The sequence below is a fragment of the Oncorhynchus mykiss genome, chromosome 12, assembly GCF_013265735.2.
Source record: "Oncorhynchus mykiss isolate Arlee chromosome 12, USDA_OmykA_1.1, whole genome shotgun sequence".
In the NCBI taxonomy this organism is placed as follows: domain Eukaryota; kingdom Metazoa; phylum Chordata; class Actinopteri; order Salmoniformes; family Salmonidae; genus Oncorhynchus; species Oncorhynchus mykiss.
The window spans coordinates 37,589,502-37,713,122 of record NC_048576.1 but is presented as its reverse complement, the minus strand read 5'-3'; the positions used below and the strand labels follow the sequence as shown (position 1 = coordinate 37,713,122).

The window sequence follows — 123,621 nt, the reverse complement described above, 5'->3', positions numbered from 1 at the left end:
AATGGTCGAATTGTAGTACATTCCACAGTGAGTCCATGCAACTTATGTGACATTTGTAACATATTTACACTTGCCATAACAAAGGGGTTGAACACTTATTGACTGAAGACATTTCAGCTTTTCATTTTTTCATTTGTAAAAATGTCAAATTTGACATTATGGAGTATTATGTGTAGATCAATGACACATCTCAATTTAATCCATTTAAAATTCAGGCTGTAACACAATAAAACGTGGAAAAAGTCAAGAGGGGTGAATACTTTCTGAAGGTTAAACTATCTCACTATGTAAAATAAATTTCCACTACCATTAATAATACTAATTCCAGCCAGTTAGCATGCACAAAACGTTTCTACTGAAACTTATTTTTCTAGTTTGCTGCCTGTAGAGATATTATTTTAATAGTAATATCATCAAGTAATTTTTTATATTTGTATGTTTTAATATATTTAAATCTACTTGTAGTGAAGCCGCTCAACATTTACATTACATTTAGTCATCCAGCAGACACTCCCATCCAGAGCGACCACAAAGTCAAATTGGGGAGGCGGACCAGCAACCTATTGGCCGCCGGCCCAAGCTCCCAACCGCCAGGCATCCAACCATCCAAGTTCCCGAGAACTGCCCCTCAACCATCCGAGACCCCCCACACAGTCAACAACAACCAACAAAAAAAGAGCAGAACAAAGGAAGACAACAGAAAACAACAATACAAAAAACATCAAGGACAACAAAAATGAAAACAGCAAGGCCGACTATGCATTTGAGTGCATGTGTGGCACTATTTACATGTGTGTGTGTGCACATGTGCGTTTGAATGCGAGTGTGTGTGTGTGTATACAAGTCAGTTGTTCAATTCAGTTTCTGAATCTTACTAAAAATAACATTCAAATTCTCAACAACACCTTGCTTAATTGAATCAGGTGAGTTAACATGGCTAGGGCTTCTATGAAAGCCTGCACCGCCTCTCCTCCAGAACCATGTTTGGAGACAACCAAGCGAGAGAGTTTTGAAGAGGAGGAGAATAGCATGGAGTGTCTCTTAAGGGGAGATAGGGATGTCGCTGGCTGCAGACATGAAAGAAGAGATGGAGGAAGAAGTGTTGGAAGGGTTCAATCAGGGTAGCTGTGATAATGTGGATGTGGACCCGATGCATGAAGAGCCTCTAGTCACTAGGTTGTTTACTCCTCACCTCCTATAACAGTTAGCAACCAGAGGCTCTTCTCAATAGTGCAGCTGTAGAACCTTTTGAGGATCTGAGGACCCATGCCAAATCTTTTCAGTCTTCTGAGGGGGAATAGGTTTTGTCGTGCCCTCTTCGACTGTCTTGGTGTGCTTGGACCATGTTAGTTTGTTGGTGATGTGGACACCAAGGAACTTGAAGCTCTCAACCTGCTCTACTGCAGCCCCATCAATGAGAATGGGGGTGTGCTACGTCCTCTTTTTCCCTGTAGTCCACAATCATCTCCTTTTGTCTTGATCACGTTGAGGGAGAGGTTTTTGTCCTGGCACCACACGGCCAGGTCTCTGACCTCTCCTCCCTATAGGCTGTCTCGTTGTTATAGGTGATCTGGCCCACCACTGTTGTGTAATCGGCAAACTTAATGATGGTTCTGGAGTCGTGTATGGCCGTGCAGTCATGAGTGAACAGGGAGTACAGGAGGGGACTGAGCACGCACCCCTGAAGGGCCCCTGTGTTGAGGATCAGCGTGACGGATGTGTTGTTACCTACCTTTACCACCTGTGAGCGGCCCGTCAGGAAGTCCAGGATCCAGTTGCAGAAGGATGTGTTTAGTCCCAGGGTCGTTAGCTTATTGATGAGTTTTGAGGACACTATGGGGTTGAACGCTGAGCTGTAGTCAATGAATAGCATTTTCACATCGGTGTTCCTTTTGTCCAGGTGGGAAAGGGCCGTGTGGAGTGCAATAGAGATTGCATCATCTGTATATCTGTTGGGGCGGTATGCAAATTGTAGTGGGTCTATAGTTTCTGGTATAATGGTGTTGATGTGAGCCATGACCAGCCGTTCGAAGCACTTCATGGCTACAGACGTGAGTGCCAAGGGTCGGTAGTTGTTTAGGCAGGTTACCTTAGTGTTCTTGGGCACAGGCTCGGACAGGGAGAGGTTGAAAATGTCAGTGAAGACACTTGCCAGTTGGTCAGCACATGCTCGCAGTACACGTCCTGGTAATATGTCTGGCCCTGCGTCCTTGTGAATGTTGACCTGTTTAAAGTTCTTACTCACATCAGTTGCGGAGAGCGGGATCACAGTCTTCCAGAACAGCTGGTGCTCTCATGCATGTTTCAGTGTTATTTGCCTCGAAGTGAGCATAGATGTAGTTTAGCTCATCTGGTAGGCTTGTGTTACTGGGCAGCTCTCGGCTGTGCTTTCCTTTGTAGTCTGTAATGGTTTGCCAGCCCTGCCACATCCGTCGAGTGCCAGGTAGTATGATTCGATCTTAGTCCTGTATTGACGCTTTTCCTGTTTGGTTCATCGGCAGGCATAGTGGGATTTCTTATAAGCTTCCGGGTTAGAGTCCCACTCCTTGAAAGCGGCAGCTCTAGCCTGTGCGGATGTTGCCTATAATCCATGGCTTCTGGTTGGGATATGTACGTATGGTCACTTTGGGGACGACGTCATCGATTCACTTACTGTATTGATGAAACCAATGACTGATGTGGTGTACTCCTCAATGCCATTGGAGGAATCCCGGAACATATTACAGTCTGTGCTAGAAAAACAGTCCTGTAGCTTAGCATCTGCTTCATCTGACCACTTTTTTATTGATCTAGTCACTGGTGCTTCCTGCTTTAATTTTTGCTTGTAAGCAAGGAATCAGGAGGTTAGAATTATGGTCAGATTTGCCAAATGGAGGGCGAGCTTTGTATGCGTCTCTGTGTGTGGAGCAAAGGTGGTCCAGAGTTGTTTTTCCGCTTGTTGCACATTTAACATGCTGATAGATATTTGGTAAAACAGATTTCAGTTTCCTGGCATTTAAGTCCCCGGCTACTAGGAGCGCCGCCTCTGGGTGAGCATTTTCTTGTTTTCTTATGGTGGAAAACAGCTCATTCAATGCTGTCTTAGTGCCAGCCTCTGAGTGTGGTGGTAGGTTTTTTTAATTTAATTTTTATTTAACCTTTATTTAATTAGGCAAGTCAGTTAAGAACAAATTCTTATTTACAGTGAAGGCCTAGGAACAGTCCGTTAACTGCCTTGTTCAGGGGCAGAACAACAGATTTTTACCTTGTCAGCTCAGGGATTCAATCTAGCAACCTTTCGGTTACTGGCTCAACGCTCTAACCATTAGACTACCTGCCGTATGTAAACAGCTACAAAAAAATAGAGAAACTCTCTAGGTAGGTACTGTGGTCTACAGTTTATCATGAAATACTCTTCCTCAGGCGGGCAATAGCTCGAGACTTCCTTAGATATTGTGCACCAGCTGTTATTTACAAAAATACATAGTCAGCCGCCCCTTGTCTTACCAGGCGCCTCTGTTCAATCCTGCCGGTGCAGCGTATAACCAGCCAGCTGTATGTTGATAGTGTCGTCGTTCAGCAACATCTCCATGAAGCATAAGATATTACTGTTTGGAATGTCCCGTTGGTAGTTTAATCTTCCGTGTAGGTCATCTATTTTTTTGTCCAAAGATTGTACGTTTGCTAGCAGAATGGAAGGAAGTGGGGGTTTATTCGATCGCCTATGAATTCTCAGAAGGCAGCCCGCCCTCCGGCCCCTTTTTCTCCGCCTCCTCTTCTCGCATATCACGGGAATATGGGCCTGTTCCCAAGAAAGAATATAATATAAACTGTTCCCAAGAAAGCATTATATTGTTCTCGTCAGCCTCGTCGGACTCATTAATGGAAAAAAAGGATTCTGCCAGTCCGTGGTGAGTAATCGCAATCCCGATGTCCAGAAGTTATTTTCGGTCATAAGAGACGGTAGAGGCAACATTATGTACAAAATAAGTTACAAAACAACGCAAATAAACTAACAAAAAACACAATTGGTTGGGGGCCTGTAAAACGTCTTCCTTCTTCTCCGGCACCATCTTGCTAGTTGACTGGTACTGTATGTTCTGGAACAAAGTGACTACACCTAAGCTTAATTTCACAGTGCAACTGGGGGGTTTCTACAATTGAAGCTCCAGTAAAGCTCTGGTAGCTAGGTGTCGTTGGTTGGTACCTGGGCTGCGTGGGGGGCTTTTGAAGGGCAGAGGTTGTCTGATCATGGGGCTGGAGTGCAGTCTCTCCTGGCAACCCACTCCTGGTGCAGGCGGGTCACCATGTGATGCTGAAGACATCAGTCATGTCAGGTACACCGGTGTATAAACACACACACGTAGGCGCGCACACACACACAAATTGATGATGACCATGACACATTGTACGATGAGATGTCTAAGAAAGTCTACAGCGTGTGTAGATCTTTGTCTCAGAATGTGCAAAGATATGTGCCTGAAACACTCTGTGGCACACTGGAAATTATATTGTTGGTGGACGTACTCCCAAAGGAAGAGTTGTTGGTGCTAGATGATTACATCAAACCGCAGAATACCTCAATCTACTCTGACAGCCTCACCTTTCCCAGAGCTCCTAAACAACATTCCCATCAGGTCTCAACATGGGGGGGGGGGATTTGCAAAGCTTAAGCATTCATCTGCACTGAAACTTCTATTCGCAACACACATAAAACATTACATAATCATATATTGTACAGTTGATTTTACCATAGAACCTTGTGTTGGTCCTGCTCCTAACCTTTATTTAACTAAAGGGGGTGTGCTACTCCTATGTTATGTTATACCATATAACTATTACGTGAACTAAGAACTACTAGACCTGGCTGTCTCTGGATGGGGCTGTGAGGCAGGGATGGGGGAGGGGGCTGGAGAGGACCTGTAGCCATTATCACTGTGCCCCAGGGGGTCCAACTGCTGACCCCTGTCCCAATCTGTCCTCCTCCTCCTTACTGTCACTGCTGCCAGGGGGCCCCACAGCCACCCCCGGGTCATCCTGGCCAACAACTCTGACACCTCACCTATGGGAGGTCGATGTGTTATGTGAACTGTAACTTACTTTGGTTTAATGTCTGTATAATATGTCCAGTATAGTGAGTTCTCGGTAACACTTTACTTGACACCCAAAATATGTCATAACAGCTGACATAACTTGTCATAATATAGTCATAACACTGTCATGACCCATATATTTATATCTGTAGTGGCATACACTACCAGTCAAAAGGTTTAGAACACCCCAATTTTTCCCGTTTTTATTGAAATTTAAGCAGTTCATGTCCAGTGAATAACGTAAACTGCCAGAGGTAAAAACAAAAATGTACGTTTAGGTTACCTGCTTGGCCGGGTGGCCAGCTCTAGGAAGAGTCTTGGTTGTTCCAAACTTCTTCTAATTAAGAATGATGGAGGCCACTGTGTTCTTGGGGACCTTCAATGCTGCAGAAATGTTTTTGTATCCTTCCCCAGATCTGTGCCTCGACACAATCCTGTCTTGGAGCTCTACGGACAATTCCTTCAACCTCATGGATTGTTTTGTTTTTTTCTCTGACATGTGTGTGCCTTTCCAAATCATATCCAATCAATTTAATTTACCACAGGTGGACTCTTATGTCAGTTAGGTAATACTTATGTCAGTAAGGTATTCGTTTTTTATTTTTAATAAATGTGCAGTAATTTCTAAACCTATTTTTGCTTTGTCATTATGTGGCATTGTGTGTAGATTGCTGAGGAGTATTATTGTTTTAAATCCATTTAAGGCTGTAACGTAACAAAATGTGGAAGTCAAGGGGTTTGAATACTTTCCAAAGGCACTGTATGTAGGTGTCATAACCAGACATAAAATAACACACATGTCACAATGGGTCTAAATGTGTCATGACAGTGTTATTATGTTATGTCATCAATTATGACATATTATGACATGGTTATGATGCTGGGTGTCAAGTAAAGTGTTACCGAGTTCTCACCGGTCCATTTGACCTTGGCTGGGGGCTGAGGCAGTCTGGGCTGTGGTGGCTACAGACAACAAACAACATGGAAAGCGACAAAACACAGCTAGAGATTATGTTCACAAATCTGATTGACCTTTAGCCATGTCTTGGTTTTTGTGAAAGTGTGATAGGTGGTGCAGTTATGTGTGTCTTCTGGTAGTGCATTCCAGACATGGGATGCTTTCACAGAGAAAGCGGATTTCCTAAAGGTGCTTTTCCTTAAGGGAACTATACAGTCACCTCTCATGGCAAACCTTGTGGATCTGCTGCCATATGTTTGGGTTTTCTGTTTAACGAAAATACTGAGTGGAGAGGGAGCCAGGCCATTTAGGATCTTGAATACAAGACATGCGTTGGTGTATTGCAAAAGATTTTCCCAACTCAGGAGCTCATGCTTTCTGAGGATGTAACCATGATTATGGCTATTGGGCTTTGTTGTAGCTGAATCAGAATTAGTTAGGTAACATTGATAAATAAGATGTTTTATTTACTTTCATAATATGCTTATGTGAGATACTTGTCATTAGGATGTCATTTTTTGGACTATACTGTCGGCAGTTGCATTTTCCTTTCTTCTCTAGGGAAAAGTCCCTTGGAGCCCAGAGAGGGGAGAGGTCAGGCTTGTCTTTTACATGTCTGGTAATATGCAGAACATCAGAAAGGGAGAAGTCAGAATTGAACATTGTCTTCATATGTGAATGTATCTGTTATACCATGTGATGGGGAGATGTCGTGGAAAATTGCAAGATTATGTTATAGTGTTTGTAAGATTATTTTATAATCTTTGTATTGCATTAGAATGGTTGTTTTATTCGACAGAATATAATCTGTTGAATATTGTGTGTGTTGTTCACCTGAGGATGGGCCTCATTGAGATCGCACTGACAGTGGAGATTTACGATGTCTTTGGCCAATAAAGCCTAAAGAGCATTCCAGATAGTGAGGTAATGTATTGGTACTATGAAGTACCAGGAACGAGATTAGAATCTCGTTTTAGAGACTAAACTGAACGATAATTTATAGCTAATGTTATCTGGCTATGGGATACTCCTCTCTCAAGTAAAAGGCCCTTTGTGAAGTTTCTGAGATCTGTGGTTCGTCATGTGAGTTGAGAGGGGTGTATCTTGGCTATAAAAGATAAGCACTCTCAGAATTCATTTATAGACACTGAATTGATCTGAGAGTCAAAGAGTGAAGCTCATATAATTAAAGATGAAGTTTAAGAGGGGACAAAATGGCGCCGTAGAGAGAACACTGTGTTTCAGCAAGCTCCCGTGGCATTCGTAAATTTATATTTTTACATTAATCTCCTAGCTTGAAAAAGTGGTAGAATTGGCTAAATAAGTTATCCTACAAGGAGTCTTGACAGCTATTTCTCAAAAATCTCCAACAACATGCCCAACAGAACTACAGGAGGAGCTAGCTAACATTAGCGAAGCTAACACCATTGCTGATCCAGGCACAATGGACCTGGTGACTCAAAAGATGACGGATAACATTACTAAAGTGATCGATGTTAAGATAAGAACGGTCTTGGAAGCAATAGCAGGCCATTCAGCTGAACTACAGAGGGTTGTGAAACGTGTTGATGAAGCGGAAGGAAGAATTGCCACAGTGGAAACTTCAACTACATCTATGGACACTAAGATAAAAGCACTTGAGAAACAGGTGCACGAAATGGCGGAGCACATTGACGACTTGGATAATCGAGGACACAGATGCAATGTTCGTGTTGTGGGACTCCCGGAAAATTCTGAAGGGACACGTTCAGTAAAATGTTTTGAGGAATGGATCCCTGGCTACCTACAAATGGACACTAAGGCTGGTTGTGTGAAGCTGGACAGAGCCCATCGCTATGGTTATAAAGTTCCACAACTTCACCGACAAGTAGTGCGTCATGGATACGGCTAGAAACATTGGTTCTGACGGTAGTCAACGTAAAGGTCCAAAGGTCTCATTCTTCAATGATTATTCCACAGCGGTTGTACGATGTTGATGAGGCGAAGGCTCGACTCGAGAATGAAGATGGACTACGCACTGCTGTACCCGGCCACGTTGAAGATTATGGTAAACGGATCACCTAAACTCTACACACCTGAAGAGGCTGCTGCGTTTATTGACTCTCTCGGGTAAATAACTTTAAGCTGCACCTCCGCAGCATTGGATAACTTTTTTAAAATTTGAATCTGATCATAAAACAGTGTGAGTTCTCATTTGCTCCGGTTCAGTAATATTCGTATCTTAATTATTTTTCTTGCTAAAGTAACTGCCGCTATAGCTCAGGCTGAGATATGTGTGAATCTATATTGGTGCCCAGGCTTGGTTTTAGTTGGAAGAGCCTCAATATTCTTCTATTGATTTTCATTTCCATATACAGTGGGGCAAAAACGTATTTAGTCAGCCACCAATTATGCAAGTTCTCCCACTTAAAAAGATGAGAGGCCTGTAATTTTCATCATAGATACACTTCAACTAAAAAATCCAGAAAATCACATTGTAGGATTTTTAATGAATTTATTTGCAAATTATGGTGGAAAATAAGTATTTGGTCAATAACAAAAGTTTATCTCAATACTTTGTTATATACCCTTTGTTGGCAATGACCGAGGTCAAATGTTTTCTGTAAGTCTTCACAAGGTTTTCACACACTGTTGCTGGTATTTTGGCCCATTCCTCCATGCAGATCTCCTCTAGAGCAGTGATATTTTGGGGCTGTTGCTGGGCAACACAGACTTTCAACTCCCTCCAAAGATTTTCTATGGGGTTGAGATCTGGAGACTGGCTAGGCCACTCCAGAACCTTGAAATGCTTTTTACGAAGCCACTCCTTCGTTGCCCGGGCAGTGTGTTTGGGATCATTGTCATGCTGAAAGACCCAGCCATGTTTCATCTTCAATGCCCTTGCTGATGGAAGGAGGTTTTCACTCAAAATCTCACGATACATGGCCCCATTCATTCTTTCCTTTACACGGATAAGTCGTCCTGGTCCCTTTGCAGAAAAACAGCCCTAAAGCATGATGTTTCCACCCCCATGCTTCACAGTAGGTATGGTGTTCTTTGGATGCAACTCAGCATTCTTTGTCCTCCAAACACGACGAGGTGAGTTTTTACCAAAAAGTTATATTTTGGTTTCATCTGACCATGTGACATTCTCCTAATCTTCTTCTGGATCATCCAAATGCTCTCTAGCAAACTTCAGACGGGCCTGGACATGTACTGGCTTAATCAGGGGGACACGTCTGGCACTGCAGGATTTGAGTCCCTGGCGGCGTAGTGTGTTACTGATGGTAGGCTTTGTTATTTTGGTCCCAGCTCACTGCAGGTCATTCACTAGGTCCCCCCGTGTGGTTCTGGGATTTTTGCTCACCGTTCTTGTGATCATTTTGACCCCACGGGGTGAGATCTTGCGTGGAGCCCCAGATCGAGGGAGATTCAGTGGTCTTGTATGTCTTCCATTTCCTAATAATTGCTCCCACAGTTGATTTCTTCAAACCAAGCTGCTTACCTATTGCAGATTCGGTCTTCCCAGCCTGGTGCAGGTCTACAATTTTGTTTCTGGTGTCCTTTGACAGCTCTTTGGTCTTGGCCATAGTGGAGTTTGGAGTGTGACTGTTTGAGGTTGTGGACAGGCGTCTTTTATACTGATAACAAGTTCAAACAGGTGCCATTAATACAGGTAACGAGTGGAGGAGAGAGGAGCCTCTTAAAGACGAAGGTACAGGTCTGTGAGAGCCAGAATTCTTGCTTGTTTGTAGGTGACCAAATAGGTGACCATAGGTGACCAAATAGAGAGTTCAACACATGGAAAAAGTTACCACCCCACTTTTACAGTAGGATTCAGTCTGGGTATTGAATGGTCAAAGTGCAATGGCAGGTAACAGACTGCGTGTATGTACATGGAACATTAGAGGGAGTCATAACCCCTTTAAAAGGAAGAAGGTACTGTCTTTTTTGAAAAAACAAAATATTGATATTGCCCTGTTGCAAGAAACATGAGCATCTGAAATTACAACAAGGGGGGTTTGTTCAAGTGTTTTCCTCATAATTTACATCCAGAAGTAGAGGTGAAGTAATTCTTGTGAAAAATAACTTACCACTTAAGGTCTTGAATTGTGTGAAAGATACATTTGATCGCTTTGTTATAATTAATGGTACTTTACAAGGGCAGAACATTTCCATAATTAATATTTACTTCCCCCCCCCTGCCCACCCCCCTGATTTCCTTACTAAGGCATTTCTAGACTTTTCAGAATTAAACTCAGACACTGCAGTGGTTGGAGGAGATTTTAATTGTTTGTTGAACCCCCTTATTGTTAAGTTTCCCAGCCGTATAGCTTCACTCTCTCCTCAAGCTAAGTCACTTAAAGCTTTTTGTGATGATCTGGGGTATGCTGATGTTTGAAAAACTTTTCATCCCTCCAACAGAGTACACTTTTTTTCTGCACCTCATGGATGTCAGACTAGAATAGATTACTTTTTTTATGCCCAGGACGTCTTTGCAGTCTGTTTTATCCTCTTGGATAAGAAGCATAGTCATATCTGATCATGCGGAGGTGATCCTGGACATAAAACTCAACTCAAAAATTAAATCTGTCAAGACATTGGAGGTTGAATACAACCATTCCTAAAGACCATACATTCACATCATATTTTATTACAGAGTTTAAAGCATTTTTCTCTATTAACTCTCAATCAACCAATAACCCCTCGCTCCTTTGGGAAACCTGTAAAGCGTACGCCAGTGGTCTGATTATGTCATACACAGCCACTAAGAGGTGGGAAAAGCAAAAGACGTTAGAGGGTGAATTAGGAACTAAAGAGAAGGACTACATTAAAACTCCCACCCCTGCCCTATTAAAGGAAATATCAGTCCTTAGATCAACGTTGGACTCTCTCCTAACACAGGACGCTGAAAAGAAAATGAGATTTGTCAGGCAAAAGCTATATGAATATGGCGATAAGCCAGGAAAGTACTTGGAGTACCGAGCTAAAAAGAGAGCTGACTCAGAGTCAATTGCTACTATTACTGATTCTGATGGCAATCATTTATATGAAAATAAATTGATAAATGACTCATTTAACCTTTCTGATCTCCCCATCCCGGATCCGGGATCGTGAATACAGACTCAAGCTCATTACCATAACGCAACGTTAACTATTCATGAAAATCGCAAATGAAATGAAATAAATATGCCATCTCTCAAGCTTAGCCTTTTGTAAACAACACTGTCATCTCAGATTTTCAAAATATGCTTCTCAACCATAGGAAAACAATAATTTGTGTAAAAGTAGCTAGCTAGCGTAGCATTTAGCGTTAGCATTAGCGTTAGCATCCAGCACGCAACATTTCAACAAAAACATAAAAGCCTTCAAATAAAATAATTTACCTTTGAAGAACTTCGGATGTTTTCAATGAGGAGACTCTCAGTTAGATAGCAAATGCTCAGTTTTTCCAAAAAGATTATTTGTGTATTAGAAATAGCTCCGTTTTGTACATCACATTTGGCTACCAAAAAAACCCGAAAATTCAGTCCTCAAAACGCGAACTTTTTTCCAAATTAACTCCATAATATCGACTGAAAACATGGCAAACGTTGTTTAGAATCAATCCTCAAGGTGTTTTTCACATATCTCTTCGATGATATATCGTTCGTGGAAGCATGGTTTCTCTTCTCAATCAAATGGAAAAATACTTGCATCTGGCTTTGCGCACCAGTTTCGACGCAGGACACCAGGCGGACACTTGGAAAATGTAGTCTCTTATGGTCAATCTTCCAATGATATGCCTAGAAATACGTCACAATGCTGCCGACATCTTGGGGAAACGGCAGAAGGTCTAAGCTTATTCCTGTCGCATTCACAGCCATATAAGGAGACATTAGAAAACAGAGCTTCAGAAATTCTGCTTATTTCCTGTTTGACGTTTCATCTTGGTTTCGCCTGTAGAATGAGTTCTGGGGCACTTACAGACACAATCTTTGCAGATTCTGAAACTTCAGAGTGTTTTCTTTCCAACTGTCAAGAATATGCATAGTCGAGCATCTTTTCGTGACAAAATATCGCGCTTTTTTTATCCAAAAATGAAATAGCGCCCCTAGAGATACAACAGGTTAAGAAATTGTGTGCAAATCTTTATGCCTCAGAACTGCCAAATGATGCACCCAAATGAATGGAGAACTTATTTTCTAAGATTGAGCTCCATACTATCTCCGAAGAACAGAGGTCTCTCCTTAATGCCCCTATTACCGAGGAAGAGATAATGTTCACGATTAAGAATCTGCAAAATGGTAAGGCCCCAGGACCAGATGGGTTTTGTAGTGAGTTCTATAAAGAGTTCCATGGCCTGATCCTTGAGCCATTGCGTGATATGTTTAACCCCTAATTTTCAAATGACCAGCTCCCTCAAACGCTGAGAGAAGCCAACATATCACTTATTCTCAAAAAGGGAAAATGTCCAGCGTCTTGTTCCTCGTACAGGCCAATTTCCCTTCTGAATGTGGATAGAAAATTGCTTTCTAAAATTCTAGCCACAAGAGTAGAGGACTCACTGCCACTAATTGTGAAAGGAGATCAAACTGGCTTCATTTAGGGCCGTAAGTCATGCAACAATGTCAGGCGGCTTCTTAATGTAATTCAAGCCTACGAGCAAAGTGCTATGGATGGTCTTGTGCTCTCCCTAGATGCCGAGAAAGCATTTGATCGCGTGGAGTGGTCTTACTTATTCTTTGCTCTAAATAAATTTGGTCTAGGGGACAACTTTATAAAATGGGTGAAAGTTTTATATGATGATCCTCAGGCTGCTGTCCTTACTAATGGGCTAAGGTCAAAAAGCTTCTCTATATACAGAGGTACCAGACAGGGCTGTCCTTTGTCCCCTCTCCTATTTGCACTCGTTATGGAACCACTGGCCGAGGCCATCAGGGTAACGCCTGCTATACAGAGGCTGTTCATTGGTGATGATCACCATAATATAAGCTTGTATTTTGATGATGTCCTGATATTCATCTCTAGCCCCGAGACTTCAATTACATCTCTTATTAATATTATTGAATTATTCAGCAAATTCTCAGGCTATAAGATTCACTTAACTAAATCAGAGGCTATGCCACTTGGCAACCTTCACTCTGTACCTAATACTTCTCCCCCCTTCCCTTTTAAATGGTCTCCCTCAGGTTTTACGTATCTGGGTATATTTGTAACTCCTAAATTCCAACAAATGTACAAAGCCAATTTTGTTCCCTTGTTTGATACAATAAGACAGGATCTGGAGCGCTGGAACTCTCCCGATTTCTTGGTTGGGTAGAATATCCCTCTTGAAAATGAACATTTTTACACTATTACTCTCCAACAAGGTAAAGGATGATAATGGATGGCTAAGTTCCTTTATATGGAGTAAACGCAAGCCAAGACTTGATGGCAATATTGCAGCTGCCAAGTTCTATGGGCGGCTTGGATCTGCCCAATATCAGGTTCTATCAGTGGTGTGCCCACCTATGTTATATTTATGACTGGATCACAAACAATGACTCCTCTATTTGGTTAGACATTGAGACTTCTCTTTCAAAATACCCCTTACATGATCTTTTATTTTTCAGAAGTTTCAAGTCTGTAAAAGATCACTGCAATAATCCCATTACACTTAACACACTCAAAGTATGGAGGTCAGTTCAACGCTTCCTGGGAAGGTCCAAACTAACCTCTGCTCTTACCACAATTCTTAACAACCCAGATTTTGGTCCAGGATTGGCTTAATAAGGTCATACGCAGACTAGATGACTTATTTGCTGAGAAGATTTGATTGTCATTTGAGCAGATGGTCGAGAAATATCGACTCCCAAAACAGGACTTTTTCCGCTTCCTACAAGTAAGACATTATATTCTGAAGAGCACCACCTTAATTGGTAACACTGAAATGCTTTTTTTTTTACCACAAAGGAAAATGTCTGTAAGTCTGTTTTATGATGCTTTAAGGTCCTTTTCTGCTGTCAACACACAGCTGGTAAAACAAGTGTGGGAGAAAGAATGGTCTGTTACTATTGACGAAGAGATGTGGGAGGACATTTGGAATATGCAAAAACAATATACAGTGCCTTGCGAAAGTATTCGGCCCCCTTGAACTTTGCGACCTTTTGCCACATTTCAGGCTTCAAACATAAAGATATAAAATTGTATTTTTTTGTGAAGAATCAACAACAAGTGGGACACAATCATGAAGTGGAACGACATTTATTGGATATTTCAAACTTTAACAAATAAAAAACTGAAAAATTGGGTGTGCAAAATTATTCAGCCCCTTTACTTTCAGTGCAGCAAACTCTCTCCAGAAGTTCAGTGAGGATCTCTGAATGATCCAATGTTGACCTAAATTACTAATGATGATAAATACAATCCACCTGTGTGTAATCAAGTCTCCATATAAATGCACCTGCACTGTGATAGTCTCAGAGGTCCGTTAAAAGCGCAGAGAGCATCATGAAGAACAAGGAACACACCAGGCAGGTCCGAGATACTGTTGTGAAGAAGTTTAAAGCCGGATTAGGATACAAAAAGATTTCCCAAGCTTTAAACATCCCAAGGAGCACTGTGCAAGCGATAATATTGAAATGGAAGGAGTATCAGACCACTGCAAATCTACCAAGACCTGGCCGTCCCTCTAAACTTTCAGCTCATACAAGGAGAAGACTGATCAGAGATGCAGCCAAGAGGCCCATGATCACTCTGGATGAACTGCAGAGATCTACAGCTGAGGTGGGAGACTCTGTCCATAGGACAACAATCAGTCGTATATTGCACAAATCTGGCCTTTATGGAAGAGTGGCAAGAAGAAAGCCATTTCTTAAAGATATCCATAAAAAGTGTTGTTTAAAGTTTGCCACAAGCCACCTGGGAGACACATCAAACATGTGGAAGAAGGTGCTCTGGTCAGATGAAACCAAAATTGAAATTTTTGGCGTAAAAGCAACACAGCTGAACACACCATCCCCACTGTCAAACATGGTGGTGGCAGCATCATGGTTTGGGCCTGCTTTTCTTCAGCAGGGACAGGGAAGATGGTTAAAATTGATGGGAAGATGGATGGAGCCAAATACAGGACCATTCTGGAAGAAAACCTGATGGAGTCTGCAAAAGACCTGAGACTGGGACGGAGATTTGTCTTCCAACAAGACAATGATCCAAAACATAAAGCAAAATCTACAATGGAATGGTTCAAAAATAAACATATCCAGGTGTTAGAATGGCCAAGTCAAAGTCCAGACCTGAATCCAATCGAGAATCTGTGGAAAGAACTGAAAACTGCTGTTCACAAATGCTCTCCATCCAACCTCACTGAGCTCGAGCTGTTTTGCTGTTTTGGAATGGGAAAACATTTCAGTCTCTCGATGTGCAAAACTGATAGACATACCCCAAGCGACTTACAGCTGTAATCGCAGCAAAAGGTGGCGCTACAAAGTATTAACTTAAGGGGGCTGAATAATCTTGCACGCCCAATTTTTCAGTTTTTGATTTGTTAAAAAAGTTTGAAATATCCAATAAATGTCGTTCCACTTCATGATTGTGTCCCACTTGTTGTTGATTCTTAACAAAAAAATACAGTTTTATATCTTTATGTTTGAAGCCTGAAATGTGGCAAAAGGTCGCAAAGTTCAAGAGGGCCGAATACTTTCGCAAGGCACTATATGTAATCCTACTAGAACAATCCAATTAAGAATAATACACAGATTGCATATATCCCCAAATCGCAGACATGCTTTAAGCCCATCTTCCTCTTCTCCTCAGTGTCTTAAATGCAAAACTGATACAGGCACCCTAACACATTGTTTATGGTCATGTACCAAAATACAAAGATACTGGTCTGGTGTTCTGCAAGAAATTGAAAAGATCCTAGGGGTTTATCTAGAATTGGACCCAGTTTCTTTACTGTTGGGTCTCCCTAGTAGGCATGTTACTTCTGTGGGTAAGAGGAGGCTTTGCCAACATCCTTAACCTTCGCAGCGAGGAAAAACATCCTTTTACAGTGGATTAGTGATAAGGTTCCTTCTATTAAAGATTGGCATATGATACTATTTGAATGGGTGTCTCTGGAATATCTGACATGTACGTTGCATTCTAAAACAGATCAGTTCTACAAAGTATGGGAACCGTATCTAAATTACCTAGAACCTGAGGTATCAGCTATTATGCTGCAAGGATTCTCTTAGAATGGTGATGATCTATGTATTTCAGAATTCCACTGTACGTTCCATGTGTGGAACCTAACTTTGTTAAAACTGAGCTTTTTTGTTTAATTTCTGTTTGTAAATTTGTTTAAAATGTATGTATTGAGAGACGCAATGATGGGGATGGGGTGAGAGGAGCGGGGAGAGGAAAATAGTGTACGTGTGTATGTATGTATGTATGTGTGTGTGTGTGTGTATATACGCATGTATGTGTAAGTGAGTGCTGTTTTTTTTTGCTTTGTCTCTGTTGTTGTTGTATCTCTTAATATGGGTGAAAATTGTGAAATTCCAATTAAAAAACTGTAAAAAAAAAAGCAAAAAAGAAGTTTAAAATATAACTCTGAATTGTGTGTGGTTTGTAAACTCTCCTCATTTAGTAATACAGGAAATTACCACGACAGCTTCCTATCAAGCACTTTGAGAGCCTGTTTGTAAACAGACTGAATGGGTTTTAATGTTGTACAGCAAGCCTGGGCCCAACTAGTCAAGCAGTATGTTAAGTGGGGGAGTATCATAGATTTGAAGTACAGTTTTGCTACCTCAAATCAAATTTATTTATATAGCCCTTCTTACATCAGCTGATATCTCAAAGTGCTGTACAGAAACCCAGCCTAAAACCCCAAACCGCAAGCAATGCAGGTGTAGAAGCACGGTGGCTAGCAAAAACTCCCTAGGAAGAAACATAGAGAGGAACCAGGCTATGAGGGGTGGCCAGTCCTCTTCTGGCTGTGCCGGGTGGAGATTATAACAGAACATGGCCAAGATGTTCAAATGTTCATAAATGACCAGCATGGTAAAATAATAATAATCACAGTAGTTGTCGAGGGTGCAGCAAGTCAGCACCTCAGGAGTAAATGTCAGTTGGCTTTTCATAGCCGATCAGAGTATCTCTACCGCTCCTGCTTTCTCTAGAGAGTTGAAAACAGCAGGTCTGGGACAGATAGCACATCCGGTGAACAGGTCAGGGTCCCATAGCTGCAGGCAGAATAGTTGAAACTGGAGCAGCAGCACGGCCAGGTGGACTGGGGACAGCAAGGAGTCATCATGCCAGGTAGTCCTGAGGTATGGTCCTAGGGCTCAGTTCCTCAGAGAGAGAGAAAGAAAGAGAGAAAGAGAGAATTAGATAGAGCATACTTAAATTCACACAGGACACCGGATAAGACAGGAGAAGTACTCCGGATATAACAAACTGACCCTAGCCCCCCGACACATAAATAACGGCAGCATAAATACTGGAGGCTGAGACAGGAGGGGTCAGGAGACAATGTGGCCCCCTCCGATGATACCCCCGGACAGGGCCAAACAGAAAGGAAATAACCCCACCCACTTTGCCAAAGCACAGCCCCCACACCACTAGAGGGATATCTTCAACCACCAACTTACCATCCTGAGACAAGGCTGAGTATAGCCCACAAATATCTTTTCCATGGCACAACCCAAGGAAGGGGCACCAACCCAGACAGGAAGATCACGTCAGTGACTCAACCCACTCAAGTGACGCACCCCTCCTAGGGACGGCATGAAAAAGCACCAGTAAGCCAATGACTCAGCCCCTGAAATATGGTTAGAGGCAGAGAATCCCAGTGGAGAGAGGGCAACCGGCCAGGCAGAGACAGCAAGGGTGGTTCGTTGCTCCAGAGCCTTTCCGTTCACCTTCACACTCCTGGGCCAGACTACACTTGATCATATGACCCACTGAAGAGATGAGTCTTCAGTAAAGACTTAAAGGTTGAGACCGAGTCTGCGTCTCTCACATGGGTAGGCAGACCATTCCATAAAAATGGAGCTCTATAGGAGAAATCCTGCCTCCAACTGTTTGCTTAGAAATTCTAGGGACAATTAGGAGGCCTGTGTCTTGTGACCGTAGCATACACGTAGGTATGTACGGCAGGACCAAATCGGAAAGATAGGTAGAAGCAAGCCCATGTAATGCTTTGTAGGTTGGCAGTAAAACCTTGAAATCAGCCCTTGCCTTAACAGGAAGCCAGTGTAAGGAGGCTAGCACCGGAGTAATATGATCAAATGTTGGGTTCTAGTCAGGATTCTAGCAGCCGTATTTAGCACTAACTGAAGTTTATTTAATGCTTTATCCGGGTAACCGGAAAGTAGAGCATTGCAGTAGTCTAACTTAGAAGTAACAAAAGCATGGATTAATTTTTATGCATCATTTTTGGACAGAAAGTTTCTGATTTTTGCATTGTTACCTAGATGGAAAAAAGCTGTCCTTGAAACAGTCTTGATATGTCCGTCAAAAGAGAGATCAGGGTCCAGAGTAACGCAGAGGTCCTTCACAGTTTTATTTGAGACGACTGTACAACCATCAAGATTAATTGTCAGATTCAACAGAAGATCTCTTTGTTTCTTGGGACCTAGAACAAACATCTCTGTTTTATCCGAGTTTAAAAGTAGAACGTTTGCAGCCATCCACTTCCTCATGTCTGAAACACAGGCTTCTAGCGAGGGCAATTTTGAAGCTTCACCATGTTTCATTGAAATGTACAGCTGTGTGTCATCCGCATAGCAGTGAAAGTTAACAGTATGTTTTCGAATGACATCCCCAAGAGGTAAAATATATAGCGAAAACAATAGTGGTCCTAAAACGGAACCTTGAGGGACACCGAAATTTACAGTTGATTTGTCAGAGGACAAACCATCCACAGAGACAAACTGATATCTTTCCGACAGATAAGATCTAAACCAGGCCAGAACTTGTCCGTGTAGACCCATTTGGGTTTCCAATCTCTCCAAAAGAATGTGGTGATCGATGGTATCAAAAGCAACACTAAGGTCTAGGAGCACGAGGACAGATGCAGAGCCTCGGTCTGATGCCATGAAAATGTAATTTACCACCTTCACAAGTGCAGTCTCAGTGCTATGATGGGGTCTAAAACCAGACTGAAGCATTCTGTATACATTGTTTGTCTTCAGGAAGGCAGTGAGTTGCTGCGCAACAGCTTTTTCTAAAATGTTTGAGAGGAATGGAAGATTCGATATAGGCCGATAGTTTCTTATATTTTCTGGGTCAAGGTTTGGCTTTTTCAAGAGAGGCTTTATTACTGCCACTTTTAGTGAGTTTGGTACACATCCGGTGGATAGAGAGCCGTTTATTATGTTCAACATAGGAGGGCCAAGCACAGGAAGCAGCTCTGTAGCTCTGTAGACAAACAATTTTGTATGCATCGGAAATTAGCTAGGTTGAATTTGGTTATTTGAATTACCTTTTCACCTGCTTTTTAAAAGAGAGGTTGGAATCAAGTATGATGTAAAGGTACTTAAAATAAGATACCACCTGGAGCTTCTCCCCTGACACATAGACATCTGGCTCAGTAGCATCTGTTGCCCTCTCTGTGAAGAACATGCAGACAGTTTTTTTTCACATTGAGATGCAAACACGGGTCACTGAGCCACTTTATAAACTGGACCAATACAGTAGTGAGTTCTTGTGCAGCTTGTTGTTTGCTCTTTGCATGCACATATATCACTGTATCATATGCATACATTTGAACTTCAGACCCAGTACAGACAGAAGGCAGATCATTAATGTACAGGTTGAAAAGGAAGGGCCCCAGTATTGACCCTTGGGGCATGCCCACACCATAGCTAAGAGTGGGCGACAGCTCATTGCTCACTCTGACACACTGAGTTCTGCCTTCAAGGTATTATTTCATCCATCTCAAGGTATTGGGGGAAAAGTTGAACTTGGACAATTTTGTGATGATAATCTCATGGTTAACAGTATCAAGTCTTCCTTAGGTCCAGAAACCTAGCCCCAACAACGCCCCCTTTGTCCATCTTGAACTTTACATTTTCCAGAAGAAAGCAGATGGCCGTTTCTGTGGAGTATTTAGCTCTGAAGCCAAACTGCAAGGAGTGTAATGTGAAGGGGCTGTTGTTGAGGTGGGCAATCAGAATGTGAAATGTCAGAATAATAGTAGAGAGGGAGTTATTTCAGCTTTTATTTCTTTCATCACATTCCCAGTGGGTCAGAAGTTTACATATACTCAATTAGTATTTGGTAGCATTGTCTTTAAATTGTTTAACTTGGGTCAAACATTTTGGGTAGCCTTCCACAAGCTTCCAACAATAAGTTGGGTGAATTTTTGCCCATTCTTTCATGACAGAGCTGGTGTAACTGAGTCAGGTTTGTAGGCCTCCTTGCTTGCACACACTTTTTTAGTTCTGCCCACAAATCTTCTATAATTTTGAGGTCAGGACTTTATGATGGCCACTCCAATACCTTGACTTTGTTGTCCTTACTTTGGAAGTATGCTTGGGGTCATTGTCCATTTGGAAGACCCGTTTGCGACCAAGCTTTAACTTCCTGACTGATGTCTTGAGATGTTGCTTCAATATATCCACATAATTTTCCTGCCTCATGATGCCATCTATTTTGTGAATTACACCAGTCCCTCCTGCAGCATAGCACCCCCACAACATGATGCTGCCACCCCCGTGCTTCACGGTTGGGATGGTGTTCTTCGGCGTGCAAGCCTCCCCCTTTTTCCTCCAAACATATTGATGGTCATTATGGCCAAACAGTTCTATTTTTGTTTCATCAGACCAGAGGACATTTCTCCAAAAGTACATCTTTGTCCACATGTGCAGTTGCAAACCGTAGTCTGGCTTTTTTATGGCGGTTTTGGAGCAGTGGCTTCTTCCTTGCTGAGCGGCCTTTCAGGTTATGTCGATATAGGACTTGTTTTACTGTGGATATAGATACTTTTGTACCTGTTTCCTCCAGCATCTTCACAAGGTCCTTTGCTGTTGTTCTGGGATTGATTTGCACTTTTCACACCAAAGTACGTTCATCTCTAGGACACCGCTTCTTCCTGAGTGGTATGACGGCTGCGTGGTCCCATGGTGTTTATACTTGCGTACTATTGTTTGTACAAATGAACGTGGTACCTTCAGGCGTTTGGAAATTGCTCCCAAGGATGAACCAGACTTGTGGAGGTCTACAATTTTTTTTCTGAGGTCTTGGCTGATTATTTTGATTTTCCCATGATGTCAAGCAAAGAGGCACTGAGTTTGAAGGTAGGCCTTGAAATACATCCACAGGTACACCTCCAATTGACTCAAATGATGTCAATTAGCCTATCAGAAGCTTCTCAAGCCATGACATCATTTTCTGGAATTTTTCAAGCTGTTTAAAGGCACAGTCAACTTAGTGTATGTAAACTTCTGACCCACTGGAATTGTGATACAGTGAATTATAAGTGAAATAATCTGTCTGTAAACAATTGTTGGAAAAATGACTTGTGTCATGCAAAAAGTAGATGTCCTAACCGACTTGCCAAAACTATCATTTGTTAGCAAGAAATTTGTGGAGTTTAAAAACAAGTTTTAATGACTCCAACCTAAGTGTATGTAAACCTCCAACTTCAGCTGTATATTGGCATGTTTTCCGGCCTTCAACTTTGTCTCCGGCTGAACAACACCTGTGCCAATATATCCTCCAAACACCGGCTTCTCGGGTCATTGTCACTCAATTGTACCATAGCATTGTCGAATACTAATTTCTGATGGGCTTGACGGGAATTCTAGAGCATGCATTATTTCCCTATACACCATGTCGATATTCATGTTATAAAAAATGTATTCCCTTCGACCACGCCCACAAATTGGGGAAAACAATCATTCTTTCCCGTTCGCCCCCATTGTAAAGGCGCCAACTTCGTTGTTGATTTTTTGTTATACAGAAATAACAACAATTGCAGAAACATATACCGAAACTTCTGTACTTTTTCAATACTAGAGCATGAAAAACGGTTCAGTACTAGATTCTTTGTTACTTTCGGTACTTGTGACTCACACCGTATACTGATTGAGAGGATGGAGTCTGTCTGGATTTTGTCTGACTCTTCTCAAGGGAGCAGTAGTAATCTGGCCAGCCTACTTGCTTATAGAACGGTGAGACAGCTGACATAGCGCAAGACACTTTTGAGAAGCGAGGAGAAGAGGATAGCGAGAGAATGCGAACAGCATGGCATCTTCTTCTATTGATAACATCATACTGTATGACCGCAGCTTGTTGACAAAACTGACTCCAGAAGCGGACTATGGGAAGACTTTGCTTATAGATCAGATGATGAGTGCCAGACCACTGAAACAACTAAGCAAAAGGTGTAACAAAGCAGTGCAGTGCAAGGGAGGTTTAATTCCAAAACGATATCTTAAACTGTTTTACACATTTGCATTGTAATGTTATTCTACTAGCAACTAAATTCAAATTATTTTTGAGTGACAATTACGTTAACATATATTTAGCATTACATTAATGTCAGCATTATAATATGATTACAACCCAAAAGTAATGACATGCACTCAGAATTGAACTATGACAGCAATATATTTAGACTATTTAGTCTGGGTTTGCTAGCCAGCCAGTCAGCAGCCCTGGGCGGAGCAGTGCACATTATAACCAGTAGATAGTGATAGCGCTGATGTCATCCACGATACCTATGGAAAATGTAGCTGTTTTCATCCTGCCTGAGAGAGTCAACCGGGAACCTCTTTGTAGCTTGCCAACCTTTGATTGGTCTGTGTCAGCATGTGGTCCTGTGTGATGACTAATGATGTAATAAGAATGGATCACAATTTAATAAAATATCTCGATTTGTAGCGAACTTTAAAATAATTCACGGTCGGGATTGAACTTGATCATACTAAAAAAAAATGTTAAGTAGGTTTTCTAGGGCAGACCAGGGCTTTAGGCTCCACTAGGTTGCTATGCAGTAGCCGGCCAGCAGAGCTCGTGACTTTATGCTCCAGACCGAACACTGGGTGCTTGATTGCACCCTGGGAGGTGAAATGTACTCTGGGAATAGTAGTATTTTGTGTAGACCATCAGGCTTGGGCAGTATGCCTTATATACTGTATACTGGGGTATTAGGAAAAAGCCACAGGATGGTTTCTCAATACCATAAATACAATTTTTTTCAATACATTTTAATATTTGTAGCTACTTTAAGTTAATACTTGCAGTCAACTTTTGCACTATGTTAGGAGATAAAGCAGATTGCTTTCTTTATTTCACTTGTCACATTATTTTACATTATGAAGCTTACCCTAGTCCCCTAGAACAGTTGAGTCAGTCACGTGTTCATTGTAAAGAGCACACAAGAGAAAGCGGGAACTGGTGAGTCCATAGCATTCTATTGGCGAGTCTCTGTTGTGCAGCGCACATTAGGTGATGAAGTTAAACTTGTATGCAATTCACTACCAAAGGTTTGCCATGTTTTAGAATTCAAAGAACTCTGTTACCTGAGTTATATATACAGCTGTCATTTGAGTTTTTTCCTCCTCCGTTTTTCTCCCCTCTGCTCAGTGTACACATGCTGCGCTTCCTTCAGAAAAGCATGCATCACAACTTTGTTCATTTAGCACAAATTCTCTTGTTCACTTTCGCTTGGAAATGTCCACATTCACCGAAAATGACATTCGGTAGCTAATAGTTATGCTTGTATAACTTTATGAGCTGGATTTGCCTATCTTTGCAATTAGTTTGCTTGTTTTTGCGTGTTAGTCTTTAGCTAACAGCGTCTGTGTGACTTGTCCTAATTGTGTTAACATTTTGCTAATAGAGGCCCAATGTGCTTTTTTTGTTGCATTTTTAGCACTCTTGTGTGCTTTGCCGGTAATACTGTAAATCCAGGGATGAAACTCTAGATACCGCCCAAGCCTATAGATAGATAGACTATTCTATTTCTATGGTGTTTAGACTAGGACAATATTGAAGCTTTAAAACATTTGCTTCAAAGTGTTTTAAATTGTTTTGTAAATTAGCAATACATTTTTAATAAATACAATTATTTAGCTGTAATTAATAAATAATCATAGATCTAATGAATGTATTTGACCCAATATTATGGCCATAGATTAGCAGATTTACCCTTATGTGTATCCATCTATATTTTAAAACAGTTTAGATTTAATACAATTATTTTGTATGCTCTTATTTTGTATGAGTCTTAGATGTGGTTTTGCACTCGTGGAAATTGGCCTATATGGGCCAAATTGAAATGTTTAGAACAGAAGAACTATAAAAAGCATATGCATGACCATGGTAGAAATTGAAAGAGAACACTTTGGAGATTATGGGAAATTATCAGACCAAAGATGAGGACACAACAGTTCACCTGACACAAGACTGAATCTAAACATTCCACTGTTGATTTTATGTGCATTTTACATTTACTGTACTTTTCACAGCATTTGTCGATAATGAAATCTGAAAATACTCTGGATACATTCATTACCATAATATGAATATTAATGTAACTTTTTGAGTAAGTGCAAGATAAGAAAAAACAATTACAAGGGTTTGAGTGAGAGGTCTAACTGACATATCCAAGTCACCACACACCTCCAAACTAACTGTCCACAGTTCCTAAGTAATTTCAATGCACTTTTATGACTCAAAGAAGAGTCTTCAGCTATAAGGTGCTTTTTTGAGCTCTCCTAGCTTTGCTTTTGAGGAACTGAAGCAAGCGCGCTTGTAGTTTTTTGTTTGTAACACAGCCCTGCACCCTCACATCACACTTACTGTTGCTTACACAATCCAGAAACGTTCCATTATAAATCCCAATCTAGGTCAGGTGGGAATCATTTGAAAGCTTATTCTATTGCCAAATGGCCAACTAAGTTTTATAAAATAACATCTTACAGTATTAGGCTTTCAAGGCACTTCATACTGTGACGACCCTCCCACTCTGTCTGCCGTATTTTGTCTTTGTTCTTGTTTCCTTCCTTATTAGGATGCCAGTGGGCGGAGTTGAGAGGGTCGTCAGCTACATGGGAAACACCTGGGCCCAGGTGTTTCCCAGGATAAATACACCCCTTCCCCATTCATGGAGGAGACTCTCTCCATGCAGACATTTGTAGATTGTGTTGTGGTTCTTGTTGACTTTTTGTTTGTTTGCTTTGGCACCTTTCAACATCCTGCATTATCACATTCATGCATGCAAAACACTCACTTACGCTACTGATTACTGATTACACACATCATTGTATATTTTCCTTAGTTGCTTTAGTTAATAAATATATTTTGTTACTCCTTATCTCCACGTTGTCTCCCTTTGTTACGGGCTTTGAGCCGGTTCGTGACAATACAAACATATTGTAATTTTGGTGTGAATAGAATGGAGTCATGAGTGCATTCAATTGCGTGTTCCACAGTAAAAAAAATCACAATAAGACAAACATAGGCTCATTCTGTTCAGGACAACACGAGTATCACACATGTCTGGATCGAACATTGCAATCATAAGTGTTGATATTGTAAATTACATGAGTTTTCAAATATGGAAATGTGAAGTGCATATTTGGACTCACGGGTATGTGGTTTGCTTATATGACATCAAAACGGTATTTGTTATAATCCTCAAGTCCAACAGTTTTTTTTCAATTTCAACTTATTTTAGACAAAATTGTGAATTGTGCAAGGGTGCCAATATATTTGACCGCAACTGTACATGTTTATGTTATGTTTTAGTATTTCATTGCAGGTGCAAGGACTACAACTGAAAAACAAAGTAGAGGGGAAAAAGAGGAGGAAATACCTACTAGAGCAAGTTTTGGGCAGCATGTGTTTTGTTTGTTCCTCTCCCTACATTGGCACCATGAAGTGGAGGCCGGAAGGTTTGGCCATGCCGGGGTGTGTGAGGAGGACGTTGTATCGGGAGAGAGCTCGCAGCACCAGGGCCCGGCCATGCAGGTAGAGCAGAGCCTCACACACTTGCAGCACCACCAATAGCATGGTCTCAGCACTCACCACTGGGAACTCAGCACGCTGGTGTGGAGGAGCACAATTAAGCATGCATTTCATTTATCCAAATATTTAAGTATAAAACACAGTTAAATGTTGAAAGACACTACCCTACCCAGGCCCATGACGTTCAGACACTACCCTACCCAGGCCCATGACGTTCAGACACTACCCTACCCAGGCCCATGACGTTCAGACACTACCCCACCCAGGCCCATGACATTCAGACACTACCCTAACCAGGCCCATGACGTTCAGACACTACCCTACCCAGGCCCATGACGTTCAGACACTACCCTACCCAGGCCCATGACGTTCAGACACTACCCTACCCAGGCCCATGACGTTCAGACACTACCCTACCCAGGCCCATGACGTTCAGACACTACCCTACCCATGCCCATGACGTTCAGACACTACCCTACCCAGGCCCATGACGTTCAGACACTACCCTACCCAGGCCCATGACGTTCAGACACTACCCTACCCAGGCCCATGACGTTCAGACACTACCCTACCCAGGCCCATGACGTTCAGACACTACCCTACCCATGCCCATGACGTTCAGACACTACCCTACCCATTCCCATGACGTTCAGACACTACCCTACCCAGGCCCATGACGTTCAGACACTACCCTACCCATGACGTTCAGACACTACCCTACCCATGACATTCAGACACTACCCTACCCAGGCCCATGACGTTCAGACACTACCCTACCCATGCCCATGACGTTCAGACACTACCTTACCCATTCCCATGACGTTCATACACTACCCTAACCAGGCCCATGACGTTCAGACACTACCCTACCCAGGCCCATGACGTTCAGACACTACCCTACCCAGGCCCATGACGTTCAGACACTACCCTACCCAGGCCCATGACGTTCAGACACTACCCTACCCAGGCCCATGACGTTCAGACACTACCCTACCCAGGCCCATGACGTTCAGACACTACCCCACCCAGGCCCATGACATTCAGACACTACCTTACCCATTCCCATGACGTTCAGACACTACCCTAACCAGGCCCATGACGTTCAGACACTACCCTACCCATGCCCATGACGTTCAGACACTACCCTACCCAGGCCCATGACGTTCAGACACTACCCTACCCAGGCCCATGATGTTCAGACACTACCCTACCCATGACGTTCAGACACTACCCTACCCATGACGTTCAGACACTACCCTACCCATGACGTTCAGACACTACCCTACCCATGACGTTCAGACACTACCCTACCCAGGCCCATGACATTCAGACACTACCCTACCCTACCCATGACGTTCAGACACTACCCTACCCAGGCCCATGACGTTCAGACACTACCCTACCCATGACGTTCAGACACTACCCTACCCAGGCCCATGACGTTCAGACACTACCTTACCCATGCCCATGACGTTCAGACACTACCCTACCCATGACGTTCAGACACTACCCTACCCATCACGTTCAGACACTACCCTACCCATGCCCATGACGTTCAGACACTACCCTGCCCATGACATTCAGACACTACCCTACCCTACCCATGACGTTCAGACACTACCCTACCCATTCCCATGACGTTCAGACACTACCCTACCCAGGCCCATGACGTTCAGACACTACCCTACCCATGACGTTCAGACACTACCCTACCCATGACGTTCAGACACTACCCTACCCATGACGTCCAGACACTACCCTACCCATGACGTTCAGACACTACCCTACCCATGACGTTCAGACACTACCCTACCCATGACGTTCAGACACTACCCTACCCATGACGTTCAGACACTACCCTACCCAGGCCCATGACGTTCAGACACTACCCTACCCTACCCATGACGTTCAGACACTACCCTACCCAGGCCCATGACGTTCAGACACTACCCTACCCATGACGTTCAGACACTACCCTACCCAGGCCCATGACGTTCAGACACTACCTTACCCATGCCCATGACGTTCAGACACTACCCTACCCATGACGTTCAGACACTACCCTACCCTACCCATGACGTTCAGACACTACCCTACCCAGGCCCATGACGTTCAGACACTACCCTACCCATGACGTTCAGACACTACCCTACCCAGGCCCATGACGTTCAGACACTACCTTACCCATGCCCATGACGTTCAGACACTACCCTACCCATGACGTTCAGACACTACCCTACCCATGACGTTCAGACACTACCCTACCCATGCCCATGACGTTCAGACAATACCCTGCCCATGACATTCAGACACTACCCTACCCTACCCATGACGTTCAGACACTACCCTACCCATTCCCATGACGTTCAGACACTACCCTACCCAGGCCCATGACGTTCAGACACTACCCTACCCATGACGTTCAGACACTACCCTACCCATTCCCATGACGTTCAGACACTACCCTACCCAGGCCCATGACGTTCAGACACTACCCTACCCATGACGTTCAGACACTACCCTACCCATGACGTTCAGACACTACCCTACCCATGACGTTCAGACACTACCCTACCCATGACGTTCAGACACTACCCTACCCATGACGTTCAGACACTACCCTACCCATGACGTTCAGACACTACCCTACCCAGGCCCATGACGTTCAGACACTACCCTACCCATGACGTTCAGACACTACCCTACCCAGGCCCATGACGTTCAGACACTACCCTACCCTACCCATGACGTTCAGACACTACCCTACCTAGGCCCATGACGTTCAGACACTACCCTACCCATGACGTTCAGACACTACCCTACCCAGGCCCATGACGTTCAGACACTACCTTACCCATGCCCATGACGTTCAGACACTACCCTACCCATGACGTTCAGACACTACCCTACCCATGACGTTCAGACACTACCCTACCCATGCCCATGACGTTCAGACACTACCCTGCCCATGACATTCAGACACTACCCTACCCTACCCATGACGTTCAGACACTACCCTACCCATTCCCATGACGTTCAGACACTACCCTACCCAGGCCCATGACGTTCAGACACTACCCTACCCATGACGTTCAGACACTACCCTACCCATGACGTTCAGACACTACCCTACCCATGACGTTCAGACACTACCCTACCCATGACGTTCAGACACTACCCTACCCATGACGTTCAGACACTACCCTACCCTACCCATGACGTTCAGACACTACCCTACCCAGGCCCATGACGTTCAGACACTACCCTACCCATGACGTTCAGACACTACCCTACCCAGGCCCATGACGTTCAGACACTACCTTACCCATGCCCATGACGTTCAGACACTACCCTACCCATGACGTTCAGACACTACCCTACCCATGACGTTCAGACACTACCCTACCCAGGCCCATGACGTTCAGACACTACCCTACCCATGACGTTCAGACACTACCCTACCCAGGCCCATGACGTTCAGACACTACCTTACCCATGCCCATGACGTTCAGACACTACCCTACCCATGACGTTCAGACACTACCCTACCCATGACGTTCAGACACTACCCTACCCATGCCCATGACGTTCAGACACTACCCTGCCCATGACATTCAGACACTACCCTACCCTACCCATGACGTTCAGACACTACCCTACCCATTCCCATGACGTTCAGACACTACCCTACCCAGGCCCATGACGTTCAGACACTACCCTACCCATGACGTTCAGACACTACCCTACCCATGACGTTCAGACACTACCCTACCCATGACATTCAGACACTAACCTACCCATGACGTTCAGACACTACCCTACCCATGACGTTCAGACACTACCCTACCCATGACGTTCAGACACTACCCTACCCAGGCCCATGACGTTCAGACACTACCCTACCCTACCCATGACGTTCAGACACTACCCTACCCAGGCCCATGACGTTCAGACACTACCCTACCCATGACGTTCAGACACTACCCTACCCAGGCCCATGACGTTCAGACACTACCTTACCCATGCCCATGACGTTCAGACACTACCCTACCCATGACGTTCAGACACTACCCTACCCATGCACATGACGTTCAGACACTACCCTGCCCATGACATTCAGACACTACCCTACCCTACCCATGACGTTCAGACACTACCCTACCCATTCCCATGACGTTCAGACACTACCCTACCCATTCCCATGACGTTTAGACACTACCCTACCCAGGCCCATGACGTTCAGACACTACCCTACCCATGCCCATGACGTTCAGACACTACCCTACCCATTCCCATGACGTTCAGACACTACCCTACCCATGCCCATGACGTTCAGACACTAACCTACCCATGCCCATGACGTTCAGACACTACCCTACCCAGGCCCATGACGTTCAGACACTACCCTACCCAGGCCCATTTGCTTTTGCCAAATTTAAAGCCCGGCCCTGCCCAAAACCCGAAATCAGAAATAACTTCCTCCGTTAGTAAATCCATTAGCTTCTCCTTGATGTCTGCCACTCGCTCTGCGTGCGCTTTGCTCTTAGCGGCTCTGAGTCTGTGAGTCTCCATAGCAACGGTTCCGCTTGTACTTAGCTGTTTGCTACTTTTCGGCACTCTAAACTCCGACAAAACTCAAGGAACATTATTTTCTATGAAATAATCGCTCCTGTCTTATATTTAACAAGGTTCAAGCACTTCTGACACCATGTTATGATCTTAGTCAGATATGACTATACTGAGAAGCAGAACACGAACAAATGGCTCAGCTCCAAATTGTTAGTGATCAAGTTAGTGACTGCGGAGAGGGACTGCAGCTCCTTTAAAGTGACCATGCAGCCCTTCCAGCTGTAACATCCAGCTTAGTGGACAAAATCAAAGACTGTAGCTTCTTAATTGATGCGATCCCATAGGAGTTATATAAGATGTGGTTCCAGGCCCCAGTGGTGTTACTTGGTCATGGTAATGAAGGAGCCACAGGTGAAGGAGAGGAGGGGTTAATGTCCCCCTGCCCTAACTCACTGTCCCCAATCACAGGCAGGGAGGCCAGAAGACCCAATGCATGCCCCGGCTTATCTATAGACAACTGGGTCCAGAAAGAAAACACGGGGTCACTGAGTCTCATCCAGATACACAATACTGCCATTCCAAAATATTACCACACTATATGTCATTTAGCAGATGCGTTTATCCAAATAAACTCCAACACTATCCAATATATGACAGTCTCATGAATCACAGGTTTGGTCATCTTTCGGTTGAGGTGCAGTTCAGAACCACTGCAACATGGGAGAAATGGGGAGTATCAATGTAGGACCCCCCCCCCCCCCCCCCAGAGTCAATCAGGCCAGGAAAAATAAATCACTCAGAGTATGGTGCCATGCAAAACACATATAAAACGTGCTGTACTAAAACGCTTATTAGCATATCATAATTTCTATTACACAACTTTGAAGTATTTACTTTACGTCTAAAAGAGAGGAGACTTGAGAGAGTATTTATGTGCAGTGTGTGAATGACTTGTCAGTCTTACTGGTTGGGGTCAGCTCCATATTGCAGTAGCAGCTCCGTAACACCTGCCCGGCCCAGGAGAGAGGCACAAGAACAGAGGTGTCTTTCCCAAGTGACTGACACAGTCCACATCCACACCTATAGCACGGCATCAGAACAATTGATGAGTGATAAACTTCATTAGGAAACCATTTATTCATAACTGCAAAGCTCACTGGGTAGGTACTAATAGGTAGGGATGACAAATGCTTACTCATCATCGTCATGCATTACTTGTGTTATTGTTTTGTTTTACCTTTCTTGAGCAGCTTCTCCATCTTGTGCAGATTCTTCTCTGTAGTGTACTAGTGCAGCTGAGCAGGTAAACCTCCATTCTTCACAATGCCTAATCGCACTGGGCAGGGTACCGTCAAAGCAGTTATCCTGCTCCATTCAAGTCCAACTAAAGATACCACCAGGTGGGTCGCTGAGGTTAAATAAGATGTGCTGAATGTCAGTTAGCTGGCTAGCTAAAAACAGCTATTTTTTCTTCTATCCAGACAGTACATTATATAAAGACCTTGTAAAAAGTACATACATTCAGAGTTTTGATAACTTTTTTTGTTTTCAAAAACAAGTCGGTCCCTCTCCTTGTTCGGGCGGTGTTCGGCGGTCGACGTCACCGATCTTCTAGCCATCACGGATCCATTTTTAATTTTCCATTGGTTTTGTCTTCCTTCACACCTGGTTCCAATCCCATCAATTACATGTTGTGTATTTAACCCTCTGTTTCCCATCACGTCCTTGTCGGAGATTGTTTGTTTGTATGTTCGTGTGTTATGTATTGGTGCGCGATGGGTTCTTGTACCCACTTTGATTTATTTTGTCATTTTGGTTTTGGAGTTTAAGTCTATTAAACGACTCCATTTATACCAAGTTGGATTCTCCTGCGCCTGACTTCCCTACCACCTACAAACACATTATTACATCAGAAGAAGAAATTGTGTTCATATATTGTTCAATTTAATTCTCAAAAATAATAAACAGAGATTTTCGACTCATAAAACAGCTGTCTAGCTAGTTGTCTCGACCTCTGATGCTCAGCTATGAAAACCCAACTGACATTTACTCCTGAGGTGCTGACCTGTTGCACCCTATTTAACCTCTGTGATTATTATTTGACCCTGCAGGTCATCTATGAACCCTTTGAACAACTTGAAGAACGATCTGGCGTTAAAGGCCATGTACTCTTATAATCTCCACCGGGCACAGCCAGAAAAGGACTGGCGAGCCCTCAAAGCCTGGTTCTTCTTTAGGTTTCTTCCTAAATTCCTGCCTTCTCTAGGGAGTTTTTCCTAGCCACTGGGCTTCTACATCTGCAAATTGCTTGCTTGCTTGCTCTATGGGGTTTTAGGCTGGATTTCTGTAAAAGCACTTTGTGACATACAGTTGAAGTCGGAAGTTTACATACACTTAGGTTGGAGTCATTAAAACTCGTTTTTCAACAACTCCACAAATTCCTTGTTAACAAACTATAGTTTTGGCATGTTGGTTAGGACATCTACTTTGGGCATGACACAAGTAATTTTTCCAACAATTGTTTACAGACAGATTATTTCACTTATAATTCACTGTATCACAATTCCAGTGGGTCAGAAGTTTACATACACTAAGTTGACTGTGCCTTTAAACAGCTTGGAAAATTCCAGAAAATGATGTCATGGCTTGAGAAGCTTCTGATAGGCTAATTGACATAATTTGAGTCAATTGGAGATATACCTGTGGATGTTTTTCAAGGCCTACCTTCAAACTCAGTGCCTCTTTGCTTGACATCATGGAAAATCAAAAATAAATCATCCAAGGCCTTAGGATCTTTTTTTTAGACCTCCACAAGTCTGGTTCATCCTTGGGAGCAATTTCCAAATGCCTGAAGGTGCCACGTTCATCTGTACAAACAACAGTACGCAAGTATAAACACCATGGGACCACGCAGCCGTCATACCGCTCAGGAAGAAGACTCGTTCTGTCTCCTAGAGATGAACGTACTTTGGTGCGAAAAGTGCAAATCAATCCCAGAACAACAGCACACAATTCGCCCAACTTCTTGTAGGAAGCTCGTGGAAGACTACCAAAAATGTTTGACCCAAGTTAAACAATTTAAAGACAATGCTACCAAATACTAATTGATTGTATGTACACTTCTGACTCACTGGGAATGTGATGAAAGAAATACAAGCTGAAATAAATCGATCTCTCTACTATTATTCTGAACTTTCACATTCTTAAAATAAAGTGGTGATCCTAACTGACCTAAAATTTTTACTAGGATTAAATGTCAAGAATTGTGAATAACTGAGTTTAAATGTATTTGGCTAAGGTGTATGTAAACGTCTGACTTCAACGGTATATGCTGATGTAAAAATGACTTTAAAAATACATTTGATTGATTGATTGATATTTGAGTGATTGATTGATACTGTTCATTTACTTCTCCTTGCCTGGGTTTACATTCATTGACCACACGGGGGTGACATAATGTAACGTAGGTCGGTGGAGCTCGTGAACACAATTTAGGAGGGATCGTTGAAAACGGCTAGCTACTTACTTGCAAGTTGCTTTTCTCATAGCTAGCTAGCAGGTGTCTAGTTAACTCCAGCTTCTGTAGAAGTAAAACGTGTCTTACTGAGGAGGTAGCTAAGCGAAAAACTGGAGTTTTATAAAAGTTATATTTTCTGAGCTAGGCATTTCCACTGAGGTGTTTGTTATGGGATTTTTATGAATAATGACTAAATTAGGTATACATTTAACTATAACTAAACAGAATACTACTATGTTACTGTATGAATGTATGAATCTTATTATAATCATAATACTGAATATAATGTGTGTAGTTTTAGTCAAGAATTAGAACAAGGACTTTCTGTTCCTTGTTAGAAACGAATGGAGACATAGTCAGACCGGCTGGAATACTGTATTCCTTACAGGACATTCTGTCCCTACCCAGGGAGGGGAGAGACCTTGGGCTTGTAGTAGATTGTTTAACAGGTGGCAGACAATGTGGGAACTATATTGCCATTGTATCTGAGAGGAGGAGAGACATTTATGATGAAATGTGAGGTATATAAATCAATGTACATGATATTATGACCAGAGCTCTCGGGAAATAAACGCTACTGATTAATTTTGAGACTGGTCTCTGTCCATTTTATGCAAATAAGTATCTTACAAATTCTTAGAAACGGACAGAGTGTTTTAATTGAATTGGTTGATGAACATAAAGGAGTTAAATTCCTCTAACAGTGTTAGAAACTGGTTCAATGTATCAAGCAAATTATCATTACTGGCAAGTGGCATGCTAGCTTTTTAATTTGTCTGCCCGTATCCATCTCATTCAGGTCGCTGAAATGGGTAAGAAAGAGAAGGTGGCAGAGGGCTGTGTTAAGCCGCGCCGCCTGTCAAAGTGAAACTGCTTAAATCTGGGTTTCATTCCGCTGCAGACGTGTTTGACTTGCAACCTCCAACTAAGCAAAGTTAGCCAACCAGTCACAGTTGTTGTAGTTGTTGATGTATCATTATTACAGTAGTAGATTATAATACAGTTACAGGACATGAACTGGGTGAAACAAATTACACCTAAATATCCCAAATATATTGTTTTTGTCGATGTGTGGTGCCAACTTTTCCCCCCAATGTGTCTTACAGTGCATTAACATTTGTATCTCTCCCCTTCAAGATTGTCTATCTTGTCCTCTTCAGCTCCATCCTTGTGTTTGTATTTGTAGAGGCTCCCAGAAGGAGGCGGTAGAGGTGCTGCAGCCTGTGAGGTGTGAGTCTGGCCAGGAGAGAGCAGCAGCAGGCAGGCTAACGGCACAGGAGCTTCTGGAGAAAGAGCAGGAGCTGGGCACCATCTTCACCTTCTGCTCAGCGCTGGACACAGCCCTGGGAGGGGGCCTGCCGGTGGCGAAGAGCACTGAGGCCTGCGAGGCGCCTGGAGTGGGAAATACCCAGCTCTGGTAAGCTCTGGTACCTCTGTGTGGAAGAGTTACTCACCTGTTCCGTATAATGTAATAATAACATAGTAAAATAACTGCACCATACATTCACACCTAAACCCCTCCTTATGTGTCCCTAAGTATCCAGTTGGCAGTAGATGTGCAGATCCCTATGTGTTTTGGGGGGCTGGGAGACAAGGCTCTGTACATAGACACAGAGGGCAGCTTCTTGGTCCAGAGGGCTGTGGACCTAGCCCAGGCAGCTGTGGACCACTATGGGCTGCTAGCAGAGGATGCACGTAACTAAGTAGTACAGGACAGAACAAAAACAATGAGACTGAACGTTTATATCATCCATCATGTAGGATGACTTATAACTAATTTCTTAAGCATCTAATTAGTGCTTATGAGTCCAATCAAATCTAATTTGATTTGTCACATGCGCCAAATTCACCTTACAGTGAAATGCTTACTTACAAGCCCTTAACCAACAAGGCAGTTTTAAGAAAGACTTTCAAATGTTACACATATTCGTCACATCGGTAGTTGTCACTACATTGTCATACATACTAGGCTATGAAGAGAATGGTTTACTGATGAAAAACTGTAGTATTGTTCTGTTATTTGGTAAATGCTGACATAAGGGGATCAACAGTACTGTTGCATGCATTCAATCACTGCTTGCTCGTTTCGTCACACCTTTTAATCGCTACACTATGTGTGAGCCATGACAAAATGTACAACAATAGAGACGGTTTAGAGAAGGGTTCCGTCTTAGATTCAAGCTTAATTGGAGAAATGTTTTACTTCACTGTCTCTGATTTATTTGTCTTAATTTTTTCCTTCTCCAGAGCAGCAGAAGGCCTTGAAGGAGCTGACTGTGGAAACAATCTTTTCCACCCTCGTCCTCGTCCGTTACCATGACTACGTGGAGCTGTTGGCGGAGATGTATCTCCTGGCTGACTTCCTGGCTCAGCACCCTGAGGTACTAATCCCTACCAATACTGTCACTGATCCCAAAATATCCAACCAATCCAAAGGGGTTATTTCTACAACCTCCATTTTGAGTTGGGCTCCGTTCCATTTCAATTCCAGTCAATTTCAAGGAACGAGTCGAAATGGAATTCCTTAACTGAAATGCTCATAGAAAATTATGGCTAAATTTCTGGATTGACTGGAGCAAAATAGAATAGTAAAAAAACTGGAACAGCAAAGACAGCATCAATAAAATACTTTGCTTGTGGCTTTTGTATATTAACTTGGGCCCCAGTATTGGTCAAATCCAGGTCCAGCTGGTGGTGATTGACAGCATTCCCTTCCTGTTTCACCATTGCTTTGATGACCTCTCCCAGAGGACCCGCCTCCGGAACAGCCTCGCCCAGCAACTCATCCAGATGGCCACCAATCGCAATGTCGCAGTATGACCTGACATTGTCCACCTTGCTGCCTCACCAGACTTTCACTAATTTCTTCTCCATCGTTTGTATTCTTAACTCGTCTTCCTTTTAGCTGGTGATAACTATTTTCTAGGCCTGGTAAAAAACACATTTAAAGGAGCAATAACAACCAAGAAGAGTCCAGTTACAACCACATCCTCCCATAATTTATAGAGCCTATCTACCTACTCCCTATTGCAAACTACTATAATGTATAGTAAATAGCCATAACTGAGCTATCCTTCCAAGCCCAACCAAAACTATGCTCACCAGACTTGCTTTGTGTCTCTCTGTCCCTACTCAGTATTTACTACCTCCCATCTCCGGTCCCAATCCAACCACGCATCTAGACTAAGCACTCTCATTCCAAGAGATAAAAAGGCTCTTATTAGTGCAATGCTGATTTAAGCAGCCAGGTAGATTGGGATCTAAATGGAATGGCCGCTCCATGCCAGGATGGCGCTGCACAGTTTTTAATCAGCAAAAGAGTTATCTTATGAGCCCTGGAGCAAATTCACTTTGTTATAGTAATTTGTTGGTTGGCGGCACTCAGGGACCCCTTGGAGGACACACAGGAAAAACAACAAAGCCAGTGGATAGGACAACCTGTTCCAATGTGAGCGGGGGGACCCTAGGGGTCCATGGAGGTACTGCTAGCGGTCAGCGATGTTAGTTTAGTTTTCCTTTTCCAATTATAATGTGGGGTGGTCCAAAAAATTAAATACTGTCTACCAAATCTTTTCATTAAAAAAATGGTCATTACTTCTTCTTGCCATTTATCACTCACCTGATGATAAGACAAGAAATGTGATTTTTTTGGTGGGCTAAGGTAGGATGGGGGTCCCTGGGTCGCCGGTTTGCCTGGGAGGGGGTCCCTGACAAGAAAAGGTTGAAGGCCCCTGCTGTACAGTCATACCAGTAATGATCCTCTGATTGTGGAGAGCTGGAGTTCTTTTCTACTGCTCTGCTGTAGAGAGGGAGAGTATGACTCATCCTGACGCAAGCCCACAGGACCTGTCTCTATGTTTGCTGAGTACATTCCTACTGTATGTCTACCAATACCTAAGTCCACAAAACCTATTATTGTGTTACTCGGTGCCCAAGTCCACATAATAACCTAGTCTAAATGCCATCTCCAATGTCGTCTCTCAGTCTGAAATGACAATACAGCATACCGGCTGTATTGCTGATGGAAGGAGCATCAACACATAGGCAGGAAATTATAAACACTACACAATCATTTTGGGTCTCCCAGCCTCACAGCTGTAAAGGACAGCAATTGAAGTGGAAAAAAGGAGGTGCCACTAATAATGTGTTGTTAAGGAGGGATGTGTTTTATTCATTGACAAACTCTTCTTTTCTCAGAACATACCACTGCATCAATGAGACTGAAGAGGACTTTTTACCTTTACTTTTTCTATCAGGGTGAAATGATTAACACAATACATTTTGCCTGTTGTCTTGTTTTTGCCTCTGTCATGTTTCTGCGGAAGCCAGTTTCCTTTTGATGAACTTTAATTTCCTTCGTGTTTAGGTTATTCGTGCCAATCAGACTTCAAAGGTTTGAATCAGCCAATCGAAGCTTATTCCTTCCTGCCTTAGATGAAAAGGACGGCTCCCGAGTGGTGCAGCGGTCAAAGGCACAGCATCTCAGTGCTAGAGGCGTCACTACAGACTAGAGGTCGACCGATTATGATTTTTCAACGCCGATACTGATTATTGGAGGACCAAAAAAGCCGATACCGATTAATTGGCCGATTTTTAAAAATGCATTTGTAATAATGACAATTACAACAATACTGAATGAACACTTATTTTAACTTAATATAATACATAAATAAAATCAATTTAGCCTCAAGTAAATAATGAAACATGTTCAATTTGGTTTAAATAATGCAAAAACAAAGTGTCGGAGAAGAAAGTAAAAGTGCAATATGTGCTATGTAAGAAAGCTAACGTTTCAGTTCCTTGCTCAGAACATGAGAACATATGAAAGCTGGTGGTTCCTTTTAACATGAGTCTTCAATATTCCCAGGTAAGAAGTTTTAGGTTGTAGTTATTATAGGAATAATAGGATTATTTCCCTCTATACCATTTGTATTTCATTAACCGTTGACTATTGGATGTTCTTATAGGCACTTTAGTATTGCCAGTGTAAAAGTGTAGCTTCCGTCCCTCTCCTCGCTCCTCCCTGGGCTCGAACCAGCAACACAACGACAACAGCCACCATCGAAGCAGCATTACCCATGCAGAGCAAGGGGAACAACTACTAGAAGGCTCAGAGCGAGTGATGTTTGAAACGCTATTAGCGCGCGCTAACTAGCTAGACATTTCACTTCGGTTACACCAGCCTCATCTCGGGAGTTGATAGGCTTGAAGTCATAAACAGCACAATGCTTGACGCACAACGAAGAGCTGCTGGCAAAACGCACTAAAGTGCTGTTTGAATGAATGTTTATGCGCCTGCTTCTGCCTACCACCGCTCAGTCAGATACTTAGATACTTGTATGCTTGTATGATCAGTCAGATTATATGCAACGCAGGACATGCTAGATAATATCTAGTAATATCATCAACCATGTGTAGTTAACTAGTGATTATGATTGATTGTTTTTTATAAAATAAGTTTAATACTAGCTAGCAACTTACCTTGGCTTACTGCATTCGCGTAACAGGCAGTCTCCTTGTGGAGTGTAACAAGAGAGAGGCAGGTTGTTATTGCGTTGGACTAGTTAACTGTAGGGTTGCAAGATTGGATCCCCCGAGCTGACAAGGTGAAAATCTGTCGTTCTGCCCCTGAACGAGGCAGTTAACCCACCCGTTCCTAGGCCGTCATTGAAAATAAGAATGTGTTCTTAACTGACTTGCCTAGTTAAATAAAGGTATAAAAATATATATATATAAAAAATAAAAATCGGCAAATCGGCACCCAAAAAATACCGATTTCCGATTGTTATGAAAACTTGAAATCGGCCCTCATTAATCGGCCATTACGATTAATTGGTCGACCTCTACTACAGACCCTGGTTCGATTCCAGACAGTATCACAACCGTCCGTGTTTGGGTGTCCCATAGGGCGGCACACAATTGGCCCAGCGTCGCCCCCCAGCAGGCAAATTGAATGCTCTGCACCTTATTGTGATGTTTTATTGAAAACGACCTAACTATTAACAAATTTACTGCCTGGTGATGTCATACCACCAAAACAGGCTGACATTTCAGGCGATCTTTTCAAACAGCTCTTACACTTAAAGGGCATTATTATAATTTTCACAATTTTGTAGTATTATTCCAACCTCAATTGTCACGCCCTGATTTCACGTGTCTTTGTGCTTGTCTCCACCCCCCTCCAGATGTTGCCCATCTGCCCCATTATTTCCAGTGTATTTATACCTGTGTTCTTTGTTTGTCTGTTGCCAGTTCGTCTTGTGTATGCCCCGTACTTCTGTTTGCTCTCTAGTCCCTCTTTTCTATTTTTTCCGGTTTTGACCATTCTGCCTGCCCTGACCCTGAGCCTGCCTGCCCTGACCCTGAGCCTGCCTGCCGTTCTGTACCTTTCGGACCCTGCTCTGGATTACTGCCCTCTGCCTGCCCTTGACCTGTTGTTTACCTGCCCCGTTTTTGTAATAAACTTTTGTTACTTCGACCTGTCTGCATCTGGGTGTTATCCTGAGGTCTGATAGAAATGCACTGGGCCTTTAATGGTCTTCTGATAGACCTCCTTTTCACAATGGATTGGCAGACTAGATCAACTCGGACACCCAAAAATAATCCTTGCTCTGTGCACCCACACCATTAAGTGATTTGGACTGTCAGTTTTGGGCGGTTCCTCAACAACCAAATTATAATGAGATGCCTGAGTGCATCTCTCCTGCTCTGCCACAGATATTACATCCAGCACCAGTCAAGTGGTTTTGAGGGAGGCCTGGTAATGCATCTCTTTAATGAAATTATACACTTTAGAGCTGGCCTCTGTAGCAGTGGGAAGGCAGGTGAAATACGAACACCTTTGCTCACATTGACATTGCTTGTTCTGATATCCAGGCTGTATCACAACCGGCCGTTATTGGGAGTCCCACAGAGCGGCGCACAATTGGCCCAATGTCGTCTGGGTAGGCCGTCATTGTAAATAAGAATTTGTTCTTAACTGACTTGCCTAGTTAAATAAAGGTTAAATATGATTATTTTTTAAATGTCTTAATTTCTTATTTTTTTCACTTTTGGATTATGTGTGTATTATTATTGTATTGCTAGATATTGCTGTATTGTTGGAGCTAGATACTTAAGCATTTTGCTGCACCTGCGATAACATCTTCAAATCTGTGTACGCGACCAATAAACTTTGATTTGATTTGGACCTCATTTCACGTGGAGAAATCCTCAGGATGAACGATGTTCAGCTCACAGTTATATGTCAAATACTGCATCCATGATGACATTGGAAGTAAGGTGATACAGAACTCTGTTGGATGGTATGCTGTTCTTGTGGCGCGCGCACACACACACACACACACACGAAATTGTCTTGTTCGTGTTTTGTGTCAAGCCAAAATTTGTCCAAGAGCTTTTTGGCAATTAATTAGAGCGTGATTGTTCTTTAGAAATATTGACAGCAGCTGCTTCCAAGACCCACACACACACACTCAGAGCCAGCTCTAGCCTTTTGGGGCCCCTCTGCAAGATTGCTTATGCCTGGACCTGGCCCTGCACACATTGTGCACAAACGCACACTGTCCACACACTCACACACACATGACTAGAGAGCAAATCAATGAATCATTTTCTGAACCCAATAAGTAGCCTAAGAAGTTTACCATTACTTCATGAAAACCTCTCATGACCTCCAAGTAAACTTAACCTATGGGGGTATTGATTCCTTGGGTCAATGTTACATTTGATCTTTTCTAACAAGCCAAAGTAGGTAGTAGGTACAAAATCAGAACAAGCACTTCCTACAAAATAATGCTAAATGCATTGAACCTAACTCTGCTTAATGTACCCAGATATGTCTTTAACCCTTTAACTGGCACACCAGGAAAATATCTATTTCATAGCAAAATATGTGTATTTAGCCTCAGTATAGACAATAATTAAATAATGTTTCTTTGATAGATAATGCATTGCAAAATGCATCGCAAACAATTAGCGTAAAGTCATTTTGTATTGGAATTTGCAAAGACTTTCATTTATACATGAAGTAGTATTGTTTGCTCCATTTACTTATAATGGAAGATAGGCCTAGTTAAATTAGGACTGATATCAAATATGAATACAATACTTTACATTTGTGTCAAAATATGAATATCAGAATGCATGTAAATTAATGTGTTTATAATTTATATGCTTAGAATACCAGTAAAATTACATGTACTGAATGATATTGTGAAACATATTGAAGGTAACAGACAGACAGTAAATCATTTTATGGATTTGTTGTCCATGTTCACAAACTGAGTTAATAGCATTCCTTTAATGGGCAACTCAACTGCCTGATAGAGCATATTCCTACATTTGTAAAACAACATATTAGTAATTTAATAATTCTTAAATTATGTTTTAGAGTTCAACAACATTTTACAACATTGCAATTTCCCATTGTATACACAATTACACTGAACATAAATATAAATGCAACATGTAAAGTGTGGGTCCCATGTTTCATGAGCTGAAATAAAATATCCTCGAAATGTTCCAAATGCACAAAAAGCTTATTTCGCTCAAATGTTTTGCCCAAATTTGTTTAAACACCCTGTTAGTGAGTATTTCTATTTTGCCAAGATAATCCATCCACCTGACAGGTGTGGCATATCAAGAAGCTGATTAAACAGCATAATCATTACACAGGTGCACCTGGTGCTGCGGACAAAAGGCCACAAAATGTGCAGTTTTGTCACACAACACAATGCCACAGATGTCTCAACTTTTGAGGGAGCATGTAATTGGCATGCTGACTGCAGGAACGTCCAGCAGGGCTGTTGCCAGATAATTGAATATTAATTTCTCTACCATAAGCCGGAATCAACATAGTTTTAGAGAATTTGGCAGTACGTCCAACCGGCTTCACAACCACAGACCGCGTGTATGGTGTTGTGTGGGCGAGCGGTTTGATGATGTCAACATTGTGAACAGAGTGCCCCATGGTGGCGGTGGGGTTATGGAATGTGCAGGCATAAACTACAGACAACGAACACAATTGCATTTTATTGATGGCAATTTGAATGCACAGCGACACCGTGACCAGATCCTGAGGCCCATTGTTGTGCCGTTCATCCACTGCCAACACCTCATGTTTCAGCATGATAATGCACAGCCAGCCCCATGTCGCAAGGATCTGTATACAATTTCTGAAAGCTGAAAATGTCCCAGTTCTTCCATGGCTTGCAGACTCATCAGACATGTAACCCATTGAGCATGTTGGGATGTTCTGGATCGACGTGTACGACAGTGTGTTCCAGTTCCTGCCAATATCCAGCAACTTCGCACAGCCATTGAAGAGGAGTGGGACAACATTCCACAGGCCAAAATCAACATCCTGATCAACTCTATGCGAAGGACATGTGTCACTCTGAATGAGGAAAATGGTGGTCACACCAGATACTGAGTGGTTTTCTGATCCACGCTCCTACTTTTTTAAAAAGGTATCTATGACCAACAGACATATCTGTATTCCCAGTCATGTGAAACACATAAATCAGGGCCTAATTTATTTATTTATATTGACAGATTTTCTTATATGAACTGTAACTCAGTAAAATCTTTGAAATTGTTCCATGTTGCGTTTTATATTTTTGTTCAGTATAGTAAAAAAGAAAATGTGGTAAATGAGGTTCAGTTTTGCTCTTGTTCACTTCCTGGTTTTCATCTTTGAATGCATGTTTCAATGTAAAAAAATATGGGTGTTTCGATAATGAAAACCACATGATCATTTTACTAAATGACATTGGTTGAGATTATAAATATGTCAAACAAAATGTAATTTATTTTAAAATTGGTTGTCAAAGTTAGCTTAACCGCCTCGTTGAGCTGCCTGTTAAAGGGTTAAAACCACTGATTATTGCACTTGTAGCTTAACTGAACAGCTCTGCAGGTATTGAAATGGTTAATTCTCATTCTGAGTGAAATCCACTACAGTGGATATTTTTAGCATGGGTGCTTGGTGTCCTATATACACATTTAAGCCATAGAATCTCACTATTGATGCCAAGCTGTTGATGAATGCTAAGAGTGCTGTTTTATCATGGATAAAGGCCCTATCCATATATACTGAACAAAAATATGAACGCAACATGTAAAGTTTTGGTCCCATGTTTCATAAGCTGAAATAAAACATCCCAGACATTTTCTATACGTACATAAAGCTTATTTCACTCAAATGTTTTGCCCAAATTTGTTTAAACCCCTGTTAGTGAGCATTTCTCTTTTGCCAAGATAATCCATCCACCTGACAGGTGTGGCATATCAAGAAGCTGATTAAACAGCATGATCAATACACAGGTGTACCTTGTGCTAGGGATAATAAAAGGCTACTCTAAAATGTGCAGTTTTGTGACACAACACAATGCCACAGATGCCTCAAGTTTTGAGGGAGCGTGCAATTGGCATGCTGACTGCAGGAATGTCCACCAGAGCTGTTGCCAGATAATTCTATGTTAATTTCTCTACCATAAGCTGCATCCATTGTCATTTTAGAGAATTTGCCAGTACATCCAAACGGCCTCACAACCACAGACCACGTGTGACCACACCAGCCCAGGACCTCCACATCCGGCGTCTTCACCTAAGGGATCGTCTGAGACCAGCCACCCAGACAGCTGATGAAACTGAGGAGTATTTCTGTCTGTAATAAAGCCCTTTTGTGGGTAAAAACTCATTCTGATTGGCTGCGCCCTTGCCCAGTCTTGTGAAATCCATAGATTATGGCCTAATTAATTTATTTGAATTGACTGATTTCTTTATATGAACTATAAGTCTGGACAGTCTTTGAAATTGTTGCATGTTGTGTTTATATTTTTGCTCTGTATAGGTTTTTGTAACCAGGGTTGAGTTTCATATTACATGTATTCTGATAAAAAAATATATATATAAAAAAACTAATGTAATCAGTTAAATTACCAGCAGAGATATTATAATCCGATTACAGTTTTAAAAACTGGATACTTTTTTGGATTACATTACAATTCGGTAAGAATGTTTGGAAAGATTACATTATGAAACCTTTCTGTTTTCTCAATGACATTCAATTCCGCATTTAAAAAAGGCCTAAATGTAATGTTGTTCCACCTGAACACTATGATGACATACCAAATGTGTTTGATGGATCCTTTTTGTCAGTAATCAGATAACTTTTGGATTAACCAAACTCAGTAAAGTAATGTTAGTAATGACTATTTTGGGCAGGTAACTAGCAAATGTAACGGATTACATTCAGAAATTAACCTACCCAACCTTGATTTTTATTTTATTTGGCAAGTCAGTGAAGAACAAATCCGCATTTACAATGACGGCCTACCCTGGCCAAACCCTCCCCTAACCCGGACGACACTGGGCCAATTATGCGCCACACGATCACGGCCGCTTGTGATACAGCCTGGGATCGAACCAGGGTCGGTAGTGATGAGATGCAGTGCCTTAGACCCCTGCGCCACCTATCATAGGTGTTTTATATTGTTTAAATACGGTATATTTTTGGATAAGTCATTACATGTCCTATGCACTTTTAAAAAAATACGCTATTGCCGTTAGTTGTTACAGTTCCTCCACAGTGAAGGCAATTTGCCTCATTTTAGTGCTTCTTTCAAAGCAGTGGGTTTATTTAATCCTCCATCGGCGTTCAAAACGCACGTATCGCATGTGAGGGTGCACAGTGCGTACGCGTTCCCGAACCTAACACAAACCTGATGCTTCTCCCGCTTTCTCAAAATTACCTCCCCTCTCTTGTCATCATCCACCCACCCTCTCCTGTGATTGAGCGAAAACCTTGTTCACGCGCGCGCGTTCCCAACCGGCGCGAGTGGGGAGCTGTCCAGCAAGCGATTTGAAGTAGTCTTCTTGCCCGGCAAGTGCGGTCTCTTGTCTGTCCAGGAATGAGAAGTGATGGCCGGCTCTGCAACTGAGGAGAAAACCTTCCGAAGGTTCTTGGAGCTCTTCCTCCGAGAGATGAGACCACCACTCCAGGAGAATGACCCTGTCCCAATGCGCCCTTTGTCTGACCTCACCTCGGAGGACGAAGTTGAAGGGGAATGCCTCGATATGTGTCTTCAGCACTTGTGCAAATAGTAAGTACGCTACCGATTTGATGTTACAAATGGTTTTGTATGCAGCTTAAACTAATGGTTTATGTTTGTTTTGCAAGACAATTTCAGACGAGAATAGGAATAGAATAGAATAGGAATTTGGAGTCACCAAAAGTGAAAGCTAATTTTGCCGGCTAAATATATTTTACACGAATTGGCAGGACTGTTGCGCAAACACAGTTAATATAAATTATAGAATTATTAAAAAAAGAAGTAGCCTTCTAGGTGCAGTGAGCAATTCGGAATTAGTTGCTACAGAATTGCTCTCCCGTCAGTTTTGCCGGGTATCATATGAAGCCACTCACAATGTCTTGACATCCTCATCTATCATGTTGCCGCCGACGTCATTGGGCATGTTGCAAAAAATTCTGTAACAAAGGGAAGACAAACTTCAAATACATTTCAGGATGGTTGCAAATACACTGAAATGGGGGAACAGAGGGGAAAATCAGGACATACTGAACAAAGTGTGCCCGTAGTGTTGTCATGTAAAATAGCCTACATCGACAAAGCTGTATGAATTGGAAAGCACCTCTTATGAGAAAAGCCTGACATGGTAACTATGAGGAATGCAATCGTTTCTTCCTACGAATTAAATGACGTCGTGCGACGCAAAAAGGAAGGGGAATTCACATTAACGGACATCGGATAAATGGGATGGAGGATCATGAACGAATGGAAACAGAGAAGAACCGGAGTACAACTGAAATGAAGCGCACTTCCAGTTCGCCGGCGCAGGCTCCCCAGTCAAAGCAAAATGTGTTTGGGAAGGGTTGAGCATTTTCAGATATATTACGTCACACTCACATCCATAAATAGCACATGTAACCACTGAAGAGACCTAAAAGACAATGGTGAATTTCTGAAGCCTGTCGAGGATGATTGCAATTTGACACGTCAGGTGTAATTGTGAGATCACCACCACCAATAAACGACCCAACAAGAAGCAAACACAGACAGTCTAAAATAGAGCCATTTAAGGCACCCAGGCGCACAAGTGCTTGGAAATAATTCATTCTTGACCTTGAAAATGTGAGCTTACAATTGACTATGTTTGCTACAGTGCATTCGGAAAATATTCAGATCCCTTCCCTTTTTCCACATTTTCTTATGTTACAGCCTTATTCTAAAATGGATTTTTTAAAAATCATCCTCATCAGTCTACACACAATACATTTGCAAATGTATTAAAAATAAAAAACAGAAATACCTTATTTATATAAGTGTTCAGACCCTTTGCCATGAGACTCGAAATTGAGCTCCGGGGCATCCTGTTTCCATTCTGTTTTTCATCCTTGAGATGTTTCTACAACTTGATTGGAGTCCATCTGTGGTAAATTCAATTGATTGGGCATGATTTGGAAAGGCACACATCTGTCTATATAAGGTCCCACAGTTGACAGTGTATGTCAGAGCAAAAACCAAGCCATGAGTTTGAAGGAATTGTCCGTAGAGCTCCGAGGCAGGATTATGTTGAGGCACTCTTCCTAGAGCTGGCCGCCCAGCCAAACTGAGCAATCAGGGGAGAAAGGCCTTGGTCAGGGAGGTGACCAAGAACCCGATGGTCACTCTGACAGAGCTCCAGAGTTCCTCTGTGGAGATGGGAGAACCTTCCAGAAGGACAACCATTTCTTCAGCACTCCACAATCAGGCCTTTATGGTAGAGTGGCCAGACGGAAGCCGCTCCTCAGTAAAGGCACATGACAGACCGTTTGGAGATTCTCTGGTCTGATGAAACCAAGATTGAACACTTTGGCCTAAATGCCAAGCGTCATGTCTGGAGGAAACCTGGCACCATCCCTACGGGGAAGCATGGTGGTGGCCATACTGTAAGGATGTTTTTCAGCGGCAGGGACTGGGAGGCTAGTAGGGATCGAGGGAAAGATGAATGGCGCAAAGTACAGAGAGAACCTTGATGAAAACCTGCTCCAGAGCGCTTAGGACCTCAGACTGGGGCGAAGGTTCACCTTCCAACAGGACAACGACCTTAAGCACACAGCCAAGACAATGCAGGAGTGGCTTCAGGAAAAGTCTCTGAATGTCCTTTAGTGGCTCAGCCAGAGCCCAGACTTGATCCCGATCGAACATCTCAGGAGAGACCTGAAAATAGCTGTGCATCGAGGCTCCCAATCCAACCTGACAGAGCCTGAGAGGATCTGCAAATAAGAATGGGAGAAACTCCCCAAATACATGTGTGCCAAGCTTGTAGCATCATACCTAAGAAGACTCAAGGCTGTAATCACTGCCAAAGGTGCTTCAACAAAGTACTGAGTAAAGGGTCTGAATACTTGTGTAAATGTGATATTTCTGTTTTTTATTTTTTATAAATTTGCAAACATTTCAAAAACCTGGTTTGGCTTTGTCATTATGAGGTATTGTGTGTAAATTGATGAAAAACAATGTAATCAATTTTAGAATAAGGCTCTAACGTAACAACATGTGGAAAAAGTCAAGGGGTCTGAATACTTTCCGAATGCACTGTATGTGTTTACTCTACTGAGAGCTAGTTAATCAATACTGAACCCAATGTGTTATGTTGGGTTTCGTCATGTCCCACATAGCCTACAGGGCTTATCATACAACAAACACTATTTTGATGTTCACCCCTGCTCCATTTCAAAGACCTAAACTTGTTGTGTCGGTGTCACCAATTCCCAGTCTTTGAGAAGAGGGTTGTAGCAGTATCAGTCTGCTAGATCTGCTCTTCACAAAGAGCTTATTGTCTGTGACTTTGCGCTCAGCTCTGGATGCTGCCAGGGCCCATACAACCAGAACAGATCCATACCTACAGTAGTGTTCATGTATTGACAGTTATCAAATGTAATTGACCCCATGGATAGTCCTAAGTCTATCTAAGAAGAAGGAAACACCCACATATTATGTATTTATTACACAATAACAATTTCCATTTGTGGATATTTGCAGTGGTTCCTGGTTCCCTCTCTAAAGCGATCACAGTTTGATTGATTATTTGTTTTCCATGGGATCATTCCTGCAGCGCTAATGATAGTATTTTTGAAGGAGAGCAATGTGGTAATTCGGCACGAAGTGAGACCCATTCTCACACTTTGTGCTGCGAGGATCAGGTCCTTCCGTTGTGTTTCAGCTGAACGTGTGATTATTTTGTCTCTGGGTTGAAGATCTAATAATATACCTGGGAGAGAGGTGGAGGTCTCCTTTTCTGCTCTTCCTGTGTGGAGGTCCCTGTGTGTGTGTGTGTGTGTGTGTGTGTGTGTGTGTGTGTGTGTGTGTGTGTGTGTGTGTGTGTGTGTGTGTGTGTGTGTGTGTGTTTTGCAGCGGTGCTGTATTGATGGGTAGGAGAGGCTCACAGTGTGGGTATGTATGTATTTGAAAAGGTGGAGATGAACACAGATTGTGCAGATCTGGACTTGTGTGTATGTGTGTGTGTGTGTATGTGTGTATGTGTGTATGTGTGTGTGTGTGTGTGTGTGTATGTGTGTGTGTATGTGTGTATGTGTGTGTATGTGTGTGTATGTGTGTATGTGTGTGTATGTGTGTGTATGTGTGTGTATGTGTGTATGTGTGTGTGTTTGTGTGTGTGCAATGACGACAGTGTGAATAATGTTTTGTCACATTCCCATCCCTGCCTGAGGTATCAGAGGCACACATTTGTGTGTGTGTGTGTGGGGGGGGAGGGGGGGTTTGTGACATGGTACGCCCCGCCCAGTGTCAGCTGGCTCAGTGTGTGGGTGAGACACAGCCCTCCTCTCAAATTGTCATGGCTGACGTGTAATGATACTTCTGGAGGATAAGGGAAGCACGACACAGGGATGGGGCTGTCACATTTAATGACAACTTACTTTTGAATTGAACCCAAAATAGTAGGGTATGAAAAAAAGGAAAGAGTCACGATTTAAGTGACAGGAATGCTTTGATTTTGCAACCAGGAAGCCTGTGATTATTGTCTGTTTGGATGTCTTAGGGACTATACACAAAGATAATGTACTCACTCGTACATCCATCAAATATGACAAATGATCATTATCCAACCATCTAAAAACACAGAAGGACCATTGACCTGGTCTTCATTTGAATTCTGTAGTTCTAACACATTTGTACCATACTCTGTAATTGCCAGAATATGCTGGAAGCAGTACTGTCATGTGCAATGTGAATAGAACACAGACCTCACTCAGTTATCGCTAGCGAGTGGCCACCTCTCTCCCCATACAGCGGTACATTTCCTTGAAAGTGTGTGTGGTGTGTGTGTCGGACATGGTTCAAATATTTTAGTATCTGGTATTTAAAATACTTTTTTCTGTGTATTTGAGTATTTTCAAATACACCCCAAAACAAGTACTTTTATTTGGTTTGTAAAATAAAAACAGTCTACCAAATTGTATTTGAGAGTATTATTCAAATATTCATTTCAAAAACAATTTTTAAATACCTGGTCAAATGCATGGAAGTGTATTTGAGTATTGTCAAATACTTTCCAAGTGTATTTCCAAATACATTAAAATATCCATCTACCATGTCTTTTCAATTAAAATATATCTGAATAATTACTTTGAATGTACGTGAAAGTAATTGAGATATTTTAAATAGTATTTTGTGTGTGTGTGCGTACGTGTGTGTGTTCAGAGCAGCTGATTAATAATCCAATAACAATTCTAATACTGAAAGCAGCTCGGCGTTGCAATCCCAGTCGGCTCGTGTGTGAAGCCTTCACCTGAGGCATGCGTTTGTGGCCTCCATTTCTCCTCATCGCTTCATCATCTGACAAGGCAGGTAGAAAAGCTGCTCTGTTTGTCCAGCTTCAAAGTGTCAAGCTTTCCTCACACTCCTTAATGATGGCTGTTAACTAGGGAGTGAGAGAGCGAGAGGAGCATAATGGATGCAGGCATACGTGTCAGCAGGCTCATTGGTCCTCGCTCACAATTCCACCACGTCATTATGATGAAAAATAACCATAGGAGGAGCCTATGCAATATACAGTATGCAATACATAATTCAACACATATGCTGTGATGGCTAAAGATAGACATTGCTTACTGCCTGACTTCACTCTTTGAGTGTTTTGAGAGCTAGTTCTGTTGGGAACGGCTGTAGAGGCCATCTTGAGGGTGGGTAACAATAGAGGGAGGGATGGAGGAGAACCATGACTAAGCCTCCTTCCTCCTTCACTCCTTCCTACCCCCATTCCCTCCATCCCCTCGTTTCCCACTGCCCCCGGTACCTCTACTGGGAGCGCCGATAATTGAGAGAGGGGAGCTCTCCTAAACCTCATTAAACTGGCACGTCTCCCACAGCTGTAAACAACCACGCGCACATCCGGATTCCTCCAAGACACACACATGCGCACGCGCACACGTGCACACACACACACACACACACACACACACACACACACACACACACACACACACACACACACACAGTCTGCTTCCGCACACTGCTGGAGGAACAGTGTGTGGTGTCGGAAGCGCTGCAGCTGACGGCTGCGTTAATGAGCACTGCTGTGCGACCGGATTGGACATCAGAGGAGCAGGGGACACACTCATCTCCCCACAACTTCTCATTCATAACACAACAGGAAGAGAGGGGGTCATCTGTGCCCTCACCCAAAAGTGCCTCAGTCCTAATGGACTACGACAGTGTCGCAGAGTTTTACCGGATCAAGCATTGCTGTCCATTCACATCTTAATAACTACAATGTAATTACAATGTTAGTGCAATCTTGCACTTGTTCAGGGTTAATGATATAAAATGTAACCCGGCCTACAATTTGTCCATCTCATTTTGACACAGACCCACAAAAGACAAATGAGATATGCGCTGTTCCAAATGATCAGTTCCATATATTTTTCAGCTCTCACACCAAAGAGTGTTGGTTTACATGAAAACAAATTGATTTATGCACAAGAGAGCCTTTATGACATTTTCCTGTTTGTCTTTTGTGTGAAGACAAAATTCAGCTAAGAGCTTTTGGGCATTGAATTAAGAGCGTGATTGTTCTTCAGCAACATTGACAGCTGCTGCTTCCAAGACACACACACACACACACACACACACACACACACACACACACACACACACACACACACACACACACACACACACACACACAGACACACACACACACACACACACACACACACACACACACACACACACACACACACACACACACACACCATAATCAGATAGAGGTTTTAAAGTAGACACAGAGCAGGCTTCTGATTCAGAGAGAAAGAGGGCATCTCTCAGCCTCCCTCGTTTGTCATAAATCTGGAGATGAGATACAGGATAAAAGGCAAAGATAACCTTTCCTTGTTTGAGTCTGACATTGCTATTTGTGTCTAGAAGTTAAGGTGGTGTTACATAAATGTACCAGGGTTCTGCTAGCTAGATTTACTGTCAATGCGGTAGCATATTTACTACACCACCTGCAACTCCCAATAGACTTATTTGGCTGTAATTTGGGATTCTTGCTAATCGAGTCGAATTGATTTAGACCCCTAAATGACCCTCAAGTTTGACTTATAACTTACAGACTGGGCCGCTATAGAAGTCCAGATGAGTTGTTGACACTTGAGCCCAGTGAGAATTGATGGATAAGAGCGACCAAAACATTTGATCTCAACAAATCACAAATTAAAATGGTGAGATCAAGACACATTACCTCAGCAGAGGGAGGTCATCAGTACCAAAGATTTACAACCAGGGTTCATCTCCACTACACTCTTTTCCAATTAAGGTGCATTGCTTAACGGGATGCATTGCTTAATGGGATTGATACATCAAAGCAACGAAACACTAATGGCCATGCTAGGCTATGTCGTACCTTGACCCACAGCATGAGGTTTTTTTATATCCTTCTTCAAAAAAGGCCCAGCAGTTCAGGCTGAATCCTTGCCATGACTTGTCCAGGACACAGGCGATAGGAGTGAGCACGTCTCCTCAATGTCTGTTTTTATTCTAGCCAAAGGCACAATTAACTGCCTTTCACACTTGCAATCAATGCTACTCAATTTAGAATGCCCGGCTAGGCTAAACAAGGGCAACAGAGAGACAGAGAAAAGGGATCCGCAAGGATTCACAAGTCATTACTTCCAAATCAATGAAAGCGTCCTCTGCTTACATGTACTGCCATGAATGATCTTGTTCCGCAGAGAAACAAGTCTGGGGTCAGAGGTTTATTTCTGCTGTGTCGTAGCTCCCAGAGAACAGTGTCCATCTGCCTAAAGATTTTTCAGATCCCTGGGGCTCTCTGACTCTGGGCCTCTCACGACACTAGTGATGTCTCTGAACTTTGCTTTAGTCTTGAGGGCCTCTTCCCAGAACCTCTAGTGGCACAACTGATTTCTGGTGATCATTCTGATGAAGCATACACCACTATATTTGTTGCCTTGTCTTTAATTTACTTTGTGTCAGACCTTTTGTTGGCCTCTTCTTTTCACTTGTACGTATATTTTGGCCTCTTGAGCTTACTGAAGAAGCAGGGGAGCGTTAAAGACATCAGTTGCACATGCTGTTAAATCGAGCGGCAGGTTCGCTGCATGCCTCAAACATGACCCTAGATGGACAATTGTTTGGCAATTAGCCCTCACTTAGAGTAATTGCCATAGTAATCGTCATCCAGTACTTAAATTTGTTTAATTAACAGGAAAAAAGATCATTACAGACTGTTATGGTTGTTGAACATACCCAGGAACCTGCTATCATTCAGAGCAGAACTGGGTACTGTCATAGACATACAGCAGCTTAAACAGAGAGTTGGTAAGGGCTCTGAATTCATAGGTAAGTCAACTATTTTCCACAGAGAAAGGTGAGTTTGGGTGATGACTGTATCTGTCAGTAGGTCTATTAAAGGCACTGGTGTTTGCAGATGAGAAAAAGAGATGATGTAATCGGCATCAAGGTTGGCATAAACAAGGTTTGTCTATTTAAACAACCTAAAAACACCTAGCACCTGGATGGGCCTTACGTAAGAGCCGCAGACCACAAAAAGCACTCTGCTTCAAAGTGTTGTGCAATGCACTCTGTTTTATAATAACTGGCAACTCTACAGACAACGGACACCCCTCAGGGTCCTCCCAGGTTGTCTCCCCCCCAAGCTTTTCATTTGTGCAAAAGGGGTCTGGCACCTCCTCTGCGATGACCGGCTTGCTAATTGGATGAAAATATGATTGATTTGGTCTCCTCCTGCCCGCCACACAGCAATTACTCTGAGTGTATTTGACGCCAGTTTCCGTCTATACATCTTCCACAGGTCAAACATGGTCCCGACGCTCAAGATTTTGCATTTCAATTAGAATGTGGAAGGTCACTCCCAGGCCCGTAGTACAGCATACATTTGAAACAACAAATTTGAGAAACCAGATATTAGGGCAGAACCAGTGGTCTATCCTTTGTGATGCCTAGAGGGGGCTTGCCTTACTTTTACTAAACATGATCTTCATAAACATAAAGTAAATGCCTTCAATACGCAGTGCATATCAAGAACAATTCATTTACTGCAGTTGATTATCGTTAGAATATCTTGTCATTTTATAGCAGACTAATCAGAACATTCACTTGAGTCCCAAATGTACTGTTTCAGGATGATCTGACCTCTTTTTGCATTGAACTAGTTTCAGAATCTAAAACAATGGATGTACCCTCTTCACATTTGTGAAAGTTTAAAGGGGAAATCAGCAATAGAAACAATAACAAAACGTTCTCCCTGTCCTGTTTCGGTAAAAAGCTGAGGGATGAGGCTGGAGAAATGTAACCACTCTAAAATTCATAGACAGAGCTATGGATGCAAGGACTGACCATCCATGGTATAAACATTATAGTTGTAACCATGTTTTGAGGCCATATAGTGTTTATTTATATTTACTTTGTTTACAAACATTAGAGTTAAACAAGTTTATATTTTTGGTTCTGATGGGGTAGGACAGTTGAACTAAACTCTTGAGGCATTTTGTCACATATCCTTCCGGAACTTTCATCACGCACACCTGTCCCCTATTCCCACTGATTAGTCTTGGTCTTGTAGATTATTGTTACAATGTCCGTTGGTGCGTGTAAGTACCTGTGTTGTGTGTTTTGGGCTTTCGTGCCCTTGTGGATTGCGTAGATGATTACTGTTCTCGTCCCGTGTGTTAGTCATTGTGTGGGTGTGTTATTTATTCTAGGTACTCCTCGCTCTTTTGTTTTGAGTTTCAACGCTGTGTTTTTGTTACGTGTTTGTTTGGTCTTCGTCCCCGTTCCTTTACACGGCACGCCGTAATTTGGGCGTAATAAAAACCCATATTACACATTCCTGTGCCTATCTCCCGAATCTCTTCATGCCAAAGTGACACATTTATAAATTATATTCTTCAAGAATCAATGGGTATATATAATTAATAAGTCCAAACAATGGATGTAGCAACTGCTGAGTTCCCCTTTAAGAGACCAATTTATATCATAATGTTGCTGTCAAAGATAAGATCATTTTGGTCTCCCACAGTAGCACAATTGTACATTCTTGATGAAAATTCACACCCAATGTCTTGACATTAACATCAGTTCTGCAGGAAACACAAGACCTGAAGGTTAAACAATGGGATGATGAAAAATTCAAGCATGGTGAGCAATGTAGCAGTTGTGGCTCTTCCACCATGGCTGCTTGCAGTTCAATGTCCAAAGGAATGACATGAAACATCTGAGGCCTCGTTGTGCACACAGCGATCAACTCCCATTTTCACCCCATTCAAACATCCCATTGGAAGCTGTGGCCAGGGTATTTCAGCACACCCGGTATTACTTGGTCTGCTGTGAAGAAGTTGGCACAGAGAAGTTCTAGAACACGCCACTGCAAATTGAAGCCGCACAGGTCCCATCGGCACCTGCCTCTCCTTAGAGCTCTCCTATCTTAGTGCTATTTTGGCCGCTATGTCTGACACAATTACTATTATTTAAAGGGCCACTAACCAGACAGTGACAGCAAAGGTTGCTTGGCGATCCTGGATAAGCTGTCCACCAGGTTTCACCCCAGATGTAGGTACAGGGGTGTCCAAGCTACCCCTCTCCTGGTTTCCCTTCACCCCTTACCCTTTCACATCCTCCTCTGGCTCCTGGTGGTTGGGCTACCCCAGGTAGAGAAATTACTTGCAGGAGCAAATCCCTTAATCAGTGTCTCTCCCTGCGATTAACAAGCCCAGACAGTGCCCTGTCCTCGCTGGTCACTTAACCCCTCAGCGGATCCAGGGCAGAAGCACAGCACAGTGCCTTTACCTGGCAGCAGGGACAGGGCCCTCCACCATTGGCCTCCAGCTCTGGTTTACCATGACCTCAGAGCTCTGGAAAACCCCAACGAGCTTCTGCCCTTCAGGGAATAGCATTCATGTTCATACATGGGTATACTGAGTCTAAAGACCATGTGTCACTGACACATTTGACTCTTCTCTGCCTGTGCTGATGGATATCTTTACTTGGGCACAGTGTTGTTGAGTTAGTTATGAGTTAATAACGCCTTGGCAGTCTGGGTTATTATATTTGCTTGAAGATTACATTTAGGTCCAGTTTGGTCTCAGTAGCAGTCTGGTAAGATATTTCTAGTGCTTGGGAACACCAAATCTCTGTTTATCCTGGCTATTCCAAATGTCAGTCTTATGAAGAGGAATGCCAAAGGCAGTAAGCACAGTTAATCTCCGTTAAGCCCAACATTTGACGTTACCAATCTGTCCTGACAAAATCATTCGTATTTCTTCCTTTCTAAACAGGTTGCACTACGTTAAAAGTTTGACGAAAAAAGACTAAATGCTCTTACATTTTTAAATGTTTTTTTTTTAACCTTTATTTAACTAGGCAGGTCAGTTAAGAACAAATTCTTATTTACAATGACGGCCTACCCCAGCCAAACCTTAACCCGGACGACGCTGGGCCAATTGTGCGCCACCCTATGGGACTCCCAATCACGGCTGGTTGTGATACAGCCTGGAATCAAACCAGGGTCTGTAGTGACACCTCTAGCACTGATATGCAGTGCCTTAGACTGCTGCGCCACTCGGGAGCCCGTTGATGACTTATTGCAAATCCAATCAGTTTCCCACGTTGATTCAATGTTATCACATAGATTGTTGGGGTTGAAATGATTTGGAAACAACATTGATTGAACCAGTTTTTGCCCAGTGGGAAATCACAACCGCTGAGTCACAGTGATTCACAGCCAAGCCTTGCTTTTGCACTGACTTGATTGAAGAATTCAACACTGTGCCGCTGCCTTAAAGCTTATTTGATCATTGTGGGCACATTTAACACATTTAACATTTAACAACAAATCTACATGGATGACAGCTATACATAGATGAGTTGTACGCAACAGTTTCCAAACACTTGACATTGTGTTTCTATCAGAGGTTGCTGTGTCTCAGTATGTAGGGCTGGGTATGTGAAGCACAAGCCTCCCTCTGTAAAATGGTCCAGTCAAGGGCATACAAAGTGGACCAAACTTGAGTGATGCACATGACCTGCTCGTCTGCGAGTTCTCTTCCTCGCCGGCTGTTCTCTACCACCGCTCCTCAGGCAGTGGAAAGAGGACTGCGTGGAGGCGGGAGATGGTTGCCCTACATTCATAAGCAGCAAATGCTTCCTGGGAGCTGTACCTTCACGGCCATGCCTACTTTCCCTAGCCTCTCCGGGGTTTTGAAAACATTCTTTTTTTAGCGCCTCTCTGCCAGCGTCTGGCTTGGATCTTCTAGTTCTCCTCTTCAACCTCCATCAGACTTCCTAGTGGTTTCCTCATAGATGCTTGAGTGTCTCGTGTCCCCGGAGAGACCTAAAAGCAAAGGGCTGGTTGGACAGCCAGCATGTGGTTTCTTAACTATTATTAATCTCTTTTCCAAGGTTAACAAGTTCCCAGCGTCACTAATGGGCACTTACCTCAGCTCTACTGGCGTGACAGTAAAGCTAACCTGAATGGTGGATTCAGGGGGCAGGGATAATCAATGTTATTCTGGGGGCAATGATGGTAGATTTATGAATGGGATTATTTTCTATGGTCCCATTAATCAGACACATGCTGGTTGCCCAAAGCTGCTCCTGTAGAGGGGGAATGTAATGATGCCATCACCTTTGAAACAGTAGTTCTATCACAGTAGGTATTTTCCTTATTTATTGTGCTAAAATCCGAGCAATCTTTGAAATAGTAATTTAAGTGTTGAGTCCAGGTTATTTATTTTGTAAAATGTCAGCTCTGCAGGTGGCCCAATTGTGGAAGTAAAATGACCTTCAAAACGTCCTGAACTGTTCTACTGTATGTCCTCTTTCTCCTCTTGTCTCTCTCCCTGAAACAATATTATAGATACATGTGCAGATGTTTTTCCTATCTGCTCTTGGCCAGTATATCCAGCCGCTTTGTTTATGAGCAGCCCATAGTCAAATGTTGAGTCATATGTTTGCAGCAGAAGAAGCAAATGCAAAGCAGTTGCTCCGACTGACAGACTGGAATCCCTACTTGCCCACCTAGTGCTCTGTCTATCCTGGCAGAATGCAAATGATTGCCATTGAATAGAATGCAAAAAGAGGGAGTCTGCCTCCAGCAGGTAATATGCCAGTCCATGTACGAATCCAATCATGCGAAAAAGGCAACTTATTGCTCTTAACAGAAATGCATAAAACAAGCCATACCTGAGGCGAGATCAGGTAAGCAAGTTTCTTTAAGAAATACCAACATTGAATATCACCCGTGTCTTAATGCCGCGTTCAAAACAACTGGGAACTCGAAAAATACGAGGTAAAATCATGACGTCAGTGATTTTCATGTTGGAAAGTGAATTCCGAGTTGGATGACAGTTAAAATCATTTTTTCCCAGTCAAGAGATCTTTTTTTTTAACGATTTCCCAGTTATTTTGAACGCACTGAAGTCAGAAGTGGGATATTTCTGACTTCCCAATTCCGAGTTCCCAGTTGTTTTGAACGCGACATAAGCAGTCATGCATAATAAGTCAATACATTTGTCTATACGGGTTATTAGCGGTTCCATTTTAGATGTGCTTACGTGCCCAATTAACTACAGTGCATGACTGCTTCAACAATATGTATTGTGTAGTTTCTGTAGAAAAACATTCAACAAAACACACATTTCAACCGACCTTATGACATGACAACAAAATGAGCGATGCAGCAGAAGACAATCCGCAGAAAGATATGTGGAATGTGCGCCTGTCTCTTCACTGAAAGTACAGTCGGCTGCATCTAATAAAGTGAATGTGTAAAGAACACATTAAACCAGGGGAGATTTCAGATTGCTCTCAATATGAACCCCACCCACACCCCCACCCCCACCAGAGCACATTGCCCAGTCTGGCCTATTGTGTTAGATGGCAGCGGTCTCTCTTATCCAGTCTCGGCCTCTAAACAGCTTTACCCTCTATCATTGGCTGTGGGGCAGATAGACATGGCTGAGGCCTTGTTTGGTATCCTGGCTATGACACCACAAAACAGGATAGAGAAAGTAAGTCTGCATTATTGAGACAGCTTCCACCGAGGCCTACATATTTAATAGAGATGCTGTGCTATTAACTTACAGTGCTCCCTCTCCCCCCCATGACAAAAAGCTCAGCCCCATCTCATTTAGTTCTCTATGCTGCATGGTTATCAGAAAGTGTGTTTTTCCTTTGGGCTCTCATTATAATTGCCTTGTTTGTTCTTAGATCCAGTTCATTGGATCTGCAGGATTGATTTAATTTGTGAACAAAGGCGATTTAGTGATAATGTTATGAAGCCTAGTTAACTGGTCTGCAACCTGATTTAAGATGTGCATCTATGTGAGAAATCGTTTCAGGACCATGTTGGATGCACATTGTAATGGTTTTGACTTGAGGTTGTTGTTTCTTAGTGGTGCCAGGTAGGTCGTGCCTACCAGAGACATTTTTGATTTCTCCATTAAGTTTGTGAGTCGGTCTCATCTATCCGTCATAGTCTAGAGACCAATACAAAGGACTCATGAAAAAGTAATAAACTCTTAAAAATATTAGAAATAATTTCAAAACAATGATTGTTTTGAATTGTTTGTATTATATAAAATAAATAATCATACAAACAATTGTCACAAAATAATAATAGAAGTTACTGAGGGAAAGTCCCGTAGCTAGGACATAAAAATGGTCCGGCCCTGTAAATGATCCAAGTGATCATCAGTCACGCAATGTTCGTTCATAATGTGAGGCAGAAAACCGGTCTCATTATACATTCAGATCACAAATCTCCCGTTCCACACAACAAATAAAGATCAGCAGGACTCACATTACTCTTCTCCAAAAATTGAACATATTAACCAACCCAAACCGGAGTAGATCACAAGAAGATACATGAAACACCGCTTAGGAAAAGTTGTTAGTCAGTCAGTCAGTCATTCAGTCAGTCAGTCAGTCAGTCATTCAGTCAGTCAGTCATTCAGTCAGTCAGTCAGTCAGTCAGTCAGTCAGTCAGTCAATCAGTCAGTGAGTCAGTCAGTCAGTCAGTCAGTCAGTCATTCAGTCAGTCAGTCAGTCAGTCAGTCAGTCATTCAGTCAGTCAGTCAGTCAGTCAGTCAGTCAGTCAGTCAGTCAGTCAGTCAGTCAATCCGCCAACAGATCTCTGGCGGAGAAAGGCCACGGAGAACAGCGGAGACCACTGGAGATGTGTAGTCCCAACAATAAAATGAGTGGATCCGATCCTTGTTGATCTTGTGACACAACTACAATGCACACTTTTAAGTAGAACAAAAACAAAACGGAGTAAAGGAGCTTCGGAACAGAAGGTTGGAACTTCGTCTCTCACGCCACGTCACCCCCGTTGCGCATCCGATGCTGGCTATTTAATAGGAAATTAAAGGGGAAGCGCAGCATCGGGAGAAGAAGCTCTTGGTCGGCCAGTCCAAGCGGTTCGTTGTGTTGTTCAGATGGTGACGAAAATAAATGTATAAAAAAAGAAACTACAAACAGGCATGCCCAAGCTATCATGTGAAATAATCCCTGTTGATTTGGACAACCTCTGAAAGTTGCATGGTTAGGGTAACACAGGTGTGTGGCAAGTTGCAGTGTGGCACACAGACAGACCTGTGAGGACCCCTCCGGTCTTTTGCTGGACTGCATACGCTGAACATGAGTTCACATTATTACCCCACCTCTGTGGTGGCCTTCACATTGTCAGCACCCAGAGAGAGAGCGAAAGAGAGGTAAACAAGCTTGCTGTGTGAGGGCTGAGTCACAATAGGCAGTGTGCTGACAGGCTGACGCGCTCCAAAGCCCAGCGATTAGCTGCTTCACTTTAGTCAAGTGAGCTTCTCATCCACAGAAGCCATGAGTCACCGTTGAATAACGGGAGGCATGTCCCCCCAGGTATTGGCAGTGATTCAGTGTGACCTTCGCTGGCTTTCTCCTCAGCAGGGCCAACAGTGCCTATAGTTTTAGGGGCTAACTAACACCCTAGCCTCGTCTCTGTCCACCATCCACCCTGTCTTTCCGTATCCCCATGGTAACTAAAGGCCTACGAGCACCGTTGGATCCTTTTCTTATGCTTTGATAATATTAGGTCAAGTGGTAGTGTGGGTAGGGCTGATAAGATATTATCACGATACTTTGGTGACAATGCGGTATGTATTGCGATTCTCACGATTCTATATACATTGCGATTTTTTTGCGATTCAGTGTCCCAAACATATTGCTCACCATATGTCTGCTGCAGAGGCACAAGAGAGAAAGCCATGAGAATACAAGTTTTGATCAGTCATGGAAATAAAAGTGCTGAAAAAAATGACTGCCTATTTAAAAAGAAGATGGAAAACAAGCTATGAAGGAGTTTTGGTGCAGGTACAGCCAAACTAGCGCAAAAATAATATTGTCAAAACAATACGATATGATATATCATCAAAAATAATATGTAACTGTATCAATTTTTCCCACATCACTAGTGTGGGGTCAGGACCCAGGAGCCTTGGCTAGTCAAGAGTCCCTGCGATTAGGCAGGCCTTGGACACGTTTTAGCTACCCCTTAGGCTATTATGAAACAACTGATCTGCCAGCTGGTGGATTACATAATACTATCTTGAGGCTCTGTGTAGAGCTGCACAGAGCTCGCTCAAATGCCTCCAAGCGAAGTACATTTAAATTCCCAATCTTGCCTAGTATGGGAATGAGTTTTGCTGGATCATTGATAGTGGAAACTATGCACTCTCGTACCAGGTCTAAAGCTACAATTTTCACTGAACAAAAATGTTGGTCTCATGTTTCATGAGCTGAAGTAAAATATCCTAGAAATGTTCCATATGCACAAAAAGCGTACTTCTCTCACATTTTGTGCACCTGGTTGTTTACATCCCTGTTAGTGAGCATTTCTCCTTTGCCAAGATAATTCATTGACCAAATAAGGTGTGGCATATTAGGACGATGATTAAACAGCATGGTCATTACACAGGTGCACCTTGTGCTGGGGACAATAAAAGGCCACTCTAGAATTAGCAGTTTTGTCACACAACCCAATGCCACAGAGGTCTCAAGTTTTGAGGGAGTATGCATTTTGGCATGATGACTGCAGGAATGTCCACTGGAGCTGTTGCCAGAGAATTGAATGTTCATTTCTCTACTATAAGTCGTCTCCAACATTGTTGTAGAGAATTTGGCAGTACGTCCAACCGGCCTCAAATCAAATCAAATTTTATTGGTCACATACACATATTTAGAAGATGTTATTGCGGGTGTAGCAAAGTGCTTGTGTTATTGGCTCCAACAGTGCAGTAGTATCTAACAAGTCACAACAATACAGACAAATCTAAAAGTAAAAGAATGGAATTAAGAAATATATAAATATTGGGACGGGCAATGTCGGAGCGGCATTGACTAAGATACAGTAGAATACAGTATATACATATGAAATTAGTAAAACAGTATGTAAACATTATTAAAGTGAGTAGTGTTCCATTATTAAAGTGACCAGTGATTCAATATTCTAAGGTACAGGATTGAGTAACCGGGTGGTAACCGGCTAGTGATGGCTATTTAACAGTCTGATGGCTTTGAGAACAGAAGCTGTTTTTCAGTCTCTCGGTCCCAGCTTTGATGCACATGTACTGACCTCGCCTTCTGGATGGTAGCGGGGTGAACAGGCCGTGGCTCTGGTGGTTGATGTCCTTGATGATCCTTTTGGCCTTCCTGTGACATCGGATGCTGTATGTGTCCTGGAGGGCAGGCAGTGTGCACCCGGTGATGTTTTGGACAGACCGCACCACCTTCTGGATAGCCCTGCAGTTGTGGGTGGTGCAGTTGCCGTACCAGGCGGGGATACAGCCCGACAGGATGCTCTCAATTGCACATCTGTAAAAGTTTGTGAGGGTCTTAGAGCTGAATTTCTTCAGCCTCCTGAGGCGCTGTTGCGCCTTCTTCACCACACTGTCTGTGTGGGTGGACCATTTCTGATTGTCAGTGATGTGTATGCTGAGGAACTTGATGCTTTTCACCTTCTCCACAGTGGTCTTGTCAAAGTGGATAGGGGTGTGCTCTCCTGTCTCCTGAAGTCCACTATCAGCTCCTTTGTTTTGTTGATGTTGAGGGAGAGGTTATTTTCCTGGCACCACTCTGCCAGGGCCCTCAGCTCCTCCCTGTAGGCTGTCTCGTCATTGTTGGTAATCAGGCCTACTACTGTTGTGTCATCTGCAATCTTGGTGATTGAGTTGGAGGCATGCGTGGCCACACAGTCATGGGTGAACAGGGAGTACAGGAGGGGGCTGAGCACGCACCCTTGTTTTAAGGATCAGTGTAGTGGTGCTGTTGTGGCCTACCTTCACCACCTGGGGGGCAGCCCATCAGGAAGTCCAGGACCCAGTTGCACAGGGCTGGGTTCAAACCCAGGGCCCGAGCTTTATAATGAGCTTGCAGGGTACTATGGTGTTGAAGGCTGAGCTATATTCAATGAACAGCATTCTTACATAGGTATTCCTCTTGTCCAGATGGGATAGGGCAGTGTGTAGCGCGATGGCGATTGCATCGTCTGTGGATCTATTTGGCGGTTTGCAAATTGAAGTGGGTCTAGGGTGTCAGGTAAGGTGGGGGGTGATGTGATCCTTAACTAGTCTCTCAAAGCACTTCATGATGACAGAATGAGTGCTACAGGGCGATAGTCATTTAGTTAGTCAGTTACCTTTGCTTTCTTGGAGACAGGAACAATGGTGGACATCTTGAAGCAAGTGGGGATAGCAGACTGCAATAGGGAGAGATTGAATATGTCCGTAAACACTCCAGCCAGCTGGTCTGTGCATGCTCTGAGGACGCGGTTAGGGCAGCCATCTGGGCTGGCGGCCTTGCAAGGGTTAACACGCTTAAATGTCTTTCTCATTTAAGCGTGTTACTGCAGCCACGGAGAATGAGAGCCCACAGTTATTGGGAGTGGGCCGCGTCAGTGGCACTGTGTTATCCTCAAAGCAGGTTAAAAGTGAGTTTAGCTTGTCCGGAAGCAAGACGTCGGTGTCCACAATGTGACTGGTTTTCCCTTTGTAATCCGTGATTGTCTGTAGACCCTGCCACATACGTATCGTGCCTGAGCCATTGAATTGCAACTCCATTTTGCTTCTGAACTAACGTTTTGCCTGTTTGATTGCCTTACTGAGGGAATAAGTACACTGTTTCTATTCAACCATATTCCCAGTCACCTTGCCATGGTTAAATGCGGTGGTTGGCGCTTTCAGTTTTGTGTGAATGTAGCCATCTATCCACGGTTTTTGGTTTGAGTAGGATTTAATAGTCACAGTGGGAACAACATCCCCTATACACTCCCCGATGAACTCAGTCACCGTGTCCATGTATACGTCAATGTTATTCTCAGAGGCAACCTGGAACATATCCCAGTCCACGTGATCAAAACAATCTTGAAGCATAGATTCTGATTGGTCAGATTAGCGTTAAATAGACTTAGCACAGGTACTTCCTGCTTGAGTTTCTACCTATAGAAAGGGAGGAGCAGAATGGAGATGTGATCTGATTTGCCGAAGGGAGGGTGGGGGAGGACATTGTAGCCATCCTGGAAGGAAGCGTAACAATGGTCAAGAGTTTTTGAAGCACAAGTACCACAGGAAATGTGTTGTTAGAACTTTGGTAGTGTTTTCCTCCAATTTGCTTTGTTAAAATCCCCAGCTACAGTAAATGCAGAATCAGGATATGTGGTTTCCAGTTTGCACAAAGGGTGGTGTAGTTCCTTGAGGGCCGTCGTGGTATCAACTTGAGGGGGAATATACACGGCTGTTACTATAAACGAGGAGAATTCTCTTGGGTGGTAATACGGTCAGCATTTGATTGAGGGATTCTAGGTCGGGTGAACAAAAGGACTTGAGTTCCTGTACGTTATCACTATCAAACCATGAGTAGTTAATCATGAATCATACACCACCGCCTTTCTTCTTTCTGGAGAGTTCTTTATTCCTGTCTGCACAATGTACTGAGAACCCAGCAGGCTGTATGGACGGAAACAGTATATCCGGAGAGAGCCATGATTCCGTGAAACAGAGTATTTTACAGTCCTTGATGTCTCTCTGAAAGGAGATCCTCACGCTGAGCTTGTCTACTTTATTGTTCAAGGTTTGAACATTAGGGAGTAATATTCTTGGAAGCTGTGGATGGTGTGCATGCCTCCCGACTTGGACTACAATTCCACTCCGAATAATTCCTCTCCGTCGAAGGCGTCTTGGAGCAGCCTCTGGAATAAGTTCAGTTGCCCTGGGGGGTACGAACAAAGGATCCAATTCAGGAAAGTTGTATGTGTGACCGACCGGTCTTATGTAGCAAAATTTGAAATTGTGTTTTTTACTTTGGATAAAAGTAGAGACTCAGAGCTAGAAAATTGTATATTATACGCTACAGTTGAGGAACAATGGGAAAGTAATTCTGCTTTGAAAGTTGATAAACTTGCAACCTCACTTTTGAGGAAATGGCCCTTGAATGTTTTGGTAAACCTACTGGAGAGCTCTTCTTTGTCTACACCCATTCAGCATCGTTCCCATCCTCTTAAGCCTTAGCCCCACTCATCTCTTTAAGGATTCACGTGAGGCCGTGTACAAAACAAGGCTGGTTTATACTGTCTATCGACAGTTGTCGCAATGACATCATGAACATTCTATTGTCATCTGACATCAATCTTGTCGTTGTCGTTATGAAAAGTATAAACACAAAAACTATAGGCTGCATGACATCAGTAGCCTGGTGGTCCAAAATATCATAACTAGTGTATTTTAACACCAATAAATCCACCCATTTTAAAAATGAATTTAGTATATGTCAATCTAGCAAACCAGGGAACTAAATGCAACTTTATAAACAATGTTTTGGTTAGTTTTTAGCTTGTTAGCTCGCTAGCTAATGTTAAATTAGCTGGCTAGCCAGTTCAAATAGTGACCATATTATATAACGTCTTCATTTTAGCTAACCAACCAGGTTCATTGTTACAGGAAAATAAACTCACAACAAGATCATTATTTACAAGTTAATGGCGAACAAATGACAGAAAATAGGTTGTGAGTGTGACAAAATAAAATCAGGGCATTCTACTGAAGGATTTTAGAACTTGGACACTGTCTCATTGACCAAACGTTTCATCCTAATTTGACTTTGGTGCAGGTCATGTTCTTCACATTACCGTCTCTGGTAAAACACATAATATATCAAATAAAATCAATGTTGATTTGTCACATGACAGGATACAGAAGGTGTAGTGAAATGGTTACTTGCATAGTAGAGTATTTTGTTTAGACATACAGTGAGGGAAAAAAGTATTTGATCCCCTGCTGATTTTGTACTTTTGCCCACTGACAAAGAAATGATCAGTCTATAATTTTAATGGTAGGTTCATTTGAACAGCGAGAGACAGAATAACAACAACAAAATCCAGAAAAACACATGTCAAAAACGTTATAAATTGATTTGCATTTTAATGAGTGAAATAAGTATTTGACCCCCTCTCAATCAGAAAGATTTCTGGCTCCCAGGTGTCTTTTATACAGGTAACGAGCTGAGATTAGGAGCACACTCTTAAAGGCAGTGCTCCTAATCTCAGTTTGTTACCTGTATAAAAGACACCTGTCCACAGAAGCAATCAATCAATCAGATTCCAAACTCTCCACCATGGCCATAACCAAAGAGCTCTCTGAGGATGTCAGGGACAAGATTGTAGACCTACACAAGGCTGGAATGGGCTACAAGACCATCGCCAAGCAGCTTGGTGAGAAGGTAACAACAGTTGGTGCGATTATTCGCAAGTGGAAGAAACAAAAAAGAACTGTCAATCTCTCTCGGCCTGGGGCTCCAGGCAAGATCTCACCTCGTGGAGTTGCAATGATCATGAGAACGGTGAGGAATCAGCCCAGAACTACACGGGAGGTTCTTGTCAATGATCTCAAGGCAACTGGGACTATAGTCACCAAGAAAACAATTGATAACACACTACGCCGTGAAGGACTGAAATCCTGCAGAGCCCGCAAGGTTCCCCTGCTCAAGAAAGCATATACAGTGGGGCAAAAACGTATTTAGTCAGCCACCAATTGTGCAAGTTCTCCTACTTAAAAAGATGAGAGGCCTGTAATTTTCATCATAGGTACACTTCAACTATGACAGACAAAATGAGAAGAAAAATCCAGAAAATCACATTGTAGGATTTTTATTTATTTGCAAATTATGGTGGAAAATAAGTATTTGGTCACCTACAAACAAGCAAGATTTCTGGCTCTCACAGACCTGTAACTTCTTCTTTAAGAGGCTCCTCTGTCCTCCACTCGTTACCTGTATTAATGGCACCTGTTTGAACTTGTTATCAGTATAAAAGACACCTGTCCACAACCTCAAACAGTCAAACTCCAAACTCCACTATGGCCAAGACCAAAGAGCTGTCAAAGGACACCAGAAACAAAATTGTAGACCTGCACCAGGCTGGGAAGACTGAATCTGCAATAGGTAAGCAGCTTGGTTTGAAGAAATCAACTGTGGGAGCAATTATTAGGAAATGGAAGACATACAAGACCACTGATAATCTCCCTCGAGCTGGAGATCTCACCCCGTGGGGTCAAAATGATCACAAGAACGGTGAGCAAAAATCCCAGAACCACACGGGGGGACCTAGTGAATGACCTGCAGAGAGCTGGGACCAAAGTAACAAAGCCTACCATCAGTAACACACTACGCCGCCAGGGACTCAAATCCTGCAGTGCCAGACGTGTCCCCCTGCTTAAGCCAGTACATGTCCAGGCCCGTCTGAAGTTTGCTAGAGAGCATTTGGATGATCCAGAAGAAGATTGGGAGAATGTCATATGGTCAGATGAAACCAAAATATAACTTTTTGGTAAAAACTCAACTCGTCGTGTTTGGAGGACAAAGAATGCTGAGTTGCATCCAAAGAACACCATACCTACTGTGAAGCATGGGGGTGGAAACATCATGCTTTGGGGCTGTTTTTCTGCAAAGGGACCAGGACGACTGATCCGTGTAAAGGAAAGAATGAATGGGGCCATGTATCGTGAGATTTTGAGTGAAAACCTCCTTCCATCAGCAAGGGCATTGAAGATGAAACGTGGCTGGGTCTTTCAGCATGACAATGATCCCAAATACACCGCCCGGGCAACTAAGGAGTGGTTTCGTAAGAAGCATTTCAAGGTTCTGGAGTGGCCTAGCCATTCTCCAGATCTCAACCACATAGAAAATCTTTGGAGGGAGTTGAAAGTCCGTGTTTCCCAGCAACAGCCCCAAAACATCACTGCTCTGGAGGAGATCTGCATGGAGGAATGGGCCCAAATACCAGCAACAGTGTGTGAAAACCTTGTGAAGACTCACAGAAAACTTTTGACCTCTGTCATTGCCAACAAAGGGTATATAACAAAGTATTGAGATAAACTTTTGTTAGTGACCAAATACTTATTTTCCACCATAATTTGCAAATAAATTCATTAAAAATCCTACAATGTGATTTTCTGGATTTTTTTTCTTCTCATTTTGTTTGTCATAGTATGCCCATCTGAAGTTTGCCAATGAACATCTGAATGATTCAGAGTACAACTGGGTGAAAGTGTTGTGGTCAGATGAGGCCAAAATGGAACTCTTTGGCATCAACTCAACTCGCCGTGTTTGTGGGCGGAGGAATGCTGCCTATGACCCCAAGAAAACCATCCCCACCGTCAAACATGGAGTTGGAAACATTATGCTTTGGGGGTGTTTTTCTGTTAAGGGGACAGGACAACGTCACCTAATCAAAGGGACGATGGACGGGGCCATGTACCGTCAAATCTTGGGTGAGAACCTCCTTCCCTCAGCCAGGGCATTGAAAATGGGTCGTGGATGGGTTTTCCAGCATGACAATGACCCCAAACACACGGCCAAGGCAACAAAGGAGTGGCTCAAGAAGAAGCACATTAAGGTCCTGGAGTGGCCTAGTCAGTCTCCAGACCTTAATCCCATAGAAAATCTGTGGAGGGAGCTGAAGGTTCGAGTTGCCAAACGTCAGCCTCAAAACCTTAATGACTTGGAGAAGATCTGCAAAGAGGAGTGGGACAAAATCCCTCCTGAGATGTGTGCAAACATGGTGGCCAACTACAAGAAACGTCTGACCTTATATAAACAGGTGTTTGCCTTTCTAAATCATGTCCAATCAATTTTAATTACCACTGGTGGACTCCAATCACGTTTCAGATATATCTCAAAGATGATCAATGGAAACAGGATGCAGCTGAGCTCAATTTTGAGTCTCATAGCAAAGGATCTAAAAACTTATGTAAATAAGGTATTTCTGTTTTTTAAATTCTAAAAACCTGTTTAAAAACATTACCTAAATGTAACATTAAGCTAATATAAGTAATTTTGTATAAATTAAGTTTGTGCAGTAGGTCTAAAACATTATCACAGCATATTGGCATACATGCTTGGCCTGACAATATTGTTCTTCTCAGACCATTTTATATTTCAAAGCTCGAGCTTTGAAAACAAAATAGATCATTTGGTGTAGCACTTGCGAGGCACAGTTGAGCATAAATTTAAATCATTTGCTTTTTATTTTAATAGACTGGTACCTGCGTCTGTCATGATGCTTTCAATACAACTGAGAACTATGTCAAATCATGACATCAGTGATCTTCAGGTCGGAAAGTCGAAGCTCTAGAAAGATGGCAGAGTTTCCTTCTTGGAATTACGAGTTAGGTGACTGTTCAAAAATATTTTCCCAGTTGGATATCTTTTTTTTCAGTCGGAAGTCTGAGATTTCCGAGTTCCCAGTTGTTTTGAACAAGTCATTAGTCTCAGCGGAGGGAGGAAGAGAGCAGCAGAGGATCCATCTCTCATGGCTGCTGCTCTTTCCTTCCTTTCCTTCGGTGAGACTGACCAGAGAGTGGGGGCACTGTTTTTCAACTGATTACGAAACTGGAGTCGCATCGCATCTGCATCATGCACAAATTCATGTTGTTCCTGTGAGCAGAGAAAGTGAAATATTTCTCGATATCATTGCAGCTGCAGCGCAAGTGTATGTAGGAAAAAGCATGTTTTATGTTTTGTAATAGTGTTGAATAAAAACAGTGTTGACAGTGCTTCAATACTTAAACATGAACTCACTCGTAAAAACAGCAGCTGTTTGCTGTATTCTTTGACAGTCTCTCGCTGGTCATGGTTTAAAAGTTATGAAATCTCACGTAGACTATCAAACTTTGCTGTGGCCGGGTCATGGAAGCTGTAGGCACGGTGATTTGAGCTAACCGATTGGCCAGCGCAACTCAATTTAGCCACAGATCTCCTGGTCCACCGGGTAGGCGGGGTTTGTATTTTCAGACAAAGGAAATGATTCAAAATGGGAATATTTTGCCTATCCGATACGCAGGGCTTATGAATCACGAACAGCTACAGCCAACAGCACAACAAGAAAAAAAAAAAAGGAGCACAAGCCTTTATTCTACAGAAATGTTTGGTGATCGACTAGGAATGCTTTGAGTGTTCGACTAGGAATGCCTTGATTATCGACAAGTCAATTGCGATCGACCGGTTGGTGACCACTGTTATAGAGCATGAACCTGCAGGAGTGAGTTACTGCTTTGATGTTTGCAGAGAATGACAGGGTGTTGTCCAGGGTCAGGCCAAGGTTCTTTGCACTCTGGGATGGGGACACCGTGGAGTTGAAAAGGTCTTGGAGTGGGCAGGCCTTCCCCGGCAGGAAGAGCAGCTCTGTCTTGTCGAGGTTGAACTTGAGGTGGTGGGCCGACATCCAAGCTGAGATATCTGCCAGACACGCAGAGATGCGTGTCGCCACCTGGGTGTCAGAATGGGGAAGCTGAAAATTATAGCAATGATAGGCGATATGACGGAGCCAAGTGACTTGGTGTATAGAGAGAAGAGGAGAGGGCCTATAACTGAGCCCTAGGGGACACCAGTAGTGAGAGCGCGTGGTGCAGACACAGATCCTCTCCACGTCACCTGGTAGGAGCGTATATCTACCCTCTCATTTGCTAGAATGGTCCCACCTGATCTCGCCTCCTTCCACTTGCCTTCCATCTTTGAGGACATGTATTTTCATTGTTAAAGTAGTCCCTTGAATATCTTGTCAATATAATAGACAATCTTTGATACGGCTGATTATGAAGTGGTCAGAAGGGAAAGAGGTGAACCAGCAGCAGGGTCTTGGGAGGACAAGTGACTTCCTAGCTCTGAGTCAATGGTCCTCCTGACGATGTTCCAGTGAACAACAATTAAACTCGCCTGCTGCCTAATGACAGTCTCTGTAGTGTAATTAAGAAAACACAAGTGGGTGCTCCAGAGAAAACAATAACTGGTAAAGGAAGGAATTAGAGGCAACCGAACCAGTCAGGGGACTGAAGCTAGTGGAATGAAATCATGTCCGTGCACGTCCTCCCTGACAGTTAAAGGGACAGCCATGGGTGTGTTTTTGTGTGTCTGCGTGGCGGATGATGGTTCATTTGTATTTCAGCCTTATTTACTATACACTGAGTGTACAAAACATTATGAACACCTGCTCTTTCCATGACATAGACTGTCCAGCTGAATCCAGGTAAAAGCTAAGATCCCTTATTGATGTCACTTGTTGAATCCACTTCAATCAGTGTAGGTGAAGGGGAGGAGACAGGTTAAATAATTATTTTTAAGCCTTGAGACAATTGAGACATAGATTGTGTGTGTGCCATTCAGAGGGTGAATGGATAAGACAAAGATTAAAGTGCCTTTGAACAGAGTATGGTAGGTAGTAGGTGCCAGGTGCACTGGTTTGTGTCAAGAACTGCAACACTGCTGGGTTTTTCACGCTTAACAGTTTCCCGTGTGTATCAAGAAGGGTCCACCTTCCAAAGTACATCCAGCCAACTTTCGACACCTTGTAGAGTCTATGCCACGGCTTATTATTTTTGACGATATATGATATAGTTTTGACAATATCACAATGTTATTTTTGCTCTAGTTGGTTAACTGCACCGAAACTCCAGTATTTTTCCTTCATTTTCATGTCTGTTCAAAACTTCTTATCTCATGGCTCTCTCTCTTGTCCCCCTGCAGAAGACATATGAGGAGCAATATGTTTGGAACATCAAATCGCAATAAAATCACAGTATTGAATTGCAATACATATAGAATTATGAGAATTGTGACGCTTTCAAAGAGCGGGACACTAATCCGGGCGCTTATAAGAAATCCCGCTATGCCCTCAGACGAACCATCAAACAGGAAAAGTGTCAATACAGGACAAAGATTGAATCCTACTACATCGGCTCTGACGCTTGTCGGATGTGGCAGGGCTTGCAAACTATTACGGACTACAAAGGGAAATCCAGCCCCAAGCTGCCCAGCGACGCGAGCCTACCAAACAAGCTAAATGCCGTTTATGCTCGCTTCGAGGCAAGAAACACTGAAGCATGCATGAGAGCACCAGCTGTCACGGACGACTGTGTGATCATAGACTCTGTAGCCGATGTGAGCAAGACCTTTCAACAGGTCAACATTCACAAAGCCGCGTGGCCAGACGGATTACCAGGACGTGTACTCAGAGCGTACACGGACCAGCTGGCAAGTGTCTTCGCTGACATTTTAAACCTCTCCCTGACAGAGTCTGTAATACATACATGTTTCAAGCAGACCACCATAGTGCCTGTGCCCAAGAAAGCAAAGGTAACCTGCCTAAATGACTACTGCCCTGTAGCACTTACGTCGGTATCCATGAAGTGCTTTGAAAGGCTGGTCATGACTCACATCAACACCATCATCCCGGAAATCCTAAACCTACTCCAATTCGCATACCGCCCCAACAGATCCACAGATGACGCAATCTCAGTCGCACTCCACACTGCCCTTTCCCACCTTGAGAAAAGGTAACACCTTTGTGAGAATGCTGTTAATTGATTATAGCTCAGCATTCAACACCATGGTGCCCACAAAGCTCATCACTAAGCTAAGGACGCTGGGACTAAACACCTCCCTCTGCAACTGGATCCTGGACTTCCTGATGGCCCGCACCCAGGTGGTAAGGATAGGCAACAACACATCTGCCATGCTGATCCTCAACTCTGGGGCCCCTCAGGGGTGCATGCTTAGTCACCTCCTGTACTCCCTGTTCACCCACGACTGAGTGGCCAAGTACAACTCCAACACCATCATTAAGTTTGCTGACGACACAACAGTGGTAGGCCTGATCACCGATAACAATGAGACAGCCTATAGGGATGTCAGAGACTTGGCAGTGTGGTGCCAGGACAACAACCTCTCCCTCAATGTGAGCGAGACAAAGGAGCTGATCGTGGACTACAGGAAAAGGAGGGCCAAACAGGCCCCCATTAACATCGATGGGGCTGTAGTGGAGCGAGTCAAGAGTTTCAAGTTCCTTGGTGTCCACATCACCATCAAACTATCACGGTCCTAACACACCAAGTCAGTCGTGAAGAGGGCACGGCAACACCTTTTCCCCCTCTGGAGACTAAAAAGATTTGGCATGGGTCCCCAGATCCTCATAAAGTTCTACAGCTGCACCATTGAGAGCTTCCTGACTGGTTGCATCACCGCCTGGTATGGCAACTGCTCTGCATCTGACCGTAAGGCAACAGAGAGTAGTGCGTACGGCCCAGTACATCACTGGGGCCAAGCTTCCTGCTGTCCAGGACCTATATACTAGGTGGTGTCAGAGGAAGGCCCAAAAACTTTTCAAAGAGTCCAAGTGTAAACAGTCCAAACAGTCATAGACTGTTCTCTCTGCTACCGCACGGCAAGCGGTACCGGAGCACCAAGTCTAGGTCCAAAAGGCTCCTTAACAGCTTCTACCCCAAGAAATTGAACTCCCCCTTTGTTTTTACACTGCTGCTACTCGCTATTTATTATCTATGCATAGTCACTTTACCCCTACCTACATGTACAAATTACCTCGGCTGACCTTATAATTTTTTTTACTTTAGTTTATTTAGTAAATATTTTCGCAACTATTTCTTGAACTGCATTGTTGGTTAAGGGCTTGTAAGTAAGCATTTCACGGTTCAAATCAAAATGTATTTGTCACATACACATGGTTAGCAGATGTTGATGCGAGTGTAGCGAAATGCTTGTGCTTCTAGTTCCGACAATGCAGTAATAACCAACGAGTAATCTAGCTAACAATTCCAAAACTACTGTCTTATACCCACAAGTGTAAAGGGATAAAGAATATGTACATAAAGATATATGAATGAGTGATGGTACAGAGCGGCATAGGCAAGATGCAGTAGATGGTATCGAGTACAGTATATACATATGAGATGAGTATGTAAACAAAGTGGCATAGTTTAAAGTGGCTAGTGATACATGTATTACATAAGGCAGTGGCTCGGGTGGTTGGTGTCCTTGATGATCTTTATGGCCTTCCTGTGACATCGGGTGGTGTAGGTGTCCTGGAGGGCAGGTAGTTTGCCCCCGGTGATGCGTTGTGCAGACCTCACTACCCTCTGGAGAGCCTTACGGTTGTGGGCGGAGCAGTTGCCGTACCAGGCGGTGATACAGCCCGACAGGATGCTCTCGATTGTGCATCTGTAGAAGTTTGTGAGTGCTGTTGGTGACAAGCCAAATTTCTTCAGCCTCCTGAGGTTGAAGAGGCGCTGCTGCGCCTTCTTCACGATGCTGTCTGTGTGGGTGGACCAATTCAGTTTGTCTGTGATGTGTACGCCGAGGAACTTAAAACTTACTACCCTCTCCACTACTGTTCCATCGATGTGGATAGGGGGGTGTTCCCTTTGCTGTTTCCTGAAGTCCACAATCATCTCCTTAGTTTTGTTGATGTTGAGTGTGAGGTTATTTTCCTGACACCACACTCCAAGGGCCCTCACCTCCTCCCTGTAGGCCGCTTCGTCGTTGTTGGTAATCAAGCCTACCACTGTTGTGTCGTCCGCAAACTTGATGATTGAGTTGGAGGCGTGCGTGGCCACGCAGTCGTGGGTGAACAGGGAGTACAGGAGAGGGCTCAGAACGCACCTTTGTGGGGCCCCAGTGTTGAGGATCAGCGGGGTGGAGATGTTGTTACCTACCCTCACCACCTGGGGGCGGCCCGTCAGGAAGTCCAGTACCCAGTTGCACAGGGCGGGGTCGAGACCCAGGGTCTCGAGCTTGATGACGAGTTTGGAGGGTACTATGGTGTTAAATGCTTAGCTGTAGTCGATGAACAGCATTCTCACATAGGTATTCCTCTTGTCCAGATGGGTTATCTTTATATATATGGATAATCTTTAAAAATAACTCACGATCTACAGCAATCCTTTAAGTGGACCACAACATGTTTTAAAAACTTAGGATGCTTGATACGTGACAACAAGGTTGTTGTATTGTATTCGGTGCATGTGATAAACACATTTTGATTTAATTTGGTATTGTCACGCCCTGACCTGAGATATCTCTGTTTTCTTTATATTTTGGTTAGGTCAGAGTTTTTGTAAGTCTAGGTGAATTTGTATGTCTATGGTGGCCTGATTGGGGATCATATTTAGGTAGCCATTTCCTTTTTGTGTTTGTGGGATCTTGTCTACAGTAAGTTGTCTTTGTGCACTCCAGTAGCGTCACGTTTCGCTTGTTCTTTATTGTTTTTGTTTGGCGTTCATTTAATAAACAGAGAATGTACCGATACCACGCTGCACCTTGGTCTCCTTCATATGACGAACGTGACAGGAATATTGAAAACTCAATGATCCCTTTGCTAAAAATATTTTCAGAATACAAAAAAAAAGTCAGGATATAACATTTATGTGAGAAAAAAAATGGCAATAGGAAAAATAAAAAAATAACTCACGATCTACAGCAATCCTTTAAGTGGACCACAACATGTTTTAAAAACTTAGGATGCTTGATACGTGACAACAAGCAACAAATATATAAAGATAACTTTATTCCATTACTCAACAATATGAAAGCAGATCTAATTAAATGGAATAATCTTTCTACAAATTTTACAGGTACTGTAGAATAAATCTCTTTAGAATGGCTTGGCTACCAAAGTTTTTGTATTTATTTTCGGTAATACCAATTACCCCACTGAAGACGTTCTTTAAAAAAGTATACTCGGTTATAACAGACAAATAAAATTCATAGAATAAAAAGGAACATTTCACATCTTTAGTCAGAGGGTGGTTTTAACCTTCCAGACTTGGAATTGTATCAACTCGCTACCCAAGGCTTTTACTTGAGACATATAGTTAAATGCACTAAAGAATTACCATGGGTACATATTGAAGATGCACATACTCATCCCCAGAATATTTTTACCTGTCTGTTGTTGCATTAATAACAACTTCATAGCTAAGAACACTATACCAATTCGGAAGAAAATTCAACGTATTCTACAAGAACCAATATCACGTCCTAAAAACACAACCTTATGGAACAGTCATTGGATAGCTTTACAGAATTCACAGATAAATTGGTCCACAATGAAAAACTGCAGCCATAGAAACCGTAAATGACTTTGTAACAAGAAATACATTTATTTCCATGGCAGAATTAAAAAGTAATTTTGGACTGACCAATGTAGATAGTTTCAAAAACATGCAACTTCAAAGTTACAAATCACAAAATGTCTATTTGAAATCTTTTGGACATCAGAGCAACATTGAGGGAATATTATTTGAGTCAGAAAGGATGTTCATATAATAAGGAAGATACTGCATGAAAACACCTTGCAGAGAGCATATCCAACTGACAATTAGCTATTGGAACCAAGGCTTAAAAATAACTGATGTTGGCACAAGATGGAGGGAAAGTATAACTAACAAAATTACAGTTCACGAAAGTAAATGCTTAATCCATTATAAGATAATGTAAATTATTTATTATACAAGAGACAGAATTCACAAATTCTACAGTACAACGGCAGTCATGTCTTAAGTGTAAAACTAACAATGACTCAATATTCCATGCTTTCTGGGAATGTTAAAAAGTCCAAAAGTTGTGGGCGAAGCTGACAGAAGTATTACAATGTAAACATACTTTTAATCAGTCAGTCTGTATATTTCAAGACATGGTATATGGGGGTGTAGTGAGATATCTGATGGGTACTCATCACTCATCTTGAAAAAATGTATACCAAAAACGTGACAATCAATCACTTCGCCATCATTAACACAATGGAAAAATCCAATGATTTATTAGTGAAATATTGAAAGGATGTCGCCTACGGAGAGAAACTGTGATTGTGATGTTTCAGGCCATGTGGTGGAGAGTGATGCGGGTTTTGGAGATGGGGGTGTGTGAGTCTGGGCAGGTGTGATGTAGTTTATGTTTGTATGATGTTGTCGATTGTATGTGTATGTTTTGAATCGTTTATAAAAGATAAAATACAGTCTTACAAAAAAACTAAAATCATTGTGAGAATCGCAATACATATCGTATTGCCGCCTAAGTATAGTGAAAATATCATATTGTGAGGTCTGTGGCAATTCCCAGCCCTAGTTGTTTGTGCCTGTTTGTGTGGTGGAGTGTTTATGAGTGTGCATCGTGCCTGTGGCCCGTGACAGCTGGTTGACAATTTAACCCTTTGAGAAATTCCTCAATGCCTAACGTCTGATAAGGCAGACTGTCAGTGGGAGAAAAGTACACACTATTATGCTCTACAATCTACATCAATGTGACATAGCTCATGAAGAGTAGATTTATTACTCTTTTCATCCAACAAATGTGTCATCTGTGTCATTATGAAACAAAGGCTATCGGAGTCAACCTTCAAAATGCCTTTTCTCAAAACGACTCAATGCACACATACTAGGGTTGGGCAGGTATACGATAATAACGCAGGAATGATTCCTATATTTTTTAGGGATGTTTTGTTGAAAAAATGAAATGGACGTCAATTTATTAGGTGAATGTCTAGGGTTGTGCTAGTGGGAGTGCTAAGGAGAATTCTGGATTACACAGAAGTACAAACATAAATGCATACCAGATCTACAACCAAGATACAACCTACATTGACTCTGTGTCTCTATCATGTTCACTTCCCAGCGCACTTCCGTTACGTAACTTCTGTCTCTGAGGAGGCAGGCAGGGGCATAATCTCCATGTCACTGTTTCAGAAATGGAATACTTCCCAGGACAGCAAAAGTCAGAATTTGCCATTGGAATGGAAAGCGGTTTGGAAAGCGGGCTCTCATTGGCGATACAGTGGTGGGAAACAGTGTGCACCATAATCCCAGAGATGTAACATTTAATCCCAGGCCGCGACACAGAGGAAGATATTGCCCCATTGTGTGGCTGATTTGTTTCCTTGAAACCCGGCAGGCTACTCAGCACCTGAGCACTGTCTAAAGAGTCACCTCTGTCATTATGTTTTAGTGACCCATAATCACATTTTCCAATACATTTCCACATGCACACGACTACCATGTCAATTGTCCATGTTAATGGATCATTCTTTGCATGGTATTATCTGTAGCACTAGAAATATGATTCACTCCTTAACTATGTGTAGATATTGCCTCTCCAGAGAGTTCTTTGATAGACAGAATAAAATGATAGAAATGGACTGATAGTTTGGTATCATTCCATTCTATTGTAGTAGTCCTCCATCTATGGCATTGCTCTCAGTGCTCAGAGCTGCTTCACATGGGATTTTCCAGAGCCACTTGGCTCAGTGTTCCCCGCTGTGCAAACACACTCTGGAGAGGCTTTTAGTGGTGAATAGAGCAGAGGGAAATGAGTCTAACCCACACTAACAACACAAACAACCCCATGAAGAGCCACTGAACAATGGCTTATGCAGGTGAGGGGAAAAACCTCCCTGCTTTCAGATGCTGTTGTTGCTGGGCAATGTCCATTAGGGATCAAAATGACCCAAAATGGCTCTGAATAGATTTGATTGTTGAGTGTTTGTGTTGTGCGGTTCCAGCTGGTTTCTCCGATTCAAGCTCCTGTTAACATCCGACAGCACAGGGCACACTCTTATCAGGCTTATAACCCTGCAGCTCTTCATACATTGTTATTATATATGAAGGTAAAATGTCATGCCTGGAGTCAAAGATAAAGAACATCAATCTTGCCAAAGGCCTCGAGGATCTTCATTTTCATTCTGAGAACATTCCCTAGCTGTCTTTCATCATCAACCTCCATTCTTCATCACTACACGCCATCGACTGACAAGATTATCTGCCCATCCAGGTGAAATGGGGAATTGTGTGTGTCAGATCAGCAGTGATGGAGTTTTCCAATGTGTACTTCATACAAAAGAGCAGATCGACTGATTGAATTAATGTGATCTGTTGAAAATTCTCACCTCTTGTTTACGCTGAAAATATCCTAAAATTAAAGAATAATTTGGTCTCCGAGCGTCAATTCTTGTCAATTTCAGTTCAAAATGACAAATCTGAGTTACCATGACAACCTTATATTTGACCTGTGATGGCTAGTTCTTCAGAAAGAACAAGTGCTTTGGCATAACAATAAAGCAAACCCTGGATCAATGCATGACTCACATACCAAGTACTGCACAAGAGTACTTGGTAAATGTATTCCTCTCCAAAACACCTCATAGCATGCAAGCAATTTCTCTCCATTTTACCAGTACAGCCTGTCAACGCTCCCTGCAATATTGTGCCCAAATATAGCAGTCGATGAAAGTAATTGATGAAGGACTGAAACAATCAACAGTGGGTGCAGTTGTAAAACAATTAAATGAACTCTGACCCTGTCACTATGCATTTTTAAACAAAATAATTAGGGCATTTCTTCCCAGTGCAGTTTTTCTTCCAGAAAGCCAGGCATCCTATTTGACTATAGAATGAAAGGTGGACTGAAACTATCAGCTTCCCCGACCCTGGCATACAGCGTCACTAAATTAAATCAAATTCTTAAAATGTTATTGGTCACATACACATATTTAGCAGATGCTATTGCAGGTGTACCGAAATGCTTGTGTTCCGGCGTCACTAGTACTAGCCCAGAGTTTTTGTGACCTTACAAATATTGCTTTCTCTCTTTCATATGACAGTATGTAAACATTTGTTTTAGTCTTTGTGTGAGTTTGACAGGAAATTGATAGAGACAGCTACTGTATTTCAGGCTTTTATAGCTGCAGGAGAAATATCCCCCCAAAAAGTTAGCGAGCTTGGAATGTCTCTCAAGATCTCAAGATTATGTAACTGCTTTTCCCAAACCAAAGTTGATCGCAGATTCTACTTGAACAAAGACGCATATATACAATTAGGGCACTATCTTAGACCAACTGCGTGTGAAGAGAGATTTGAGATTAATAAATGAGAACAGGCTACATGGTACTGGAATGGTTTTAGGACGGCTGATTTTCTTCATGTTGTGTCAACATTATTGTGTATAAATAATATGATTTAGATTCATATCATGCTCATGAATCATGACTGACATGATAAACAAGTGAAGTTGAGTGAACTTGCTTTGAGGTGTAGTCAATACAGAATCAATACATTCAACCCCAGTTCATCTGTTCTCCACACTACAATCTCTGTTCAGAGTATGTCAAATCAGGCCCACTCTATATGGTATGTCACTGCTGTATAAGATGCAGCTCTGATTGTGATGCATGGGGATTTTCCACCAGCCTCTTTCCTTAAGTGCCGAAATACCGGGATGTAGAGCTCCTCATCCTTCAATGTCACAACAGCCCAAATAACTGTCCTCTTTGGCCCAGCTAAGTCACCCTCTCCTAAATAGAGCCAGTCTCACTGCTCGGTTAATCTCAGATCTGACACGTCTCACCTTGTTTACACCTTCACTACACTAGAAAAACTACTCAACACATATAATGTGAAGTATTTAATTAATCGGGGTGTTTATTTGCTTTAATCACTGAACACAACAGGCGCTTATTAGAGTCAGGCTTCTATTTGAGCCAGGTATCTATTTCCTTAATGCACACAGCTTTTGCTCATTTGCATAGTTAATTGTTTCATTCCAGCATTCACTTCCAGCATTTTAATCAATTTCTTAATTTCCTTCACTAATGTGTTATCGTTTACACACTGTGTCACGTTTCTTTTCTCACAGTGTGCCTGTATAAAGAAATTCCAAAAACCATTCCTTGACAGAATAATTATTCTCCTCTTTGACTGCATTTTTGGGAGTTCCTACCTTCGCCACTAGAGGGCGATCAGACAATTTCTAGGGGTCTGTACTCCCGAAGTTGTTGACTGCTTTAGTTAGCCATTCTCAGCTCTTAGCAGCCAATGGCAAGCAGTTTCTTACTGCCAATAAAAACGGATGATTGCCATCATTTTTTTGTGTAACAAATCAAACATTAAACCTCGTACACTATTCATGGTAACCTCATAAACAATTAATTTAGACCCAGAGTTTATTTGAAATAACCGTTTATTTGCTGAAATGTGTGTCGTTGCCCGGCTATTAAAAGGTACAGCTCTTGAGACTCTGCATTTAATTGAAGTTTTACAGTATTCACACTTGGCTCCAAAGCTAACCTTACATCTTTGTTTGCCCATAATGACATGTCGGCGTGTCCTCTTCCTAGCTTTAATTTCAGCCTAAATGCTCCTTTTACTAATTGGAACCAGAGTTTGGTAACAAATTTGCTGTGGGCTCAAGCAAATACTTTCGAGGCGAGTGAGATTTGTCCCATTAGTTACCATTGTTTTGTTACACTTGAACCAGACATGCATCCCCACCACAACACCAATGCAAAATCGGTGTGTTCTTGTACGGCTCATGGTTCTTTGTTGGCTGATCTTCTGAAGTGCAGTGTAGGAATAAGCACCCTGTCCTGGTTTGCACCCATAACCTTGGCTGATACTCAACTCAACCTTTCACCCGTAGTAGGCAACGTTTACCCTTGATTGTCTTACTGCCACAGGGTATCAATGTATTGTTCCAAAGATAATAGCAATGTGACCTGTCCTATATAGTTGTAAGATCTTAATTTGAGCCGGTTTGCCACAGCAGGAAAATAATCCTGCAGCAACAGGAAATGTGAATTATTATGTGGATTATAATTAATGGACATTTTTCATAAGGGAAAATAAAGTCGGACATTTCAAAGTGGAAATACAAACTTCAGAAGGCTTTTTAAATCTCAAATACACTACAAGTTTTACATTTCCTGAATTGAGAGGGTGATCAAATTAAGATCCTACATCTGTAACCCTTGATGAAGGAACATTTCCATTTCTAATCCATGAGTATCTTGAGCAAAGATAATTGCTCTGGTATCTGAACAGAGTATTACATTCGGTATTACGGCCCCTCGTGATCTGCTCCCAAGCTTTCGGCAAAGCTAGCTCTGGGCCTGTGATGGCTCTATCATACAATCTACTGCTTAATGAACAAGACGACCTTGGCTTTAAGCTTGCTACTATTCAAGTGGCCCTTAAAAATGATGACATTTCCAGGTCATATATATTGACAAGATGTTCATAAAGATGTTGAAGACGGGGATTAAATAGGCCTAAAAATATATCTATTTTTTTTATCTCAGAGACATTTTCCTTTTCCACGATCAATCTAATTCACACTGTATGCTGTTTCCCTGCATTCCAGGAACAAACATCAACTCCCTAGATTAGAATATCAATGCTCATCTTATGGCGGGTGACGTGTTTCCAGTGTTCTGACCTTTTGATACGAAAGAAAGAGGGGATAAAAAGACAGCTGTAGAGAAAGAGAGAATGGCTTGCCATTACGAGTAAAAATAGCCATTTGCCCTCAAGAGTTGCTAGTTGTGGCATCTGTACATTTCTATATGATATAAGAGTGAACCTCCTGTATTCGGAAGCGTTTGTAGATAATGCCGATAATAATACGGTATTTAAGATAAGCCAGCCCATATCACCAACATTCAGCTCACATTTCTTTCCCAAGCCACAATGCCAGGCAATGAGCTTCCTTGTCCTTGTTTTATTACCAAAGACTGTGTTAGACAAGATGCCCAAACAAACCCCTGCAAAGTGATCAGCACTTTCTCTTTGGTCTGGCTTTGGTTTGACTATGTTGTAGGGGAGAGTGGGTTAAGTTGAGCCATGTTTTACATTCTCCATCACTCCGTCAAGAAAAGAGGAGTATTCTTTCTAACAAAGATATCTACATATGTTTCAGGATGTTATGTATCCATGGAAATAATCAGAATTCATCTTATCATTTGACAACATAGTTTATGGGCTGCAGGACAGGGTAAATTAAGCTGCCTACACATTTCTGTTCTGAATGAAATATTACCACTTCCTTTAAAAACCATGTCTATCTTTATTTCTCAAACACAATTCAACATAATCACATTTTAAGCATATTTGAACACAAGCTTAACACCTAATAAACACTTTGTACCGTGTTTATAATGTTCATATAGGCCAGGCCCTGTTGTTGCCTTGCATTACACCTGGGAAGACAACACTTCAATTTGCTCAACTTGTCATTGACTGATACAACTGATACAATCTTAAAATGATATAATTTGGTTTAGACACATCACGAAACACAATACATTCCTTTCAATGATGAAAATCCGTTTTTTGGACCGAACTTGCTAACTACTTTTTCCATGTGGTTTCTTCCTTCACAGACTCCATAACATTATGACATATTCCTAAATATTTGGTCAAATGCTACATTTTGTGTCTGGTTTCCTAGAAACAACTTGCTCCACTCTCCCCTATTGATTGATGAATGCCACATTTTAAATATTCTCCACTAATGGGAATGAAATCCTTACATTCAGTGAATTATTACAATGTCTATCGCTTTGAATAAGAGCTCACGTAAATCTATGAAACCATCAACAGTAAAGACATTTAGGGAATGGCAGGGAGTGATGCTGAAATCATTCACCCCAAATGTTTTAGAGGACCAACATCACTGAGAGACTGAGTCCATCCTCAGCCAGACTATTAGAGGTGTCTATTCCAAGTGCCAGGAACACGATGACTTCCATTTCGGTTGTGCCTGAGTCAAAGCACAGCTCAGTCTAGTTTTCATTTACTTTCAACACATAGTCAGTTGCCAGAGCCTTGCTAGAGTCCCCCAGCCATGTCACAGGTTCGTGCTACACTGTAAAGTAGCCAATAAGAAGCTCACCTCACAACCGGATCTGTTCAAACAAAGCTACTGTCACTGATTAATAGTCTGACATCCTGCGTAGCTATAGATATCGAATACCAATAGTGCCCAGGAGGAATTGTAGCACAGTCCGGTTAATGTGGATCATAGCAGTTTGATTCTCCACAGGAATGTCCTCTTTGAGACTGAGGCCACAGTCATGCGACGATGGAGGTGCTTTCGTTCCGCCAACTTTAACAAAAAACCCTAGGGGCACCTCCTTGATACGAGGCATCCATAACAATGTCTACTCAATGTGCTTGCCAGCTTCTTCCACATGGATGGATTCATGACTTACTTAATTACTTGGCACTGAGCTCAGAGCTCAATGGCATTTTTAGTCTGATAATACCACAACACACATACAGTCCATAAAACGAACCAAATCTAACCATGTCTACATTTAGTGGTTCCCCGTGATGTTGACAGAAAATGTTATGGCCCAAAGTTGACTACTTGTTGTCCACTTCTCCTATGTTGCCCCAATACAATAAGTCAAGAAATACAAGAAGTCTGATCGATCTACTCCCACCCACCTTGTCCCCAGCCGAGTCATAGCTGTTTCTCAAAGAAAATCACACACACACACACACACACACACACACACACACACACACACACACACACACACACACACCCTGCTGTAGATTAACCTGCTCAGCTAAGGGAACACAGAGCCCCCCAAACCCCCTGTGACTCGGGAGGTGAATTCATATATAAAAGAGAGCAAAGAGAAAAACTCAGGTTAGCAAGAAAGAGAGAGAGAACGCACTGATGCGAGAGAGGGATAAAGGGAGAGAGAACGCACTGACGCAAGAGAGGGATAAGGAGAGAGAGAACGCGCTGACGCCAGAGAGGGATGAAGAGAGAGTGAGTGATGGAGAGAGTGTGTATGTGAAGGAGAGGTGGGCGTTGTGACGTTAGCTGTGGTCTGCACTGTGAACAGCATCACAGCCACGCACCAGTGACGTCCAGTGGACACGACTGTGTCATTCACAGTTCTGGCAAGCAAGAGGGGAGGAGGACAGCCCTAAGTCAAGACAGCCCAGTACATTTATCCCTACAAGTTCTGTATGTATGGGAATTTGTATTGTCATAAGATGAGTCAAGGTTTGGATGAAGCTCTCTATACAGGTATGTCATAGAAGGAACACTCTATGTAAGGACAAACTTTCAGGCTGCAGTGTGTGGGTGTGTAGAGATCTTACCAAGTCTCTGTCAAGGACAGTTGAAAGTTAATGTAGGAACAGGAGCCCCCTGAGAGACGGTTGTGACGCACTGTTGCAGGGATGGGTCTGAGCTCATGCACTGCCTTCTCACACACTGTTGTAGGGATGGGTCTGAGCTCAGGCACTGCCTTCTCACACACAGTTGCAGGGATGGGTCTGAGCTCAGGCACTGCCTTCTCACATACTGTTGCAGGGATGGGTCTGAGCTCAGGCACTGCCTTCTCACACACAGTTGCAGGGATGGGTCTGAGCTCAGGCACTGCCTTCTCACACACAGTTGCAGGGATGGGTCTGAGCTCAGGCACTGCCTTCTCACACACAGTTGCAGGGATAAGTCTGAGCTCAGGCACTGCCTTCTCACACACTGTTGCAGGGATGGGTCTGGGCTCAGGCACTGCCTTCTAACACACTGTTGCAGGGATGGGTCTGGGCTCAGGCACTGCTTTCTCACACACTGTTGCAGGGATGGGTCTGAGCTCAGGCACTGCCTTCTCACACACAGTTGAAGGGATGGGTCTGAGCTCAGGCACTGCCTTCTTACACACAGTTGCAGGGATGGGTCTGAGCTCAGGCACTGCCTTCTCACACACAGTTGCCTGTGACGCTGTTGTTGGGATCACTCTGCACTGATACACGATGCCTCAAAATCAGCACCAATGCAACTGACACATACCCAATCGCACAGCTGCCCTCTTTTCAATACACACTCAACTCTCTGACATGCAGCTATGCCTATGACTTCAAGAGATCCTCATAGCATTAACCTTGACAACGTAACCTGCTACAGGGTTCACTGGGATCCTAGTTATGTGATGTTCATTTTAGTCTCTGGGAGGCTAAAACCCTAAACAATGGAGCTGCCAGCAGTCTTCTCCATTAGTTTGAGAAATACGCTGCAGAGAGAACTACTCGTTTATCAATCCGTGGGTATGCTCTCTCTCTTTATCTCTCTCCCACTGTCTCTCCCGCTTCCTGTCTCTCTTGTTCTGTCTCTTCCTCTATGCAGTAGTGAAACCGGGCTTAGCCTCCTCTCTCTCAGTGTGACGTCAAAGCGAGGCTTCCTGACCCAGATCTCTCACTTCCACAGACAGCAGCTGCAGTAAGCTGCAGTAAAGCCCTCAGCGCTATGCTGTCTCTCCCAGCCTCACTGCTACACTATGCATGTCAATATAGGCATACACCATGCAAACGCTAACATCACCCATGATGATAACGAAAGGGTGAAAAACTGCTCGCTATAGGCTAGCTGGCAGGGGGAGGGGAAGAGAAAATACACAATACATGTGTGTGTGTATTTTCTGTAATGTCTGTAATCCGGGGCTCATCTGTAAAAGAGACCTTGGTCTAAGTTTGACTCCCTGATAAAATAAAGGTTAAATTGTCTCAAGGCTTAAAAATCATTTTTTTAAAAACCTGTCTCATCCCCTTCATCTACACTGATTGAAGTAGATTTAACAAGTGACATCAATAATGGATCATAGCTTTCACCTTGTCAGTCTATTTAATGGAAATGTTTTGTACACTCAGTGTATATGGAATATACTGTATATATAGAAATAACCCAGTAAAGGAGTCAGCCAATAGATGAAAAATACTGCAAGCTGTGAAGCTCGAATGCGTTGTATCTGTTGTTGTCACTATAAAAGCAATGTGCGTTGTTAGGTTTGTGAAATAGAATTCTCAAAGATAGCTGTGTGAAAAAAGCTTTTCTCTCCTCCTAATCCCAATTCCTCACACTGATCTGACTTCACTGTGTCGCACAAGTAGATAAGGGACCTTATTGGCTACCGACGGATGTGCTGGAGTCCCTCAGCCAATGAGGGCCCCACACCTCGGCACCCACCCATCTTGGGCAAGCAGTGACGGAGTATGTGAGCTAGTGAGCGTGAAAAGAGGACAGAGAGAAAAAGAGCGGAAGAGAGAGAATTTCTATGAATGGAAATGTGGAGGAGGAACAGCACAGAGTGCAGCCCAGCCATTGGCATGGCAGCTGGAGACCGATGAGACTGTTAGCATCTCTCTCTCTCTCTCCCTCTCTCTCTCTCTCTCAATCCCATATAAGGAGACCATGCCTTACCTTTGTCACATATTTTTTTCACATGAATAAAAACACACACACATGCATGCCCACGCACACCACTAACCACAGACCCACCCCACAACCCCATATTATCTTCCTACACACATGCACATACAATACCCTCATACCCACCCACGCACACACCCTCAGGGCATTTACACACTCACTCCCTGTCCTCTCCAAATCCCCTCCTCTCTACTGATTCAATAAAGAAGTTATCAATTAGTAGAGACCCAATGGTCCAGGTACATTTCAGTCTGCCCCGTGATTGCATTTTAGTCAGATTAGAAATTGAGCATGAAGAGAACTGCAGTAGGCACTGTTACTTATTGTGTATAGTGTACCCTCATTAACAACCTATGAACTGTTGAAATGGAGTCGGTTAATAGGGGCATAACATTCAAATAGAATAGTACTTTTTATAAGCAAGTGGGTCCAACTGGAAAGAGGGTAGTTTAGGAGTTAGATAGTTGCTGAATAAAATGCTACATTTACATTTGAGTCATCTAGCAGATGCTTTTATCCAGAGCGACGTACAGTTCATTGCAGTGAGCGTGTCTGTCAGAAAAGTTCTCTTGTCCAGCTCTCTACACACCACCAACTTTAAACCCCAGAGAATATCCTGCTTACTGCTCTCTAGTAACACAGGAGTTACGTAAGCACTGATAGTAGCGTTGTACTGAGTAAACTCTTCTTAATAGGCTGTGCCATCTGCTTTCCACCAAACTAGGCTACTTCGCTCAGACCATGAGAGTCTATTACACAAGACATCTGCAACGAGGACAAATCTTTATTTACAATACAACCAGAATTCAGTCAAACAATCTGTGCCTGAGTTAATTTAATTGGCTGTAGTATCTGGAGTCCAAATAATCACATTTTAGGCTTGAGATCAACTTTAACTCATTTTGAACGTCTCTATCTGACTTAGATTCGTATGCAGTTCAAAATAACCTGTGACCTTGCTATCAAATGTATTTACTGTAGCTGCACTTTCAAAATAACCTGTGACCTTGCTATCAAATGTATTTACTGTAGCTGCACTTTCAAAATAACCTGTGACCTTGCTATCAAATGTATTTACTGTAGCTGCACTTTCAAAATAACCTGTGACCTTGCTATCAAATGTATTTACTGTAGCTGCACTTTCAAAATAACCTGTGACCTTGCTATCAAATGTATTTACTGTAGCTGCACTTTCAAAATAACCTGTGACCTTGCTATCAAATGTATTTACTGTAGCTGCACTTTCAAAATAACCTGTGACCCTGCTATCAAATGTATTTACTGTAGCTGTACTTTCAAAATAACCTGTGACCCTGCTATCAAATGTATTTACTGTAGCTGCACTTTCAAAATAACCTGTGACCTTGCTATCAAATGTATTTACTGTAGCTGCACTTTCAAAATAACCTGTGACCTTGCTATCAAATGTATTTACTGTAGCTGCACTTTCAAAATAACCTGTGACCCTGCTATCAAATGTATTTACTGTAGCTGTACTTTCAAAATAACCTGTGACCTTGCTATCAAATGTATTTACTGTAGCTGCACTTTCAAAATAACCTGTGACCCTGCTATCAAATGTATTTACTGTAGCTGCACTTTCAAAATAACCTGTGACCTTGCTATCAAATGTATTTACTGTAGCTGCACTTTCAAAATAACCTACATTTCAGAGGAATGCTGCAAAATGTTTAACTTTCTATTCTCTGCCGAAAGATAAGATTACTTGTATCATCAACTTCCCTGATGATGATTGTTACAATTTACCAAATACATTAAACAGGTATTGTAACTAGACTGGTTATCGCTGGCTACCCGCAATAAGATGGAATGGTGACCGTGGTTGGCAATTTAGCCTGTTATCTGAGATAATTTATCTTCTCATGTTAATTTGAGTGTTCTTCTTATAGAGTAACTAGGCCGAGTTACCTTGGTTACCTCAATATACCTAGGTGCCTATCATGAGTATTCACCCACTTAGATATCTTCAAATTGTATTGTGTTACAAAGTGGGATTAAAATGGATTGAATTGTATTTAATTTCCTTTCGTCAACAATCTACACAAAATACACTGTAATTTCAAAGTGTATGAACAATTCTAGCATTTTATTTTAATTAATGAAAAATTAATGAAAAACACTAATATACCTTGATTAAATAAGAATTCACTCCCCTGAGTCAATACATGTTAGAAACACCTTTGGCAGCGATTGGAGCTGTGAATCTTTTTGGGTAAGTCTCTCTAAGAAATTTGCACACCTGGATTGTGCAATATTTACCCATTATTCTTTTTAAAAAATTCAAGCGCTATCAAGTTGGTTGTTGATCATTGCTAGACAGCCATTTTCAAGTCTTGCCATAGATTTTCAAGTGGATTTAATCAAAACTGTAACTAGGCCAGTCAAGAACATTCACTGTTTTCTTGGTAAAGCAGTGTAGATTTGCCCTTGGGTTTTTAGGTTATTGTCCTGTTCAAAGGTGAATTTGTCTCTCAGTGTCTGGTGGAAAGCAGACTAAATCAGGGTTTCCACTACAATTTGCATGTGTTTAACTTTCCTGTTTATTTTTATCCCAAAAAACTCTGCAGTCCGACTCCTTGCTGATGGCAAGCATACCTATAACATGAGGCAGCCATCACCATGCTTGAAAATATGGAAAGTGGTACTTGGGGATGTGTAGGTTGGATTTGCCCCAAACATAATGCTTTGTATTCAGGACATTTTTTCAGTATTACTTGTAGGTGCAGGGTGGATATTTTGGAATATGTTTATTCTGTACAGGCTTTCTTCTTTTCACGCTATCATTTAGGATAGTTTTGTGTAGTAACTACAATGTTGTTGAGCCAACCTCCGTTTTCTCCTATCACAGCCATTAAACTCATTAACTGTTTTAAAATCACCATTGGCCTCATGGTGAAATCCTTGAGCGGTTTCCTTGTTCTCGGGCAACTCAGTTAGGAAGGACGCCTGTATCTCTGTTGTTACTCACCATCCAAAGCTTAATTAATAGTGTCACCGTGCTTAAAGGTATATTCAGTGTCTGCTTTAAAAAATGGAAAAATTTAAATTAAGCACCAATCGGTGCCCTTCTTTGCAAGGCATTGTAAAGCTCCCTGCTCTTTGTAGTAAAATCTGTGCTTGAAATTCACTACTCGACTGAGGGATCTTACAGATAACTGTATATACTGTATGGTGTGCAGAGTTGGGGTAGTCATTCAAAAATCATGTTTACCGCTATCATTGCACACAGAGTAAGTCCATGCAACCAACTTATGTGATTTGTTAGGCACATTTTTACTCCTTAACTTATTTAGGTTGCCATAACAAAGGAGGTGAATACTTTAATAACCAAGACATTTTAGTTATTTATCTTTTATTAATTCATACATTCACTTTGACATTATGGAGTATTTTTTGTAGATCAGTGACAGAACAAATTCACAATTAAATACATTTCCATCCCACTTTGCAACACAACAAAATGTGAAAAATCCAAGAGGGGTGAATACTTATGGTACCCACTATAGAGGTGACCCGGATTACCTTAATGTAGAGCAGCAGCCTGTCATTGTGGACTGTCCTTGTTTGAGAATGTTCCACTTTCCCCTCGCTCGCTGCCTGTTGAGCTGCTTGCTTCTCCACTTCCTTAGACAAGGGAAGGGCTTATCCCTCCCTCCTTTCTCTCCTCCTCTATCCCTTCATCCTCACCCCCTGTGTTGTCTCTGGGGCTATAGTGGCTGTGTAAGGTCACCCCCTGCTGCATACGCACACATGCACAAACACACACACACAATACCTGTAGCCTTCTGAGGTAGACTGTGGGCATGCCGCCTGCCCAATGAACCCCTGCACCTGCTGTCACTGCCAGGCAGTGCAGATGTAATGGGGACCCCATCATCAGCTGTCAACACACTGGGTGCCTCAGGTTACCATGGGTACAGGAGCTCAGTGCCACAATGGCGTATAACCTGCCCAGATGAAGGCAGCACCTGGACCAAGATCATGTGACCCAAACCCTCTCTTCCCCCTCCAAGCTGCCTGAGGCTCCCAGGGTGCACCTGAACACATAGTTCCGCTACACCTTGTCAGCGCTGAGTAGTTCTATTTGCAGGCGGGGCAAGTATTGGCATCAGTGCACTGGAATGTTTAAGCTTAGGATGAGTAGGAATCAGGGCTAGGGGTCAGATTCAATCCGATCCTGTTTTAAAGGAAATGTTAACCTCTATGCACGTTTTAAAGGCAATGTATTGGCATCAGTGCACTGGAATGTTTCAGCTTAGGGTAAGTAGGAATCAGGGCTAGGGGCCAGATTCATTCCTATCGCGTTTTAAAGGCAATGTTAAATGCTATGCACGTTTTAAAGGCAATGTTTGCGGAGACCACATTCACAGTAAATGATGCATATGTTGTCACAGTCTGAAAATGACCTTTAAATGTAAATCTTGCTAAATACTGAATCTAGGCCTAGACCTATTTGAAGGGAGCACATTGATGCAGAGTACATAACCTAGAGAGTAGCCAGATGTAGACATTTGAATGGTTCACTCATGACTTTCCTCTAATTGCGGCCATTGCCTGGTTTTGAAGGACAATTTAAAAATGAACTGGTCACCATAACCACAGTTCCGCGGGGAGGTCTGATAGCTCAATAGTAGCTACTGACAGACGCAGAATCACTCAATGAATTTCCCCTCCAACAGGGACATGGATTGAGTTTAGACAAACAGATCTATACTGGCACATCTCTGGAGAGGGAGAGTATTTGTCTCTTCTCATCTGACTTGTCGTTTTTCTTTTCTATTGGAACAACATAAAGAGGACATATCTCTCAGTCTAGTTTGCTTAAGGAGCTTCTAAATGGATGTGTTCTTTGTCTTTTGCTGTTTTCTCATCAGTCCAGTAAGGATTTCATGATTGCATGGTTATATACTGTCCTTAAAAATCATTGTACTTTTAGCAGTGATAGTATAACGACACTTAAAAACAGGATTTTTCCACTGGGTCTCTGAGCCAAGTTGCTCTGGGGACTAGCCCCAATGTGACTTCTGCAGTATAGAAATCACAATGGGGCTAGTTCAAGGGCCTCATTAATATTTGGATTGCAATACAAGATTTCACTGAAATAGTTTGGCATTGCCTTTGAATAAATCCAGGTGCTTCACCCTTGTTAGCGCGCCAAGAAAGGGCTACTGTACGGAACTGTATCTCCCATGGCAGCTACAGTTGATAGAGTTTGAACAACAACACAAAAGCTCGGCCAGGCTCATGTGCGAGCACTAGATTTCGTAATATGACAGCGCCCAGTGCTCGGTAGAGTGCCTATAGAGCTCGCCAGCTTGTAATCCTAAAAAATGGAAATTAGTTACCTCTAGTTTGTTCAGCCATTCCTATTGGGAAAGAATACGGTTTTGGGATAAATGCCGAAAATACATTCTGAGGTTAACACAGGCTAAGGAGATCTAATACATCTTGTTCTGTAAAATAATGTCAGACAGTTAATATGATGGCTGCTGTCTTACGGGCTCCTGACCAATTCTGCTATTTTGTGTGTTTTTTTTACGCTGATATCTTAAAATGTTTGTACATAATATTTCCACTATCAATTTCTATGACCGAAAACAGCCTCTGGACTTCAGAACAGCGATCACTAACCTTGATTTGGATGAAGATTTCTACATCAACGAGTCAGCAGCTGTGGATGTACTGCTCATTTCGAACCAGGCCCTAATCCCCAGGACTATAAAGAGGAAAAGACGGCGCAAGTGAGACATACGAGCCGGTTACCTGAATGTGCAATCACCCGAGAACAAACTGGATGAGCTCTGTTTGAGACTATCAACAGGACCTGAAGAACTGTAATATCCTATGTTTCTCTGAGTTGTGGTTGAACAATGAAATGGATACTATACATCACTGGTTTTTCTATGCATTGTCAGGACCAAACAGCAGCCTCGGGTAAGGTTAAGGGGGTAGGTGTGTGTCTCTTTGTTAATGACATCTCTAATGTTAAGGAAGTCTCAAGGTTTTGCTCACCTGAGTTAGAATACCTCATGATAAACTGCAGACCATACTATTTACCAAGAGAGTTTTCATCTATATTTTTCGTAGCTGTCTATTTATCACTACAAACCGATGCTGGCACTAAAACCGCACTCAACGAGCTGCATAGGGCCATAAGCAAACAAGAAAATGCACATACAGAGGCGGAACTTTTACACACACAAAAATGCATTCAAAGCTCTCCCTCGCCCTCCATTTGGCAAATCTGTCCATAACTCTATTCTCCTGATTCCTACTTACAAGCAAAAACTCAAACAGGAAGTACCAGCGGACTGTTCTGGTCTGTTCCGCTAGCACAGACTGGAATATGTTCCGGTATTAATCCGATAACATTGAGGAGTTTACCACATCAGTCAACCGCTTCATTAATAAATGCATCAACAACGATGTCCCTGCAGTGACGGCACGTACATAACCCAACAAGAAGCGATGGATTACAGGCAAAATAAAATTCACACTGAGCTAAAAGATAGAGGCCGCGGAAGCGGGACACTAATCCGGACGCTTAGAAGAAATCCTGCTACGACCTCTGACGAGCCATCAAACAGTCAAAACATCAATACAGAACTAAGATCGAATCCTACTACGCCGGCTCTGAAGCTTGTCGGATGTGGCAGGGTTCGCAAACTATCACAGATTATAAAGAGAAACCCAGCCACGAGCTGCCCAGTGACGTGAGATTTCCAGTTGGGCTAAATTCCTTATTTGCTCGCTTCGAGGCAAGCAACACTGAACCATGTATGAGAGCACCAGGAGTTCCGGATGACTATGTGATCTTGCTCTCCGTAGCCAATGTGAGTAAGACCTTTAAACAGATTAACATTCACAAGGAGACAAATTACCAGGACGCGTACTCAAAGCATGTGCTGACCAGTTGGCAAGTGTCTTCACTGACATTTTCAACTTCTCCCTGACCTACATGTTTCAAGCAGACCACCATAGTCCGTGTGCCCAGGTGTGCTCAAGAACGCCAAGGTAACCTGTCTAAATGACCATCGCCTCGTAGCACTCACATCTGAAGCCATGAAATGCTTTAAAAGGCTGGTCATGGCTCACATCAACACCATCATCCCACACACTCTGGACCCACTCTAATTCGCATACCGCCTCCAACAGATCCACAGATGACGCAATCTCTATTGCACTCCACACTGCCCTATCCCACCTGGACAAGAGGAACACCTACGTTAGAATGCTGGTCTTTCAACACCATAGTACCATGGCAGAGTTAGTGCCTGCAAAAAGACGCCATTACTATTTCCATTATTATTCACATTACGGTGCCTGGGAACAGGGGCGTGTCCATTTACTGTGAATGTTTTCCTACTTCCGGCAGCGTTCCTCAGAACTTGCATGCCAATTGATCTAGCGGCGCCATCTCTAACTAGATGCTAGATAGCTAGCTATCCGGTGCCGAGAACCTAAAATGTAAGGAGGAAAACAACTGTGTTCGATCAGGAAGTAGGTCAAGTGGGCAGGGCATCATAGGTGAATACGCAACTAAAAGATCCTAAATAGAGTGGTGGCAGAACAATGCTCAGGATCCCCCGCCAGTGTAAGGAAACTCCTCCATTGGATCCCAAAGGTTGGTCGTGTCACTCATTCCGTTGGGGAGTTGCAGCAATGAGACAAGATCGTAATCACGAAATTGGGGAGAAAAAGGGGGTAAAAAAATTACAAACCAGGAGCGATTGGAACGTAGAAAATTAACAGGCCTGTCTCATGCCAAAGGACAGACAGACAGACTTCTACTCTGGGATTGGTTAAAGCTGCTCGATTGAGGGAATTACTTCAGTGGAATGAATTGATGGTAGGCCTAATGGTTGAAATGAGAGCTGGTCATTGAGGACTGTAAATCTATAGGCTGGTCTCTTTGGAGTATGATAAGTAAGGTTGATGGGGATGTTACAGCTACAACCTAGCACACACTCTCTCTCCATCATTCTCTCTCAATCTCTACGCTATATGATTGTTAGATCTGGTTGCTACAGTATAATCGTCCTATACCTCCTTCCATCTATTCCTCCTAGGCTTTTATCTTACTCCCTCCCTGGTGTTGAATGGATGTTTTAACCCCTCTCATTTTCTTTTTTCTCCCTCTCTACTACAGTAACTGCCCCTTCTCCCTGGCGGCTGCCCTGGCGCGGGCTACGGCGGACAGTGTTCTGCAGAGTGACCTCTCCATCTTCCACATCCAGAAGACCGTCGAGGATGGAGTAGACCCTTTCCCCCGTGAGTCCCCTGTCAGCCTGAGTCCCCTGTCCCCTGTCAACATGCAAAATCAGGTCATGTACTGACCTAGCTAGGCTACTGAAAGGACAGAGGTATTTCTTATTCAATATATTGGCTTAAAGCCTTAATAATTTCAGGTGTTGTTTTATTCAACACCGTGGACAAATGAGAAAATCACCAACTTTAACACAAACACATTGTATTTGTGGCACAGCTGCTACAATCTCTTAGCGAATAATTAGCATTAAAACAGTTGCGCTTCCTGGCTCACTTGTTTTATACCACAGCTTGATGTCAACCGCTGTCACTTAGAATTCCCTTTACTTTGTTAGTTACAAAACAAAGCACTCCGTGGAGCGAGCGAGAGCAGAGGTCTTTTAGAATAGAAGGGAACAGCAATGAATAACCCTGCGACAGTCCTCTAAGATCTCTGTGTTCTTATCAGAGAGAGAGAGGGAGGAGGAGAGAGTGAGGCAAAAAGAGAACGCAGGGGAAAGATAATTTTGGCTCTGGTGATTTGCGTGACGGGGTTGCTGTCTTGGGACGGAGGGTGGGTTGGTGAATGTCAGGTGGGCGGTAAGAGTGGGTAAGAACAGAGGATAGCAGACAGCCTGGCCATCTAGGCCCAGGGCAGAGGAGACACACGAACACACCCACACACCCACACACACAGAGCTCCCACTGCTCACTGACAGGGCTCTGAGATGGAATGGGAGGTTAAATTTAACTACAGAGCCTGGGGAGTTAGGGAGAGGAGGAGGAGGAGAGGAATGGAGAGGAATAGAGAGAAGGGGAAGAAAGGAGAGTGAGGAGGATTGGAGAGTGGAAAGACCAAGTCCTTAGTTCCACTAGGTGGAGCAGAGAATTCATTCAAAATGACCTCGTCCAGATATTCATTACAGAAGCTATGGAGTCTTTAAAAGATACTGCGAGATTTTGAGATTTTGGTTGTTTTTCTACTTGCGCCGAGTCAAATGAACTCCTAGAGACTATCAACTTCCTCATTCTGTCCCATCTGGCCACTGTGTTGACTTGAGAGGTTGCGCGCAGCCTATCATCTGTGTGCCGACGGCGGACGAATGAAATGCGTACATCAGAGAAAATAGTAAAGTAAAAATGCATTTAAAACAACTATAATCTAAATGTTATCGTTTCAAACGAACTTGTAAAAAATGCATAGAGGACCAAGTGCTAACCACCAAGCTTTGTAATAGTTAGGTCTAATTTCCCTGTTTTTGAGAGGAGAATGCAGAGACATAAAAATGGTATCTCACAGTATTTATAGGATTATAGGTATCTATAGTAAAACATAGGACTCTATAGTAAGCATCAGAGCTTCTTAAGACGAGTTACAACCGCTACTATTCTGTATATTACGAATTAACAATTGGTGAGCCCTTTGCAACAAACAGTAAGCCCACAAGTTTTCTTACGAATGTCAGTCACCCAGTTAATCCCCCCTCACAACAACCAAGGTAACTAGGAAACAGAGTACTTAGAGAGATGTATCTATATTTCAGGTTCATCAAAATAAAAACAAACACTTTAACATTGTCTCCTGAGTCCCTCTCTGTTGCTTGACCCGCTGTGACAGAGAAGAAAAAGGCTAAGGGCTTGATTCAATCCGTAGTCCTGAAGAGCTGCGCTACAGCACGATATAAGTTTAAAGGCAATGTTCCCACATTAACGGACACTCCATTCACGGTAAACGCTGCATATGTCGGCTCATTTGGAAATGACCTTTAAATTTCGATACGGATTGAATCGAGCCCTAAATTAGTTAACTTCCTCGAAATTCCGTCAGTGAGCTCACACCAATGCTGTTTAAAACCCCAAAGCCATTTCTATTCACCTATGAACACATTTTTGAAACATACAGAAATAACAAACATCCAAATTGAAGTTCAAATGATTGATGCGTTCTGTTCTAATGGGAGTACTGTAGGTACACAGACTATGATAACAAACCAAAACATGTTTATGTCACTTATGACAGGAGAGATTATACAGTTGCATTTAAACAATTCAATGTCAATAAATATGCAATATGCAATGCAATATCAATGCAAAATGTCAATATCAATGCAAACATATTTATTGCAACCAAAAATGTATCATCAGAAACGTTGACAGTAATCCAATAAACCCTGTTGTTGACTTACATGAGTGCCTTTGGGTTCAAGTGTGACAGAGCTCTAGTATGGAATACAGGTGTCCCTGACTACCAGGTTAATTGGGACTGATTGCAAACAAATGTGTGTGTGTGTGCATGCGTATGTGTGATTACGTGTGTATGGTTTCATGTGAGTCTACATGTGTGTATTTTAATGTGAACAAACGTGAATATACATCTGGAAGCTGTAAATGATGTGCATTCTTTTCACATGTGCACTTATGCATGGATACATGCGTGTATAATGTATATGTGTGCTAGCTTGAGGTCTAATCACATGCCATTTATGTGCGTGCATGTGCGGTTGCGTGCGTGTGCGTGTGTGTGTTCTCTTTTAGAGATTGAGTCGGTGGCCTTTGCCAGGCTCATCTTCAATAAGTTGTGTGAAACATGCTGCCTGTGGCTGAAAGACTTCCCTTACCGCCGCCGCCCTCAGCCCTACTACGAGACCTCCATCCACGCCATCAAAAACATGCGCCGCAAGATGGAGGACAAACACATCGTCATTCCCGACTTCAACACCCTCTTCAACATACAGGTAAGCATGAACAGAGTAATCCTTAACCACAGGTCTAGGATCAGTTCAACATACAGGTAAGCATGAACAGAGTAATCCTTAACCACAGGTCTAGGATCAGTTCAACATACAGGTAAGCATGAACAGAGTAATCCTTAACCACAGGTCTAGGATCAGTTCAACATACAGGTAAGCATGAACAGAGTAATCCTTAACCACAGGTCTAGGATCAGTTCAACATACAGGTACGGGTGACTCCAGCATGTCGCTAGGTTGATGAAGAGAGCAGCCTTCAACCACAGATCTAGGATCAGATTACCCTCCAGTTCTTACCAAAACCATTAAAGGGATATGGACTCTTTACATTCAATTACAATTGATTGCCATTTCTGGTAAAGCATAAGAGGAAAGGGTGGGAAAAGAGGGCTCGAACACTACTGTAGCCCTGCCCTATGGCTTCTCCCTAGTGGGCTAGGCTTGGGTGATATACCTTATACCGGGTTATTTAGACATAACGACGCTATGATTTTCAATATCATTACAAATAATATATATAGATAGAAGAAATGTGGGCTGCGGGGGGTGCGTGCTACACCACTGCTTATAAGTTCACTTTTTTAAAGAAATAGCGCCCCTGGTGTTTTACATTCGGCGCCCCCCTGGTGTTTTACATTCGGTAATACCATATATCCCAGTGTGGTACAGAAACGGTATGAAATATGGATACTGCTCAACCCTATAGTGGCTTTTAAAGTGCTTACTCTGAAAGGGCTCTCTAGAAACCCCAAGACACATGGCGGATGGCATCCTGATGACCACAAAATCAATACCTTGTTCTTGGCCACACTCAAAATATATCCTCCTATCAAAGACTCCAGGATGTCTGTCATTGTTTGAATGTTTCTTAGCAACATTTGGCCTAACACTTGATGCAAGAACAGTAAAACACAGTATCACCATCAATTCAGGAAGTAAACTGAAATTCCAATTCTAAATTGAGGAGTTTCAGTTTACATCCTGAATTGCCTGAATTGAAATGGAATTGACCCCAACCCTGTAGAGGCACTCTTCAAAATCGCTGTCGACTGGCTAAAAATAACATTTTATTATTCTGTGTATATCAGCTAATGAAGAGACCCCCCCCACTGAGTAGGCTAACCCAGCTGGGAAGCTATCGACTCACTTCACTATGGGGGGAGATCAATAAAACTCCCCTATATGAGTTATTCCCATTACAACCCCAATAAGAACAGTAAATGATAGCACAGTAGGTAGCCGCTGGTGAATGAAATGCTTCTAATAGCATTATTGGCTACAGCACTCTAACGTGCTCCCTCGGGCATGAAGGAAATGATTTCAATGAAGCTGAACAACACACCCTCACACACACACATAAACACACACACACACACACACACACACACACACATAAACACACACACACACACACACACAGAGAGAGGCAAACAGACAGATAGAACTGGAGCTAGAAACATTTCGCTGCACCTGCGATAACTGCAAAATATGTGTACGCGACCAATCAAATGTGATTTGATATGACAGAGACACACCAGCCAGATAATAGCATGTTATCTGAGCCACACTGAGTCAATCAGTCATTGAAGTCCTATCCTTATTAGTTTTCCAGTCATCCCCAACGATTATGGCCCCTCCCCTTACGTCCACTCTGAGCCAACTGGCCAGTGAGACATCCCCGGGACAGACATGGACAACAGCAAGGATCCTGAGATAATTATTCAGTTGGATCACATGTTTATCTCATTCTATTAGCTAGGCATGCTAGTGGCAGGTACGCCTCCCCAGTTAATTAAAACAAATAGATGGAGACGCAAGCAGGTTATATTTCGATTTGCATATTCATGATGAGGCACTACTACACATCAAGAGTATGAAGCAATGCAAAGCAGCATAGTACGTTGCGTGCATAGTTCGTTGCATGTGTCACTCTTGTGATGTTGTGTGCTTGCCATTCATGAAAAACACACAACGTCACGAGAGTGACACGCAACGAACTATGCTGTAGAAGCAAATGTCATTTAGAAAACATTACTATGATGAGTTCAATTTCTTTATGGAAGCTTGTTGTAAAAATGATTGAGACAGATGAATGCTTTGCATTGTTTCATACTCTTGATGAGAGTCTATAGATGAATTAATATCATGTTAGAACAGGTGATGACTCCAATGAAGTGCAGGAATAAGAGTGCTTCCTGAAAGTATTGAAGCTCTAAGACATTGCAGGCTCATCCTCTTGTCATACTGTTTTGACCTTTGACCTGTGTGTGTGTTTTCAGGACCAGGAGGAGCAGGCCTTCTTCGCCGTGTTCGATGGCCATGGGGGCGTGGACGCCGCCATCTACGCCGCCAACCACCTCCACGTCAATATGGTGCACCAGGAGTGCTTCAGCCAAGATCCGGGGGAGGCCCTGTGTCGCGCCTTCAGAGTCACCGATGAACGCTTCATCCGTAAAGCTAAGATGGAGGTAAGGGCTCAAATTGGTATACTATGGACATTTTCATTCAAATCAAATGGGGTGTGGTCAAAAACTGATTGAAATCAAATGGAAAGACCCAGTAGACATGTTACCGGACATTCATATATGTTTATGTCTAAATGTGTGTGTGTGCTTCCACCCGTATGTATATGTGTGTGTGTCTGTCTATGTGTGTCTGTGTGTTACAGAACCTGCGCTGCGGCACCACGGGGGTGGTGACCTTTCTAAGGGGACGGACCCTGTATGTGGCCTGGCTAGGGGACTCTCAGGTCATGTTGGTCAAGAAAGGCCAGGCCGTGGAACTGATGAAACCTCACAAGCCTGACAGAGAGGTCACACGCACGCACACACACACACACAAAACACACTCACTTAATCACTGTTCACTTCACACACACAGTGGTTAACATCACTTGAGCAGAGATGTCTGTCTCATATACAACCACATATCATTGTACATAATACTATCTTTCTTTCTCCCTCTGCAGGATGAGAAGCAGCGTATTGAGGCTCTGGGAGGCTGTGTCATCTGGTTCGGCACGTGGAGGGTTAATGGCAGCCTGTCCGTATCCAGAGCCATAGGTGCAAACAATCACTCTATGCCTTGTATTTATACAATTACCGTATGAAGTACAAGAGGTCGGAGTGTGTCGAGCAGAGAGTGTGTGTGTGTCGAGCAGAGAGTGTGTGTGTGTCGAGCAGAGAGTGTGTGTGTGTCGTGCAGAGAGTGTGTGTGTGTCGTGCAGAGAGTGCGTGTGTGTGCAACTCACCACTCAGCAGGACGCCCATAATCAGTCTAAACTATCTTGGTGATTGAGTGCCACAGCCAAGGATCAGCTGCCACTGTGCTGAGTGGGAGACAAATAGCAACCCAGAGGTGGGGGTTGAGGGTTTCCTGTAACTTTATGCCTACACAAGTGTACGTAACTTTAGGTTAGGTGACCAGTCTGATTTCCCAGCAGGTATTTAAAATCCTAATGGGATTAGATGGAATAATCTCACAGCTCCAATAATACATCATCACAATCACAACAATACTGTTGTTCTCTTGAAAACAAATGGCCTTTACATTGGAATCCACTGTAAAGACTGCCTTAGAATCCAACTGTACTCATTTACATACACAATAGGGTTGGGGTCAATTTGAATTGAAGTCTACTCAGGAAGTGATTCGATTTTATTTCCCCCAAAAAAATGGAAATAACTGACCTCAATTCTAATTGACCCCCAACCTTGATGCACAAGGCAACTTGAGGCTAGCTTCTAGTCTTATTTCCTGATAGTTATTTTAGTGGTGGCTAGTGAGAAAGCCCTACTGTGACCTGCTGTTCCCTAATCCTAAAGCTCCACTAATCTGATATCAAAACAAGCGCTTCCTCGACAGCAAATGGCTGCTACATAACAACTGTTTAATACCTGCTGCATGAAGGAGAGGAGAGAAGACAGATATTGCAACACTGATATTCATACGTATATATAAATACATTAGTCACAAAGTACCGAAAATTACGCTTTTCTTACGTACGCCTTTCCTATGCACTTCTCAGCAGTTTCAAACGTACTTTATGAAGGTGCGTAACGGGCTTTGCAGGTGTGGTTCCCTTGCGCGCGCTGAATAAATGTAATTCAACCGCGGAACTTTTCTCGTGGAGTTTTCATTCAATAGGGTTTTCGGTACATTTATCTGAAGCCATCTCTTTAAATACGGTGTACCTTTTATTTTGTCGACAGACTAGAATACATCAAGAGAACGGGTTAAATAAGTAAGGATCAATAAAATAAATCCATCTAAATATATGCATATTCGTCTCCGTTTTAGCACCAACTGGTGTTTAAAATTACTCAATCAACTGTTACTAATGATCCTCAGCAACAACCACATGGCCGTGACGGCGTTTACAGAGGAAGGTAAATTAAACAATGTAATTAAATGGAATGATAATGTAGGCTATACCAACTGAAGGGAACTAACAGTAAATTACCAGTTGGATGTGTTGTTTTTAGACCTACTGACGGTAGATACTGATAGTGACTAATATTTAACTTGATAGAAATAGGAAACAGAGTGGGTCGGGATAGCCTATAATTAAGCCATTCAAGAGTTCCTATCCCTGCAAATTAAAAGGCTGTACAATTAAAATTCGACATAATGGCACAGTATTTCATAAACTTTACTGTGGGAATGTTGATATGCTTCAGTTTGCTGCCATATGACTGGTTTCACATTTGTCTCCAGGTGAAATAAAACAAGTGTCATTTATATTTACAATTCCCTTCTCCAAACGGATTACTCATTTACCTAGCTCTTATCAATAGCGCGTATCAAGTTGTAAATTACAGTGCATGGAGAATTATGTTATTTCTATCATAAAAAAATTAAGTGGATGCTTTTTCCACTTGGAAACTGCAGATTCACTCAACCTTATTCATGGTTTCCTCTCGCATAAAGGTGGTGGAATTATGAAGGAATTAAGTCAAGGTCAGAATAAGGCGTATCTGTAGACACACCTCTGCCACACGTTCATGAATACGCAAAGAGAAAAAAGTGCATAAAAAGGTTATAACATTCCGTTTAGGCGCTCTTAACTCGGTTTGGAGTACTGAACAACACGTTTAGGCGCTCTTAACTCGGTTTGGAGTACTGAACAACACGTTTAGGCGCTCTTAACTCGGTTTGGAGTACTGAACAACACGTTTAGGCGCTCTTAACTCGGTTTGGAGTACTGGACAACACGTTTAGGCGCTCTTAACTCGGTTTGGAGTACTGAACAACACGTTTAGGTGGCAAGCAGAAGATGTATAATTTATTATTACATTTTAAATGAACATTTATTCTTTGTTTTTCTCAACCATGATTTCAAAACAGATGCATAGCCTTGTGGACTTGACAGATAAAGCAGCACTGAATATCACATGAAGTTGTTGTCAGCTCTTTGAGGGTTTAACAGGTTCCTGTTTTTATAAAAAGTGCTTCAATGAGAAACATTTGACAATATATAGAATACATTATTTGTTTTCTTTGTTTCTTATCTCTCTTTGTCTTGGTGATTGACAGGTGACAATGAGCACAAGCCCTACATCTCTGGCGTTGCTGACCAACACATCGTCCCATTGGATGGCACGGAGGACTACCTGATCCTGGCCTGCGACGGCTTCTACGACACAGTCAGCCCCGAAGAGGCGGTGCGTGTGGTCAGCGACCACCTGACGGAGAACAGCGGCGACAGCACCATGGTGGCCCACAAGCTGGTGGCCTCAGCCCGTGACGCCGGCTCCAGTGACAACATCTCAGTCATTGTGGTCTTCCTCAGAGACCTCCGCGCGCCCCCGCCGGGAGAGGAGGACGAAGAGGGGGAGGAGGGAAAGGATGAGGAAGTGGCGGAGGTGGAGGAGGAAGGTCAAGGGGAGATGGGCTGCCAGGATGGGAGCACCACGGACGTTGGGGGGAAGGGTCATTGTTTCCTGCAGCAGTGCTCGGCTCCAGCCGACCTGGGCTATGAAGACCGCACAGACTCGTTGACAGACAGAACCAGCCTAGGCCTGCTGGGGCCCATGCTGGGAGAGGATGGTCGGATCAGGCTCCCCCCTGCCTGCTCACACCCTACCCCCTCCTTAGCCCTCACCCAGAATCTCATGCCTACCGAGGGCCATGGGGCGGCCTGGTTGCCCTGCCTAGAGGAGGGGCTCCAGGGCTCCAGGCACAAGCCCCAGCCTAAACCCTGTGTCCCCGCCTGCCAGGAGCCCAGCTCAGACGGACAATGGCCCCTGGCGGCCTCCCTGTTTGGCCACGCGGGGAGGCGCACCCGGAGGATGGAGTGCGTGAGCCCCAGGTGTGGGTGGGTGTCCCGGCGTTGGGGCCGTGCCCCCAGGGAGCTCCCTGGCCTGCTGCACTCCACCTGTAGTGTGCCCTACCCCCAGCGCTGCCCCGAGAGGAGGCCCGGGGTGGCCCTTCCCCACCTGCCCCACGGCAGCAGAATCTGATGATGTGACCTAATCTTCACTAGCTCCTCGATCTCCTGCCCCTTCCTCTATCTGACTACAGTCATTATTTCATTCATCCATCCATCATGAGTTCCTCATCCAGGACACTGGCTCCACACCCATACCCTCACAGCCCCATTCAGGAGGCAATCTACCTACCCCTCCCCATACCCTCACAGCCCCATTCAGGAGGCAATCTACCTACCCCTCCCCATACCCTCACAGCCCCATTCAGGAGGCAATCTACCTACCCCTCCCCATACCCTCACAGCCCCATTCAGGAGGCAATCTACCTACCCCTCCCCATACCCACACAGCCCCATTCAGGAGGCAATCGACCTACCCCTCCCCATACCCTCACAGCCCCATTCAGGAGGCAATCTACCTACCCCTCCCCATACCCTCACAGCCCCATTCAGGAGGCAATCTACCTACCCCTCCCCATACCCTCACAGCCCCATTCAGGAGGCAATCTACCTACCCCTCCCCATACCCTCACAGCCCCATTCAGGAGGCAATCTACCTACCCCTCCCCATACCCTCATAGCCCCATTCAGGAGGCAATCTACCTACCCCTCCCCATACCCTCACAGCCCCATTCAGGAGGCAATCTACCTACCCCTCCCCATACCCTCATAGCCCCATTCAGGAGGCAATCTACCTACCCCTCCCCATACCCTCACAGCCCCATTCAGGAGACAATCTACCTACCCCTCCCCATACCCACACAGCCCCATTCAGGAGGCAATAACAATTCCTGCTCCTGGCCCGTATTGCAAACAAACACACACTGTACTGTACTTTCCGATTCATAATGGAAAACACATTATCCGCCCACTCTATCTTCATAGATGGGAGTACTTAATACAGGATTATAAGTAGTGGTCACTTACCTGAATAAATCCAACATATATAGACTGATATGTATTCCAGATGGGAGTACAATAGAGGATAATGGCATGTAGAAGGGATATTATTAAGAAATTATATTCCATTTATAATTTTGGGGATGACGTCATCCAAGAGCAGACAGTCAGTCCTTGCCATGCCTGTCAAATTGAGGTAACGTTTACATAAAACTAAACACGAGATGTGTTCTCATTGACAATAAATCATTCCCAACAGACTAGGTGTGAATAAGTTGCCAGACTTACTTGGCCAAGATAGTTCAGACGACTCAGCAGAACATGTGCCTTCCCTAAACAAGAAAAAGTTTATGGGAATTTTGAGCCTCAGTCAACAAAACCCTTTCTAAGCTTCCCATTACAATATGGACCCATGTGTTTCATATCGCTTACAGGGGCTACTTAACCAACAACTATTCTGCTTTTTAAGTTCACTAACAACATTAGAGCATAAGAATGATGAATGTCAAAGACTTCATCTCTGGTTTGACAAATATAGTAAATTAATCTTAATCTCACCATCTTTTCAAATGTGAATGTTTATTTTATATTGAAACTCCATAGAAGATGCTATATACTGTAGCAATGACTAGGTTCTGTAAAATGTGCCTCCATTCTCCTGGCCCAGGCAACCGTTGTTTAATTTATATCAAAGACAGTTCAGTCTTGCTGTTGGAAAAACTCCCAATCTTTTCACCTTTAAGAAAACAGGAATTGTTTGTGCCATTCCTGACATTTTTAACTCTTACTAACACTTTGTGCCATTTCCATACTTTTTCCCCCCTTCCCTCCCCAATCCCACTGAGTTCCCAGGAGCAGGAGACAAGGACACAGGGTATGAGTGGCCAAATCCCCTCACTGACCCACAGTCACACAGAGAAATACCCCCAGCCAGTCAGTCAGTTCCCAGTCACTGTCATTGCCTACTGCTACCCTGAAACACCTAGCCGTTGGTCGCCTGGTGGCCTCCCCACTGAAGAACATGGTGGTTATTTACAGAAGGCCATTTGGACAGTGTCATCGTGAAAGATCCCCAGAAAGTAGAATGTATTCCAGTTGTCGAATGTACATGGAGCTCTCTCGGGACCTTCATAGATGGGCCAGTAGGACTGAGACAGTAATAGGGTTTTTGGACTGTGGATGTAAGACAACCGTGTCTGGACGCGGTACACCTGGAGGACACACTATTCTGGAGGCGTTTGTTAATCATGAGATACTTTATCAGCTATCCACCGTATTCTCGCTAATCTGAGTATTCTATCCTGGTGTTCCACTCTGAGAGAGCAGGATGTGGATAAGCACACTGACTCTCAGGCAGAAAGATGCCCATGCTTCTGTATCTTTCCCTTTGCGTAAGCAACACCTGCATTTTGACTCTTGGAAGAACAGTGGACCACACAAATTGACATTTTCTGACCAATTATGAAAGACAACCAGAAAGTCGAATATATAAGGGTAGTTATCAAATGCCCCGAGTCCCCCCAACTTCCTCCCCAGTCCCACCACCACCCACATCAACTGCTTTTTCAAAGCTTTCTGCTTCTTTTTGAGAGCAAAAAAAAACGCACATCTTTCCCATCTTAAATGTTCCTCGGACGGGGCACCAATTGCTTATTGGAATTTATCGTAAATTCACATATTATGTACATGTAGGTATGAATGTGTGAAGGCGTACGTGTGGGTGTGTGTATACGTGTTGAGGGTATTCATGTGGTCTGTCTTATAAGTCTACTATTTAAAATCACCACTGTAAAGTCAGCAGGATCGTGGAACAATATTCTGTGTTGAAATCAAGCTTCACAGCCCCCAGCACTCTACTGTACTTTTCATGTGACACCTTTGGAAGTAGAGTTGTGTATTTTAGCAGTGCTTTAGCAGTGCTTGAGTGACAAGGGAACATGGGAATTCAAATGCTGGGCCACATTTCCACTGAAATGTCAAAATGGTCCCCCACCTCGCAGTCCTCTAACTCTGCAGTCGTTCATAAGACGCTGAACCTTCAAGCCATAAACAGAAAAGTGTATGCTAGAATTCCCCAGCTAAACCTGCTTGCTCACATATCCCATAGTTCCTCTCTCTCTCATCCACTTCTGCGGTATGACCCTTCCCTTTACCCCCCCCATGCCTATATGACCCTTCCCTTCTACCCCCTCATGTCTATATGACCCTTCCCTTTTATCCCCCCCATGCCTATATGACCCTTCCCTTTTACCCCCTCATGTCTATATGACCCTTCCCTTTTACCCCCCCCCATGCCTATATGACCCTTCCCTTTTACCCCCCCATGTCTATATGACCCTTCCCTTCTACCCCCTCATGTCTATATGACCCTTCCCTTTTACCCCCTCGTGTCTATATGACCCTTCCCTTTTATCCCCCCATGCCTATATATGACCCTTCCCTTCTACCCCCTCGTGTCTATATGACCCTTCCCTTCTACCCCCTCGTGTCTATATGACCCTTCCCTTTTACCCCCCCATGTCTATATGACCCTTCCCTTTTACCCCCCCCCCCCCATGCCAGTATGACCCTTCCCTTTTAACTCCCCCCATGCCAGTATGACCCTTCCCTTTTACCCCCCCCCATGCCAGTATGACCCTTCCCTTTTACCCCCCCCCCCATGCCAGTATGACCCTTCCCTTTTACCCCCCCCCATGCCAGTATGACCCTTCCCTTTTAACCCCCCCCATGTCAGTATGACCCTTCCCTTTTAACCCCCCCCCATGCCAGTATGACCCTTCCATTTTAACCCCCATGCCAGTATGACCCTTCCCTTAAAACCCCATGCCAGTATGACCCTTCCCTTTTACCCCCCCCATGCCAGTATGACCCTTCCCTTAAAACCCCATGCCAGTACGACCCTTCCCTTTTACCCCCCCATGCCAGTATGACCCTTCCCTTTTACCCCCCCCCCATGCCAGTATGACCCTTCCCTTAAAACCCCATGCCAGTATGACCCTTCCCTTTTACCCCCCCCATGCCAGTATGACCCTTCCCATGCGGATAGAAACAGACCACGCTGTTCAGGTCTGTTCCCCTCTCTCCCCTTCCTTTTCCTATGCCACTCCATTGCTCTCCATGACTCTGCACTGTGTGTCCATGTACACAAAATGCTTTGTTCCTGTAAGCAATAATGAATCTTTACGAGTCGCGCATGGAAAGGCTTTTGTTCAGAGGGTTTGTCTTCACTGAGCAAGGCGGAGGGAGCTAGAGCCAGATCAAACTAACCACAGCCACCCTCCTAAACTCTTACCAGTGCTCACATTCACATTGATGGGCACACACCACTTTACTTCTGCTCGATGGTAGAATGGGACACAACCTATGATGTACCCCTTAGAAAGTTGTCGGTGTATATAAAATACTACCACGTTTGGCGGCCATATTGAATTAGTCTCAAAGAGAAACACTAGAAAGGGTTTCTAAACTTGGCCAGCCCCCTGTGACAGGGTGGTTCAAACTCTGTATGCCAGGCTTCCCTGAAGACAAACCCATGACCAGCTCTTCCCCAACCTGCAGGTTAGGTAAACCAGTAAAAAGTTTCAGTATCTCTATCTTCTGTGTTGTTCTCGTAGTATACAAATGTGTATCTTAACGGTGACTATTATCATGTATAAAGATTAGACCAAGTCTTTTGTCTAAAGGGTTTTATTTGACCTCTTCTGCAACCGGATGGATTTTAATTAGACCTTCTGAATTTTCCCAAACATTTTTGGGGGTGTTACTCTCACCATTGGTGTGTGTGTAGGCACTCAGGTGTGTGTGCTGTGGCTCCAGTTGCTCCACCTAGAGATCCAGGGGACTTAATTAGAGTGTCTTCAGCCTCCACCTGTCAAGCTGTGGCAATAGAACAGCCATATTTAATTAACTACCCAAGATGCTTTTTAATCAAGCCCTCCAACTGTCCTGTGGTGATATGCACATATGCCCATGTTGGTACATGATGGCCAGTATTTACAGGGAAAACTCCAACCCAAAATCTATCTTTTGGTATTTGTTTCATTAGTCCATTATTGATATATTCCCACAATATTTTGCATGTCAGTAATCAAGTTTTCAAGATATGTAACTTTCAAAATAGAGAAATCTGGCCCATATGATGCATTTCTCAATTGCTGACATGCAACAAATACTAAAAGATAGTTTGTGGGTGTAGTTTTCTATTAAAGGAATGCCAACACCCTGTAAAGTGCATCAAGCATTCTTCAGATAGAGAATACAGATGGCAAGCTACAGCGTTTTAATCAAATATACTAGAAAAGGAAGAGGGCATTCCCTTGTTAACATTCAAGCAGAGAAACGGAAACATTGCTATGTTTTTATTTCACCGTCCAGGTGGAATGAATGGTGTGCAGTCAGATGTCCATTTATCTGTTCTCTGACATCATAAAACATTAATCATCATTACTTATTAATGTATACCTTTTTAAACAGCATTATAGGTCAAGAACACTTCACAAATCCCACCTGAATTTCGGAAACAGCTTTTCAGACTTAATACGTTAAAGGTTTGTGCTCCACATAGCACATATGGTATGGTATGTGCAGAAGCTGCTTATACCTTGACCAAACCGTTCCCACACGTATCTCCGAGTGCACCATCGTGCACATGTTCATTTTGTCTCCACCAGATGCGTTCATGCAGGTTAAAATACCAAAACCAACTATATGAATTTGAGGACAGGTCGAAACACATGAAACACTCATGGACATTTAACTAGCTTGCTGTTGCTAGCTCATGTGTCCAGGGGATGAACATTGGGGTTGTTATTTTACCTGAAATTCATATGGTCTTTTTTTTTGCTGGATCTTTGTAGAATTTTGACCCATTTTGAGTTGTACAAAATCGTGTGTTCTCTACTCTGACAATTAATACCCAGATAAAAGGCTAAACCTAGTTCGTTTTTAGTTCGTTTTCTTTGAATAATCTCTCCTCCATCTTTCAATCACCCATGTGGGTTAGCATGCATGTAAAAACCGATGACACGCGCAAGCAGTTTGGATGAAATGATTGAATAACATGTGCACATTTATTTTGCAATGCTCTGTGGTCTATATTTTTACATCATGTAGCAGCACCACAGCTGAGTTTTTGTACATGATTGACTGAAGGCACTTTTTGTTGTTGTTGCTGCAGGCCACGTCATGTCAGGCAAAAACTGGATTCTGAAGGATTCAAATTTAGACCAATGTGCAGGTTCTTGTATGTATGTGAAGGTTTAAGACACACTCAAGTAATGAGTAATGTTGTTCATCAGCTTGAGGACACTCACACACTACTTAATTACTATGCGGTTTACTAGCTGACATAACAGATGAGTGTGCGTTAATATCCACCAGGGTTCACAGAGAATTGTGTGTTCCAAATGTAATCAAGAGGCAACCCCACAGGAAAAGCCATGGCTTTAATCGAGGAGTCACATTAGTGATCAATTAAAGGACATTTCGGGCATCAGAGACCAAATAGCCCCATTTTCTCATTTAGGCGAGTGCTTACGAATAAGGGTGGGAGATGTACAGTGTTGCGAGAGGGTCATTAACCGAAGGCTGTAATAGGGACCACTTCAATGGAGTCTGGCGTGACAGTCAGAGCTGCTCGGTTTGGCAGTCGTCAACAGACTCCTGTCGCTATAAAAAGAATAATCAGCTTCAACACTTAATCTGGATTTATTCAATTCGTCGTAGTTGGGTGAAAGCAATGGGTGATGAAATCCGGGGGGGAGGGAGAGGGGGATTACAAGAAAGACATTTTGAGTGGAGCAGCTTCCTGAACATAACCTTAACAGGTTAAAAACTGTCATAACATGATGGTATGAGACCTCACAGTGTACAATATGACCGGTCCATTATGTGGCCTTAACTGTGACAAAGATTGAAGAAAAGACTTCACACTAACCAAACTATACACTGGTTTAATCGACCTAGAAAGCTGTTAAAATCTATCAGCAGTTCGAAACAACTTATTCATGAGGAATCGAGAATCAAATAAAAACTCATGTGAGCTTTTAACCAAGAAAAAGTGTGGAGGTGGAGCATTAGTGATGGAACTTAATGCCATGACATATTAAATGAATCATAAAGCTTAAAGTAGTGTCTTCACACGTTACATCTCAGTTGGTAATGTGAATAAATATACTTGAGTCATGCCAATTCCTATGGGGCTTTCTGGGCTGCAGACTAATGTGCAACATGTCCTCCTCTCCAACCCTCCTAAATGAAGCCCTGCTTCCTGGCATGGTGGCCCTCTGAAAGAGGGGAGAGTTGGTGGGGACCGGATGCAAGCAGGACATGGCCAGTGCCAACGTTCACTCACCCAAGTAATCTCTGCTGAGCTCTTCCCGCGCCAACCTGGCAGACTGAGCCCCCACCGCCCTCCAGACGTGTTTATTTGTATAGTGCTTTTCAGTACAAGTAACAAAGTGTTTCACATCATAGAATAATAAAATATAAGTATTAACAAAGAAACAAAAACAAGATAGTTAATTAAAATCATACATTGAAATATACATTAAAAGGTATGGTATTTAGTATTGGTATTTTATTAGGATCCCCATTAGCTGTTGCAAAAGCAGCAGCTACTCTTCCTAGGATATACACAAAACATGATATAATACAGAACATTAATAGACAAGAACAGCTCAAGGACAGAACTACGTAAGCACACATAGCCTACATATCAATACATACACACAAAATATATAGGTCAATAAGGGAGAGGCATTGTACTATGTGGTGTTGCTTTATCTGTTTTTTTAAACCATTTTTTCTGTTCATTTCAGCAATATGAGATGGAAGGGAGTGCCATGCAATACTGGCTCTATATACAGTTGAAGTAGGAAGTTTACATACACTTAGGTTGGAGTCATTAAAACTCATTTTTCAACCACTCCACAAATTTCTTGTTAAAAAACTATCGTTTTGGCAAGTCGGTTAGGACATCTATTTTGTGCATTTTTCTAACAATTGTTTACAGACAGATTATTTCACTTATAATTCACTGTATCATAATTCCAGTGGGTCAGAAGATTACATACACTAAGTTGACTGTGCCTTTAAACAGCTTGGAAAATTCTTATAAATTCTTATAAAAAATAAATGTCTTAAGAAGCTTCTGATAGGTTAATTGACATCATTTGAGTCATTTGGAGGTGTACCTGTGGATGTATTTCAAGGACTACCTTCAAACTCAGTGCCTCTTTGCTTGACATCATGGGAAAATCAAAAGAAATCACCCAAGACCTCAAACATTTTTTGTAGACCTCCACAAGTCTGGTTCATCCTTGGGAGCAATTTCCAAATGGCTGAAGGTACCATGTTCATCTGTACAAACAATAGTATGCAAGTATAAACACCATGGGACCACGCATCCGTCATACCGCTCAGGAATGAGACACGTTCTGTCTCCTAGAGATTAATGTACTTTGGTGCAAAAAGTGCAAATCAATCCCAGAACAACAGCAAAGGACCTTGTGAAGATGCTGGAGGAAACAGGTACAAAAGTATCTATATCCACATTAAAACAAATCCTATATCGACATAACCTGAAAGGCCGCTGAGCAAGGAAGAAGCCACTGCTCCAAAACCTCCATAAAAAAGCCAGACTACGGTCATACTTTTTGGAGAAATGTCCTCTGGTCTGATGAAACAAAAATAGAACTGTTTGGCCATAATGACCATCGTTATGTTTGGAGGAGAAAGGGGGAGGCTTACAAGCTGAAGAACACCATGCCAACCGTGAAGCACGGGGGTGGCAGCATCATGGGGTGCTTTGCTGCAGGAGGGACTGGTGCACTTCACAAAATAGATGGCATGATGAGGCAGGAAAATTATGTGGATATATTGAAGCAACATGTCAAGACATCAGTCAGGAAGTTAAAGCTTGGTCGCAAATGGGTCTTCCAAATGGACAAGCATACTTCCAAAGTTGTGGCAAAATGACTTAAGGACAACAAAGTCAAGGTATTGGAATGGCCATCACAAAGCCCTGACCTCAACCCTATAGAAAATTTGTGGGCAGAACTGAAAAAGTGTGCGAGAGCAAGGAGGCCTACAAACCTGACTCAGTTACACCAGTTATGTCAGGAGGAATGGGCCAAAATTCACCCAACTTATTGTGGGAAGCTTGTGGAAGGGTACCCAAAACATTTGACACAAGTTAAACAATTTAAAGGCAATGCTACCAAATACTAATTGAGGGTATGTAAACTTCTGACCCACTGGGAATGTGATGAAATAAATAAAAAAGCTGAAATAAATCATTCTCTCTACTATTATTCTGACATTTCACATTCTTAAAATAAAGTGGTGATCCTAACTGACCTAAGACAGGGAATGTTTCTAGGATTAAATGTCAGGAATTTGGCTAAGGTGTATTTAAACTTCTGACTTCAACTGTAATACTGTACGCTTTCTTGAATTTGTTCTGGATTTGGAGACTGTGAAAAGACCCCTGGTGGCATGTCTGCTTGGGTAAGTGTGTGTGCCAGAGTTGTGTGTAAGATGACTGCAAACAATGTCATTTTCAACACAATGTTTCTTATAAAAAGAAGAAGTGATGCAGTGGAAGACATGCATGGTATTTATATTAGCCCTCTGATTACAATGAAGAGCAAGACATGCCGCTCTGTTCTGGGACAGCTACAGCTTAACTAGGTCTTTCTTTGCAGCACTTGACCACGACTGGACAATAATCAGGATAAGAGAAAACTAGAGCCTCCAGGACTTGCTTTTTGTAGTGTGGTGTCAAAAAAGCAGAGAATCTCTTTATTACGGATAGACCTCTCCCCATCTTTACAACCATTGAATCTATATGTTTTGGCCATGGCAGTTTACAATCTAAGGTAACAAGTATTTAGTCTCCTCAACTTGTTCAACAGCCACACCATTCATTACCAGATTCAGCTGAGGTCTAGAGCTAAGGGAATGATTTGTACCGAATACAATGCTCTTATACTGAACAGAAATATAAACACAACATGCAACAATTTCAATTTCAAAGATTTTACTGAGTTACAGTTCATACAAGGCAGCGGTTCCCAAACGTTTTATAGTCCCGTACCCCTTCAAACATTCAACCTCCAGCCTCGTACATTCTCTAGCACCAGGGTCAGCGCACTCTCAAATTTCATTTGTAAGCCTGTCACACACACAAACACTATATGATACATTTATTAAACATAAGAATGAGTGTGAGTTTTTGTCACAACCTGGCTCGTGGGAAGTGACAAAGTGCTCTCATAGGACCAGGCACAACTAATAATATAATAATCATATAATTTTGCTCTTTATTTAGCGATCTTATTTGTGAATAAACAATTGTGAATAACTCACCACAGGTTAATGAGAAGTGTGTGCTTGAAAGGATACTAATAACTCCACAATGTTGGGTTGTATTTGAGAGAGTCTCAGTCTTAAATAATTTTCCACACACAGTCTGTGCCTGTATTTAGTTTTCATGCTAGTGAGGGCCGGGAATCCACTCTCACATAGGTACGTGATTGCAAAGGACATCAGTGTCTTAACAGCGCGATTTGCCAAGGAAAGAAACTCTGAGCGCAGCCCTATCCAGAAATCTGACAGTGGCTTCTGATTAAATTAAATTTTCACAGAACCGCTTGCAATTTTGATGAGGCTCTCGTTTAGATATCGGTAAGTGGACTGGAGGCAGGGCATGAAAGGGATAACGAATCCAGTTGTTTGTGTTGTCCGTTTCAGTAAAGTACCTGCGGAATTGCGCACCCAGCTAACTCAGGTGCTTCGCTATATCACATTTGACATTGTCCGTAAGCTTGAGTTCATTTGCACACAAAAAATCATACAATGATGGAAAGACCTGTGTGTTGTCCTTGTTAATGCAGACAGAAAAGAGAAATGTGCTCCAACTTCTTAATCATAGCCTTAATTTTGTCCCGCACATTGAATATAGTTGCGGAGAGTCCCTGTAATCCTAGATTCAGATCATTCAGGCGAGAAAAAACATCACCCAGATAGGCCAGTTGTGTGAGAAACTCGTCATCATGCAAGCGGTCAGACAAGTGAAAATTATGGTCAGCGAAGAAAACTTTAAGCCTGTTTCTCAATTAAAACATGCGTCAATACTTTGCCCCTTGATAACCAGTGCACTTCTGTATGTTGTAAAAGCGTTACATGGTCGCTGCCCATATCATTGCATAATGCAGAAAATACACTAGAGTTCAGGGGTCTTGCTTTAACGAAGTGAACCATTTTCACTATAGTGTCCAAAATGTCTTTGAAGCTGTCAGGCATTCTCTTGGCAGCAAGAGCCTCTCGGTGGATGCTGCAGTGTATCCATGTGGTGTCGGGAGCAACTGCTTCCACGCGTGTTACCACTCCACTATGTCTCCTTATCATGACTTTTGCGCCATCAGTAGAGATTGCAACACTGACCATCTTGACCACCAAAGACCATTTGATGTCACAAAGCTGTCCAGTACTTTAAACATATCCTTGAATGTTGTCCTCGTTTCCAGTGGTTTGCAGAAGAGCATGTCTTCCTTAATTGACCTCCCCCCATAAACGTAACGGATATATACCAGGAGCTGTGCCAGGCCCCCCACGTCTGTTGACTCATCTAGCTGTCATGAAGTGGCCCTCTTTGGGTATAGCGCGTACCATCACCCTCTCTCTCACCACCGCTCTCTCCCTCCTTCACCCAGGTTCTGTTATCTCAGGTCATAAATTCCTGGAGGAGACTCTCTCCTCATGGCCATGCAGTATAGAGAGAGAGAGAGAGAGAGAGAGAGTTTCAAAGTAGAACAAAGGAACTTCTACATCACAGAACTTGAGAACCGAACAATATCCATGTTTTGGAGAATGTGTAAACGGTCGGTGGAGTAGCCAGCTATGACCCGGTCCGTTTTGTTTCATGTTGTGACCTCATGAAAGACAATACAGCTACATTACCATGACTCTGTTTATACAGGAGCCTCCGTTATGAGGTTTGTGTCTAATTATTGTATAAAATGAATGAGTAAAGATGAAACTATTTGTGAAATTATGTAAGGTGATGTTGAACCGTTAATGTGAGAGAATTGTATTCCCTTCAAAGTTTAACTAAGTCATTGGCCCACCCCCGTGAGCACAGACATGATCTGGCTCATGGGACAGCCCTTTTCTACTGTTACGAATAAAAGCCCCACTTGAAGAAACCCACTTCAGACCATGCGTACCTCGGTCACCAAGATGGCAAAGGTTTGAGTAGAGACCACAAAAACTTCAGTATAAGCTAAGGTTGTAATGGTTGTTGAATTCCTAACCAAACCACGTGGAACATTGGTGGAAATAGTTTAACTCTGAGACCATCGATCCCGACAGAATAAGAGCAAATCTTCGATACTAATTACTAGTCTGCAGCTAGAAATGATGTACATTGAATGTGAGGACCGACAACCGCCGAAATTCTATTCTGTAAGAACATCTCTGAATGGGACTCTGAAGTAACCATTCTAACCACGAAAGACGTTTTGGAAGCAGATGGAGAGACGAGCAGATGAACTTTACAACTGAAAGACGGATGATTCCAACAGAGATCTCTGTCGACACACTGAGCGTAAATATATATTGATTGCAATGATTCCCGAATGAGTGAGCATTCATGTGCAAAGGATTAGCATTTCAATTAATAATTATCAACCTTTTTTTACATGCAGCTCAAGATTTAGGTCAGAGTCAAAGCCGACAGCAAGGTTTCTGCCTGTAGGCTTTACATTTGTGGACAAATGACCAAGTTTATCTATCATCTGAGTTCAAGGTGGTGGTCAAATACAACAACCTCAGATTTATCATCATTAAGGTAGAGAAAATTGTCAGACATCCAACATTTGATGTCAGCAAGACACATTTGGAGAGAACTGTTCAGAATAAGGGGTCAATGAAAGAAAGCGATGTATTGTAAATACACCCATATTAGTCTCCTTTTCAGCACCAATTGGTAGATTGATTGGTACTCCGATCTTTACCTTATTTAGGGTTAGGAAAGTATTTATGAATAATAATACAAAAAAAACAGGTTTGGATAAAGATCGGTGAATCAAAAATACAGTGGTTTGATTCATCCAGAAAGTTGCCATATCCATTGGTTCACTCCATGAAATATTGGAAGGCGAGAAAAGCGTACAATATGGGTTGAACACTAGTCCTATGAACCTACACTAATAACGAATGAAGTCAGCTATCCCCACATGCTTCAAGGTCACCATTGTTCCTGTGCCCAAAAAGGCAAAGGTAACTGAACTAAACGACTATCACCGCCCGGGCAACAAAGGAGTGGCTTCGTAAGAAGCATTTCAAGGTCCTGGAGTGGCCTAGCCAGTCTCCAGATCTCAACCCCATAGAAAATCTTTGGAGGGAGTTGAAAGTCAGTGTTGCCCAGCAACAGCCCCAAAACATCACTGCTAGAGAAGATCTGCATGGAGGAATGGGCCCAAATACCAGCAACAGTGTGTGAAAACCTTGTGAAGACTTACAGAAAATGTTTGACCTCTGTCATTGCCAACAAAGGGTATATAACAAAGTATTGAGATAAACTTTTGTTATTGACCAAATACTTATTTTCCACTATAATTAGCAAATAAATTCATTAAAAATCCTACAATGTTATTTTTCTGGATTTTTTTTCAAATTTTGTCTGTCATAGTTGAAGTGTACCTATGATGAAAATTACAGGCCTCTCTCATATTTTTAAGTGGGAGAACTTGCACAATTGGTGGCGGACTAAATACTTTATTGCCCCACTGTATATACTGTATTTTATACCATCTATTGCATCTTGCCAATGCCGCTCTGTCATTGCTCATCCATATATGTATTCTTATTCCATTCCTTTACTTAGATTTGTGTATTAGGTAGTTGTGTGGAATTGTTAGACTACATGTTAGATACTGCTGCACTGTCGGAACTAGAAGCACAAGCATTTCGCTGCACATGCAATCACATCTGCATGTGGCCAATAAAATGTGATTTGAACTGTGATGACAACTGTCCAGTCATCAGTAAACCGTGCACCAGGCTCCAGACTTAACCTGCGTATCATAATAATTCATATAGGTTACATGTTCAATATTATTGCACAACATGTAATACATTAGCCTAATATAATCCACTACGGCAAGCGATCTTCAGGAACAACCACGTACGTGACAGAGGAAAGAAAGGTAAACTAACAATGGAATGGAATGATGCATAATGTAAGGAAACTAACACTAAAGTGACAGTTATAAATGTATGTGGGTATAAAAACTGACAGTGGCTATCGATAGTGCAGTATTCATTTTGGAACTTCAATTTTTTTGTTGTTGTCTAGTCTTAGTTGTTTTGACTAAAATATCATTAAGGCTTAGTCGCATTTGTCAGTTGAATAATGATTTTGTCTAATCTCAGCAAAAAAGGAAACGTCCTCTCCCTGTCAACTGCGTTTATATTCAGCAAACTTAACGTGTAAATTTTGTAGGAACATAAGATTCAACAACAGACAAAAACTGAACAAGTTCCACAGACATGTGACTAACAGAAATGGAATAATGTGTCCTTGAACAAAGGGAGGGGGGGGGGGGGGGGGGTCAAAATCAAAAGTATTAGTCAGTATCTGGTGTGGCCACCAGCTGCATTAAGTACTGCAGTGCATCTCCTTCTCATGGACTGCACCAGATTTGCCAGTTCTTGCTGTGAGATGTTACCCCACTATTCCATCAAGGCACCTGCAAGTTCCCGGACATTTCTGGGGGGAAATGGCTCTAGCCCTCACCCTCCAATCCAACAGGTCCCAGACGTGCTCAATGGGATTGAGATCCGGGCTCTTCGCTGGCCATGGCAGAACACTAACATTTCTGTCTTGCAGGAAATCACGCACAGAACGAGCAGTATGGCTGGTGGCATTGTCATGCTGGAGGGTCATGTCAGGATGAACCTGCAGGAAGGGTACCACATGAGGGAGGAGGATGTCTTCCCTGTAATGCAGAGCGTTGAGATTGCCTGCAATGACAACAAGCTCAGTCCGATGATGCTGTGACAATGCCCCAGACCAAGACAGACCCTCCACCTCCAAATCGATCCCGCTCCAGAGTACAGGCCTCAGTGTAACACTCCTTCCTTCGAAGATAAACGCGAATCCGACCATCACCCCTGCTGAGAAAAACTGTGACTCGTCAGTGAAGAGCACTTTTAGCCAGTCCTGTCTGGTCCAGTGACGGTGTGTTTGTGCCCATAGGCGACGTTGTTGCCAGTGATGTCTGGTGAGGACCTGCCTTTACAACAGGCCTACAAGCCCTCAGTCCAGCCTCTCTCAGCCTATTGCGGACAGTCTGAGCACTGATGGATGGATTGTGCGTTCCTGGTGTAACTTGGGCAGTTGTTGTTGCCATCCTGTACCTGTCCCACAGGTGTGATGTTCAGATGTACCGATCCTGTGCAGGTGTTGTTACACGTGGTCTGCCACTGCGAGGACGATCAGCTGTCCATCCTGTCTCCCTGTAGTGCTGTCTTAGGCGTCTCACAGTACAGATATTGCAATATATTGCACTGGCCACAGCTGCAGTCCTCATGCAGCATGCCTAATGCACGTTCACGCAGATGAGCAGGGACCCTGGGTATCTTTCTTTTGGTGTTTTTCAGAGTCAGTAGAAAGGCCTCTTTATAGCATCCTAAGTTTTCATAACTGTGACCTTAATTGCCTACCGTCTGTAAGCTGTTAGTGTCTTAATGAACATGCACCTGTGGAACGGACGTTAATTGTTTTGGTTCATTGAACAAGCATGGAAAACAGTGTTTAAACCCTTTACAATGAAGATCTGTGAAGTTATTTGGATGTTTACAAATTATCTTTGAAAGACAGCGTCCTGAAAAAGGGACATTTCTTTTTTTGCTGAGTTTAGTTATTGTCAAAATGATAAAAACAGTAGGCCATTTTAGTCAACTAAATGCCTTTTAAGTTGTGTCACATCACATTTGTATTGTCTCATTAACCTACAGTGCATTCAGACCCGTTCACTTTTTCCACATTGTTACATTTCAACCTTATTCTAAAATTGATTAAATTGTTTTATTCCCCTCAATCTACACACAATATCCCATAATGACAAAGCAAAAACAGGTTTTTACAAATTTGAGCAAATGTATAAAAACCCTGAAATATCACATTTACATAAGTATTGAGACCCTCGACTCAGTACTTTGTTGAAGCCCCTTTGGCAGTGATTACAGCCTCGAGTCTTCTTGGGTATGACGCTACAAGCTTGGCACACCTGCATTTGGGGAGTTTCTCCCATTCTCTGCAGATCCTCTCAAGTTCTGCCAGGTTGAATGGGTAGTGGTTCTGCACAGCTAATTTTGGGTCGCTCCAGAGATGTTTGATCGGGTTCGTGTCTGGGCCACTCAATGACCTTCAGAGACTTATCCCGAAGCCACTCCTGCATTGTCTTGGCTGTGTGTTTAGGGTCATTGGGCTGTTGGAAGGTGAACCTTCACCCCAGTCTGAGGTCCTGAGCTCTCTGGAGAAGGTTTTCATCAAGGATTTCTCTGTACTTTGCTCCGTTCATCTTTCCCTCGATCCTGACTCGTCTCCCAGTCCCTGCAGCTGAAAAACATCCCCACAGCATGATGCTGCTACCACACTTCACCGTAGGGATGGTGCAAGGTTTCCTTCAGATGTGACTCTTGGCACGGTGGTGAGTTTGATCTTGGTTTCATCAGACCAGATGATCTTGTTTCTCAAGAGCTCTGTCAGAGTGCCCATCGGGTTCTTGGTCACCTCCCTGACCAAGACCCTTCTCCCCCGATTGCTCAGTTTGGACTGGTTGCCACCTCTAGGAAGAGTCTCTGTGGTTCAACACTTCTTCCATTTAAGAATGATGGAGGCCAGTGTGTTCTTGGGGACCTTCAATGCTGCAGACATTTTTTGGTTACCTTCCCCAGATCTGTGCCTCGCTATAATCTTGTCTCGGACCTCTACGGACAATTCCTTTGACCGCATAGCTTGGATTTTGTTCTGACATGCACTGTCAACTGTGGTATTTGTATATAGACAGCGGTGTGCCTTTCCAAATGATGTCCAATCAATTGAATTTACCACAGGTGGACTCAAATCAAATTGTAGAAAGAGCTCAGGGATGATTAATGGAAACAGGACGCACCTGAGTTCAATTTCGAGTCTCATAGCAAAGGGTTTGAATGCTTATGTAACCAAGGAATGTTTTTCATTTTGAATAAATTTGCTAAAATTTCAAAAACCTGTTTGTTTTCGCTTTGTCATTATGGGGTATTGTGTGTAGATTGATAATTATCTAAATCGATTTTAGAATAAGGCTCTAACGTAACAAAATGTGGGAAAAGGAAGGGGTATGAATACTTTCCGAATGCACTGTATATGAAGTAGTTCTAAAATTCCAGAAGCAAAAATGAATGGTGAAAAAAACAATTGGAACCATTACCGGATTTTATGCGTTTTATGATGCGTCCACTGTAGGTGCTATTTGTGCTGGGAATGATACTGAACCACCCATGCTCACTGAGAAACATCTGCCACGAAGATAGGACCTGAACTAGTTGAGGACCAAGCCAGATTCCCACCCACATTTCCAGATGGTCAACAAGGATGTTCTTATCAAGGGTCAAATGCAGCATTGAGATCCAAAATAACTAGATAGAGCATTCAATGGCAGCCAACAGAGAGTCATTACTAGCAAGGTTTCCATCCAACTGCTGACAGCAGATTTAAATGCAAATAGCGTATTGTAAAATATGAATATGCTCATTTTCCCACCAGTGGCGTTTTCACCAAATGGACTTGTAGATAAAAATCAGTGCGTGATGAGGTAGCGCACACAAAAATTACTTTTTCGCTCAAGTTGAATTGTACCGAATAAAACTGTAAAAGTTAAAAACGTATTTACATCGCATTTTCAACTCTACCAATAGTCGTCAAACTGTTAAACAGCAAATGCGCCTACTCCGGTTTTGGCAACTGAGCTCAAGCCAACAACAGCTCGCAGATAGTGCGGTTAGGATGTGCAGACAGACTAGTCTACATGTGATAATTATAAGAACGATAATATTTTTATTTGTCAAACGGCAGTCAAGCATCGATCATCATGTCACCAGATAGACCCTCGATATTTATTGGAAAGGATCATCAAGCTCATCACCAATGCCGTGCACTTTTACCACCCTGTGAAATCCATCAATTTATTTCATCTGTAGCCTAATTACCACTCGGGAAACCGTACAGTTTGAGGGAGGCCCACACGCACACCATTTCGTCACGTGACTCAAAAA

General features: G+C 42.9%; 1 protein-coding gene and 1 pseudogene across 1 annotated transcript; both read left to right on the top strand.

The window, feature by feature from the left end:
- Positions 1–34,832: 34,832 nt before the first annotated feature.
- On the top strand, positions 34,833–38,462 carry LOC110539142 (annotated as a pseudogene).
- Positions 38,463–45,756: 7,294 nt separating this feature from the next.
- Positions 45,757–109,965, top strand: LOC110537546 (protein phosphatase 1E). Its single transcript, XM_036937505.1, has 7 exons — positions 45,757–46,131; positions 96,122–96,243; positions 98,755–98,954; positions 101,249–101,437; positions 101,638–101,781; positions 101,938–102,031; positions 104,505–109,965. The coding sequence occupies exons 1-7, from the start codon at positions 45,950–45,952 to the stop codon at positions 105,428–105,430; spliced, it is 1,857 nt and encodes a 618-aa protein (XP_036793400.1). The 5' UTR covers positions 45,757–45,949; the 3' UTR covers positions 105,431–109,965.
- The last annotated feature ends 13,656 nt before the right edge of the window (positions 109,966–123,621 follow it).

Excerpts from the sequence above, each read along its gene's own strand:
- LOC110537546 (XM_036937505.1), top strand. The coding sequence starts at position 45,950 with ATGGCCGGCTCTGCAACTGAGGAGAAAACCTTCCGAAGGTTCTTGGAG. Across the intron at positions 98,955-101,248 it reads ACACCCTCTTCAACATACAG|GACCAGGAGGAGCAGGCCTT; the intron begins GTAAGCATGAAC and ends GTGTGTTTTCAG. Across the intron at positions 101,438-101,637 it reads TCCGTAAAGCTAAGATGGAG|AACCTGCGCTGCGGCACCAC; the intron begins GTAAGGGCTCAA and ends TGTGTGTTACAG.